Consider the following 144,179-nt stretch of genomic DNA (forward strand, 5'->3'; position numbering starts at 1 on the left):
GACATTTGAAATCATCTGATATCCCTTACAAGCTTCAATCTCATGAGCTTAGTTCAACTGAACCCAAAATAAGCTTGTTCACTCCAATGTTTGTAAACAAACAACTTACGACAATGAGCTGTCTGAAAGTGAGTATCGTCGGTCCAATCTTGATGAGGGATTGATGATGGCACGGAACCTGAGGGGAGAAAGAATATCAGGAAGAGTGAGTTCCACGTCTAAGTCCATGAATGATAATATCAAATCAACCATATCTGACTTGTATAGGTCTTTCTGCCAATTCATTTTGTCACAGATACTAGCCCTGGCAGTTAAGCGAAAAGGTTTGATAATGTTTCACATCTTTATTTTGAAACTCTCTTGCACTGTACATGAGCACACACACACACACACACACACACACACACACACACACACACACACACACACACACACACAGGAAATGGAAGTCCTTGACCTCCTAACCTTTTGATGTTGTCTACCACTTGTATGAGCCTCAGGATGCGCAGGATGAACACAATGTCCAGGATCTGACGGCTGGTGTAGCCATCAGCTGGGACAAAACACATGAACATCACAACATGAACGCCAGGCAGACTCAGAGGGCAAAATCATTTTACATGCATGTGTTCTATGCTGCAAGTTACCCATGTTCCAAAACAGGCTGTAGTAGAGGGCACCATTGACAGCATAATGAAAAAAGGGACACAAAGAAAATAAACATCCAAAGTCAACATAGGAAGCAGATGCTTGATTTATAGCGCTTTTCAACAAGCTCCTAAAAGTAGGAAAAACCTCATCCATCGCCAATGTATGCCACCCACTACCAATGTACGTCATTATATACTATACTGATTTTATCATGAGTCATCTATCAACAAAAAAAACATGAATAAAGTACCATCTTATTTTATCTTTCATTGCTCAAATTTCAAATGAAACATAATGACGACTCCTCATTCAACAGACAATCATCAATATGTTTAAAATAATACATGAAAAAGTCAAAACGCTATGGGAAACAGAAACAGGATGACACCAACACACCAATGACAGGCTTACTGTCAGGATTTGGCCAGGGTTGTTCCGGTTTTCGTCACTAGATGCCCCCATTGTGCTTTTTGACCCTTTTGTTTTCCCTTGTTCCCAGTTATTATTTGCACCTGTGCCTCGTTTCTCTTGAATGTATTTAAACCCTTAGTTTTCCTCAGTTCTTTGCTCTGTGTTTGAATGTTAGCACCCAGCGATGCTGTGAACATTTGTTGTGCCAGTTGGACTCTCTTTAGGTACTCTGTTTTTGTTCTTATTTATTTTTGATTATCTTTTGAGGCTTTTTTCTGCTGTACCTACCACCTTGTGGATTTACCTTTTGACTTGGAGGATTGCCTTTGTTCTCTTGGAATTACTTTTGACGTTGTGGATTTATATTTTTTGCCTGAACTTTCCTTTTTACTTTATTAAAACACTGTTTCCAGTACTGCTGTGTCTGCCTCATCTTCTGGGTTCTGCCGACTATTAGTGGCTCAGTTTGCTAATTGACTGTTTCTCACACCGGAGACCCAAGTTCGTAAACGGGTACGGACCCTTACTATAGGTGACCTTCCACCTTCCCGGGGCCAGCACAATGGTCAACAGGAGCCAGCATTAAAAATGAGCCGCGATCACCACCAGAGGGTGGCTTATGGGGAACAGCAAACCCCAGACAAAATGGACAATTAAGTTGCATATTGTATTTCACTTAATAACTTTTGCTGTTATCTCAGACCCGGTGGTCTACAATCGGAAATGTAGGCCTAAAACATTGATGGTTGCAATGCAGGCAAACTGCTGCTGAGCCCTTAACAAATAAAATAACATTTACTGTTTGAGTAAAGTGTGGAAGTCATCCATGATAACACAATGTGCTAGATTTAATTAAAGACATACAGTACCCATCAAAGTTTGGACACACCCACTCAAGGGTTTCTCTTTATTTCTACATTGTAGAATAATAGTGAAGACATCAACTATGAAATAACACATGGAATCACGTAGTAACCAATGAAAGTGTTAAACAAATCAACATATTATTGATTCTTCAAACAAGCCACCCTTTGCCATGACAGCTTCGCATTCTCTCATCCAGCTTCACCTGGAGTGCTTTTCCAACAGTCTTGAATGAGTTCCCACATATGCTGAGCACTTGTTGGTTGCTTTTCCTTCACTCTGCAGTCCAACTCACCCCAAATCATTTCAAATTTGGTTGCGGTCAGGTGATTGTGGAGACCAGGTCATCTGACGCAGCACTCTATCACTCTCCTTGGTCAAATAGCCTTTATACAGCCTAAAGGTGTGTTGGGTCATTGTTCTGTTGAAAAACAAATGATAGTCACACTAAGCACTAACCAGATGTGATGGCGTATCGGTGCCGAAGGCTGTTGTAGCCATGCTGGTTAAGTGTGCCTTGAATTCTAAATAAATCAGTGTCATCAGCAAAGCACCCCCACACCATCATACCTCCATGTTTTACAGTGGGAACCACACATGCATAGATCATCCGTTCACCGCCTCTGCGTCTCAAAAAGACACGGTGGTTGGAACCAAAAATCACAAATTTGGACTCATCAGACCAAAGGACAGGTTTCCACTGGTCAAATGGCCATTGCTCATGTTTCTTGGCCCAAGCAAGTCTTTATTATTGTTGTTCTTTAGTAGTGGTTTCTTTGCTGCAATTCGAACATGAAGGCCTGATTCACGCAGTCTCCTCTGAACAGTTGATGTTGAGACGTGTCTGTTAAACTTGGAAGCATTTATTTGTCCTGAAATGTCTGAGTCTGATAACTCTAATGAACTTATCCTCTACAGCAGAGGTAACTCTGAGTCTTCCCTTCCTGTGGCGGTCCTCATGAGAGCTAGTTTCAGCATAGCGCTTGATGTTTTTTGTGACTCCACTTGAAGAAACGTTCTACATTGACTGAACTTCATGTCTTAAAGTAATGATGGACTGTCGTTTCCCTTTGCTTACTTGGGCTGTTCTTGCCATAATATGGACTTGGTCTTTTACAAAATAGGGCTATCTTCTGTATACCACCCCTACCTTGTTACTACTGATTGTCTCAAACGCATTAAGAAGGAAAGAAATTCCACAAATTAACTTTTAACAAGGCACACCTGTTAAATTAAATGCATTTCAGGTGACTACCTCACGAAGCTGGTTGAGAGAATGCCAACAGTATGCAAAGCTGTCATCAAGGCAAAGGGTGGCTACTTTGAAGAATCTCAAAAAATATATATTTTGATTTGTGTAACACTTTTTGGGTTACTACAAATAGTCAAAATAAAATAACCCTTGAATGAGTAGGTGTGTCAAACTTTTGACTGGTATTGTATTGGGCCAGTTTCCCGAACACAGAATATGCCTAATCCTGGAATAAAAACCATGCTCAATGGAGATTCTAATGTATTTCTAATTCAGGACTAGGTTTAGTCGGTGTCCAGAAATATTGCCCATTTTTGTTTTGGATGTTCAAACTTAGAAATATGTAGTACACTACATTGTTATTGACCAAATACTTTTTTTCCACCATAATTTGCATATAAATTCATTAAAAATCCTACAATGTGATTTTCAGGATTTTTTTTCTTCTCATTTTGTCTGTCATAGTTGAAGTGTACCTATGATGAAAATTACAGGCCTCTCTCATCTTTTTAAGTGGGAGAACTTGCACAATTGGTGGCTGACTAAATACTTTTTTGCCCCACTGTATGTAAATGTGATCTGTTATTTAATTTTAATAAATTAGCAAACATTTCTAAAAACCTGTTTGTGCTTTGTCATTATGGGGTATTGTGTGTAGATTGATGAACAAAACAAACAATATTACATTTTAGAGTAAGACTGTAACCTAACAAAATGTGGGAAAAGTCAAGGGGTCTGAATACTTTCAGAAGGCACTGTCTACATTCAGATACTTTGACAAGCTCCCCCAAACCTCTTCTGGACCATGCGGCAGACGAGCCGACTGGGGGAAGAGAGAGAGAGAGGGGAGCCATGTCTTGAGCGGGTGAGGCCGTGACATCATCATGATCACCTGGATGTTCAGGAAGTCCGCCAGCTGAACAAATGCCACTTTCCCTGAACAGATGGGTAGACAAAATTAATAAATGAAGGTCATCTTGGGTAACACTATGGTCGCGTTCCAGGGCAACTATATTGCAGGCATTGTATTGCATGAACCAATGGTTGTGTACCATGTCAGTAAATGGGAATTCGGGATTCAAATGGCTATATCATATGATGTGGATGTTAGCTGACATATTAAACACCTATCCAGGACTTGTGAGATCTGGCAGCCATCTACAATTTACTCAGCATGTAACACATCTTTGTGTGGGTCTCTGTGTGAAGTCGACTCCAACCACCCACCTATGCAGCCGCACAAGCTGGTTCCAACTGGCCTGGCTTACCACAGGCTCCTCCTCTCCCTTCCTTTCCTGCAGCACACCGAAGGCTTGCACCATCTTGTGCCTCTTGGCCCTGACAAGCTTCCATATATCTTTCTGATTGGGTACATAGGATAGGAGTAGGATGAAGTTGCCCATAGACAGTGATCTTTGGTCAGTTTAGAATTTTCCCCACAAATGGTTGAGGTTAGGATTGGGGAGGGGAATCTGATCCTAGACCTAACTAGAGGAAACTTCACCACATGGGTGAAGTGACTTCACTTGACCTACAACCTCGGTAGTCTAAAGTATGCGTTCCTTCATCTTCACTTATCTAACACCCACCTAGGGAAAGTGATGAGACGGTTCTCATAATGAGCCCTTTTTGACACCATCCAATTATTAGCTGCTCACTTTTCTCACCAACTCAGTGGCCTTGTGGTTAGAGTGTCTGATTGGAAGGTTAGGAATTTGATGACCGGCGGAGACATACCAAAAGACTGTAAAAATAGGACCTGATGGGTCTCTGCTTGGCACTTAGCATTAAGTAGATCTGAGGGTAAGGCCCTGCGATAGGACGCTATTCTTTCTTGGGGGGGGGGGGGGGGGGGGGGGGGGGTGCCTTAAGCTGCCTTAAGCTACAGAAACAGTAGAAAGGAGCAGAGGAGCATATGAGCCATTCCATTTTAAAGTCAATAATGAATTTCATACTAAACACATAACAAAAGCACTCAAAATAGCTACCTTTAAGCAACAACCTATCAAAGTCTTGTGACGTTCCACTATCTCAGACACACTCTACACAGAATTAAACCAACCATATCAGAAACAACAAAAGGAGCAAATCTCTATCATTGTCTTGTCTGCCCACTCTACCTTCAGGTACTTTTTGTAGTTGTTGTACACAACCACCAAGAACACCAACATGAAGATGTAGGTGTTGAAGAGGATATAGATGAAGAACACTGTCACGTCCTGACCGTAGTTCCTTTTTTATGTCTCTATTTTAGTTTGGTCAGGGCGTGAGTTGGGGTGGGCATTCTATGTGTTGTTCTATGTTTTTGTATTCCTGTGTTTGGCCTGGTATGGTTTCCAATCAGAGGCAGCTGTTTATCGTTGTCTCTGATTGAGAACCATACTTAGGCAGCCTGTCTGCACCAGACAGAACTGTTTCGTGTTGGTCTATTTTTGTTATTTTGTCTTAGTGTTCTGAGTTATAATAAATATTAACATGGACACGTACCACGCTGCATTTTGGTCCGATCTTGACTACTCTTCCTCAGGTGACAAGGGAAACCCGTTACAAACACAGCAAAGAAAATGCTGAAGTTGTACGCTGGCATCCTACGTGGGGAAATACACCTACTTATTCCTGGATTTTTCTTTATTTTTTACTATTTACCATTCTAGAATAATAGTGAAGACATCAAAACTATGAAATAACACATATAGAATCATGTAGTAACCAAAAAGTGTTAAACAAATCAAAATATATTTTATATTTGAGATTCTTGAAAGTAGCCACCCTTTGCCTTGATGACAGCTTTGCACACTTTTGGTATTCCCTCAACCAAATTCATGAGGTAGTCACCGGGAATTCATTTCAATTAACAGGTGTGCCTTGTTTAAAGTTAATTTGTGGAATTTCTCTCCTTCGTTTGAGCCAATCAGTTGTGTTAGGGGTGGTATACAGAAGATTGCCCTATTTGGTAAAAATACTAAATCCATATTATGGCAAGAACAGCTAAGCAAAGAGAAACGACAGTCCATCATTACTTTAAGACATGAAGGTCAGTCAATCCGGATCATTTCAAGAACTTTCAAAGTTTCAAGTGCAGTCAATAAAACGATTAAAGAAACCACTACTAAAGGACACCAATAGGAAGAAGAGACTTGCTTGGGCCAAGAAACACGAGCAATGGACATTAGACCAGTGGAAATCTTTTGTGCTGATGAGTCTAAATTTGACATTTCTGGTTCCAACCGCCGTGTCTTTGTGAGACGCAGAGTAGGTGAACAGATTATCTCCACATGTGTGGTTCCCACCGTGAAGCATGGAGGAGGTGGTGTGATGGTGCTTTCTTGGTGACAAGAAAGGCACACTTAACCAGCTTGGCTACCACAGCATTCTGCAGTGATACGCCATCCCATCTGGTTTGCGCTTAGTATCAGTATCATTTGTTTTTCAACAGGACAATGACCCAACACACCTCCAGGCTGTGAAAGGACTATTTGACCAAGAAGGAGAGTGATAGTGCTGCATCAGATTACCTAGTCTCCACAATCACCCGACCTGGGATGAGTTGGACCGCAGAGTGAAGGAAAAGCAGCCAACAAGTGCTTAGCATATGTGGGAACTCCTTCAAGACTGTTGGAAAAGCATTCCTCATGAAGCTGGTATAGAGAATGCCAAGACTGTGCAAAGCTGTCATCAAGGCAAAGGATTGCTACTTTGAAGAATCTAAAAATATATATATTTTACTAGGCAAGTCAGTTAAGAAGAAATTCTTATTTTCAATGACGGCCTAGGAACAATGGGTTAACTGCCTGTTTAGGGGCAGAACGACAGATTTGTACCTTGTCAGCACAGGGATTTGAACTTGCAACCTTTCGGTTACTAGTCCAACACTCTAACCACTAGGCTACCCTGCCGCCCCAAAATATATTTTGATTTGTTTAACACTTTTTTTTATTTCTACATGATTCCACATGTGTTATTTCAAAGTTTTATTCTACAGAAAATAAAATAAAAACCCTTGAATGAGTAGTTGTGTCCAAACTTTTGACTGTAATTGTCTGTATTTTAAAGATTAAACAATTACATTTCTACAGTTTAGTCATTTAGTTGAGAATCTTATCCAGAGTAACTACAACCAGTTTATTTAACTTCAGTAGGCAAAACCCACCACGTATTACCATCATTGCAAGTATAATCTACTCTCAGCAAAAAAGTTGTAGGTTTATTAGGTACGTTACCCGTTCAGTCACGTGTCCGTGGTTTGCTATATAAAGCAGGCAGACAGGCAGAGGCATTCAGTTACTGTTTAATTTAACATTAGAACAGCAAAACGAGTGACATTGGCGACTTTGAACGTGGTATGATCGTCAGTCCCAGGCACTACGGTTTCATCTCAGAAACGTCCATCCTCCTGGACTTTTCACACACGATCTTGTCTAGGATTCACAAAGAATGGTGCATCCAAAACAGCTTGTTGATAAGAGGTCGAAGGAGAATGGCAAGAATCATGCAAGCTCCTGGCACACTTTAGGTCACTTGAGCAATATTTCCATGCCCCAAATAATTCAGGCTGTTCTGCAGGCAGAGGGACCCTGGATAAGTATCTAAGGGCAACTTGATCCTAGACACCTCCCCCTTCTATTGGAATAGAATAGCTGATCCTAGACCTTCTCTTATAGAGGCAACTACGGTAGTTTTCAGTGCAACTTTAAGTGCTACACATTTGGTAATAATTCTTTGCTTGCCAACTATATCAGACTGGCATGGGTGCAGGCTTTTGTTCCAACCTAGTATGAACACACCTGACGCCAACTAATAAAAGTCTTGATAGAATATGAGTTGATTAGTTGAATCAGATGTGTTAATGCTTGGCTGGAATAAAGGCCTGCATTCAGACCAGGCTTCTGCAGACAAAATGGTCACCCCTGTTCTATATTTTACAAAGCTGGCAGACATATGACTACAAGACATTCCTGATCCTGACTTACGTTTTCCCAAAGAGTTTGAGGGCCATGAGTGAGAACATGAGCACGCTGAACATGAAGAGCAGGAAGACAGAGGATCTGAGGCAGTGCATTACGGACGCTTCGTAATGCTCTCCGGAGCTAGAGGAATAAAGAGAATGTGAGTGAGTGAGAGATGAAAGGGAAAGGAAAGAGGATACCTAGTCAGTTGCACAACTGAATGCATTAAACTATAATGTGTCTTCCGCATTTAACCCAACCCCTCTGAATCAGGGGGAAGATGGTGTTTGAGACAGACTAACTGACAGAAAATACATTCACACACACACACACAGATTTGACCTGTTGTCCCTCAGTGATGTTGACCAGTAGGAGGGGCCTCAGTACCCACGGACAGCGTAGAAACCACTGGCTTTCAACGCCCCATAAATGATCATGTCAACAAGTAGGGGCTGAGAAGGATGAGAAAATGTCAATTACTACCCAGTTTCTTTCTTTTTAAATAGGAGTAGTTAGTCAAAGTTGCATGCTAAATTCCAAATCAACCTCTAACGTCTCCTGGAGACCAAAGTAAATTGTATAGATTTAGTGTGGTAATTGTATTGTAGCCATATTGTTTCCATCTATCCAATCCTGAAGTGGGTGAGAGTAATGGCTAATGGTTGACTTGCAATTCAGAATTTTTTATTATTTCATAGTAATTCTCACACAGAAACTTCTTAAAGTGGAGCCCAGTGTTGGAAGTTAGAATTGGTCTAGCTTTAAGCAGCGTGGCGGCTTGAAGCTAGACCAATTCCAACATTGGGTTCCACTTTTCCACACACTGCTCAATCAAGAGTCAACACTACCCCAGTCATACAATTTACATTGACATTAAAATATGTTTGACCATCTATAGTTTCCGTATACTATCTATATGTACCCATCTATTGCTATTGTTAGGTTCTGATTATCAGAGTAAATAACTCGACGGACACTAGAGAAGTTTAACCAAGTTTAATGGCTCCAAAAGGGTTGCTACAGCTGGATTCAGACAAAAAAACATTCACAAGCACTGGTATTTAACCCTTTCACCTAGGCTGAGTCTCCTTCTCCACAACTGAACAGCAAATTTATCTCTATTGCTAGACAGAACCTTAGTGATATCTATTCTTCCTCACTTCATCTAACCTGACCTCTAACCCAAAGTGCTCACCAGACTGTCCCTGACAGATACCAGACTGTCCCTTCTCCTCCCAGAGGATCCCTGATGGATAACAATAACATATCCTGACATAATGTAAACATTATACATTACCCTCTCCCTCAGTGACAGTTAGTTTCTAAGATCTCCACCCATCTCTCCTTATCAATGCCTGCCACATGTAATCACTTCCTTGCACTAAGCACATTCCAAGCTTAGTTGCACCCACTATATACCTTCCTCCTATAACCCTTAACTTCTGGTGTAGACCCTCTAAACCTCAGCACTCCATCTGTGACATGAATAAGTATATTTCACAATCTCAAAACCCAACACTCTCACCAGACTATATATATGTTTATATGTTTGCATACATGGTCAAAACAGGAGTTAGCCGTGTACAACAGCACATTCAAAATGAGTCATTTGTTTATTCAGAATTAAACTGAGTAATTTTGTAATTTTGATTAGGATCCCCATTAGCTAACACTATAACGCTAACTAATCTTCCTGGGGTCCAACACCAATTAACAAGAAATTACAAACAACCACTATCAAGACTTCAAACATTCAACAAGTAGACAATACAGATAATTAAAATTCCTGACAGGAAACACATTTATCATTCAGCTGATACTTTCTATTTGCTGTCCAGTCATATGGTCTATTACATTAGATGTTCTTTTATTTTTTTCTCGAAGGTGGATTAAATTTTTGCCTGAGAAATATTGATTGGTAAAAAGTTCCATTCAGCTATAGCTCTATATAAAACGGTAGATTTAAGGTGATTTGTCCTTGGCTTGAGTTGTTTTAGCTGTCCTGAATTTGCCTGTCTGGTTTGGAGGTTATGCGTGTGGCAATTATGTACTAATTGGACTGAAAAATACTTCGTTTTTTTGAAAAACATAATATTCTTAAAGAAAATCAGAAGACGAGATAGTAATTTGTTTTTAACGTGAAGCCATGAGAGATTCTGATGCATTTGAATAATATTCATTCGGTTAGAGCAATGAAGAGATAATCTGGCAGCCCTGTTTTGAGCCATTTGGAGCTTTTTTATATATCTTTCTTTGCTGCAGATGACCATATAACCAAACAGTACTCTAAGTGTGATAGGACCAGGGATGAGAATCACCTGATTCAGAGTGCTAGATGTTACATACTCTGAAATTCTTCTAGTAACAGCAATTCCCTTACCCTTGCTATGTTTTCTGACCATGATAAAGCTGCGTCCAACATGACGCCTAGTAGTTTTGTTTTTTTCACTTGCTCTACATGTATTCTATTCATCTGCAAATTCAATTGGGAGTCATCAGCAAGCATATATCTTGAACCAAATACAATACATTTAGTTTTAGAAATATTCAACACCAATTTGTTCATATCAACCCACTCAGACACCATTCTTAGTTCACTGCTCAGTACATCTGTTAGCTCATTACATTCTGATGCTTCACTATACAATGTAGAGTCATCAGCATACATGACCACTCTTGCTTTGTTCATTACTGAAGGTAAATAATTAGTAAAGATACATTAGAGTAGTGGGCCTAGGCAGCTTCCTTGAGGAACACCACAATGTGTATCTTTACTATTTGAAAAGCTACCATTAAAGAACACTTGTTGCCTTCTCCTGGATAGATAGCTTTCCATCCAGGATAGAGCTGCATCCTTAAGACCATATCATTTGAGTTTTCCTAGTAACAGTTCATGATCAATTACATCAAAAGCAGCACTGAAATCCAGCAACACTGCACCAACTAACTTCCTATCATCCATACTCTTTAACCAATTATCTGTCATTCGTGCTATGGCCGTACTCTTAGAATGCCCTTCTTTGTACGCATGCTGGAAACCCGTTATCAGACCATTATATGAAAAATAATCCTTGATTTGTACAGATACAATTTTTTCCAATAATTTACTTAACACAGGCAGCAAGCTTATAGGACAACTATTAAGACCAGTGAATGCAGATAGTTTATCCTTAGGTAGAGGAATAACTTTTGACTCTTTCCAGACTTCTGGGCACACCCCATACATCAAGCACTTATTAAAAATATGAGAGATTGGTGTAGATATTTGGTTAGCTGTAACTCTAAGCAATTTGGCGTCTAGATTATCTGTACCAGGTGACTTGTCATCCGAAAGAGACAACAGCATCCTTTCATCCACCTCTGCCCTTTCTACTTGGTGAAATTTGAACCTGTATTGCCTCTCCTTCATGATACAATCTTTTATAAGGGTATATGACATGGAGCCATCAGTTGGAATTATAGCATTCCTCAACTTGTCCACTTTGCCTGTAAAATATTCATTAAAGTAGTTTGCGATGTCATGTGGTTTTGTAATAAATATACGCTCTGATTCAACAAAAGAGGCAGACATGTTTGAAATCCTACCCATAATAACGTTCTCTACAGCTTTTTTCCCCCATCACCCTTTACTCCATGAATTTTGTGCTGATAGAATCCCTTCTTTCCTTTGTTTAGCTTGGTCACAAGATTTCTTAATTTACAATAACTCTGCTTATCAAACAAAGGACCAGATGTATCTGCTACTTTTTTTGGCATCATAATGTTGAATCATGAGATTTCTCAGCTTGTCATCAATCCATGGGGCACCCTTTGACCTCAGTGCATTTTCTTAAAAGGGGCGTGCTTATCAGCTATACTCATAAATAATTTCATAAACAAACTTAGTGACATTTCAGGATCATCCTTACTACACACTTTAACCATTGCACATTCTTAATCTCATCCACAAATGAGTCCTGACTGCGGTAGATTATTTTAGGGACAGCCTTTGGTATTTTAGTTTTCCTAGTGAGTGCAACCAGGTTATGATCCCTGTAAGCTGGTGCCACTGATACAGCTTCAGAACAATGTTCAGCCATGTTAGTAAAAATGTGATCGATACAAGTTGATGATGTAATACCAGAACTATTTGTGAACGTTCTGGTTGGTAATGTCATAACTTGGGTTAGGTTACATACATTGGCAACAGAAATACCTTTCTTTCTCTTTGGACAGTTTGTATTAAACAAAAATCAATATTCATATCTCCCAAAAAATATATATTCCCTATTTTCATCAGATACCTTATCCAACATTTAGCAAATTACATGAAGATATTTCACATCAGCACATCAGTTTCAAATGTGGTAAATGCACCTACACCCATAGTGCCTCTAATCCATTCAACATTAAGTCCTTACGTTGTTTTGCTGGAATATGATTCTGGATGTAAACTGCAACTCCACCCCCATATCTATTTCTGTCCCTCCTGAACAAATTGTATCCATGTATAGAGATTTCAGCATCCTCAAAAGAAGAGTCCAAGTGAGTCTCTGATATTGCCAATACATGAATATTGTTTGACTGCACTAGAGAGCCTATTTCCTGAATTTTGTTCCTTAAACTGCATATATTCAAGTGAGCCATTAACAGACCATTCTTTGGTAGATTTACATGTCCAAACATGAATCAGTAGTTTGAATCTGAGAGAGAGATACTCAGTGTGTGTATGTGGGGCTGAAATGACTTGTGTCTGTCGCTCCTCTTAACTCCATGGGAGGGAGGGTGAACAATCAGTTTGTCATACCTCAGAAATGCTATGTCACCTCGTTCTCTTGCAGACTTCATGGCCGGTATTAGTTCCTTTCTTCTTTGATGGACTGAATCAGAGAAATCCTCATTGATGAAGACTGCAATCTAATCCTTGAACCTGAGGAATTTCACTACAATTGGCCTGGGTCTGGTTCCATTCTCACCACTAGTGACCCCTGGTTTCCCAGACCGGTGAGCACGTTCCAGCTCTACCTGTTGATCCAATTGTAGCTCCTCATAAAACAGCGTTCGAACTTTGTCCTCTGATTCAGCCCATGTCTCACTTTGGCTCTCCTGGATACCATCTATTACAAGATGATTTCTCCTTGATTGTCCATTCAGGTGATCAGCCTTCCCAGACATGTTCTGGAGGCCCTCCCAGACTGTGGTGATTTCATTCCATATAGAGGAAGTTTCTGGAAAGTGTATCCTGTGTGGTCTTCCACACATCCACATCCTTCTATGTTAACTGAAGTCTTGTTTTAATGTCTTGTACATCTTTAGTTAGGTCGTCCAGCCGTTTGTTGGTAGACTCCATGATCATTTGTATGAATCTTTAAAAGTTATTTTCCTGCTGAAGTATCATTTCCTTGTAGAAGACTCTCTGTTTCTCCAAGAGTTAATGTACCTGCCCAGCAGAGATGTAACCCTCGTCTTTTTTCTGAGGCATGATAGTAATGATAGTAGGACGAGCCCTCTATTCACTCCGTGAAATGAGAGATGCCAGCAGTAGAAAACTCTGGAAATCGGTGGTCCTAAAACCGAGGCAAATTGAAGTGCGGCCCTAGCCACAAGGGCTAACCGCTTAGCGTGCTTGGTATCCAGCAATAGTAGCCCAGGCTGCCTAGCTTGATAGCTAGCAGTTAGGCTAGCTGCTTTGCCAATGTATTACCACCTTGTTTGAGCTAGGATCCCTGGACATATATCAGCGGTCCCAGCATTAACGCTAACTGCGTCCCAGGATCCAGATATGAATAGGAAAACTACTGTAAACGTTTATTAGCTAACTAGGTCATTTTTGGTTAATGTAAAACAAACCGAGTGTCTAGTCATAGCGTTACCACAAGGAAGTAACTAGGAGTTGAGAATCACTGACACAGGGAAACTTTGGGATCAAGGTTGTTTCACAACAATGTGCAAAGCACTTCTCAGCACATTCTCCTTCAAATGCTGCTACACTGACAGTCTCTGTGTGGGTTACCCAATTCCTTCTTGGTCAAAGTAGTATGCTATTTCTTTCAACGACCCAGTCTAATACATGTTAGCAATACCTTGGTTGTGGGTTTGATTCCAGTACTGTTCATATATACAGAATATGTATAAGCTGTCGCTGGATAAAATCATTCTAATAATTAAAAATATATTATTCAGGTACCTGTACCTAGATAGAGATATGCATACTGAATCAAAAGCACTGGATCCCAATGACCCTAGTGTCCATGTCTTGTGAGGAGAGGTAGGAGAGAGCGGAGCAGACAAGGAATTTCCAATGTTGTAGTTGGACAAATAATGTTGTATTGTATATATTGTATTGCACTAGAGAACATGAGGGTAATATGCACTCCCTAAACGTTAGTATACCAGGGCTGGGCTGAAAAATAATACAGATAATAAATGAGAGGTCCGCTCACGGAATATTCCTGTTCCCCTGTGCTTTATTCCTGCACCTAAAAATAATTGTATTGCCTGGATTTTGGCATTGCATCGGCCCCAGCCAATTGGCAATGAACTATTGATCAGATTTTGCAAGGAATCCCAGGAACCCAGTGTATCCTGGATGACATGATCATAACAGGACACACTGACAAAGAGCACCTGGTTAATCTGGAAGAGGTCCTGAAAAGACTGAAAGAGTATGGACTATAGGCAAACTTACAGAAGTGTAAGCTCTTCAAAGACAAGATTGTCTTCTGACATGGCAGTGGACAGAACACTGTGAAAATGTGTTTCTTGAGGCAAAACAGCTCATCACATCTGAACAGGTCTTGATGCATTACAGCCCTGAACTGCCAGTGAAGTTGGTTGTGATGCGTCCCCTTATGGCCTAGGGGCCGTCCTTTCACACACACTGAAAGATGGGTCAGAGAGGCCAGTTGCATTTGCGAACATTGAATGATGCAGAGAAGAACTACTCACAAATCAACAAAGAAGCACTGGAGCTAGTGTGGGGCGTCAAGAAATTCCACGCCTATATGGCAAGCGTTTCACACTGGTTACGGATCACCAGCCGTTGCTTTCCATTTTCAGTCCAAAGAAAGGCATTCCGGCAATGACAGCGGCCAGGTTACAGCGATACGCCTTGTTCCTTGCCAGTCATATGTATGACATTGATTTTAAGCTGTCGACCCTCCACCATAATTCAGATGGATTATCCAGACTGCTGTGTACAAGAGAGAGACAGAGGAGTGTGGATGAGGTGGACATTTTCCATACCTCTCAGCTCGAGGCACTACCTGTCACAAGCACAGTTATCAAATGGGAGACAAGGAAAGATGTGACCTTGTCAAAAGTGTACACCTACACTATGTCAGGATGGCCAGCTACTGGCAGAAAGGAGCTGACTCCGTATTTCCAGCGGAGAAACGAAATTACAACGTACCAAGGATGTTTGATGTGGGGAATGAGAATTATGATACCCCAGAAATGCCAACATCAGGTTTTGCAGAAACTACATAAAGGTCATATTGGAACTGTCAAAATGAAGCTGCTCGTAAGGAGCCACTTCTGGTGCCCGTGTCTCGATCAACAGATATAAAACATGGTGAAGAACTGTAGCGGGTGTTTGGAAACCCTTCACATGCCTGCTCCTATCCCAGTCCACCCATGGGAATGGCCCACAGAGCCATGGCAGAGAATTCATGTGGACTACGCCTTGTCCCTTTGAAAAGCACATGTTTCTGGTTATAGTTGATGCCCATTCCAAATGGCCAGAGGTGTTTTGCACTGACTCCTCCACCTCAGCTCAGACGATAGATTGTCTCAGAACAGCGTTTGCATGCTTTGGATTGCCGCTGCAGCTGGTAAGTGACAATGCGCAAGCTTTATTAAGTGATGATTTTACAAGATTCATGTCAGTAAATGGATCCTGGGCTGGCAGAACGCTTTGTGCAAATGCTAAAGCTAGGACTCTGTGCAGCAAAACGAGACGAGGGGACTTTGCAAACAACACTGGCCAAGTTCCTAGCCTCCTACCGAAACACCCCACATGCCACGACATATGAAAGCCCAGCCGCACTGATGTTCGGGAGGCCTCTCCGCACACAGCTGGACATCATGAAGCCAAACAGGCGTAATGAAGTGCTGAACAAACAAGCCAAGATGCTTTCGGGTGGCCGGGAGCACCATCTCCAAACAGGACAGGAAGTGATGGTGCGAGACTACAGAAGGGGAGGGAAATGGACAAGAGGGACCGTACACACACAAACAGGACCCAGAACTTACCAGGTTCTATTGAGCCCAGACATAATGTGGCGGTGTCACATTAACCAAATGCATTCCACGGAAAACAGCACAACAATCGAAAGAGAACAGGCACAGAGAGCTCCTGAGAGTGACACACAAGGAACTGTAGAGGACGGTGGGGCAGTAAAGAGACCCCAGGCTGAAAGAAGGGAACGTGTTAATGAAGATGCTGCTATAGCAGAAGCTATAATGGAACAAGCACACACTGAGGATGTTCAGGACAATCCAAGGCGTTACCCAGAACAAAGGCACCATCCACCAGACAGACTGGACTTATAACAAACCCAAACAAAAAACGAACTGTTCAAGTTCAAATCAAAATATGCAAAATAACTACAACAAGTTCTGGGAAATGTTTCAGTTGTGGTTTGGTAAAAGTAACTCTGATTGTTGTAGAAGGAATGTTATGTTCTGTTAATTACTGATGTCCCCTTTAAGAATGGAGCACCCTTGGTCATGCGCAGGTTGTTCTATGTTGTTCTGGTACTAGCTTGTTTTTAGTAAATGTGAAGCTCCTGTTCATTTCCTTGTATTCGGAGTCTTTTTTATTATATAAATAAGTAATAAGAGCTAAGACACTACAATGTTGATGACATGTATAATATAAAACGTTAAGGGAAAAACAAGCAAGTGTACTGGCGGTGGCAAAACAGATTATTGCCATGCCAGTAAGAGAGCCTATAGTTGATGCATTACTATTTAATGCATTATTATCATGATTTTGAACAGTACACAGTAGCCTAGAACAACTGTATAAAACTATGCACCTACGGTATTCTGCACAAACGCAATCAACTTAAGTATGGTCATGTGATGAGACAGTGACAGAAAGAAAATACTGTATAGTGTATTGACTTGGAAATGCAAAGGTGATACGTCAGAAATAGGCTACAAGATATCACTTTGTCTTTCCGTTCACAGTCTCAGATGTATTTCCACTGTTTGTTATCCTCTTTCCATTTTTGGGCGCCTCTTCTGGATTGATTTGCTTTTCATCTGGCTCAGACATTGTTTTGAGCATTACATTTCCCTTAAATGTACTTTTCTCCTCTTTCGCAGGCCTAGATCAACTATTCGCTCCTGTTAAGTTGGCAGGATATCCCGTTATTGAGTTGGGAGTCTTCACCAAATTGTTATAACTCATGTTTTCCTGCGCGTTACATCGTCTGCTACATATAAACTCAGCAAAAAAAGAAACGGCCCTTTTTCAGGACCATGTCTTTCAAAGATAATTCGTAAAATTCCAAATAACTTCACAGATCTCTATTGTAAAGGGTTTAAACACTGTTTCCAAAGCTTGTTCAATGAACCATAAACAATTAATGAATATGCACCTGTGGAATGCTTACAGCTTACAGACGGTAGGCAATTAAGATCACAGTTATGAAAACTTAGGACAAAAAGAGGCCTTTCTACTGACTCTGAAAAACACCAAAAGAAAGATGCCCAGGGTCCCTGCTCATCTGCGTGAATGTGCCTTAGGCATGCTGCAAGGAGGCATGAGGACTGCAGATGTGGCCAGGGCAATAAATTGCAATGTCCATACTGTGAGATGCCTAAGACAGTGCTACAGGGAGACATGCAGCCCACAGTGTAACAACACCTGCACAGGATCGGTACATCTGAACATCACACCTGTAGGACAGGTACAGGATGGCAACAACAACTGCCCGAGTTATACCAGGAATGCAAAATCCCTCCATCAGTGCTCAGACTGTCCGCAATAGGCTGAGAGAGGCTGGACTGAGGGCTTGTAGGCCTGTTATAAGGCAGGTCCTCACCAGACATCACCGGCAACAACATCGCCTATGGGCACAAACCCACCGTCGCTGGACCAGACAGGACTGGCAAAAAGTGCTCTTCACTGACAGTCGCTGTTTTGTCTCACCAGGGGTGATAGTTGGATTCGTGTTTATCGTCGAAGGAATGAGCGTTACACCGAGGCCTGTACTCTGGAGTGGGATCGATTTGGAGGTGGAGGGTCCGTCATGGTCTGGGGCGGTGTGTCACAGATTCATCGGACTGAGCTTGTTGTCATTGCAGGCAATCTCAACACTGTGTGTTAAAGGGAAGACATCCTTCTCCCTCATGTGGTACCCTTCCTGCAGGCTCATCCTGGCATGACAACGCCATCAGCCATATACTGCTTGTTCTGTGTGTGATTTCCTACAAGACAGGAATGTCAGTGTTCTGCCATGGCCAGCGAAGAGCCCGGATCTCAATCCCATTGAGCATGTCTGGGACCTGTTGGATCGGAGGGTGAGGGCTAGGGCCATTCCCCCCAGAAATGTCTGGGAACTTGCAGGTGCCTTGGTGGAAGAGTGGGGTAACATCTCACAGCAAGAACTGTCAAATCTGGTGCAGTCCATTAGGAGTAGATGCACACAGTACTTAATGCAGTTGGTGGCCACACCAGATTCTGACTGTTGCTTTTTATTTTGAACCCCCATTTGTTCAGAGACACATTATTCAATTTATGTTAGTCACATGTCTGTGGAACTTGTTCAGTTGATGTCTCAGTTGTTGAATCTTGTTATGTTCATACAAATATTTACACATGCTCTTTCCAAGAAAGACTGACCAGATGAATCCAGGTGAAAGCTATCCCTCATTGATGGCACCTGTTAAATCCACTTCAATTAGTGAAGCTGAAGGAGGAGGAGGAGATTTTTAAGCCTTGAGATAATTGATGGAGTGTGTGTGTGTGCCATTCAGGAGGGTGAATTGACAAGACAAAATATTTAAGTGCATTTGAACGGTGTATGTTAGTTATAGCCGCTGGAAGTGCTGAAGAACCCCCTGAAAAATCAAAAAAAAATATATATATAACAATGTTTTGGGGGGTGATACATTTTACAAAAGTAATGCACTGGGTGCACACGTCCTGACCATAGAGAGCTTTTATTTTCTATGGTGGAGTAGGTCAAGGCGAGACTGGGGGGTTAGTCTAGTTTATATGTGGGGTTCTAGGTTGTTTTTTCTATGTTGGGGTTTTGGTATGATTCCCAATTAGAGGCAGCTGGCTATCGTTGTCTCTAGTTGGGGATCATACTTAAGTAGCATTTTTTCCACCTGTGGGTTATGGGATATTGTTTGCATTTTGAGTAGTGTATGTAGCACTCTGTAGTCACGGTTTGTTGTTCGTTTATTGTTTTTGTTTAGTTTCACTATTTAATCAATTATGTGGAATTCAACATTCGCTGCGCCTTGGTCCGTTTCTACAAACGAACGTGACACTGGGCCTTTAATAGTTCTGTATTAAGTAGACTGATATGCACCAGTGTGGGCAAAGAAATCCCAAACTACTTCCCGCAGCTATGATGGTAGTAGCTGACAAGCGCACCGGTTTGGGTGTGTCAAGAACTGCAACGCTTCTGGGGTTTTCATTTTTTTTACCTTTATTTAACTAGGCAAGTCAGTTAAGAACAAATTCTTATTTAGAATTTACAATGGGTTAAATGCGGAAGACACATTTCAGTTGAATGCATTCAGTACAACTGACTAGGTATCCCCCTTTCCCTTTCCTTTCCTCTGCTTTTGATAACATTAGCCATGTTTCCATCAAACCGTTTCATTTTCCAGCCATTTTGTATTTATTTTTACACAATTTTATGTGCTTATTTATACGCTTGTGACATAATGATCAGTGCTTGACTTGCAAATAAAGACAAATACAAATGATCTTGCTCTCATTTTAACCAGGTAGGGTTTACTACCTACTAAGCATGGACTGACATTGACATTTCTTTTTGTGTAGTCCAGACTGGCCTTGATTTCAATGTCCACAGATGTAGATCTTTGGTCTGGACCAAATGTGGCTAATTTCAGGAAACTAGGCGTATGTCACATGTCACTACTTCACAGGAGAGCCATTTGCTTTGGAAGAAATGCCTTCTGGAACATGTGAACTTTCATATGCCTTAATAACAAACTTGTAAACCATCTGTAAATACGAATAAAATTGTTAAATTAGGAGCCTAGTTGGTTTAGCCACAGAAAACGATAGGAATCTTCCCGAGAGATGAGTTTGGATTGGTCTGCCATGTAGCACACTGCTGTCTATAACATGAGCTGGTCAGTACAGTGCCTTGCGAAAGTATTCGGCCCCCTTGAACTTTGTGACCTTTTGACACATTTCAGGCTTCAAACATAAAGATATAAAACTGTATTTTTTTGTGAAGAATCAACAACAAGTGGGACACAATCATGAAGTGGAACAACATTTATTGGATATTTCAAACTTTTTTAACAAGTCAAAAACTGAAAAATTGGGCGTGCAAAATTATTCAGCCCCTTTACTTTCAGTGCAGCAAACTCTCTCCAGAAGTTCAGTGAGGATCTCTGAATGATCCAATGTTGACCTAAATGACTAATGATGATAAATACAATCCACCTGTGTGTAATCAAGTCTCCGTATAAATGCACCTGCACTGTGATAGTCTCAGAGGTCCGTTAAAAGCACAGAGAGCATCATGAAGAACAAGGAACACACCAGGCAGGTCCGAGATACTGTTGTGAAGAAGTTTAAAGCCGGATTTGGATACAAAAAGATTTCCCAAGCTTTAAACATCCCAAGGAGCACTGTGCAAGCGATAATATTGAAATGGAAGGAGTATCAGACCACTGCAAATCTACCAAGACCTGGCCGTCCCTCTAAACTTTCAGCTCATACAATGAGAAGACTGATCAGAGATGCAGCCAAGAGGCCCATGATCACTCTGGATGAACTGCAGAGATCTACAGCTGAGGTGGGAGACTCTGTCCATAGGACAACAATCAGTCGTATATTGCACAAATCTGGCCACAAATTCTGGAAGAAACCCTGATGGAGTCTGCAAAAGACCTGAGACTGGGACGGAGATTTGTCTTCCAACAAGACAATGATCCAAAACATGAAGCAAAATCTACAATGGAATGGTTCAAAAATAAACATATCCAGGTGTTAGAATGGCCAAGTCAAAGTCCAGACCTGAATCCAATCGAGAATCTGTGGAAAGAACTGAAAACTGCTGTTCACAAATGCTCTCCATCCAACCTCACTGAGCTCGAGCTGTTTTGCAAGGAGGAATGGGAAAAAATTTCAGTCTCTCGATGTGCAAAACTGATAGAGACATACCCCAAGCGACTTACAGCTGTAATCGCAGCAAAAGGTGGCGCTACAAAGTATTAACTTAAGGGGGCTGAATCATTTTGCACGCCCAATTTTTCAGTTTTTGATTTGTTAAAAAAGTTTGAAATATCCAATAAATGTCGTTCCACTTCATGATTGTGTCCCACTTGTTGTTGATTCTTCACAAAAAAATACAGTTTTATATCTTTATGTTTGAAGCCTGAAATGTGGCAAAAGGTCGCAAAGTTCAAGGGGGCCGAATACTTTCGCAAGGCACTGTATGTGTAGGTAATCATTTCTAATGCAGCTTTTTTGATAGACATCACCTAGTAGAACTGCAAAAGTGTTGCTCTCCACTTTCTGAAGGATCTTGTGGAATGCCTAGTGGAATTAGAGTATGATAGCTAAGGAGATGGAGCAAATTCTGGCGTTTGATTGCAAATATGCAGAGGGAGTCGAAATTAGAACACACAGAAGGCTATTGTATAAAACACCTGTCTCAGGATTACATCTTCAAACTAAGGGAAACCATGGCATCCATTACAGAGAGGGAGAAGCGTCCATTCATGTATACAGGTAAAATAGTCTAGCTAGCTACATTTTCAGATATGAAACGTTTCTAATTTTGTCAGCAAGTTATTTTCATTTAAAATTAAAGCGTACTGTTAGCTATCTAGCTAACGTTAGCTGGCTGGATCGCTAGCTAAAGTTACGTGTATGATCTGTGTAGTAATATTATTCGTATCTTAGAGCCATTTGCATTGCTAGTTATAGCCGAATGTTAGCTAGCTAGCTAACATTGAACCTGGTTGATTAGCTACCTGCAGATTTATGCAGGGTATTAACATTATAAATTGGGATTATGGTTCATTGTTTAGCTAGCTAGCTACATGTTTAAACAATAGACTCCACTGTTCATGATGTCACTGCGAAAACTGTCGACAGCCAGAGCGAATTTACCAGCCATGTTTCTCATTTGTGTCTGGAAGTAACTAGCAAGCTAGCCAACGTTAGTCAGTTAGCTTGGGTGCTTGACTGCTGTTGTCAGATGGCCACATTTTGAGGTTACTGTAACTATAAATGTCTTATGTAATCATAGAAAGTTTGCATGCTTAAGATAGCATGCAAAGGTCGCAGATCTGTGGAGATCTTCACAATTGCTATAATAATCTGTGCAGAATCCCGAACAGCATTGCTCACTTGGACTATGTACTTTTATATAATCTCAACTGCAATCCAGGTAATTTGGTTGTGTTATTATATAGATGTAACACAGTGATAAAAATGTAAATTGTTGTATAAATACAAAATATTAAATTGTATTCCCTTTTGAACTTTGTTGTGCTTTTAAAAATGGTTGAAAGCGCAGTGATAACACATTTAGATGACAACTAAACCAAAAATCTGTCAGTTTCCTTTCCTTAAACAGATCCTTTCCCTTTAATGTAGGAATTGTGATTGAATCAACATAAAATCAGCCCTTTTGAATATAACGACTAAAAGCAAATCTAACTTTTAATTTGTTGTACGAATGCATCGGCATAGAATATGTTGTATTGAGTCATCATAAAGTCTCATTGTTTGTCTCCATAGTTGGAATGTTAGAGTCACTGTCTGTATGGTCATTGTTTATCTTCTCTCACAAAACTAGACTAAACTATCTGCAAACTACAATTGAAAACAAACAAAAAACATTGAAATGGTCTAATGCCCAAACAACAAATGGAAAGGGAGATATCAAATCAAATCAAATCAAATTTATTTATATAGCCCTTCGTACATCAGCTGATATCTCAAAGTGCTGTACAGAAACCCAGCCTAAAACCCCAAACAGCAAGCAATGCAGGTGTAGAAGCACGGTGGCTAGGAAAAACTCCCTAGAAAGGCCAAAACCTAGGAAGAAACCTAGAGAGGAACCAGGCTATGTGGGGTGGCCAGTCCTCTTCTGGCTGTGCCGGGTGGAGATTATAACAGAACATGGCCAAGATGTTCAAATGTTCATAAATGACCAGCATGGTCGAATAATAAGGCAGAACAGTTGAAACTGGAGCAGCAGCACAGTCAGGTGGAAGTTGAAACTGGAGCAGCAGCATGGCCAGGTGGACTGGGGACAGCAAGGAGTCATCATGTCAGGTAGTCCTGGGGCATGGTCCTAGGGCTCAGGTCAGTTGAAACTGGAACAGCAGCATGGCCAGGTGGACTGGGGACAGCAAGGAGTCATCATGTCAGGTAGTCCTGGGGCATGGTCCTAGGGCTCAGGTCCTCCGAGAGAGAGAAAGAAAGAGAGAAGGAGAGAATTAGAGAACACACACTTAGATTCACACAGGACACCGAATAGGACAGGAGAAGTACTCCAGATATAACAAACTGACCCCAGCCCCCCGACACATAAACTACTGCAGCATAAATACTGGAGGCTGAGATATAGATATAGACATATAATCACGGTCCAATTCCCTAGCAATCTGCCATAGGGTGCACAATAGGTTTAGCTCATAATAATGGCCGGAATGGAGCAAATAGAATGGGATCAAACACCTGGAAAGCATGTGTTTGATGTATTAGAAACCAATCCACCTATTCTGCTCCAGTTATTACCCAGAGCGCGTTCTCCCAAATGAAGGTGTCACCAACCTCCTGTGGTTGATACATGACAAAGGAACTGGCAAGATTAGTCTTTTAACTTGCCACTACACAACAAGCCTATAAACAACATACTGAACAACAAGCCTATTTATCTAATACTGTACTCTCTTCACAGGTCAACAACTCGGTAGGTTATTTTAAATGAATGATGCTAGTTACAGCTAGAGTGAGTTATGTGGGGTGGGGGAGAAGGGGAGAAGGGGAGTCTACAGCTACAAAGCCGAGCCCTTTACAATTTGCTCCATTGGTTTTGTTGGTAAACTATTCTGATAGGCCTACATTATGCCCAAATAGCCACAGTAGCCTGCTTGGCCACTGACTAAAACTGTAACTAAAGCAGGTACAGCCAGTGTTCATAGTAAACGTGTGCCAGAAGTTGCACAGAATGCTTACAATGTTCAAGTTTCCACTCACAAGACCTGAAATTTGCCCAGTGACAGAAAAATGTATTATGACCATATCACCTTATCAGACTAGTCCACTTTGCCACCTCTGGTGGGCTAAATGGTTGCAGCACGTTATGTTACACTATATTGGATCGCTCCAATATATTGTTATCACTCCGCAGCGGAGGGATATATTCGAGGTGAGGATTTACCGATTTCATCGCGTGTACACCTGTGTCACAGCTGGGGACCGCATCTATATATAGACCCCATGGCCGTGACACGTTCTATTTCATTTTCTCGGCGGACGTCCATATGGTTTGAGGTACAAACTTTCTGAAGTTCACTTGGAAAGTCACTGGTAAGTGTAAAAGCGTGGAAGTATATTCACTGGCTGTATGCAGCCTGGAGCAGCTGGTCTAATGGCGCGATTGGAGGCCATGCGCGAGTGGGTCGGCCAGGCTCGGGCTGCGGATGAGCTCCCTCCCTCAGGAGTGGTGCGCCTGCAAGCTGTTAGTCCCTCGACTGGGCCCAGTACCCCTGCCAGGAAGTGTGGCCGGAGCCACCGCAGGCAGAGCCCATGTGCTGCCAGTCCTGGAACAGGGGCAGGAGTCGGACCGCTGGACCACCTTGAACGGAGGGCACATTCCCTACGTCAGAAGGTTGATAGCTTCGATGGCGACGACAGCTGTTCCTGGGGACAAGGCTGGCACTGTTCACCACCGTGAGCAGGGCTACCAGGTTGACAGGCCATCAGAAACCGGCAGCCGGGCTTCATCGCTCCCAGTGGCTCGAGAGGCAATAAGGAGCCTACTCACTTAGGTAGCTACTGCACTGGACATCGAACTGGTGGAGAGCTGGGTCTCTGCCAGGGGGCGCTTCCGACTCACAGCATAGACTGGACCATGGAGTTATATTGCGGGTGCAGAGTCACTTGGCCTCCGGGAGTACCCGACCATGGACACCATGATAGCTGCCATGGTCCTCCTGGACCGGGAGATTATAGGGCGGAACCCGGAACCTGCTCCATCTCCGGCCTCTTTAACGGTGGTTCAACTCCCACCGGCTGCACCTGAAGCGCCACTGTCACCTCCAGCTGCGGGTGACTGCACAGTGCCTCAGGGCATTGTTGAGGTGGCGCTGTCGCTCCTTTCTCTCAGGTGGGGTGGAGATGCTGAGGATGTGCCGCCGGGAGCTGGTCAGCACAGAAGCCTCCCAGATTGGCTGGGGAGGTGTGACCAAGGACAGGCCGGCCAGCGGCTGTTGGCTTCACCCTTGGAGCGGCAGGCGCATCAATAACCTCGAGCTCCGAAATGTGCTGCTGGCCCTGCGGTCTTTCCTCCCACACCTGAAGGGAAGACATGTCCTGGTCAGAAAGGACAACACCACAGTGGTGGCTTACATCAACCATCAGGGTGGACTGAGGTCCCATTGCCTCCATCTTATAGCACGGGAGCTCCTTTTCTGAGCTCAGGGACGTCTAGCGCAGCGCACATACCTGGCATCCTGAATGTGGCAGCGGATATGCTCTCGAGGGAGAGCCCGCTACCTTGGGACTAGAGCATACATCCCCAGCGCCTGTGGGGCAAGTTTGGGAGGGTGCAGGTGGACCTGTTTGCCTCCCTGGACAATGCACACTGCCCCCTGTGGTATTCCATGTTGGAGCCCCCAGGGCCTCTGATGACCAAGATGACGGAGCATTGTTTGCTGCTGGCACCATACTGACCCAGACGACCCTGGTTAAGCCTTCTCCTGTCCCTGTTATCTGGGACACCTTGGCAACTGCCCCTGAGACCAGACCTGCTGTCTCAGGCTGGGGGAACTCTATGGCATTCGAGTCCGGACCACCTCAGTCTGTGAGCTTGGCGGCACCAATGGTCCATGTTAGGACTACAGGAGGGCATAATGTACACCAGGCAGAGCGCAAGGGCACTGGCTACAACCGCTGCATACCAGTTGTGCTGGCGATTGTTCTGCTCTTGGTACATTGGTACTGAGGTTGTGACCGAGTCATGCGAGGTGCAGTATGTCCTCCAATACCTGCAGTCTCGCTTGGATGAGGGTTTGGCAGCCTCTACACTGAGAGAGTATTTGGCTGCGATATCTGCCAGCCATGTGCGATCGAACCATTGGAGTCTGCCTCCCTGAAACACCTCTCTATGAAGGTGGCTTTCTTGGTAACGATTACTTCCATGAAGAAGGTGGGTTAGCTCCATGCTCTTTTGGTAAGTTCTGAGTGCTACCGGATTGACCCCAGTGGGAGGAGTAAATCTTCATTCCTCCCGAAGATTCTTTCAGACAGGTCTTAGCCTCCCACCTACATGCTGTGCCCTGTGAGGGCACTGGCTGCCAATGTGGAGCAGACACGGTCAGTGAGAACAACAGACCAGCTCTTTGTCTGCTATGGTAGGAGAGTCCTGGGGGCTGGGTCATCAAAGCAGAGTCTAGCTCACTGGATCGTGGACACGATTACGACAGCATACCGCCTGGCTGGCAGGTCAGTGCTGGGATCTGTGGTGGCACATTCAACATGAGGTGTGGCTTCGTCCTGGGCTCTACTGAGAGGAGTTCCCCTCGCTGATATCTGTGCTACAGCCAGCTGGGCTTCCTCTTGCACCTTTGCTAGGTACTATCGGGTAAATGTGGCACCTCCCTCTGCGGTTGGTTCAGAGGTCCTGGGCGTCACCTCCCCTTCCGGGGACTGTGCCGGGACCCCCCTTCCACATGACGACCCCTGCGTCTCGGTACCGCGCTGGGACTTCACCGCTGGATGGTCAGGTCCCTCTAGCACCGGCTAAATCTGGTACGGGTATACCAAAATATTAGAGTGCTACAATATAGTGAAACATAACGAAGGTTACATATGAAATCACGGTTATGTGAGCTATATGGATCACTCCAATCCTCAAAAATGATGTAGAGAACGTGTCACGGCCATGGCGTCTATATATAGGGGCGATATGGAGCTTCCGCAATGGCCTTCACCTTCGATGGAGCCTTGTGGATCCCCGAACTGTCGATGACGTGGCCCAGGTACTCAACATTTGTTCTTCAGGACCCTCAGACCGTACTCCTCCAATCTCTGTAGTGTAGCGTTTAGGTTTCTCAGGTGCTCCTGCTCGTCCATGCCGGTAATGAGTAGATCATCGAGGTAACATTGGACCCCAGTGAGCCCGCTCAGTATCTGGTCCATAGCTCTCTGAAACAAGGCCGGAGCTGAGGTGATTCCAAAAGGAAACCTCCGGCACCTGTACAGTCCTTTTTGAGTCACTATTGTCAACAGTTCTTGTGACTCTTGGTCCACATGCATATGTAGATAGGCCTGACATAAGTCTATCTTACTGAATTGATAGAGGGGTAGTGGATATTTTTTAGCGGTAAAGACTGGGTTAATGGTGGCTTTGAAATCACCACAGAGTCTGAGTGATCCATCTTTTTTTATGACTGGAACAACGGGTGTAGCCCATTCACTAACATTCACTGGGTCCAATACTCCCCTCTCCACTAGTCTGTTAGCTCAATTTCATCTTTTGGTTTTATGGCGTATGGGACAGGTCTAACTTTGAAGCATTTTGGCTTGCTGTCTGGTTTCACGGTCAGTTTAACTGTCATGTCCTTCATACTGCCAAGGTCTCATTTGAACACATCCACGTGTTTCCTCAATATCCCTTGTAGGTTTGTGTCCTCTTTTGCAACCATGTGAATTTCCTGCCAGTTTAGTTTCCAGCCATGTGAGTCCTAGCAATGCTGGACGGTTGCCTTTCACAATGTAGAGTGTTAGCTTTACCTTCTGTTTTTTGAGCTCCACTGTAACAATCATGCTTCCTCTCACTGGAACAATCTCTCCGGTGTATGTTTTCAGCGTCATCTTTCTGGGCCTTTGTGTGAGGTGATGTCGTTTCTCCTTCTATACAGCCTCAGACAGCAAAGACATGGCTGCTCCAGTGTCCACATGCATCCGTAATGCATTTCCATCCAGTAGCGGTGTCACCCAGTCTCCAAATCCATTGTCTGAAATGGACAAAACATGCAAAGATTCTTCCCCTTCAGACAGGGTATCACGTTGTTCATCCTCTGTGTGCTCCATTTTATGCACTTTCTTTTTGTACTCCCTGAAGTCGCTTTTCCGTTCAGTACTTTTGTTTGATCGTCTCTTTTTGTTTTTACATGCATGTTCGATGTGACCCTTTTTCCACAACTTCTGCAGTCTAAGTCATTGCACCAACACTCCTCTGCTTGGTGACCTGGTTTCACACAGCGATAGCATGGCTTGCCACCTCCTGCCTTGTTTTTTAACTCCGTAGACACCTTATGCACTTAGGTCGATGCACTTAGCCGTCTTTATTTGCCATTTCCATTGACATACTCACTTCTATTGCTCTCTGCAATGTTAAGTTGCTCTCAGTCAAAAGGCATTTCTGAATTGCCTCGCTGCGCATGCCACCCAATAACCTATCACGTATAGTGTCACTCATTGATCGCCCAAATTCACAGTGTTCAGATAATTGTTTCAATACAGCCACAAACTGTGAGATTTATTCCCCCTCCTCTTGATTTCTCTTATGCAACCTGAATCTCTCTGCGATTATCAGGGGTTTGGGAGAATAATGTCATTTTATGGTAGCCACAATATCATATGATTTATCACCAGGTTTTTCAGACGTTACTAGGCTGTGCAGTAGATGTAACGTTTTTCCTCCCATAACAGTCAAAAATGTTGGCACAACGACTTCTGCTTTAATTCCATTTGCAAACACAAAGTACTCAAAACGTTCTGTGTAAGAACTCCATTGTTCCACAGATTCATCAAATGTTCCTATATTTCCAATCAATGCAGACATTTTGGTTTTATTTTTCTTTCTCACACTTTTCAGATGGTCCCTTACTCCCAGACCCTTTTTTTTATTTTAACTCACGCATACTTCACTTTCTCCCGCAGTGAAACTCTTTCTATTCCTCGAGGGTCTCGTTGCTGTGACATCAAAAGCTAGCTAGCATCACTCGACTGGCTAGCTTCACGTTTTGTTTGCGTCTTTCTACAGCGAAAAAAATAGCACGAACGTTTCTTCCTCGTCGCCAGTTTTGTTGTATAGCACACTGTATTACTTATACAACTAATATAAGGACAAGACATGAGTAGAAATTAACGTGGGCATTGTTTAATGCGTTTCACAGGAAGAACATTTCAAACATTTCAACGTAGGTAAGCAAGGGGGGTTACAGGTACCCTAAAAGGAACAAAACTAGAATATCAATACACAACAGATATGTAAAAAATAAATGTTTTGTCATTTAGATATTCATGAATGACAGTATTTTAATCACCACAAACTACATTTTAAACCAGCCTTGGTTTATTCACTCATTTAATTTGGCAGCACATTATTTGAATTGTGTACAGAATCAACATTATCAAAGCAAAAATAAGCCATAATGAATACATTCCACATTTACAGTTGATGTCAGAAGTTTACATACACTTAGGTTGGAGTCATTAAAACTCATTTTTCAACCACTCCACAAATTTCTTGATAACCAATTATAGTTTTGGAAAGTCGGTTAGGACATCTACTTTGTGCATGACACAAGTCATTTTTACAACACTTGTTTACAGACAGATTATTTCACTTATAATTCACTGCATCACAATTCCTGTGGGTCAGAAGTTGACATACACTAAATTGACTGTGCCTTTAAACAGCTTGGAAAATTCCAGAAAATGATGTCATGGCTTTAGAAGCTTCTGATAGGCCAATTGACATCATTTGAGTCAATTGGAAGTGTACCTTTGGATGTATTTCAAGGCCTACCTTCAAACTCAGTGCCTCTTTGCTTGACAACATGGAAAAATCAAAAGAAATCAGCCAAGACCTCAGAAAAAAAAATGTAGACCTCAAGTGTGGTTCATCCTTGTGAGCAATTTCCAAATGCCTGAAGGTACCACGTTCATCTGTACAAACAATAGTACGCAAGTATAAACACCATGGGACCATGCAGACGTCATACCTCTCAGGAAGGAGACGCATTCTGTCTCCTATAGAGGAACGTACTTTGGTGCGAAAAGTGCAAATCAATCCCAGAACAACAGCAAAGGATCTTGTGATGATGCTAGAGAAAACAGGTACAAAAGGTTCTATATCCACAGTAAAACGAGTCCTATATCGACATAACCTGAAAGGCCGCTCAGCAAGTAAAGAGCCACTGCTCCAAAACCGCCATTAAAAAAGCCAGACTACAGTTTGCAACTGCACATGGGGACAAAGATCATACTTTTTGGAGAAATGTCCTCTGGTCTGATGAAACAAAAATAGAGCTGTTTGGTCATAATGACCATCGTTATGTTTGGAGGAAAAAGGGAAAGGCTTGCAAGCTAAAGAACACCATCCCAACTGTGAAGCACGGGGGTGGCAGCATCATGTTGTGGGGGTGCTTTGCTGCAGAATGGACTGGTGCACTTCACAAAATAGATTGCATCATGCGGTAGGAAAATTACGTGGAAATATTGAAGCAACATCGCAAGATATCAGTCAGGAAGTTAAAGCTTGGTCGCAGATGGGTCTTCCAAATGGACAATGACCCCAAGCATACTTCCAAAGTTGTGGCAAAAGGGCTTAATTAAAACAAAGTCAAGGTATTGGAGTGGCCATCACAAAGCCCTGACCTCAATCCTAGAGAAATTTTGTGGGCCTTAAAAATGCATGTGCGAGGAAGGAGGACTCAGTTACACCAGCTCTATCAGGAGGAATGGGCCAAAATTCACACAACTTATTGTGGGAAGCTTTTTGAAGGCTACCTGAAACATTTGACCCAAGTTAAAGAATTTAAAGACAATGCTACCAAATACTAATTGATTGTATGTAAACTTCTGACCCACTGGGAATGTGATGAAAGAAATAAATGCTAAAATAAATCATTCTCTCTACTAATATTCTGACATTTCACATTCTTGAAATAAAGTGGAGATCCTAACTGAACTAAGACAGGGAATTTTTACTAGGATTAAATGTCAGGAGTTGTGAAAAACAGAGTTTAAATGTATTTGCCTAAGGTGTATGTAAACTTCTGACTTCAACTGTATATGTTGAAGAGGGTGGGGCTTAAACTGCATCCCTGTCTCACCCTACGGCCCTGTGGGAAGAACTCTCCCTCTCTGAAGAAGCACACCAATTTTTTGTAAGACTTGAACAAGATGTCGACCTCTTAAGTAAGCAATGTATTCCCAGGGGATGTTATGAAACCAGTTCTACAGTTGAAGTCGGGAGTTTACATGGTCCAGGCTTTAGCTCCAGACCTGGGGTGCATTCAGATTTTTTCTGAGATGTGGACTTTTTCCTTTCCTATGACTTTTCCTTGAACTCGTTTGAAAACGTCACAGAGTTCAAGGTAAAGAAGTGGGGAAAAATCATAAAGTAAATAAAAAGCGAAAAGAGCATAGTGTTTGAAAGAATCCGGACATCCTCATTCACTCCTCTCCGATTCTGTCACTACTCTCCGATTCTGTAACTACAGAAATATAAATAATTAAGTAACATTTTAAGGATTTATTCATCCATATGAATTGAACAAACCCACATTTTTATTTATATTTTTTTATTTTACCTTTATTTAACCAGGTAGGCAAGTTGAGAACAAGTTCTCATTTACAATTGCGACCTGGCCAAGATAAAGCAAAGCAGTTCGACAGATAAAACGACACAGAGTTACACATGGAGTAAAAACAAACATACAGTCAATAATGCAGTATAAACAAGTCTATATACAATGTGAGCAAATGAGGTGAGAAGGGAGGTAAAGGCAAAAAAGGCCATGATGGCAAAGTAAATACAATATAGCAAGTAAAATACTGGAATGGTAGTTTTGCAATGGAAGAAAGTGCAAAGTAGAAATAAAAATAATGGGGTGCAAAGGAGCAAAATAAATAAATAAATTAAAATTAAATACAGTTGGGAAAGAGGTAGTTGTTTGGGCTAAATTATAGGTGGGCTATGTACAGGTGCAGTAATCTGTGAGCTGCTCTGACAGTTGGTGCTTAAAGCTAGTGAGGGAGATAAGTGTTTCCAGTTTCAGAGATTTTTGTAGTTCGTTCCAGTCATTGGCAGCAGAGAACTGGAAGGAGAGGCGGCCAAAGAAATAATTGGTTTTGGGGGTGACTAGAGAGATATACCTGCTGGAGCGTGTGCTACAGGTGGGAGATGCTATGGTGACCAGCGAGCTGAGATAAAGGGGGACTTTACCTAGCAGGGTCTTGTAGATGACATGGAGCCAGTGGGTTTGGCGACGAGTATGAAGCGAGGGCCAGCCAACGAGAGCGTACAGGTCACAATGGTGGGTAGTATATGGGGCTTTGGTGATAAAACGGATTGCACTGTGATAGACTGCATCCAATTTGTTGAGTAGGGTATTGGAGGCTATTTTGTAAATGACATCGCCAAAGTCGAGGATTGGTAGGATGGTCAGTTTTACAAGGATATGTTTGGCAGCATGAGTGAAGGATGCTTTGTTGCGAAATAGGAAGCCAATTCTAGATTTAACTTTGGATTGGAGATGTTTGATATGGGTCTGGAAGGAGAGTTTACGGTCTAACCAGACACCTAAGTATTTGTAGTTGTCCACGTATTCTAAGTCAGAGCCGTCCAGAGTAGTGATGTTGGAAAGGCGGGTAGGTGCAGGTAGCGATCGGTTGAAGAGCATGCATTTAGTTTTACTTGTATTTAAGAGCAATTGGAGGCCACGGAAGGAGAGTTGTATGGCATTGAAGCTTGCCTGGAAGGTTGTTAACACAGTGTCCAAAGAAGGGCCGGAAGTATACAGAATGGTGTCGTCTGCGTAGAGGTGGATCAGGGACTCACCAGCAGCAAGAGCGACCTCATTGATGTATACAGAGAAGAGAGTCGGTCCAAGAATTGAACCCTGTGGCACCCCCATAGAGACTGCCAGAGGTCCGGACAGCAGACCCTCCGATTTGACACACTGAACTCTATCAGAGAAGTAGTTGGTGAACCAGGCGAGGCAATCATTTGAGAAACCAAGGCTGTCGAGTCTGCCGATGAGGATATGGTGATTGACAGAGTCGAAAGCCTTGGCCAGATCAATGAATACGGCTGCACAGTAATGTTTCTTATCGATGGCGGTTAAGATATCGTTTAGGACCTTGAGCGTGGCTGAGGTGCACCCATGACCAGCTCTGAAACCAGATTGCATAGCAGAGAAGGTATGGTGAGATTCGAAATGGTCGGTAATCTGTTTGTTGACTTGGCTTTCGAAGACCTTAGAAAGGCACGGTAGGATAGATATAGGTCTGTAGCAGTTTGGGTCAAGAGTGTCCCCCCCTTTGAAGAGGGGGATGACCGCAGCTGCTTTCCAATCTTTGGGAATCTCAGACGACACGAAAGAGAGGTTGAACAGGCTAGTAATAGGGGTGGCAACAATTTCGGCAGATAATTTTAGAAAGAAAGGGTCCAGATTGTCTAGCCCGGCTGATAGGGGTCCAGATTTTGCAGCTCTTTCAGAACATCAGCTGAATGGATTTGGGAGAAGGAGAAATGGGGAAGGCTTGGGCGAGTTGCTGTTGGGGGTGCAGTGCTGTTGTCCGGGGTAGGAGTAGCCAGGTGGAAAGCATGGCCAGCCGTAGAAAAATGCTTATTGAAATTCTCAATTATGGTGGATTTATCAGTGGTGACAGTGTTTCCTATCTTCAGTGCAGTGGGCAGCTGGGAGGAGGTGTTCTTATTCTCCATGGACTTTACAGTGTCCCAGAACTTTTTTGAGTTAGTGTTGCAGGAAGCAAATTTCTGCTTGAAAAAGCTAGCCTTGGCTTTTCTAACTGCCTGTGTATAATGGTTTCTAGCTTCCCTGAACAGCTGCATATCACGGGGGCTGTTCGATGCTAATGCAGAACGCCATAGGATGTTTTTGTGTTGGTTAAGGGCAGTCAGGTCTGGGGAGAACCAAGGGCTATATCTGTTCCTGGTTCTAAATTTCTTGAATGGGGCATGTTTATTTAAGATGGTTAGGAAGGCATTTTTTTAAAATATCCAGGCATCCTCTACTGACGGGATGAGATCAATATCCTTCCAGGATACCCCGGCCAGGTCGATTAGAAAGACCTGCTCGCAGAAGTGTTTCAGGGAGCGTTTTACAGTGATGAGTGGAGGTCGTTTGACCGCTGACCCATTACGGATGCAGGCAATGAGGCAGTGATCGCTGAGATCTTGGTTGAAGACAGCAGAAGTGTATTTAGAGGGGAAGTTGGTTAGGATGATATCTATGAGGGTGCCCGTGTTTAAGGCTTTGGGGAGGTACCTGGTAGGTTCATTGATAATTTGTGTGAGATTGAGGGCATCGAGTTTAGATTGTAGGATGGCTGGGGTGTTAAGCATGTTCCAGTTTAGGTCGCCTAGCAGCACAAATTCTGAAGATAGATGGGGGGCAATCAGTTCACATATGGTGTCCAGAGCACAGCTGGGGGCAGAGGGTGGTCTATAGCAGGCGGCAACGGTGAGAGACTTGTTTTTAGAGAGGTGGATTTTTAAAAGTAGAAGTTCAAATTGTTTGGGTACAGACCTGGATAGTAGGACAGAACTCTGCAGGCTATCTTTGCAGTAGATTGCAACACCGCCCCCTTTGGCAGTTCTATCTTGTCTGAAAATGTTGTAGTTTGGAATTAAAATGTCTGAATTTTTGGTGGTCTTCCTAAACCAGGATTCAGACACAGCTAGAACATCCGAACATTAATAATGATTTAGTGGCATTTCATTGCTTTAGAGAATGTCCCTAAATGATTTTAAACTGTCAAACCAAGTCATTATCTTAAGGCTATCGCCAAAAATGATTCCGCAAAGAATATTCCTTTGCATATTTGGCAAAAGGAGATAGGTAAGGACTCTGTCATGTCAACTCATTGTCTTTACAAATATGTTTTGCATGACAAAGAGTGGCATGATGGCACAAACAGACTAGTACCCAGGCTCATATAGTATACAAATTATCTCAGAATCATCATTTTGTTAGATAGAATTATGAGATTCTAAGGTCACAAGGTCAATCATCAGCTAAATTAGCCATGAAGCATTTCCCAAAGAACAAATATGACCGAGCATCTACTCTACCTACTGGTCATCTCTACTTGGACCCCATTCATTAAAAAAACAAAACACACAAAAAAAACATGAACTCCAAAAAGAAAAGCCCACACGATAAAGCCATCGTTGAATCATCACATCGGGAAGAAGAACAATATGAAATAAAGATGAGTAATTTTCAAGGATCTGGATACATCACTTTGCTGGAAACCAGATCCCCTAGAAACAGTTGATAGGCAGACTACTGGTGTCCTGGTCTGGTGACACAGAGAGAGGGGTGGATTGTGACCTCTTCTCCTCTCCCTGGCTACATAAAGGATACTACTTGTGCTCCCTGCAACAGGGAGAGAGAATTTGAAATGATCAAGTTGTTTGAACTTGTATTACTACAGTGGTACTCTAAATAATACTTTATATTAAAAACAAACTACAAAAAACTTTTTGAGCCAAGCTATAGTAATTTGATTGATATATATTCTGGTGAGTAACAAGGAAATAGCTATAACTGTAAAATAAAGTAGTTATTGTAGTATACTTTTGTACACAAGACTGTCCTGACACATTTTCATTGTCTGTTGCTATCTATTTCCCCAGACAAAAATGGAACCCAGACACTGATTAGCTAAGGTGTTAGTCCTAAAGAGAAGAGCTGTTGAGTAGTTGTGTCCTGACATATTGGCCTATTGTTTCCACCGCAGTCCTGTTTACACTGTCTATGCTGGCATTATTGGCCAACCATAGATCTACAGGAGTAACTATCTAATCACACTGAATGGCGCCAGAGGGGATTTCTGCCGTTTTACATGCTCCTAACCAACTCTGCTATTTAGTTTGTTTTTTCGCTTTGTTTGTAACTTATTTTGTCCATAATGTTGCTGCTACGTATGACCGAAAATAACTTCTGGACTCAGAACAGTGATTACTCACCTAGAACTGGACAAAGATTTTTTTTCGTTAATGAGTACAACGCCAAGGATTACCTCAATTACCTCGACTAACCGATGCCCCAGCACATAGACTCTGAACCGGAACCCTCTGTATATAGCCTCACTACTGTTATTTTATTGTTGCTCCTTAATAATTTGTCTTATAAATCTTATTTGTTTTTGTAATTGATCAAATGAAACATCAAGGGCCGGTTTGCAGGCTACAGATAAAAAATGCAGGCCATAGGCTAGCTTTAAAAAAAAAATCTGACAGTTGATGTTGAGTCCTTGCATCCATAGCTTCATCTATGAATCTTAAACCAAATCACCCATTTCTCCCAGCAATCATTGTCAAAGGTGCAATATGCAGAAATCACTCTGCCATTACCTGGTTTCTAAAATTCTAATAGTTAGCCTAATTTCAGTTTATGTGACAAAGTGTATTGTGTGTACTTTGTATTTTGCTTCATTATGATGAAACTTGTGGGGGAAAGCACTATTGTCAGTTTATTGTCTAATGTAGAGGATGTGTTGGGTCACAGAAAGTCATTTAAGGAATTTAATCTTGCATCTTGTCATCACAACTTGCAGACTTCAAGTGCCATTTAGCCCTAGGGAACATGCATAGACCCCACATACAAATTACTTTAACATCCACAAGCTTTGCAAAGGGAGAGGTTGAATGGATGCCAGCTTAACATTTTACTTAATTGTTCATTTGGATCGGACCTTTATTTTTATTTTTTTAAACGCCTAATTTACATACCCAAATCGAACTGCCTGTAGCTCAAGACCTGAAGCAAGAATATGCATATTCTTGATACAATTTGAAAGAAAACACTTTGAAGTTTGTGAAAATGTGAAATTAATGTAGGATAATATAACACATTAGATCTAGTAAAAGGTAATACAAAGAAAAAAACATGGTTTTTATTTGTTTTCCCCATCATCTTTGAAATGCAAAAGAAAGGCCAATATATGACTTAGGAATCTAGGCGCAACATGGATTTTGGCCATTAGATGGCAGCAGTGTATGTGCAAAGTTGTAGACTGATCAAATGAACCATTGTATTTCTGAGAAAAAAAATTGTATCAAGACTGCCCACATGTGCCTAATTGGTTTATTAATACATTTTCAAGTTCATAACTGTGCACTCTCCTCAAACAATAGCATGTTATTATTTCACTGTAATAGCTACTGTAAATTGGACAGTGCAGTTAGATTAACAATAATTTAAGCGTTTTGCCCATATCAGATATGTCTATGTCCTGGGAAAGGTTAGCTCGACTGTCCCATGGGGAGGGGGGGGGCACCGATCCTGTAAATGTTCAAAACAAATGTTAATGAGAAATAGCTAGGTTTCAAACATTTTCTTTAACATAAACAGAATCTACTCTTCCAATTATATTTGTTACTTCAGAGGTCATTCAGGTCAACAATGCACCAATGCTTCAAAAACAAAAGACATATTAGAGAATTAAAAGTGATCAAAGGCTTCAATGGAAAATGTCAGTAGAGTCACATTTTGAAACACATGCATTTAAAAAAAATATGCTCCGTGCTCACCTCCCCCAAAAATGTATGACTAAGCTCCTTCTTCCGGCACTGGAGACAAACCACCAGCTTTACCCAAAATAACTTTGGTGTCCAGAGAGTCAGTAGATAGGCTACAGTGGTTTGCGCCAGTGGGCAACTGAAGATGAACTACATGAGCACGGCGATTTGTGCAATGTCATCTGCTGTGCTGTAACGCCACATGAATTCAAATGTACCCTCCCCTCCCAGTTTCAGTCACTCAGTGTGAGTCCTGAGGTGCAAAATCTGACAGCTGTATTTTATCCCTTGATGAGAAACACTATATTTACAAAAGTATGTGGACACCACTTCAAATGAGTGGATTTGGCTATTTCAGCCACACCCGTTGCTGACAGGTGTATAAAATCGAGCACACAGCCATGCAATCTTCATAGACTAATATTGGCAGTAGAATGGCCTTACTGAAGAGCTCAATGCCTTTCAACGTGGCACCGTCATAGGATGCCACCTTTCCAGCAAGTCAGTTCGTCACATTTCTGTCTTGCTAGAGCTGCTCCGGGCAACTGTAAGCGTTGTTATTGTGAAGTGGAAATGTCTATGATCAACATTGGCTTAGCCGTGAAATGGTAGGCCACACAAAATCGTCTGTCCTCAGTTGCAACACTCACTACCAAGTTCCAAACTGCCGCTGGAAGCAACGTCAGCACAATAACTGTTTGTCGGGAGCTTCATGAAATGGGTGTCCATGGTCGAGCAGCCACACACAAGCCTAAGATCACCATGTGCAATGCCAAGCGTCGGCTAGAGTGTTCTTAAGCTTACCGCCATTGGACTCTGGAGCAGTGAAAAAGCGTTCTCTGGAGTGATGAATCACGCATCACCATCTGGCAGTCCAATGGACAAATCTGGGTTTGGCGGATGCCAGGAGAATGCTACCTGCCGCAATGTATATTGCCAACTGAACAGGCAGTTAACCCATTGTTCCTAGGCCGTCATTGAAAATAAGAATTTGTTCTTAACTGACTTGCCTAGTTAAATAAAGGTAAAATATATATTTTTTTTTAATCCAGAAATTGTTTGTCGAGATCGGTGTGGAAGAACATGACTGGGCTGCACAGAGCTTTGACCTCAACCCCATCGAACATCTTTGGGATGATTTGGAGCACAGACTGCGAGCCAAGCCTAATCATCCACCTGTCCGACCTCACTAATGCTCTTGTGGCTGTAGTGGAAAGCCTTCCCAGAAGAATGAAGGCTGTTATAGCAGCAAAGAGTGGACCAATTCCATATGAATGCCCATAATTATGGAATGAGATGTTCGACGAGCAGGTGTCCACATACTCTTGGTCATGTAGTGTATATCACCCCGAAATGAAAATGTTGCCCCAGTGATGCCATTGTTATTCGTTAATGCACACAGTTTGGCAATATCAGAAAATGAATTTTGACCAAGGGTTTTCAGTTATTGTAGAGCTTGAAATGAAATATGAATCACTCATTGAGACATATATAACGTTAAATGCATAAACATCACACTGCACCTTAATGATTAAAATATTTTATGAATCTGTCAAAAGTGACACATATGGAACTATAATTAGCATTGGGTGAGGAAATATTTGTATGCTGATGTAGCTATCAAGCCAGCTTATTAAATGAAAACGAGGGTTGTTTTCGCTTGCTAATGTTACATGACTGACATCTGCATTTGTCCATGTGTGCTGGCAAGATAGCCAATGCAATGGCTGAGGCAGGGGTAGCTAGCTAGCTAACTGTCAAGCAACAATAACGAGACAATAACTGGAACTCCGCTAACTAGCTAGTCAAATCAAATAGTTAGCTAGGTAGTTGGATGCTACAGCTTATAGATGGACTATATAACATTAGCTAGCTAGCTAACGTTACTTTTTCTGCATAAATGCATGGTGCATAATGCCGATGGGTGAAGATTGGATAAAAAGTACTGTGAGATAATTGTTGGTATTTTCATAAATGGAACAGATTAGCTATCTATCCAACATTGCAACTAGGGCTAGTTGGCTGGCTAGCTATGTATTTAGAGAAAAAAAAATACATACAAATACATGGCTCTGGCTAGCATACAGGTCAGCTGCAACCAAGGCAATGTAGCTTTAGTACCTAGCTAGCATTTCCTCAATGAACAAAGCAACTAGCTATCTAGCTACCGACCTAGAAATATGAGGTTCGATAACAATAGAGTAGTGTTGATGATTTTAGAAAACAGAGTATATTAATTATTCATTAGATAATCTAGCAAGTCTGGCGGTGGTCTGCATATGGTTTCCTATGCATTCCTATTTCGTTCTTGAGTCCACCTTTTTGACGCTCGCAACACGGAACTACCAGAACGACTTTGTTTACAAACATTCTGATTTGGTCTATAGTAAGCACTACACAATCATAGAATACTACAGTGTATAGTACTCTACAGTATACCACAAAATTCTAGACATGATTGAGGTATACTACAGTCTGGAGTATAGTATTCTACATTATACTACATTTTACTACAGAATACTATATAATTATATAGTAAGTACTATAGTGTTCTATAGTAAACTGTAGTATTTTTTTATGTTGGTGTGCTCAGATAAGTGCAAGAAAGGCATTTCTTGCACTTACAAATGTGAAACTTTAATATGGATGACAAGCGGTGAGAGAGGTGCAAAATTGCAGTAACTACATTACCCAGTAAGGGTACGTTATTTATAAAGAGGGATACCTGGAGAAAGTCAGACCTCTATGAAATGATAATGGATGACCCTCCCTTCAGTAAAATATATTTTTACCCAACCCACCCTGAACAACTGACCTTCCCCTATACCCAAAATACCCCATATACAAGCCTACAGTTTACCCTCACTCCTAGGACAGACCAGGGCCTTAGATAGGCCTATGCAGTTTTAGGAAATGTTTTTCATTATATAAGATTTACATGGAAAGGTTTCCAGAAGGTTGTAGATTCCCAGACCACTGCGGACAACGGTAGGGGTGAAAATATCAGCATTATAATAAAAGCACTGCATGAATCTATCATCTTATTTGCGGTCTGAGGAAAAAATGTATTTTCTAGGCGTATTTCATGCAATTCTACATAATTTTACATGACTGGAGACAAGCAGAATCTTTTTTAGTACCACAACAGAGCATGACAACGAATGAGCGCATGCTGCAGCACCGGAGACGTTTTGATTTCTTAACAGGCTTTTGTTAAAAAAAAAACAGGATAGTCTAGGTTTGGAATGGTGCTAACGTTGTCTATCAACTGTAAAATAAAATAAAATGCGCAATAGAACTAGTTACTACTGAAGTATCTGAATAGAACTAGTTACTACTGAAGTATCTGAATAGAACTAGTTACTACTGAAGTATCTGAATAGAACTAGTTACTACTGAAGTATCTGAATAGAACTAGTTACTACTGAAGTATCTGAATAGAACTAGTTACTACTGAAGTATCTGATCATCAATAAATTTGAGGAAAAGCCATTTGTTTTTTAACACAGCAGTCGCATATCATCAGGTATGGGAAAGCATTGCTGACTAAAGTGTCGTTATAGATGGCTTTTTATAATCAGGTCCATATACACTACCTTTCAAAAGTTTTAGAACACCTACTCATTCAAGGGGTTTTCTTTATTTTGACTTTATTTTCAACTTTCTAGAGAAATGGTGAAATAAAAACTGTGAAATAACACATATGGAATCATGTAGTAACCAAAAAAGTGTAAAACAAATCAAAATCTATTTTATATTTGAGATTCTTAAAATAGCCACCCTTTGCATTGAAGACAGCTTTGCACACTCTTGGCATTCTCTGGAATGGATTTCAATTAACAGGTGTGCCTTCTTAAAAGTGGAATTTATTTGAGCCAATCAGTTGTGTTGTGACCAGGTAGGGAGGGGGGTATACAGAAGATAGCCCTATTTGGTAAAAGACCAAGTCCATATTATGGCAAGAACAGCTCAAATAAGCGAAGTGAAACTTTTTATAATCAGGTCCATATACACTACCTTTCAAAAAACTTGAATGTGTTCTAAAAGTTGACCGGTAGTGTGTACATTTTTAAAATCTTAAGTTAACAAGTGATGGCCTATGCTTTTAGCCATTTTCTTTAACAAAAGCCACATTACCCTCACATACCCCCTCAAATCAAATCAAATTGTATTGGTCACGTACAAATATTTAGCAGATGTTATTGCTGATGTAGCGAAATGCTTGTGTTCCTAGCTCCAACAGTGCAGTAGTATCTAACAATTCACAACAATACACACATCTAAAAGTAAAAGAATGGAATTAAGAAATATATAAATATTAGGACAAGCAATGTCGGAGTGGCATTGACTAAAATACAGTGAAATAAAATACAGTATACACATATGACATATTTAAAGCAGAAAGTAAAATTATTAAAGTGACCAGTGATTCCATGTCTATGCATATATGACAGCAGCCTCTAAGGTGCGGGGTTGAGTAACCGGGTGGTAGCCGTCTAGTGATGGCTATTTAACAGTCTGATGGCCTTGAGATAGAAGCTGTTTTTCAGTCTCTCGGTCCCAGCTTTGATGGACCTGTACTGACCTCGACTTCTAGTAGCAGGGTGAACAGGCCGTGGCTCGGGTAGTTGATGTCCTTGGCCTTCCTGTGACATCGGGTGCTGTAGATGGCCTGGAGGGCAGGCAGTGTGCCCCCGGGGATGCGTTGGGCAGACCGCACTACCCCCTGGAGAGCCTTGCGGTTGCAGGAGGTGCAGTTGCCGTACCAGGCGGTAATATAGTCTGACAGGATTCTCTCAGTCGTGCTGAGAGCAAAAAAGTTTGAGGGTCTTAGGTAGAGGTCGACCGATTATGATTTTTCAACGCCGATACCGATTATTGGAGGACAAAAAAAAGCTGATACAGATTAATCTGACGATTTTTAAAATGTGTGTATATATATATTGTCATTATTACAAAAATGTATATGTATATATATATATACATACATACATACATACATATACATTTTTGTAATAATGACATATACATTTTTTTAACAATGACAATTGCAACAATACTGAATGAACACTTTTATTTTAACTTAATATAATACATATGGGCTTTTGGATGGGTGTTCTTAAGGTGATTCCACAGGTTGGTGGTATTTTTTGATTTAGCCGTTGCTGACCCCATGCTTACATCTTTATCACAAATAAGACACCTTGCTTTTCCTGGTGCCAATTCCATGTAATAGACCCACACTGGTGCTCTGCTTTTCTCTGCCATCTGTAAAACACACACACACACACACATACAGCTCTGAAGTGACAATGACACTGAAGCGTCTGCTTAGGAGACAAATACTCTCAACTGTTTGAATAAAAATAGAGTTTAAGTTACCTGTGATGAATGTTGAAAACAAAAACTGTAATTTCTATATGCAAGAAATCCTATTTTAATAATGAACATGGTAAGAATTGAAGACTAAAGAGCGAGTCATAATTCCCATGACACCTAGCAAAATCTGAAAAGCGGTTCCTTCATTCATTTATTCCATAGGATATTTTTTGATTCACTTAAAATAAGGTCTGTGTTTCGTGTAGACTTACACCACCTTGCCAATTTTAGAACTGTGTAGATATCCATAGGACAAGGTAACTCTGATCAATATTGGCTAAATATAAGCAAAGATCTTTTTTTGTTGTAGAGTGGATTTATGAAAATATTTGGACAAACGTTACCTTATCCTAGTGAGATCTACACGGGTGTCAAAACGCCAAGGCAGTTTAAGCCTGCACGAAACAAAGACCTTATTTGAAGTAGATCAAGACATTCTCTATGGAAGACATGAATGGTAAAATAACGAAGAAACCCCTTTCAAGTTCAGCTGCAATTCAGCCGTATTTCTCTCTAAACCATATACCTTTGACTAATACGAGCCTGCTGCTGCCTACCACCCCTCAGTCAGACTGCTCTATCAAATATCAAATCATAGACTTAACTATAGCATCACCACCCTGGATGGTTCCGACCTAGAATATGTGGACATCTATAAGTACCTAGGTGTCTGGCTAGACTGTAAACTCTCCTTCCAGACTCATATCAAACATCTCCAATCTAAAATCAAATCTAGAGTCGGCTTTCTATTCCGCAACAAAGCCTCCTTCACTCACGCTGCCAAACTTACCCTAGTAAAACTGACTATCCTACCGATCCTCGACTTCGGCGATGTCATCTACAAAATAGCTTCCAATACTCTACTCAGCAAACTGGATGCAGTTTATCACAGTGCAATCCGTTTTGTTACTAAAGCACCTTATACCACCCACCACTGAAAATAAGAATGTGTTCTTAACTGACTTGCCTAGTTAAATAAAGATTAAATAAAGGCGTAAAAAAATATATATATAATTTAATTGTTAAAATCGGCACCCAAAAATACCGATTTCCGATTGTTATGAAAACTTGAAATCAGCCCTAATTAAATCAGCCATTCCGATTAATCGGTCTACCTCTAGTCTTAGGGACCAAGCCAAATTTTCTATACCACACTGACTGTGTGGGTGGACCATTTCAGATTGTCAGTGATGTGTACTCCAAGGATGTGGATAGGGGCCTGCTCCCTCTGCTGTTTCCTGAAGTCCACGATCAGCTCATTCGTTTTGTTGAGGGAGAGGTTATTTTCCTGGTACCACTCCTCCAGGGACCTCACCTCCTCCCTGTAGGCTGTCTCGTCATTGTTGGTAATCAGGCCTAATACTGTTGTGTCGTCTGCAAACTTGATGATTGAGTTGGAGGCGTGCTTGGCCACATCATGGGTAAACAGGGAAGGATGGGGCTGAGCACGCAACCTTGTTGGGTCCCTGTGTTGAGGCGGCCCGTCAGGAAATCCAGGACCCAGTTGCACAGGGCAGGGCTCATACCCAGGGCCCCGAGCTTAATGATGAGCTTGGAGGGTACTATGGTGTTGAAGGCTGAGCTATAGTCAATGAACAGCATTCTTACATAGGTATTCCTCTTGTCCAGATGGGATATGGCAGTGTACAGTGCTATGGCGATTGCATCGCCTGTGGATCTATTGAGGCGGTATGCAAATTGAAGTGCGTATAGGTATGGCAAAAGTGATATGATCCTTAACTAGCCTCTCAAAGCACTTCATGATGATGAGTGAGTGCTACGGGGACAGAGGTGAGTGCTATGGGGCGATAGTCATTTAGTTCAATTACCTTTGCTTTCTTGGGTACAGGAACAATGGTGGACATCTTGAAGCAAGTGGGGACAGCAGACTGGTATAGGGATTGAATATGTCCGTAAACATTCCAGCCATGCATGTCTTCGCATGCTCTGAAGACGATGCTAGGGATGCCGGCAGCCTTGCGAGGGTCAACATACTTAAATGTCTTTCTCACGTCAGGTACGGAGAACGAGAGCCCACAGTCCTTCGGAGCGGGCCTCGTCGGTGGCACTGTGTTATTCTCAAAGTAGGCAAGGAAGGCGTTTAGCTTTTCCAGGAGCAAGATGTCGGTGTCCGCGACGTGGCTGGTTTTCCCTTTGTAATCTGTGATATTCTGTAGACCTTGCCACATATACGTCATGTGTCTGAGCCATTAAATTGCTACTCTACCTCATCTCTGTACTGACATTTGCCTGTTTGATTGCCTTATGGAGGGAATAACTACACTGTTTGTATTCAACCATATTCCCAGTCCCCTTGCCATGGTTAAATGCGGTGGTTCACGCTTTCAGTTGTGCGTGAATGATGTCATCTGTCCACGGTTTTTGGTTTGGGTAGGTATAGTCACAGTGGTGAATAATCATCTCCTATACACTTCCTGATGAACTCAGTCACCGTGTCCGTGTATACTTCAATGTTATTCTCAGAGGCTACCCAGAACATATCCGAGTCCGCGTGATCAAAACAATCTTCAAGCATGGATTCTGATTGGTCAAACCAGCGTTGAATAGACCTTAGCACGGGTACTTGCTGTTTGAGTTTCTGCCTATTGGAAGGGAGGAGCAAAATGTCGTGATGTGATTTGCCGAACGTAATGTGTGGGATAGCCTTGTAGGCATCCCGGAACGAGGAGTAGCAGTGTTCAAGCTTTTTAGCAGCGAGAGTACTACAGTCAATGTGTTGTTAGAACTTAACATAGTAGCATTTTCGTCAAATTTGCTTTGTTAAAATCCCCAGCTACAATACAGTGCGGAGAACAAGTATTTGATACACTGACGATTTTGCAGGTTTTCCTACTTACAAAGCATGTAGCATGTAATTTTTATCATAGGTACACTTCAACTGTGAGAGACGGAATCTAAAACAAAAATCCAGAAAATCCACATTGTATGATTTTTTAAGTAATTAATTTGCATTTTATTGCATGACATAAGTATTTGATACATCAGAAAAGCATAACTTAATATTTGGTACAGAAACCTTTGTTTGCAATTACAGAGATCATACATTTCCTGTAGTTCTTGACCAGGTTTGCACACAGTGCAGCGGGGATTTTGGCACACTCCTCCATACAGACCTTCTCCAGATCCTTCAAGTTTCGGGGCTGTCGCTGGGCAATACAGACTTTCAGCTCCCTCCAAAGATGTTCTATTGGGTTCAGGTCTGGAGACTGACTAGGCCACTCCAGGACCTTGAGATGCTTCTTACGGAGCCACTCCTTAGTTGCCCTGGCTGTGTGTTTCGGGTTGTTGTCATGCTGGAAGACCCAGCCACGACCCATCTTCAATGCTCTTACTGAGGGAAGGAGGTTGTTGGCCAAGATCTCGCGATACATGGCCCCATCCATCCTCCCCTCAATACGATGCAGTCGTCCTGTCCCCTTTGCAGGAAATCATCTCCAAAGAATGATGCTTCCTCCATGCTTCACGGTTGGGATGGTGTTCTTGGGGTTGTACTCATCCTTCTTCTTCCTCCAAACACGGCGTGGAGTTCAGACCAAAAAGCTTTATTTTTGTCTCATCAGACCACATGACCTTCTCCCATTCCTCCTCTGGATCATCCAGATGGTCATTGGCAAACTTCAGACGGGCCTGGACATGCGCTGGCTTGAGCAGGGGGACCTTGCGTGAGCTGCAGGATTTTAATCCATGACGGCGTAGTGTGTTACTATTGGTTTTCTTTGAGACTGTGGTCCCAGCTCTCTTCAGGTCATTGACCAGGTCCTGCCGTGTAGTTCTGGGCTGATCCCTCGCCTTCCTCATGATCATTGATGCCCCACAAGGTGAGATCTTGCATGGAGCCCCAGACCAAGGGTGATTGACCGTCATCTTGAACTTCTTCCATTTTCTAATAATTGCGCCAACAGTTGTTGCCTTCTCACCAAGCTGCTTGCCTATTGTCCTGTAGCCCGCCCAGCCTTGTGCAGGTCTACAATTTTATCCCTGATGTCCTTACACAGCTCTCTGGTCTTAGCCATTGTGGAGAGGTTGGAGTCTGTTTGATTGAGTGTGTGGACAGGTGTCTTTTATACAGGTAACGAGTTCAAACAGGTGCAGTTAATACAGGTAATGAGTGGAGAACAGGAGGGCTTATTAAAGAAAACTAACAGGTCTGTGAGAGCCGGAATTCTTACTGGTTGGTAGGTAATCAAATACTTATGTCATGCAATAAAATGCAAATTAATTACTTTAAAAAATCATACAATGTGATTTTCTGGATTTTTGTTTTAGATTCCGTCTCTCACAATTAAAGTGTATCTATGATAAAAATTACAGACCTCTACAAGCTTTGTAAGTAGGAAAACCTGCTAAATCAGCAGTGTATCAAATACTTGTTCTCCGCACTGTAAATGCAGCCTCAGGATATGTGGTTTCTAGTTTTCACAAAGACCAGTGTAGTTCCTCGAAGGTCATCGTGGTATCGACTTGAGGGGGAATATGCATGCCTGTGACTATAACCGAAGATAATTATCTTGGTAGGTAATATTGTTGGCATTTGATTGTGAGGTATTCTGGGTCGGGTGAACAAAAGGACTTGAGTTTCTGTACGTTATCACAGTCACACCATGAGTAGTTTAATCATGAAACGTTCACCACCGCCTTTCTTTTTCCCGGAGAGTTTTTTATTCCTGTCTGTGTGATGTACTGAGAACCCAGCTGGCTGTATGGATGAGGACAGTATATCTGGAGAGAGCCATTATTCCGTGAAACAGAGTATGTTACAGTCCCTGATGTCTCTCTGGAAGGAGATCCTCACCCTGAGCTCGTCTGCTTTATTGTCCAGAGACTGAACATTAGGAAGTAATATACTCGGAAGTGTTGGATGGTGTGCCTGCCTCCTGAGTCGGACTAGAGGGCCACTCTGAATACCTCTTCTCCGCCAGCAGCGTCTTGGAGCAGCCTCTGGGATAATTTCAATTGCCCTGGGGGTACGAACAAAGGATCCAATTCGGGAAAGTTGCATTCCTGTTTGTAATGCGGTTGAGTTAACGTCACTCTGATATCCAAAAGTTATTTCCGGCTGTACACAAAAAAACGTTCTGGGCTAATAATATAAGAAATAACACAAAAAAAACAAAATACTGTGAAGTTTCTTAGGAGCTAGAAGCAATGCCGCCATGTCTGTCACCACATTGCCTTGATTTGAGTCCTCATTTTAAAACTTCTTAAGGATTGGTGTTCTGCTAGCGGGACAACTTCTGGTGAAACTGGAGGGCGCACAATTCAAACAAATAATCATAAATATTATGGATTTTAAACATTTAGGTACATATAAGTGTCTTCTATCGGCTGAAAGCTTAAATTCTTGTTAATCTAAATGCTCTCTCCAATTTACAGTAGCTATTACAACGAAAACATGCCATGCGATTGTTTGAGGACAGCGTCCCACATCAAAATATTTGTCCACCGGCACAGGTTTCATACATTCACATATAACGATTAAATATTCACTTACTTTAAAAAAATATTCCTCTGATTTGTCATCCAAAGGGTCCCAGCTACAACATGTAATGTTGTTTTGTTAGATAAAATCCTTCTTTATATCCCAAAAGGTCAGTTTAGTTGGCGCCATCGATTTGAGTAATCCACTCGTTCAACTTGCAGAGAAAGGAATCTGAAAATCTACCCCAAGACTTTGTTTCAACAAGTCAAAATACGTTTCTATTTACTGCTCATAATACTCCTCCTCATTACTCATAATATTTATTTAGGAAAGAAGTATGTTCAATAAGAAACCGATTTTTAGCAGGTGCATAATGTCTTCATGGGCGCAAACACGAATTTCCAAGACTGTGTCCTTCTACTAAAACTGATATTTCTTATTCGTTTTTGAAGTTACAAGCCTGAAACCTTGAACATAGACTGCTGACACCTTGTGGAAGCCATAGTAGCCAGGGAGCTACTTTTCAATATGACCTTTCTCTTGCATTTCTAAGAGGATGGTCTCTCAAAAAAAAATCTGGTTGGTTTTTCTTTGTATTTTCTCCTACCATATCTGTTATATATAATGTGTTATATTATCCTACATTATTTTAACTTTCTACAAACTTCAACGTGTTTTCTTTCCAATGGTACCAATGATATGCATATCCTGGCTTCAGGGCCTGAGCTACAGGCAGTTTACTTTGGGCACGTCATTCAGACAGGAAGTGGATAAATAAGGGGCCTATCCCTAAGAAGCCTTTCACTGACAGCAAGATATTTAAGGAGTGCACGGTGACTGAAATAATTGGCTGACAAAATCTATGGATAGTAGACTATCATTTTGTCTCTTGTTTCTTTAATAGGAAGAAATAGGCTCCAACAGAAAGCCCCCTTGTTAATAGCCTAAAGTCAAATGTAAGTCTCGAATTAGCCTACTTTCAGCACTGTCCATCTCCGCGGCTGCCATTTCATAATAATGTAAGTTTTGCAAATTATATATGGCTTATTGTGAGGTCAATAACTCTGATAAATAGCTTCATTACGGGCAACGAAACATATTGTTTTTACTAAAGTTAATTGTAGAAAGCTTACCTCCGGTTCTCTTTTACATTTTCACGCTCTCCCTCTCAAACTGGATATCAGTAGGCCTAGTCCACACGCACAGATATTGCATCAAAGACGCCTTTGACTTGCCTCCTGAAGAGCCACCATACACAGTACAGCCATTGGTTAGGTAGCACAAAAGTGTTTACATCAGCAAGAGCAGGGCAAGCCAGGGCTCATGATTGTGTGTAATGCAGTCTGTAATGCAGTGTAGCCTAGTTTTATACACACCATCCCAGCAGCGAAAAAACTCGGGAAGGAAGTACATTTCTTTAGATATAGAACTTTGCCCTGTGCTTCTCAGTGCATTCTGTTTGTGAAATCGCACTAAGCACACTTGATATTGGCTTCCAGCAAAGAATCAGAGATGAGGGGCAGCATCAGGCGCACATCGAGATATAATATGCAACTAATTCTCAAACACTGAGCAATATGACATGTAATCAATTACAAATTATATGATCCTCCCCTGGACAAAAAATAAAATAATACTAAACCCTCCCCCTGACAGAAATGTAAAAACTATTACCCTTAACAAGTGTGCATATTTAGACTCCTACCTTAAACTACAACCAATGAGTGATCAAATGTCATTGGTGTGTTGCCACATAAAGGCTAGGCACCTAGTAGATTGAAATTGAGGTTTAGCCACTCTGGTCTGTAATGTTGAATATAATCTGAAACAGCCTTCTTCATTTATGGTGTGGTAATATACTGTATAAACCTGTTGTAATGTGTTGCCTGCAGTCTGTCAGTCATATCTGATGTCAGGCAGTATTTGCCCCTTGGGAATAACTTGAATTTACATGCATTGAATTAAATTGAATTAAAATTGGTAATGGTAGTCAGCCCTTTGTCACAGAGCCATCTTCTGTAGACACCCACACGTTACCTCCTGCTTGCAGGGGCGAGGTGCGAGCGGAGGGCCACACAATCACATCAACACCCTTCTGCTTCACTCCTCCTCCTCCGTTCCAGTGTCCTGCGCTTGACATTTTACACACCGAGGATAAAAATAAACAGATCTACTGGAATGTCGGAAAATAAACTGTCTGCGTTTCGTCCTCCTGCGGCAATAGGAGAAATGTTACCACTCGAATGCTGTCATGCCAGAACTGCTTAATGTTTTGTTACACTGTGGTTTAATGAATTAACATCCAACTGTGACCATATAAGAGAAGTGATGCCCTGTGTGACTAAGAAGAGATAGATTTCTTTAGACAGAAGAGTCAGCTTTTATATGTAATGCCTTGGATTGTCATTACCATACATTATGATAATGAAATGTATGTGATATTGTTTTGTGGTAATGTATGTAATAATGTGTTTGAGGTGATAATGTACAGTGTGATAATGTGTGTGCTGTGGTAATGTATAGAAACCGGATAATAAATGTTTAAATATCCAAATGATTGAATGCTTTTGAATAAAACAATGTACAATCCGTGTCCCCTCATTATCAGTAGCCTACTGTAGATCCCCAAAGCACTTGGTGTTAACTAAGAATCTGCAGTCAGTGTTGTGTGTGGAAGCATCATGCCACAACGAGGTATTCATATATCTAAGCTGTTTGATGTTTGATGAATCCATAACTGGACCCTGTGTGTGTGTGCATGCCTGTTTGTGTGTTTGAGAGAGAGAGAGGCAGGATTAGGACGATACCCGCTAATTATCAAAATTCTAAAACCACCTAAAAGCAAGCGATTCTTAAACCTTCCATAAAAAAACCATCACCTACAGAGATGAACCTGGAGAAAAGTTCCCTAAGCAAGCTGGTCCTGGGGCTCTGTTCACAAACACAAACAGACCACACATAATTGTTTATATTTTATTTAACTAGACAAGTCAGTTAAGAACAAATTCTTATTTACAATGACAGTCTAGGAACAGTGGGTTAACTTCCTTGTTCAGGGGCAGAACGACAGATTTTTACCTTGTCAGCTCAGGGATTCAATATAGCAAACTTTCGGTTACTGACCCAACACTCTAACCACTAGCCTACGCTGCCGCCCCACCCAGGACAGCAACACAATTAGACCCAACCAAATCATGAAAAAACAAAAAGATAATTACTTGACACATTGGAAAGAATTAACAAAAAACAGAGCAAACTAGAATGCTATTTGGCCCTAAACACAGTGGCAGAATACCTAACTACCGTGACTGGTCCAAACTTAAGGAAAGCTTTGACTATTTACAGACTCAGTGAGCATAGCCTTGCTATTGAGAAAGGCCACTGTAGGCAGATCTGGCTTTCAAGAGAAGACAGGCCACAATCCATATTTATGTTTATTTATTTTCCCTTTTGTACTTTAGCTATTTGCACATAATATGTTCTGTTGTAACTTTTGTGAGTGTAATGTTTACTGTTAGATTTTGTATTATTGTTGATTTCACTTTTGTTTATTATCTATTTCACTTGCTTTGGCAATGTAAACATATGTTTCCCCATGCCAATAAGCCACTTAAATTGAATTGAAATTGAATTGAGAGAGAGTGCAGGTGAGCGTGCGTTGAAAGCAGTGACTGTTCCAGATATGTTTCAAACATTTTGTGCTCAATCACAAGAGAGAGCCTGCATTGTTGACACTTTCAATGTAGCCTGCATACCAACACTATGTTGCCTTAAGAGTTATCGGTAATTAGGCTACATTGCTTGTGACATCTTAAACAACTGTACTGTGACGCATGCAACGAAAGCATTCAACCACAATTCCAATCATTGACATTCGATGCATCATAGCAGTCCAATCTAACACCTTCTTGGCTGGAGATTTTTTTTTTTACTTACCTCTGTAGTGTTTCTTTCTCTTACAGATTGAACTATTCTTTGATGGGTCCTTTGTTTTGGGATCATTTGAAATGTGGTTCGTGTAAGACTCTTTCTCCTGAGCAGATCCAGCTCATCCCCTCAGTCACATGAAAATCTTGCGTCACGTCGCAGGCGGCAAGAATGAGATGGCACAATGGGTTCATTACAATGATTTCCTGTCTTCCAACATTACTGGAGTGAACGTATTATTGTCTCTGTATATTCAAATAATTTACCCTCACAATAAGAAACTGCACTCATATGGCCATTTAATGTCTTATTTGAGTTTTCAAAACAAATGGCTTTGAAATGGGGTTGAATCCCCAAAGCATGTGTAATTCAAATAGAAATAACAAGAAATCCACATTAGCCTTTGTAGTTATTTCTGTCTTCATCAAGTTAACTCTTGGATGTGAGGGGAATGTGGCATTTGACTATCTATTAATTCAATTACTTTTTCATTTTTACTGTCAAATGACTTCAAGTCATTCAGCTTGTGATTCAAATCCTTGAACACTCAATTGGCAGTTGCAGCAAAGTACACAACCTAAAATGATATTATGTACATGTATTTTGGAAAAGCATTGCATTTCCAATGTTTCAATCAAGACTGGCTGATAGTTTTCCACACTGCCCTTTACAGTAGCAAGTCCAGGCTGGAGGAAGTTGACACTTGATTTAGGCATTGGCAGTGCTGTTGTGTGCCCTGGATGACTTCTCCGCCAGGTTTGGCATCAATACGGAACGCGTCACAACACGAGACTGCCCATTTCTAAATCATATGTTAACTTCCTCCTTCTGAGGTAAATGCTGTGCAAATCAAAACACACTTCTGAAAATGCAGTGTAGAAAATGTCATTTCTGCAATGATTGAATGGCAGTTTATGCCTCAAGGCTTTTGACTAGCTAATATGTTGTAGCATTGTCCTCCAAAATGGTGGATGCTCCATGATGTAAGTAACCTTCAAAACCAAAATAAAGTGTTTTGAGATAATGGGGTATTCTGTAGAAACATATCCATGTTTATTTTCCTCTGAACACAACACAACTTAAAAGTGGCAAAACCAAAGTCCCATTCACTGGGCAAAAGATAATGAATATTTTCCCGAACGCAAATGCTACCAAGGCACCATCTGAGCTCATCCAATAGCACCGCTTATTTATGCTTCAAAAGCGATTGCTCCCACTTGAGGTTAACGCTTGCGTCCTAACTCTGTGTGGAACAGACGTTTGGCACAACTTGAATTTTCCAACTTGGATCATGATGTCGATGGAGCACAAAGGGGCTCCTGTAAATAGAGCAGCGTGCTGCTTGGGGCCAAATGAAATGAAGCTCAGACACAGATTCTGTGTCCCAGACGGGGTGAGATAAGGTTTCTCTTTCAAGGGAACTGTGGAGGAGGGAGCATTGTCACTGCAAATAAATCACGACGACTACTCGATTGGAGAGGAAAACCAAATGGTGTGAAACTATCTACGACAGCTTGCTTTACAAAGCTCGGCTACAGTGGCAGGAAAAAGTATGTGAACCCTTCGGAAATACCTGGATTTCTGCATAAATTGGTCATAATATTTGATCTGATCTTCAGCTAGGTCACAACAATAGACAAACACAGTCTGCCTAAACTAATAACACACAAACAATGATATGTTTTCATGTCTTTGTTGAACACACCGTGTAAACATTCAAAGTCCACGGTGGGAAAAGTATGTGAACCCTTGGATGTAATAAATGGTTGACCCTCCTTTGGCAGCAATAACCTCAACCAAATGTTTTCTGTAGTTGTGGATCATACCTGCACAACAGTCAGGAGGAATTTTGGACCATTCCTCTTTACAAAACTGTTTCAGTTCAGCAATATTCTTGGGATGCCTGGTGTGAAATGCTCTTGAGGTCATGCCACATTATCTCAATCGGGTTGAGGTCAGGACTCTGACTGGGCCACTCCAGACTGGTCCACTTCAAGCCATTCTGTTGTTGATTTACTTCTGTCTTCTGGGTTGTTGTCCTGTTGCATCACCTAACTTCTGTTGAGCTTCAATTGGTGGACAGATAGCCTAACATTCTCCTGCAAAATGTCTTTATATTTTTCCGTCGATGATAGCAAGCTGCCCAGGCCCTGAGGCAGCAAAGCAGCCCCAAACCATGATGCTCTCTCCACCCTAGTTTACAGTTGGGATGAGGTTTTGATGTTGGTGTTGTGTGTTCCTTCCAAACACCTCAACTGTAGTTTCATCTGTCCACCGAATATTTTGCCAGTAGCACTGCGGAACATCCAGGTGCTCTTTTGCGAATTTCAGATGTGCAGCAATGGTTTTTTTGGACAGCAGTGGCTTCTTCCGTGGTGTCCTCCCATGAACACCATTCTTGTTTAGTGTTATACGTATCGTTGACTTGTCAACAGAGATGTTAGCATGTTCCAGAGATTTCCATAAGTCTTTAGCTGACACTTTAGGATTTTTCTCAACCTCATTGAACATTCTGCGCTGTGCTCTTGCAGTCATTCTTTGCAGGACAGCCACTCCTAGGGAGAGTAGCAACAGTGCTGAACCTCCTCCATTTATAGACAATTTGTCTTACCGTGGACTGATGAACATCAAGGATTTTAGAGATACTTTTGTAACTCTGTCCAGCTTTATGGGGCGGCAGCGTAGCCTCGTGGTTAGAGCGTTGGACTAGTAACCGGAAGGTTGCAAGTTCAAACCCCCGAGCTGACAAGGTACAAATCTGTCGTTCTGCCCCTGAACAGGCAGTTATAACCCACTGTTCCCAGGCCGTCATTGAAAATAAGAATGTGTTCTTAACTGACTTGCCTGGTTAAATAAAGTTTAAAAAAATAAAATGCAAGTCAACAATTCTTAATCTTAGGTCTTCTGAGATCTCTTTGTTTGAAGCATGGTTCAAATCAGACAATGCTTCTTTTGAGTAGCAAACTAAATGTTGTGTTTTTTATAGGTCAAGGCAGCTCTAACCAACATCTCCAATATCGTCTCGTTGATTGGACTCGTTGATTGGTTAGCTGACTCCTGACTCCAATTAGCTTTTGGAGAAGTCATTAGCCTAGGGGTTCACATACTTTTTCCAACCTACACTGTGAATGTTTAAATTATATATTCAATGTAGACAAGAAAAATACAATAATTTGTGTGTTATTGGTTTAAGCACACTATGTTTGTTTATTGTTGTGACTTAGATGAAGATCAGATCAAATTTGATGACCAATTTATGCAGAAATCCAGGTCATTCCAAAGGGTTCACATACTTTTTCTTGCCACTGTATATGCTTCATATTGTTTAATAACACTTAGCATAGCAGAATATAGGGTATGTAACATCCTCATTCATTGACATTCATGACTTCCTATTAAAGTGCATGAGGGCTAAAATAGCAAATTACGCTGATTAGTTGATTATGGTTTCAGATATGTCAATCATTTTGTCCGAGAGAATGAGTTCCTGTTTTACAGTAGCTTTAATGAACCTCAACCCTTTTAAGGCTGCCACCCTTCCTCTCAATATCTCTACTCTTCCACCAGACACTAGTAGAAGATGGTTGATATCTGTGTGCTCATGACAAAGACAGATATCAATTGGGTGTGCTATCTTCTTCAAATAATCACTGCCTTGCTCTCACCTCAGTTTTAATAGGGAGTGTGTTGGCTTCACACTTGAAAAGGGAGGAACATAAGCTATATTGAAATGGCTCTTGAAATGCTTCTGGTTTATTATGAATCAAAATGTATTTGGCAGCAAGTGGTCATAACTTTGAAACTAAGAACATCCCCTTTTTTTCACCTCTCCTCTACGGATCCATCTCTAATCCACCCATCCCCTGGATTCATAATACAGACTTCAAGAGAATTATTGGAGATATCCAATCTCCATATACCACCTCCACGGTCAAAGGGCCTGGAAACAGTTGAAAATCACCCTAGAGGGAACCACTTATCTACCACATTCCTCCATTGGTGGGGGGGGGGGGGGGATTTCAACGTTGCCTAAAAGGTACCCACCATCCAAACACTCCAAACCCTTTATCTCCCATGTGTCGGTGGCGACAAGGAGCTGCCAGATAGCCGGCCTACTCCAGAAGCCCAGAGTGACAAGCTCCATCAGCAGAGTCCTTGTATGGCCATGGATCGGGCTGAGGAGGACGATAAGCAGCAGCCAGCCCAGCTATGCAGCCCATGTTTAGAGAGACTCCTTGGGACCGGGCATCCGCAGAACAATGTCTGTTTCTGTTCAATTCAGAGTGGTTATTGCACGCTGTTCTTCCCGCTAGGCAGTACGTCTTTTTCACAGCTCCATTGGGACTAACAGAGGTGAGTAAGAGAGGTTCTTGTTTGGCTGGTCAGCATGTTCATCTTTGACGAATTTGAAATGTGTTTGTCACCAATGGAGTTTTTCGTAAACATGGTGAGATGTTTGGCTTTGGTTTTTTGAGTGTGTGTGAGGTGCATGGGTGGTTGGACTTCCATGAAAGTCCTTCACCTTGGAAAGAATGATGGTGCAGTAGACTAGCAGATGGGGAATCATCATGTGTCCTCAATTTTTACGTTTTTGCATGATTTTCTTAATTCCGTTTATAACATGGATCATGGGAGATTCAAATATTACATTAGCAAACCATACCATAATAGAGGTTGTTATTGATTTTCAGCCTTTGAATCCAATTGATGACATAAGCACCTGAACAAAAGTCCTCTACATTCAGTGAGAAATTGGACTTTCAGGCAAAGGGGGTAAGATAAATCTTGATTCAGAGCTAATTAACTGATGCTGCTCATGCACTGGATAGGAGTGGTAAAGTTAGAACACGAATAATTACACAAACAAAAAATAAATGCAAAACATACATTTGTATGACTTTTAAAGAGATAGTTCTCCCAAATTACAAATGTATATATTTGCCTCATTACCCAGAAAGCAGATTATGGACCCTTTGGTTTGGTTGAACTTTTGACTGCCACCAACAGTTAATATTAGCATTTTCGAATCAAAATGTTAGTTAATGTCCCCCAGTTAACATAATTAAAATGGCATGCAGTTAACAGACATACCCTGATGCTACACTATTGTCCTCCCAGTTTTTTTTATTATCTACCGTAATGTACTGCATGAGAATGGCTGAATATGTCACTGTGCCGCCTATACTCTGGATATGACAAAAACTAGGAGAACATGAATATACAATCGCTGAAAGTGTACACACCCCTTGCACAGTCTTCACATTTTTGCTGCCTTAAATTGAAATCTAAGGTTTCAATTAGATGTTGTTCCTATCGATCTGCACAACCTACTCACAAGGTTCAAAATGAAAGACAAATGTTTGAAAATGTTCTAGATTTTTGTATTTATTATTAGGATGCGTTGACTGCGTATGTCTTCACATCCCCTTTTGGTGGAAGAACCTTTGGCAGCCATTACAGCTGTGAATCATTTTGAACAAGGTTCGACTCACCTTGGACAACTCTTAGGGCAACATACTGGGCATTCGGAAAGTATTCAGACGCCTTTACTTTTTCCACATTTTGTTACATTAGTCCTGTCTAAAATGGATTAAATACAAAAAAATCCTCATCAATCTACACACAATACCCCATAATGACAAAGCGAAAAACTGTTTCTTAGATTATTTACTTAAGTATTCAGACCCTTTGCCCTGAGACTTTGAAATTGAGCTCGGGTGCATCCTGTTTCCATTGACCATCCTTGAGATGTTTCTACAACTTCATTGGTGTCCACCTGTGGTAAATTCAATTGATTGGACATGATTTGGAAAGGCACACACCTGTCTATATAAGGTCCCACAGTTGTCAGAGCAAAAACCAAGCCATAAGGTCAAAGAAATTGTGTGTAGATGAGGGGGGAAAATGATTTAATACATTTCAAAATGTGGAAAAAGTCAACGGGTCTGAATACTTTCCGAATGCACTGTATATCAATTGATTTTGTTCAAATTGCTCAAGCTCAGTAAATTGGGTGAGAATCATTGATAGACAACAGTATTCAAATCTTATCTCTGATTTTCAAGCAGATTTAAATCAGGACTGAGACTGGACCATTCAGGAACACCTCTTGGAAAGACATTCTGGTGTGTTTTTTGGTATTAAAAGTTTAGCTGAAATTGTGCCGCTGAAAATAAAACTCTGTCCCAGGGTTAGGTTTTCAGAAGGCCACGGTGGGTTTTCCTCTAAACTCCCCAGTCCCTGCTCGTGTCAAGCATACGCATAACATAATGCTGCCACCACAATACTTGAAAATACAGAGGATCAACAATATTGCATTGTAATTTTGTTTTAAAAAAGGGATACATAAAAGTGTTGCAGCCCATGGCCTGTGATTATGATTTTTGAGCAGATTTATCATCATTTGGCTAATTGTCTGCAGTAACATTTTACAGACACCAGCCCCAAAGTAGTTTAGTTTAGTTTAGTTTATTTTAATTTTTACAGGGACAGTGCACATTAATCAACATTTCAGTAAAAGTGCCAGTTTTAGCCAACCGGCTAATTTTCAACCGCAGTCCCTGGGCAGGTTATTAAAAACAATTACAATATAGACAATAGCAACATATGACAAGCAAGACATAGCATACAGACAGAGCAACATAGGACAAGCAAGACGTAGCATACAGACAGAGCAGCATAAAACAAAAAGCAGCAAGACAAAATTCATAAAAGCAACAAAGTGTTTCCACACCTCACAAGCTACAGACAACAGACAACATGGAGAGTGGCAACACACAGCTAGGGACCATGTTCACAAATCTGATTGACCTTTAGCCATGTCTTCAAGCATTTTGGGAAAGTGTGATATGTGGTGCAGTTATGTGTGTCTGATGGCAGTGTATTCCAGTAGTTTAGTGGATCATCCCATCAATCAATAAGTGCACACACAAAAATGGGATGGTGTGGAGAAATGCTATGGGACTGATTTCTGATCCCAATCCATACTTGGAATTACAAATGTGTACACTGTACCCTCTGAACATAACTTTCATTCAGTTATGCAGCAAGCTAGCCTTGAAAGCTTGCATTCCTATGATATCAATACCTACTTTAGATATCGTGACTGCTCATCACATCTTTCACTTATGGTTGGGGCAGAGCTAGCATGATGGAGTGAACGGCCGTGTTTGAGAGAGGCTTTCGCAACTTTTTTTGTGAAACAATCTAACTTAACCTACTTTACAGCACTTTTTACAACATTAGTCTCTTTCTAATACAATATTGTAACTTCTTATGTGAACATGCAGAGTAATAGGCAACTAAAGGACAATAAATCCTCATCGGAGGCCCACCAAACAACGAGACAGACATGGCAGAAGGCACAGGTGATAATGTGACACTTTCAGAACTTATCCGGGCTCTGGGAGAACTACGTGTTGCTATAGCTGAGGATTTTAAGGCTACTATTGCTGAACTGGACACCAAAATCGAAAGCACCATTTGAACGGTTGCTTCGCAGGGCCAGAGTATTGTGGACCTTGAGAAGGCTTCTGAATTCAACGCTGGTAGGATCGGCGAGTTAGAGAAGCTATGCACGTCCTTGCAGGATAGTGTGCAGATGCTTTCTGTGAAAGTGGTCGACCTAGAGGGCCGGTCCAGACGTCATAACCTTCCTAACCTGCGTGAGGCTGAATGAAGAGTAACCTGTTACATGAAAGACATCCCTTCCGTGTCTATGATGATTATGCACCCGATGTGGCAAAGCATCGCGCCGACTAGAGGGATGTCATGACCAAACTCTGCAAACTCCATCTTCCCCCAGCCTTGCTCTTCCCTGCCAGACTCAGAATTGCCCCTCCTTCTGGTGAGAAGATTTGTCTCTCCTTGAGTTTTGGACGTAGAGAAATGTATCCGGGCATATACACCAATCCCCGGTCCGGGTTAGAGTGCCTTGTCATTGTGTGTTAGGGTCTGCTCTTGGACTCGAATCCATACTGAGCCATAGCGGGTGAAATCTTATTGAACGGTCTCAACAAGGGCTGCCGACTGAAGTTGTATTGTTGCTCCCGGACATGTAAGACGCTGAGCCGGCAAATAGAGGGCGGTCAGAGCTCTCATTACACTTTCATTCTGGCTGGACGACTGACCTGTCGTTGGAGTTTAGTGCGATGCCCGTTTGAGTGGCTTGCCAGGTTTGATCATTGACACTTTCGGATGGATATCCTTATATTCCCTCATTTTTGTTTTATTACTAGGTTACTATTATTATTATCACACCTTTTATCTATTGTTTGCAGGGGACTGGTGGTGATGGCTGGACCGGGGCAGATGGTGTGGCATCAGACACCTGGATATCATGTTGGTGTGTTGTGCCGTTCTGCTTCGGTCATTGCCGCGGGCCCGTTCTCCCCATTAGGTTCCCACCAGCCTCCTGTGGTGTTTGTGTATATATGTGTAGCTGTGTGTACATATAATTATTATTTGTACTTAATTTTTTTCTCTTAGCATTTTATTATTATTATTGTGTATGTGTACACTACCGTTCAAAAGTTTGGGGCCACTTAGAAATGTCCTTGTTCTTGAAAGAAAAACATTTTTGTGCCATTAACATAACATCAAATTGATCAGAAATACAGTGTAGACATTGTTAATGTTATAAATGACTATTGTAGCTGTAAATGGCTGATATTTAATGGACTATCTACATAGGCCCATTATCAGCAACCATCACTCCTGTGTTCCAATGGCAGGTTGTGTTAGGTAATCCACGTTTATCATTTTAAAAGGCTAATTGATCATTAGAAAACCCTTTTGCAAAACGGTTGTTCCTGATTAAAGAAGCAATAAACATGCCCTTCTTTAGACTAGTTGAGTATCTAGAGCATCAGCATTTGTGGGTTCGATTACAGGCTCAAAATTGCCAGAGGCAAAGGACTTTCTTCTGAAACTCGTCAGTCTATTCTTGTTCGGAGAAATGAAGTCTTTTCCATGCGAGAAATTGACATGAAACTATAGATCTCGTACAACTTTGTGTACTACGCCCTTCACAGAACAGCACAAACTGGCCCTAACCAGAATAGAAAGAGGAGTGGGAGGCCCCGATATACAACTAGGCAAGATGACAAGTACATTAGAGTGTCTGGTATGAGAAACAGATGCCTCACAAGTCCTCAGCTGGCAGCTCCATTAAATAGTACCCGCAAAACACCAGTCTGAACGTCAACAGTGAAGAGGCAATTCCGGGAGGCTGGCCTTCTAAAGAGGGTTGTTATGTGATCGTAATAGGAGAGATCCATTCTACTTCTGTAACTCTACTGAATATCTATGGGCCAAACATGTATGAGCCCACATTTTTTTCAAAAGAGTCTTTGCCCTGATTCCAGATATCTCCCATACTAACCTGGTCATTGGAGAGGGGGACCTTAATTGTGTGCTAGACCAATATTTGGATAGATCCTCTACCCGACATACCCCTACCTCCTATTCAAGCAAATTCTTGAATACCTACATAAAAAAAAATCAAACTTATTTGATATATGGGGGATTGGTAACCCAACGGGCAGGGAATACTCCTTTACTCTCATGTTCACAATGTTTCTACCCGAATGGACTACTTTTTGGTTGATGCAAAATTACTCCCTTACACCTGTAATGCGAGGTATCATGATATTATAATCTCTGACCACAGTCCACTCACCTTCTCCCTGAGATTGGGTGACATCGTATCAAACTAGTTGGTCTGGAGGTTGAATCCTCAGCTCCTCACACCATCTATGGAGAAACATTAAACAAATGACAGCTTCAAAATGTGAATATAATCAGATTCTCTCAGCTAAAATTGCTAAATCTTTTCTCTCTGCCAAGCAAAACTATTTTGAGTTTGGTGACAAACCACACAAATTACTTTTTTATTTTATTATTTTACCTTTATTTATACAGGTTTTTCTCATTGAGATAACATCTCTTTTCCAAGAGAGACCTGGTCAAATAGCAGCAGGGGAAACAACGTTTCAGACAAAACAACTTACGTACACTAATACAACATTAAACACAACTATAAACACACATACAGTACAACAAAAACATTGTACATTAAAAGCACAAACTTCTTGACTAAAAACAGCTGTCCTAAAAACAATTACACTCTTCTATGATATAGACATCGATCAAGTGTTTAAACTCCACCAACGAAACTAGGTCATCACATTTTCAAATGTTCATGACAGAATTCCAGGACCACGGAGCTAAGTAACTAAAACTATTTCTACCATGTCCTATTCTAATTTCTCATTTTTGGTACTGTTAGAAGCAAATCAGAATGGAACTGTAATTTATGTTTATTTACTGACCTGACCAAAAAAGAAGCTGATAAAATGTCATTTTACCCAATGTGGCCTTATAAATCAGTGTATACCAGTGTTTAAGCCTATGCAAGGTCAATGACGACCAGCCAACAGCGCTGTAGAGATCACAATGATGTGTTAGACATTTCTGATTTGAAATGAACCTGAGGGCTGCATGATACACTGAATCAAGTGCTCTGAGGGTAGTGGCTGAGGCCAGCATATATATAACATCACTCAAATCTAAAACCGACAGTAATGTACATCGTACCAGCTCCTTCCTGTCCTCAAAAGAAAAACAAGCCTTATGCCGGTAATACAATTATATTTTCAGCTTGAGCGTCCTTATCAAGTTCTCTACATGCACAGTGAAGCTCAGCTTATCATCAACACACACACCCAAATATTTGTACACTTTAACTTGCTCTATAGTATGACCAGCCGATGTAGCAATGACATGATTTGTATCATGCCTGGCATTTAAAAATACCATGCATTTTGTTTTACCCGAATTTAGAATCAGCTTTAAATCATACAGATTCTATTGTATGATGTTAAAAGCTCTTTGGGCATTTTCAAAAGCTAAAGATAAACTACTACCACTTGAATAAAATACAGTATCATCTGCATAAAAATGAACATCCGCTGTTTTAATAAGATCCCCAATGTTGTTGATATACAAAATGAACAACAGTGGGCCCAAAATAGAACCTTGAGGAACACCTGAGCACACCTCTATGGACTCAGATTTACAACCATCCGCCATTAAAAATCAATCTAGAGCATGACCAGTAATTCCACAACATTTAAACTTTTGCACTAACACAACGTGGTCCACGGTGTCAAAAGCCTTTGACAAATCAATAAAAACAGACACATAATGTAACTTCTTATCAAGAGCACAGTGGATGTCATTAAAACCTTCAATGTTGCTGAAACAGTGCTGTGGCCAGACCTAAAACCTGATTGCATTCCATTTAAGATGTTGTTTTCTTGGAAGTAGACCTTTAGCCGCCTACTAACTAAGGACTCCAGTACCTTTGACAGTACAGACAATTTTGATATGGGTCGATAGTTGTCAAGTAGCAAAGGTTCTCCACCTTTCAGGAGAGGCAGTACAAAAGCAGATTTCCATAACAAGTGTGAGGTTAAAAATACATGTTAAGGGGGAGCAATGATGTCTGCAGCTAGGTGTAGGAAACAGGGGTCTAGTTCATCAGGGACAGGGGATTTTTTTTAAATACATTTCTTTCAGGGCTTTACACACTTCTGAAACAGACAACTTCAAAAAACTGAGAGTGACCGAATGATTCACACTGTTAAATCTGCAACTGGGGAATTACTCTCTTCCCCAAGGATATCAATGACAGATTCTGTCAGATTTACGAGACTCTATATACATCTAAAGGAGATCCTAACCCTTAATTATGCAAAAACTTTTTAGAAGACTAATCTCCCTGCCCTGAACCACAAAGATTGCAACTTCCTGAATAAGGAAATATCTCTTGGAGAAATTCAAGAAACAATTACATCTCTAAAGAGTGGCAATAACCTGGGCCCAGATGGATTTCCTGGTGAATTCAGGAAATTCAGCAACATGCTCTCTCCCTACCTGCACAAAATGTTTGTTCGGGCCAATGAGGATGGAGCTCTCCCACCTACTTTGGATGAGGTGTTTATTACAGTTATACATAAAAAGGGTAAAGATCCAGAAGAGGTAGGGTCATACAGACCAACATCTCTCCTTAATACAGACCAAAGGATTTTAGCAAAAACTCTGGCTAACAGGCTTAGCACTTTAGTGGGCAAATTGGTCCATTCAGACCAGACCAGCTTTATCCAGAACAGAAACTCATTCTTCAATCTCAGGCGCCTCTTCAACATTACGTATTCTCAGAGTTTACCCAACTTGGACCTTGCCGTTATATCGCTTGACGCCGAAAAGGTTGAGTAGTCCTATCTACTCAAGGTCCTACAGAAATGTAATATTGGAGATGAGTTCATAAAATGGATCCAGTTTTTATATAGCAACCCCTGTGCTAGAATACTCACTAACCAATCATTGTCGCCCCGATTTAACCTTTATAGAGGGACAAGGCAAGGTTGCGCGCTATCGCCAATCAGATCTCATACAGCAATACACGGCTATGATAAAGATATTCTAAATATGATCTCTCTATACGCAGATTATACGCTATTCATGATTTGATTCATTTGTTTGGTACCTTCTCGGGATACAGAATAAATTTGAAAAAGAGTGAATTAATGCCCATACGATTGCAAAACACCTCTTGGTTAGAACTTCTTCCATTTAAGTTATCTTCAGAAACATCTACCTATCTAGGAATTGTAGTTACCAAACAATACTCCTCACTATTTAAAGAAAATGTCCCCTCTGGTGCAAAAACTCAAGGCAAACATACCATTTTGGAGAACTCTCCCAATTTCTTTGCTCGGGAGAATTAATGCCATTAAAATGGTCTTCCTCCTACAACTGCTTTACCTATTCCAGAACATCCCAGTATTCATCGCTAAGTCCTTTCATAAACAACTGGACTCAATTATCCATCCAGGATTATAAAACACAGAGGATAGGTAAAAAAACACCTCTGTAAATCCAAGATGGAAGAAGGATTGTCTCTCCCTAATGTTATATTGTACTATTGGGCCGCTAACCTCTGCGCTGTTGCGTTTCTGCTGGATGACGCACGTCCGTCATATGTGACGCTTTTTCAATCTGTTAGCACACCTTCTACAGATGCCATTAAGGCAAAATGGGAGGAAGAGCTAGGGACTGACATTTCTGTGGCAGACTGGGAAGATAGCTTGGAGTATATCCACACCTGCTCCATTAACTCAGATATCGTCTCATACAATTCAAGGTATTACACAGATTACACTATTCCAAAACTAAGCTGCATAGGATATTTTCTGATACATCCCCTATGTGTGATGAATGTCATGCTGCGCAGGGTACACTACTCCACTGCTTTGCCCTATGCTCTAACTTGCATGGTTATTGGTGTGGAATTTTTGGGATCTTCTCTGAAGTTTTGGAGACTTCAATTGACCCAGATCCGCTTCTGATCATCCTGGGAGTGTTGTTTTCTATTGTTTTATTTCATCTTTATTTAACTAGGCAAGTTAGTTAAGAGCAAATTCTATTTACAATGATGGCCTACCGGGGAACAGTGGGTGAACTGCCTTGTTTAGGGGCAGAACGACAGATTTATAGGAAGGGGGTGACATCTGTCCTCTTTCTGTTTACCTGTCCCTGTTCTGTATGTCTTATTTTGTATTATTTACTTTGTACTTAGAACTCTGGGTATTTTTGTTTCTGCCTGCTCTTTTATGTTTAGATAAGAATTGTATACTTGTCTTTTCTACAAAATACCTATACACCATTCTTGTGTGTTCAATAAAAAAATATTTTAACATCATCTTTCACTTACTATGTGTTGTGCGACGATGCAAAGGACTGTTTAAGGACTGAGGGAGTACAAGCAAAGTCTGGCCAAGTGCATGTAAGTCAAAATAACCCTGTAAGCCAAGATAACTGATAGTAAAAACACGAATGACTAACTGACTGACTGACATTCATGTAAAGTGTGTCCAGTCTGTGTGAGCCAAGAGCAAAAACATGACTGACTCAACTGTGAGTTCACCCCAACTCTCCCTCGGATGAAGTTATTTGAGGAGAAAGCTTCCCAGTATCATTAAAACTCCACTGACTCAGAATGGAGTCAGGTTCATCTACATTGTTTCAAAAGGAAACAAAATCACGCACCGCGCATTCGATGAAACTTTGATGGAACCGCTCTCGCCTCTCCCTTAAGGTGAATTGATTTCAAAGTTAAAGCTTAAAATAATGAAAAGTAGTCACTATGTAACCTAATGTAGTAGGCATAGAAAGATGCCTGAGATTGGATTTCCCACTTCCGTTTTCCAGGGGAAACGGAAGTTAGGTTGAAAATACTGTATTCCTGAAAACCGAATGTTAGCGTTTTCTGGTGACTCTGCATAGGCTAGTCACTGTATGGTGTGTACTGCATTTGGAGCAGCATTGGCTAATTCATAGAGTGACTATTGTAGCATCCTCTGACATATTATTCATATCTGTCGGCTGCTAAGCTAGCCTTCTACCAGAGGCCTGGAGATAGAGGGAGTTAACAAGGGGAGACAAAAGATGTCAGAGAGCTCAGCGTTGGGTAACTTGACCTGACATTGCAGTGACTCAAGGTTACATGCAGGAGCAGCAAACTCTTTTCTTTAGTGAGTTATAACTGACCTCAGCTTATCTGACTGGCTGGTCTCATAGACTAGACGTAACATAGTAAACAAAAATCACGGACACTCAAATTAGTGTCATATATTATGTATGGTAGGGTTACATAACACAGAAGGTTAATTAAGGCAAAACTGAAAAGAGGGGGGTTGGTCAGGGTGGATAGGTAGGTGTATACCGCGAACATCTAGCAACACAAAAGTTAGCAACTTTGCAACTACTTGCTACTTTTTAGCTACTTTGTAACTACTTAGCATGTTAGCTAACCCTTCCCCTAACCCTTAAGCTAACTCTTTGAGATATGCATGTTTCCCTTTCAAGACAATTTGATAAATATCTAGATACATGGGCCTCGATACTGTACAAGGAATTATACATTTTAATTAGAAATTATTCGGTGTGATTCAGTTTGATAAGAGAAATAATGCAAATGTCTAGCAACCCAAACGTTGCATGTTCGAATCCCATCATGGACAACTTTAGCATTTTTGCTAATTATGAACTTTGTAACTAAACTCAGCAAAAAAAAAAGAAATGTCCCTTTTTCAGGACCCTGTCTTTCAAAGGTAATTCGTAAAAATCGAAATAACTTCACAGATCTTCATTGAAAAGGGTTTAAACAATATTTCCCATGCTTGTTCAATGAACCATAAACAACTAATGAACATGCACCAGTGAAATGGTCATTAAGACACAAACAGCTTACAGACAGTAGGCAATTAAGGACACACTTTTGAAAACTTAGGACACGGAAGAGGCCTTTCTACTGACTCTGAAAAACACCAAAAGAAAGATGCCCAGGGTCCCTGCTCATCTGCGTGAACATGCCTTAGGAATGCTGAAAAGAGGCATGAGGACTGCAGATGTGGCCAGGGCAATAATTTGCTATGTCCGTAGTGTGAGATGCCTAAGACAGCGCAACAGGGAGACATGATGGACAGCTGATTGTCCTCGCAGTGGCAGACTACGTGTAAAAACACCTGCACAGGATAGGTACATCCAAACATCACACCTGCGGGACAGGTACAGGATGGCAAAAACAACTTCCGGAGTTACATCGGGAATACACAATCCCTCCATCAGTGCTCAGACTGTCCGTAATAGGCTGAAAGAGGCTGGACTGAGGGCTTGTAGGCCTGTTGTAAGGCAAGTCCTCACCAGACATCACCGGCTACAACATTGCCTATGGACACAAACCCACCGTCGCTGGACCAGACAAGATTGACAAAAAGTGCTCTTCACTGACGAGTTGCGGTCGGATTTGCGTTTATCATGGAAGGAATGAGCGTTCCCCCCGAGTTCTGTCTTCTGGAGTGGGATCGATTTGGAGGTGGAGGGTCCGTCATGATCTGGGGCGGTGTGTCAATGCATCATTGGACTGAGCTTGTTCTCATTGCAGGCAATCTCAACACTGTGCGTTACAGGAAAGACATCCTCTTCCCTTATGTGGTACCCTTCCTGCAGGCGCATCCTGACATGACCCTCCAGCATGACAATGCCGCCAGCCATACTGCTCGTTCTGTGCGTTATTTCCCTTCCAAGACGATTCGATACATGGGCTCCGATATGATACAGAAACGCAACATTTTTGTTTGAAACTATTCAGTGAGATTTCGTTTGATTAGAGGAACTAATCAATGCGATTCGGTTCGATGCGATACGAACCGATGCACTAATATTTGTTGCATAAACACATTCATTTTCCATTCTTAATTAAAATCTGCGGTTCATATGCTGGGCCTCTGAGCTGAATTCTCTGTGTGTGTGTGTGTGTGTGTGTATATGTATGTATAGGCACTTAAGCTGAGCCGCAAGGGAAACTAGGCATCTACTACTCCATTATCAGTAATGGGGAGGGGGGCAATGCTAGCTTTTGATCTGAAATCACCGTCACCCACTAATTTATTTCTAATTTTTGCAGATTCAAAGTGTTAAGAGCTAGTATTGTATCAATATTTTTCTAAAACAATTAGCAATTAAATAGTCAATGAATACATAGCAGAACTTTAGATTTCACCCCCCGTCTCATAATTTAATGATTTAGACCGTTTGGAAGTTTTGAAGGACTAGGAGCATCTCTTCTCCTCCTGCTTCGATCATGCAGTGATTGCAGCAAAAGTGATTGCTGTCTTTGTTATGAAATTAGCAGATTTCCCCTGTATATCGAAAAATAATCACATATACTGATTGTTTCAAGCAAAATGACCAAAACTGTTGCTGATGGTGAACAACGAACAATGGAAATAAAATCTAATGTAATCAGCATATAGCCTACCTATAGCCAGATGAGAGTTGTAGCTTAGGCTGGTAAAACACCATTTCCACAGTGCATTTGATAAAAATAACCTACCAAATTATATTGGTTGTCACTCAACTAATAAAGCCTAATAATGTGCAAGCCATTTTACAAACATTTGAATGCTGAAGTTTACACGCATATGTGCCAGATCAGAAATAGGCCTACCTCTAGTTGGTCAGCACATGAAGCTGCGCACAGCACTCAGTTTGAATATAGTAGGTTACTGATATTGCCTGGGGTTGTTCAGCATACAAAAGGACTTGTAGATCAATGACTGTCAACATAATTACATGCTTAGTTCGACACTGAAGGAAAGGACGCATATTTTTGGAAGGTTGAAAGAAAGTAATTTGAGGAACAACAAAAAAGTTCCAGTGATTTGTACTGTTTGAATTGATTTTCTGACCGATGCATGCTACATTTAGATCGGTTTGGGGTCCTGCAAACCAATGCACTCATATCTTAAATATTTTATGCTTATTGGTTAATCGTTACATCCCTACTAACTCCTAACCCTAACCTTAACGTTAACCATAACCTTAACCCCTAGAATAGCTAATGTTAGTGTTAGTCACCTAGCTAACGTTAGCCACAACAAATTGGAAATTGTAACGTATCGTACCTATTGCCAATTCTTAACATACTGTATGAATTGCAATTTGTTCCATATCATACAAAATAGATGATGGACATCCACAAATTAATACATACCATAACAAATGTAACATATCACATTGTATTTTCGTTTACTATGTTACGTCTACCTCTGAGTCCAGGTTGCATATGAGCTTCTCTGTAAACACTCAATGAAATACATAGCTTGAGATCAGACTCCTGTCATGTCCAAATGGGTAAAAAAAAACATTAGGCCTAAATCCTGTCAATCATAACAATATTGAAGTTGGATTTAAATATTTTTTGTATAAATGATTAAAAAAATATATGTATATAGCATTAATGGCTAAACAAAATGGAGCATATCTAGGTTGCATTAACCTCAAACCCCCCTGTATATTAATATTGTCCCAATAATGTAGTTTCCACAAGTAAATGCTTCTAAAATATATGACATGAAGAAACGATACTGATTTGTTCAAACATGATTCATGTTCAAGTTTTGGTTATATCTAACCAAAACTTGAACATGAATCATGTTTGAACAAATGAAACTATTCCTAAAATAAGCTGTTAGAATAAATGTATTCTTTTTTCTCAAGAAAGCAAATCAAATAATATATGGAAATGAATTCCCCCGTTGCTTTGCATCAGCGTCAAAAAAAACATTATTGCATCACTTGAGAGATTAGAGCATGGACATTAAAACCAGGATGAGAAATGAGAGAGGGTGGGACAGAGCAAGAGAGTGAGTGAAAGAGCAAGAGAGTGAGTGAAAGAGAGCAGTCCGGAGGAAGCGTGCGCTGAGAGCCCATGATCGTCTCTAGTCGGCTATCTATACTGTGGCAGAACATTTGTATTTTTTTGGAACAAACGGTTTACCTATACAACAACTGAACTCAAGATTTATTGACGATGTCACAACTTACGTCATTGTTTTATCAAGGGTTGGAAATTGAGGATTTCTCAAGGATTTCTGTTTCCTTTTTCAGCCTCAAATAATTTCTCAGTAGTTTATAAATTCCGTTCCCCATTACGTGGATTAAAACGGTAGGCTTGCAATTTGGGCAACTACTGTCACTTGAAATGTTACGCATTTTTGTAGGCTACTTTATCGGCTAGTTTACTTTAAATCCTACCTGTAAAGAACATGTGCATGGATGTAAATTGCAGACTAGATTGCTGATACTGTATCTTTGTGATTTCATGTTACAAATGAGAATCATGTAATTAGGACAAATGTGGTCTAGCCTTTCAAAAAATAATAGCCTATGTAAAGAAAGATAAGACTATGAAAGACATCTTTCTATCGCCTGCTTTAGCCAGCTCTAGCCTTCTGGGGGCCCTAAGCAAGATTTGGTTTGGGGGCCACTTCGGGCAAACACTTTAGTGAACCGCCTCTTGATGGTGGAGAGAATTAGTTTTTTAAAGTTAATTTCCTGCAATTCACATTTTGTCATGGGGGTGTATTGAAAATGTTGCACTTTTGAAGCAGTTCTCTGCAATTCTACACATTTTGTAATGAATTTGCAATGTTTATATGATATCTGAGGGAGATTGACTGACAAAATCAATGTGGAGGTCAGGACCCCTGGACATGTGCGCTGTGTGCCCGGTCGGGATTCCGCATGATTACTAAAAGTTTAAATGGCTAGCTAGACTAACTGTCAATCTAAAAATATTTTGCTGACATGGCTAATTGAGTGACTGTCAGTGAATGACATAACAACAGAAAAACTGCTGATGCACCACCAAATTTTGAAATTGCACCTGGTGTATTCTACTATTCTTACTCTCAATAGTAAATTGAGACCCCAACTGAGTAACACAAAAACAAACAACAAAAAAAGTAAATCAAAACTAGACGTTGAATTGTTTTGAATCCCCGAGCTGACTAGGTGAAACATCTGTTGATGTCCTTAACCCAAATTTCTCCTGTAAGTCACTCTGGATAAGAGAGTCTGCTAAATGACTAAAATGTAGTGTAATGTCATGAACTGATGTTTGTGCGCAGTGGGTTATGCCTGGAACTGGCCCCAACTATCTCGTAGGCTAAATGCACACATTTTTGAAAAATATGTTGCAATGAAATACACTTTGCAACTTCGATTTAATGCAATAAAAATGTCACCTACTTTGCTTGAGAACAAAAATGTGTGCATTTAGCCTACGAGATAGTTGGGGCCATGGCAGTATGTCTAGAGGACGTAGTAAAGATTGTATGGAGAAATGTAATCGTGGGGCCATTTTGCCATCTAAACCAGTTATTCAAATAATACAATGCAAGTGACCACTCTCTAAGACACTGTCACATTTGTATAAAGGGATCGGGAGACAGGCGCAGGAATGCGTAATATTTTTTTTTTAACTTCACCCAAATTACAGCGGGCCATCTAAAGGCACGGGGACGAAGACCAAACAAAAACATATACAAAACATGGGGTTGAAACCCAAACAAAAAAGCGGAGTACCTAGAAGAAATACACCAGGACGAGACCCGTAACATACACGCACACAATGATTCTAAACGGGACGAGACCCGTAATCATCTGCTCAATACAAGCGGCACGAAAGCCAAAACACAGCACAGGTACTCACACGACCAACGAACATTGGAACAATAATCGACAGCCCAATCGTGAACCAAAGGGCACATTTATACAACTACAATCATTGGGAATGGGGACCAGGTGTGCATAATGACACAGTTCCAGTGATACATGACAGACACACACAATCAGAGAGAGAGAGAAGTGTGTGGTACGCTTGTGTGGTTGTCTGGTTAAACCAGAGTTATTTTCTAGAAATGATTTAGGAAGTGTTTCCTCTACTAGGTTAGACAGGTCCCCCCCTCCTAACTTGGTAGCCCAGAGGACACCTGAAGCGCCATCATATCTGACAAAGCTTCAATATTAAATGTGTGATGTGTGCATTGGAAGCGGCTCTGGGGGATGTTGCTTTATATCTACTGTAACTTAGGGAAACACTGGAGTTAGAAATATTGATATTTCTCTTTCAGTAATTTGTCATTTCTCAAATTTGTACAGTTTTTGGAAGTTCTGTTCTCATCAATCCCTTTTATTTTTTGTATAGGTGAAAGGAAGAGTTGGAGCATAACACCTCAGAATCATGAGACGAACTGGGACATCATCTTTCCTCTTCTGCGCTCTTCAACTCACAGTGTTGTTGGCAGTTTTCTCATCTGAAATAAAATTTGTTACAGCTGGGAATTCAAACCCAAGCCTCGGAACAAACTCTTCCATTGGCAACCAAACTAATAAGAAGTGTGATTCAGTGGATACTGAATGCAAAGTGGGTGTCATTCTGCCCATATGGTTACCAGAGAACCCATCCTTTGGTGATAAACTGGCAAGAGCCACAGTTTACTTTGTGGCCTTGTTTTACATGTTCCTGGGGGTCTCTATTATTGCGGATCGCTTCATGGCATCCATCGAGGTAATTACATCACAAGAGAGGGAGATCACCATCAAGAAACCAAATGGCGAAAAAGTGACAACCACTGTGCGTATATGGAATGAGACGGTGTCCAACCTGACCCTTATGGCCCTGGGTTCCTCAGCCCCGGAAATCCTACTGTCCGTCGTTGAGGTGTGCGGTCACAACTTTGACGCAGGTGATCTGGGCCCGAACACAATCGTTGGTAGTGCTGCCTTCAACATGTTCGTTATCATTGGATTCTGTGTTTCTGTCATTCCTGATGGAGAGCACCGGAAAGTCAAACATTTGAGGGTATTTTTTGTTACCGCCACCTGGAGTATATTCGCGTACACCTGGCTTTATCTCATCTTGGCTGTCATCTCTCCGGGCATCGTACAGGTGTGGGAGGGCCTTGTCACACTGTTCTTCTTCCCATTGTGTGTTGGGATGGCCTACGTCGCGGATCGCAGACTTCTTGTCTATAAGTACATGTACAAACGCTACCGCGCAGGGAAACGAAGAGGGGTGATCATTGAGACGGAAGGGGAGGCGCAAATACCTTCAAAGATGGACATTGAAATGGACGGGAAAATGCTCAACTCAGAGAGCTTCATGGACGGAGCGATGGGTTTAGATGAGAAGGACCTGGATGAGGAGGAGGCTAGAAGGGAAATGGTCCGGATCCTGAAGGAACTGAAGCAGAAGCATCCAGAGAAGGAGACGGAGCAGCTGATAGAACTGGCCAACTACCAGGTATTGACACAGCAGCAAAAGAGTCGCGCCTTCTACCGATGCCAGGCTACCAGGATCATGACGGGAGCAGGGAACGTACTGAAGAAGCATGCAGCAGACCAAGCCAGGAAAGCTGTTGGTGCGTACGAGATCCGCTCCGAAGTTTCTGAGAATGACTTTTCGTCAAAGGTCTTTTTTGACCCCGGTACATACCAGTGCTTGGAGAACTGCGGTACAGTAGCCTTGAATGTAGTACGCCTTGGTGGGGACTTGACTAACACTGTTTCAGTGGAATACCGTACCGAAGACGGCACAGCCAATGCTGGATCGGACTACCAGTTCACTGAGGGCGTTGTGGTGTTCAACCCCGGTGAGACTGAGAAGGAGATCCGGATAGACATCATTGACGATGACATCTTTGAGGAGGATGAGCATTTTCTGGTCCACCTTAGCAACGTGAAGGTCATATCGGAGGGCACTGGCTACGTACAACCAAGGGCTAATCACTTGGACACTTTGGCGGGCCTTGGCCTACCCTGCTCAGCCACCGTGACTATCTTTGACGATGACCATGCCGGGATCTTTACTTTTGAAGAACCGGTAATGACCATAAGCGAAAGTATCGGCATGATGGAAGTAAAGGTTCTTCGTACCTCAGGAGCGCGGGGTCTAGTGGTCGTACCCTACAAGACCATGGAGGGTACAGCAAAAGGAGGGGGAGAAGACTTTGAAGATACGCACGGAGCGCTGGAATTCCAGAACGATGAGATTTTGTAAGTTACACACTTGCTATTAACATTACATTGTCATGTTTATATTGTTGTCATGTAAATGAGGTGTGGCCCACAGCACATTGAAGTTCAATTTGGACAACTGTTATGTCTTAGTAAAGTCAATGTCCCTGTTTCTACTATGTCCCACAGAAGTGACTTTCTGTCTCATAAAGAAAAGAGCTTATTGTTGTCGCCTATCACTAAGCATAGACGTCAGTTCAACCTATATATATTTTTTTACACTTTGTTTAGTTGTCAACCAATTCTGAATTCAATGTGAAATCAACAAACATGTCATCATGTCATTGGATTTGGATGAAAAAAAGATGCAATTCCAATAATTTGATGACTTTTTGCAAATCCAATCAGTTTTCCACATTGATTCAATGTAATTTTTTGGTTTATGACGTGGAAACAACGTTGATTCAACCAGTTTTGAAACACTGGGTTTTACCTTGTATGGCCCGTTCACCTCGTCATTAGATTCCATTCATTTCAATGTGCATTCCATTCCAATTATTGTTTTGATCTATTATCTTAGATTCCATTTTCTCAGGGGATGTAAGTGTCTCTGGGGTTCAAGAAGGAATCCTGTCTTAAGTTCCTATCTATCTTTCCACTTACTACTTTCTGCTTCACTGTCTTGTGTTCTTTTTCTCTCAGCTTTGCCCTCACTGCCCTTGTTTTTTCAATAATTCATGTGAGCATTCATTTGACTGCCTGACTAGCCCCTGTCTACAAATCTACCAATTACTGTTTTGCATACCACATGTAGAGATACTGTGGACTGTAGTATTGCAGAACTGGCTTGAATGATTTCATTTCAGTTAAAGGGGTTTTTCTGCAATTTCTCATCCACTTTCACTCAACACCCCTTGGATATTTTATGACCTGCAGTGCTTCAACATAGAACATACTGTACAATTGAGAGTATTCAAGTGTACCAAATACCGTGTCTCACTGAAGACGGGACTTGATAACTCACTGGTGCTGGACAAAAGAGAGACAACACTTCAAGAAATTATCATTCTGATGCTAATGATGCGTTAGCATGTTTGCGTGATTAGATTAGGTATGGAATATGTTGGAGCCCAAAGGCAGCAGCTGTTCTTTGGCTGATCATTTTGTGTATGCGATGTAAGACCACTGGAATACCTTCCTGATAAAGATAAATACTATCCATATAACAGGTGTATCAAAAGATATAATGGACTCTAAACAGTTATCGGGCAAACGGTTACTATTTATGAAGAGCTCCCAAAAAGGACTAAACTAATTTTAGTACGTTATAGGTTCCAGAGAGATACAAGTGGAGAAAGCAGTTATGAACATGAGACTGTAGGACTCCTACATGTTCACTCCACATGCAGTTTACATAATAGTTCAAATCATTTGGATTTTGAATTGGTCCGCAGTCTGTCCTGTTTATTTAAACTCAAAACAAACTCCTCATGCATAAGACATTACAGGTCAGCTAGGCAGTTGTAATATTGAAAATGTTTTTAATCAATATCATATTGAAAAAAATGCAGCTGCTATCGATACAGATTTTCCATATCAGTGTGTTCATCATTTATAGAAAACCACCAGAATAGAATGTGAGTAAGGCCTTTTTGCCTTTTTCAGTGGGAAATCCAGCAACACTTTTATCACTCCCCTCTTCAAACTGAAACTCCCGTGAATGATATACTGATATGGTCAGGTATACTGTACATACCTGGAATAGCAGTTGGGCCAGACATTTTCCATGGATTGTGAGGTGGGGGATATAATGACAACAAATGTATTCCATAGAGGATTAACATTGCCAGTTTGAGGATAGCACCAACATGTTGAAATGGAAAAGGCTCTGTGCTTGTTTTAAGTTAAGACATCCACACATTTATACAGAGGCAAACAGATTGCTTTGAAGTGAGCAATGTAAATCAGTTCAGCAAGCTTTGCATAGAGAAGCAGTACCATATATAGACAAGGCAGTCGTCGTCTCGGTTGGGGAGTCAGTTCTTAAGTTTTCATTTGGAAAATGTATTAGCGTTGACATTGACACATTTGAGAGGATGCAGTTGCAAGTTATTTCCAAACCTATTTTAAGATGCATGCAATGTCCATCGCAATGTAAACATTTATTGATGTTTCTGCACAAATCATTCACAAACGCTACCGACAGAATGTGATTGATGGTAATTCCATTTGTCACTGAAAGCAAGAGACCTGGTTACACTCAACCCTGCTGTGTCCCGTATCCAGATAAGGGTGGTTGAATAGTCAAAGACGATCTAGTTATATCGTTACAAGAAACTACACTGTCAGGACCATGTTCTTTTGTTTTGCTGGTAGGAACAAGTGTTAGTTGTTGTGATGATATTGGTGGACATTAATGTGTAATAAGGGCTTAGCTCCTGACTGAGCCAGTATAGGTTTTTAAGAATTAGCACCGGGTACTCCGCCAAGGACCTTTCAGCGACCTTTGAAATATCAAACTAACAATGTTCTACAAAGCGGACCAATGTTTGGTTCGCTGTACTTAACTCTACTGAATACACACGACATCATTTTACATCACAATTTATTATAGCCAGAATGTGTCCTTTGTATCCAACTGTCCTTATCAGACAAGATCATATCTGCTGCCCTCAACCGTAGAGAATGATGGTTCAACCATGCCTTTTTTTATTTTGACAAGACCCGCCCTCTGGTAATGTAGATGTTATTAACTTCGCTGCCTACATGTAGTGAAATTAATGGCTTTGCTTTGACTACACACATTGACAAGCATGAAACTTGACAGGGGATGACTTTGGGCTTTAGGAGGAGGTACTATTTTAAACAACTAATTAAATCGTTTTCTTTGCCTATGCTAATTTTGCCCTCTCGTCTCTGGCCTGCTCTCGCATAAGGACAGACCTCGTGCTCCTCTATCCTTATAAGCTCAGTAGACCACTGTCATGATCCAGGGCTAGCATAGCTTCCCGTGCGGCCCAGTGGCGGCTCTGGCCTGTTGATCACATGGCTGGGGGAGTCATGTGTTGCCTTGGGCTGCATGACAGCGGGGCTGTCACCACCGCTTCATCAGACAAGCGACAGACCGAGGCAGGAGACCATGGCACTTTGGACCATAGAGGAACAATAGGACCAAGTGTTCAAATCATGTTTGAAATCTTTCAAATTACTTCAAGCTGTGCTTGATTAAGCTTGCCTGGTGCAGGCTCAAGCAAATGCTTAAAGTATTTGAACGATATCAAATACTATCCAAACCCAGGCCTGGGAGGAAGAGGGAGGAGGACACACAAACTCGCCAACTCCACTGACTCAACCTCTGTCTATATACGCCTCACATTTTCCCTTGCAGCCTTTGGATGTTTTTGAGGGGGTTGGTCATTGCAGTGCATATGTCCCAATTTTTGGGGAGCTAAGCTCTTCAGGGGTGATGGACATATTTGTGTCTTATTTTTCTGCAGGTGAAATGTTTGTCGGGCTTTCTACATGGCTGAAACAATGTTTGTCAGGCCTCTAATTGGCCGAGACACAGAGACTGGGAGCAGATAATGGCAGGCATGTTACTTACAAATGGCGAGGGGGAGATGAAGAGACATCCACAGTTTGATCACTCATTATGCCCATCTCATCTGTGCTGACGGATTCTCTTAGCGTTGTATCCTATTGTATACTTGGTGCAAAAACCGATCACACTGACGACCCTGGCTGCTACTCAAGTAAGCTCATCAATGAAGATGCCATGAAATAAACATACCATATCTTAGCAAAATACATTTATTTTAGTGGAAAGACACTCAATATAGGACACACATGCCCGATAGTCAGAAACAGCATTGTAACATTCTGCATCTCAGCCCCTTAGGAACACTCGGCTACCTCTCTATCAAGTTACATTTGTGTACTCACAAGGGTATAGTCTATAGGTTATGAATAGCTGTAAGAAAAACAGTGACAAATGACGAATTATTTAGACTTTTTTTAGTAGCTTTGCTGATGTAATACCATAGAACTTCTTCCCACCCCAAGAGGGATACTTAACATTATGTACACTGCAGATAGGAGAACCCACGTCTCTTTGTAAATCAATTTAAATTCTGAGACCGCATGAACTCAAATCACATTTTCCATGCTTTACAGTAGCAGTAGCAGGAATAAAGGACAAGGAAAAACTTTCAGTGAGCTGCATTGTATATTTTGTGAGGCAGCAAATAGCAATGCAAACTGACTACCATTTGACCATATACCCAATTTTGACTTTACAGCTGGCCTATCTAGCAAAAGTTGCTCAGATCTGCCCCCAGGGCAAGTTTCATGACAATAAATGTCAACCTGCTGAAAAATCGGTCAATGTGCCCTTGAGCAAGGCACTTAACCCTAATTGCTTGAGAGTCACCGTTGATAATGGCAGACCCTGGCCATGACCCCACTCTCAGAGGGGTTACTCAGCTGGAGTTGGGAAATGCAATTTCCAAATCAGACATGTTTATTAATACACGTGTACATGAGTGAAATAGGACATAAGCACCCACCAAATTATTATTATTTAATAAGCCTCCCTCACTTCGTGAGCTGTCTTCTTACAAGATCACTGGCATAAGGCTCTTACTCATCTCATATGTATATACTGTATTCTATACTATTCTACGGTATCTTAGTCACTTAATAATGTTTACATATCTTGCATAACTCATCTCATGTATATACGGTATTCTATACTGTTCTACTGTATCTTAGTCTGTTCCGCTCTGACATCGCTCGTCCATATGTATATATTAATTCATTGCTACTTAGATTCGTGTGTATATGTTGTGTAATTTGTTAGATATTACTGCACTGTCGGAGCTAGAAGCACAAGCATTTCGCTACAGCTGCAATAACATCTGCTAATCACGTGTATGTGACCAATAACATTTGATGTATAGCAGGGCCAGAAATAGAAAATGAATGTGAGGTGGGAAAAACGAATTATATTCATGGTAGGGAAGGCAACTTATTGGTCTGCCTGCTCCTCTCTCCAATGAGAGACGGACTGCGGAAAAGGAGAACCTTTATTTGGTTTGGTCTCATTTAGTATGACTGTTCATGTTCTTATAATAGTACTAATTTGGGTCTGGTCAACTCAATGGCTTTGCTAAGCTATTCTTTAGCACTCAATGTGTCTTTCCTTTGATTTACTCAGTTAGAATAACTGGTATGAAGAGGCAGCACGGCGACGCGGATGGAAGCCTGAGAGTCACCCCCCAAAAAATATTGGGGGGGGGGCTCACATGGAGTATGGCGATGCCAGGTAGGAGACCTGCGCAAACTCCCTGTGCTTACCGGGGGGCTAAAAAGACCGGGCAGGCACCGTGTTATGCTGTGGAGCGCACGGTGTCTCCAGTGCGGGTGCATAGCCCTGTAGCCTTGTAGCTCTTTCCACTCACAGCACGTCATCTCATGTGGGTTGAAAATTGAATATTTTGTCATTGGAAGGGGTTTAATTGGATTACAGTGACTGTACAGTAACATATATGCAATATATGACGTCAGAGCTCAGGTTCTCCACTTCACAGCGCTGTATGAGTTTTGATTGACAGCTGTTATAAAATTGAGCACCACACAGACAAGAATGCCCCCATCCCTCCAACTAATTGGGCTACTTTTGCACATTTGTTGTTGTCTGAGTGAGGGAAATGCTGTAAATCGAGAGGAGTCGATGTGTTCTGGAAGGTGAGATGTTTAGTATTATAAAAATACCTTTGATGTCAAATGGGCAAACCACACACCCATGATTCAAAATGTACTTCACGTTTCCATATTTGAAAACTCATTTAATTTACATTTTCAATGTTTATGATCGCTATTTCTGATCCAAAGTTTCAAGGATGACATGCGTTATACACTGGATTGTTCTGAACAGAATGAACTTATGTTTGTCGTATTGTGAATTTTCTTTGCCGCAGAATACGTACTTGAATGCACTCATGACTCCATTCTATGCGCAACAAGATTACAATATGTTTGTCTGAAGTGCCTTTTTAATGCCTAACACTGTAAGATCTTATTTTATAACTTAAGAATACGTTTTCAAATGATGCCCACCTCACCCAGATAAAGGAACGTTATAAAGGAACATTTTTGGATTGTGTAAACAGCAACAGTGTAACGGCGTTCGTCTGTTGAAGGAGAGTCGGACCGAAATGCAGCGTGGTGGTTACTCATGTCTTTTAATGAAGATATAGCGATACACGAAATAACTTAAATAAAAAAACAACGAACGAAACGTGAAAACCTATACAGCCTGTCTGGTGCTAACTAACACAAAGACAGGAACAATCACCCACGAAATACACAGTGAAACCCCGGCTACCTAAATTTGGTTCCCAATCAGAGACCACGAGAAACACCTGACTCTGATTGAGAACCGCCTCAGGCAGCCAAGCCTATGCTAGACACACCCCTAATCAGCCACAATCCCAATGCCTACAAAAACCCCAATACGACAACACAATAAGCCTATGTCACACCCTGGCCTGAACAAATAATTAAAGAAAACACAAAATACTAAGACCAAGGCGTGACAGAACCCCCCCCCCCCCCCCCCAAGGTGTGGACTCCCGGACGCACCTCAAAACCATAGGGAGGGTCCGGGTGGGCGTCTGTCCATGGTGGCGGCTCCGGCTCGGGACGTGGACCCCACTCCATTAATGTCATAGTTCCTCCCCTTCACGCCCGGGACTGAGGGGAAGCCCGGGACTGAGGGGAAGCCCGGGACTGAGGGGAAGCCCGGGACTGAGGGGAAGCCCGGGACTGAGGGGAAGCCCGGGACTGAGAGGAAGCCCAGTACTGAGATGAAGCTCAGGCAGGTAGTTGGCTCCGGCAGATCCTGGCTGGCTGGCGGATCTGGAAGTGTCTGGTTGACTGGCAGATCTGGAAGAGTCTGGTTGACTGGCAGATCTGGAAGATTCTGGTTGACTGGCAGATCTGGAAGATTCTGGTTGACTGGCAGATCTGGAAGATTCTGGTTGACTGGCAGATCTGGAAGAGTCTGGAAGAGTCTGGTTGACTGGCAGATCTGGAAGAGTCTGGTTGACTGGCAGATCTGGAAGAGTCTGGTTGACTGGCAGATCTGGAAGATCATGGCTGACTGGCGGATCTAGCTGCTCTGGCTGCTCCATGCAGACTGACAGCTCTGGCTGCTCCATATAGATTGGCAACTCTGGCTGCTCCATGCAGACTGACAGCTCTGGCTGCTCCATGCAGACTGGCAGCTCTATGCAGATTGACAGCTCAGGCTGCTCCATGCAGTCTGACAGCTCAGGCTGCTCCATGCAGTCTGACAGCTCAGGCTGCTCCATGCAGTCTGACAGCTCAGGCTGCTCCATGCAGTCTGGCAGCTCAGGCTGCTCCATGCAGGTTGGCAGCTCTGGCTGCTCAATGCAGACTGACAGCTCTGGCTGCGTTGAACAGGCAGGAGGCTCCGGCAGCGCTATAGAGGAGGAAGGCTCTGGAAGCGCTGAACAGGCGGGAGACTCCGACAGCGCAGGAGAGGAGGAAAACGCTGGCTGCACTGAACAGGAGGGAGGCTCTGACAGCGCTAGAGAGAAGGATGGCTCTGGCTGTGCTGAACAGGCGGGACGCACTGAAGGCCTGGTGCGTGGTGCTGGAACTGGTGGTACTGGATCGAGGACACGCACAGGAAGCCTGGTGCGGGGAGCTGCTACCGGAGGACTGGTGTGTGGAGGTGGCTCTGGATAGACCGGACCGTGCAGGCACACTGGAGCTCTTGAGCACCGAGCCTGCCCAACCTTACTTGGCTCCATGCCCACTCTAGCCCGGCTAATACGAAGAGCTGGTATGTACCGTACCGGGCTATGCACCCGCACTGGAGACACCGTGCGCTCCACAGCATAACACGGTGCCTGCCCGGTCTTTTTAGCCCCCCGGTAAGCACAGGGAGTTTGCGCAGGTCTCCTACCTGGCATCGCCATACTCCATGTGAGCCCCCCCCCCAATATTTTTTGGGGGGTGACTCTCAGGCTTCCATCCGCGTCGCCGTGCTGCCTCTTCATACCAGCGTCTCTCCGCTTTAGCCGCCTCCAGTTCTTCTTTGGGGCGTCGATATTCACCAGGCTGTGCCCAGGGTCCTTTTCCGTCCAATATCTCTTCCCAAGTCCAGAAGTCCTTTGATCGCTGCTCCTCACGATTAACAGGGAGAGTTGGCTCAGGTCTGACTCCTGACTCTGCCACTCTCTCCCTGAGCCCCCCCCCAAATACATTTCTGGGGCTGACTTTCGGGTTTCTTTCTGCGCCGCCGTGTCTTTCTCTTCGACTCCATTCTCTTATAGCCCTCTTCGCACTGCTCCAGCGAATCCCAGGCGGGCGCCGGCACTCTATGGGTCGACCGCCCACCTGTCTATTTCCTCCCACGTCGTATACTTCATACTCCTGCTGTCCATAACGTCCTCCCATGTCCATTCCTCCTTTCGCTGCGCCTGCTGTCGCTGCCTGTTACCACGCCGCTCGGTCCGGGTGTGGTGGGTGATTCTGTAACGGCGTTTGTCTGTTGAAGGAGAGTCGGGCCGAAATGCAGCGTGCTGGTTACTCATGTCTTTTAATGAAGATATAGCGATACACGAAATAACTTAAATACAAAAACAACGAACGAAACGTGAAAACCTATACAGCCTGTCTGGTGCTAACTAACACAAAGACAGGAACAATCACCCACGAAATACACAGTGAAACCCCGGCTACCTAAATATGGTTCCCAATCAGAGACCACGAGAATCACCTGACTCTGATTGAGAACCGCCTCAGGCAGCCAAGCCTATGCTAGACACACCCCTAATCAGCCACAATCCCAATGCCTACAAAAAACCCAATACGACAACACAATAAGCCCATGTCACACCCTGGCCTGAACAAATCATTAAAGAAAACACAAAATACTAAGACCAAGGCATGACAAACAGTAATTGTCTGATGGTGCTGTGTTCCAAACATAAAACTATAAGTGTGCTTTCTTCAGTTCCTCAATGGCAAACCTAGGAGAGCTCCTTATGATTGAAAGCTCTTTCCTTGAATCATAAAATTGCATTGAAATTACTTAGGAACTGTGCACAGTTTGGAGAGGTGTGTTTGCATTTGGAGATGCCAGTTAGAGCTCTCACTCAAACCCTTGTAATTGTTTTTTCTTATCTTGCACCAATCCAACATTTCAGTAAATATTCTTATTATGTTACTGAATGTATCCAGAGTATTTTAAAACGTTATTATTGACAAATGCTATAAAAAGTACGGGATCGGTGTCCCTATACCGGGACGGTTGAGCGAACGTGCGTTAATGTGATTAGCATGACAGTTGTAAGGAACAGCAAACTTTCCAGGACATAGACATGTCTTATATGGGTAGAAAGCTTACATTATTGTTAATCTAACTGCACTGTCCAATTTACAGTAGCTATTACAGTGAAAAAATACCATGCTATTTTATTTTACCTTTATTTAACTAGGCAAGTCAGTTAAGAACAAATTCTTATTTTCAATGACGGCCTAGGAACAGTGGGTTAACTGTCCTGTTCAGGGGCAGAATGACAGAATTGTTTTACCTTGTCAGCTCGGGGATTCGATCTTGCAATCTCTCGATTACTAGTCCAACTCTGAGAAGAAAGCACAACAACAAAAAACATTCACCTCTGAAGGTAAATAATGTACTTAAATTCAGAGATAAAATGTAGTATTGTTTTTAAATATATATATATATATATATATATATATATATATATATATATATATATATATATATATATATATATATATATAGTGCCTTGCGAAAGTATTTGGCCCCCTTGAACTTTGCGACCTTTTGCCACATTTCAGGCTTCAAACAAAGATATAAAACTGTATTTTTTTGTGAAGAATCAACAACAAGTGGGACACAATCATGAAGTGGAACGACATTTATTGGATATTTCAAACTTTTTTAACGAATCAAAAACTGAAAAATTGGGCGTGCAAAATTATTCAGGCCCCTTAAGTTAATACTTTGTAGCACTCACCAGTCTTTTGCAGACTCCATCAGGTTCTCTTCCAGAATGGTCCTGTATTTGGCTCCATCCATCTTCCCATCAATTTTAACCATCTTCCCTGTCCCTGCTGAAGAAAGGCAGGCCCAAACCATGATGCTGCCACCACCATGTTTGACAGTGGGGATGGTGTGTTCATTGTGATGAGCTGTGTTGCTTTTACGCCAAACATAACGTTTTGCATTGTTGCCAACAACACTTTTTATGGATAACTTTAAGAAATGGCTTTCTTCTTGCCACTCTTCCATAAAGGCCAGATTTGTGCAATATACGACTGATTGTTGTCCTATGGACAGAGTCTCCCACCTCAGCTGTAGATCTCTGCAGTTCATCCAGAGTGATCATGGGCCTCTTGGCTGCATCTCTGATCAGTCTTCTCCTTGTATGAGCTGAAAGTTTAGAGGGACGGCCAGGTCTTGGTAGATTTGCAGTGGTCTGATACTCCTTCCATTTCAATATTATCGCTTGCACAGTGCTCCTTGGGATGTTTAAAGCTTGGGAAATCTTTTTGTATCCAAATCCGGCTTTAAACTTCTTCACAACAGTATCTCGGACCTGCCTGGTGAGTTCCTTGTTCTTCATGATGCTCTCTGCGCTTTTAACGGACCTCTGAGACTATCACAGTGCAGGTGCATTTATACGGAGACTTGATTACACACAGGTGGATTGTATTTATCATCATTAGTCATTTAGGTCAACATTGGATCATTCAGAGATCCTCACTGAACTTCTGGAGAGAGTTTGCTGCACTGAAAGTAAAGGGGCTGAATAATTTTGCACGCCCAATTTTTCAGTTTTTGATTTGTTAAAAAAGTTTGAAATATCCAATAAATGTCGTTCCACTTCATGATTGTGTCCCACTTGTTGTTGATTCTTCACAAATAAAATACAAGCCTAAAATTGAAGCCTGAAATGTGTCAAAAGGTCGCAAAGTTCAAGGGGGCCGAATACTTTCGCAAGGCACTGTATATGGCTCCACACCAACCCCACCAGGCCATCTAGATGTGTGAAAGTTAGTGCATAAGAAAATGATCCATCATTAGCATTATGGGAGTTCACATTCCTACAACTTAAATGTTGTATTTTTATTTTACAATTATTTAACTAGGCAAGTCAGTTAAAAACACATTCTTTTTTTCAATGACAGCCTAGGAACAGTGGATAAACTGCCTGTTCAGGGGCAGAACAACAGATTTGTACCTTGTCAGCTCAGTGATTTGAACTTACAACCTTCCGGTTACTAGTCCAACACTCTAACCACTAGCCTATCCTGCTGCCCCAAATTACCATATCATTTTTGTATTTTCTCTATAGTTATGTACTTGAAAATGTATACATTGACCAATTCGGGCACATTTGGGCAGACTTGATACAAAATTGCAGCACTTCACTGGATCAATCTGAAACTTTGCACACAGACTGTAAATTTTGCTTGAAATGCAATATTATATTATGGTATTTCTCTTGCATTTCAAAGATTTAAAAAATAAAAAACACATGTTTTTTTATTTGTATTATCTTTTACCAGATCTAATGTGTTATATTCTCCAACATTAATTTCACATTTCCACAAACTCCAAAGTGTTTCCTTTCAAGTGATACCAATAATATACATATCTTTGCTTCAGGTCCTGAGCTACTGGCAGTTAGATTTGGGTATGTCATTTCAGGCAAAAATGGAAAAAAAGGGTATGATCCTTAAGAGTAAAATGTCAAATGCACATAAAATGAACAGTGTGATGTTTGGGTTCAGTCTTGTGTCCTCACCTTTGGTCTAACTATTTCTCCATAATCTCCAATGTTTTCTTTCAGTTGCTACCATTGTCATGCATATGTTTTTTATAGTTCTTATGTTAAAAACATGTACATTCGGCCCTATCCAAATAGGCCGATTTCCATGAGTGTTTTATACCATTCATTTCTATTCAATTCTGGTCACAAAGTCTACTATGAGCTTGAGTCTTTCACAAATCGAACATTAAAGTATGACTTTCTGGGGACCTCCCGAGTGGCGCAGTGGTCTAAGGCATTGCATCGCAGTGCTAGCTGTGCCACTAGAGATCCTGGTTCGAGTCCAGGCTCTGCCACAGACCCATGGGATGGTGCACAATTGGCCCAGCGTTGTCCGTACTGGAGTTGCAGCGATGGGACTGTAAGTAACAAGTGGATAACATGAAAAAAGGTGTAACTATCTGGTGCTGTGTTTCACGGAAAATAAATTTTCCAATGAACTGATGTTGACAAGGTCAATGGTGTTGACATTCAGGGACTGTTGACACTGTCTATTTTATGGAAGTACTGGGGAGATGCTGGCTCGCAGCTAGTGTTTGGCCCTGAGTCAAACAGCGTATCGGCTGATTTGACTCAGTGGGAGGGCTGGCTCATAGGGATAGGATTGACATGGGGCTAAGAAGCCAAAGGAACATTCTCTCTCCTCTCTGTCCTCTCTCTCACGCTCTTTTTTTCTCTCTCTGTTGTTCGCTTCTCTTCTCCCCTTTATGTCCTCTCTCTCTCCCTCTCTTACTGTCATTGCCATTCAGTCGCTCTGTCATGACTCACCCACTATCTGTCAATCTTTCTCTCTGTGTGTCTGTCAGTTAAACTGCCTTTGGAAAAGCTGTGAGGAAGCTGGCACATGTAGTCCTGCTCAGAGCCAACACAGTAGAAATATCCCTTCCTTTTTCAAAACCGACTGCTCAACAGAGTTGTTGGCCTCCAACTTTTACTTTGTTGTGCATCCTTGAAAAAGGGTACTGTATCTCTTCAAAAGCCAGTTGAAATGTGGAGACAGTCCAATCCCCAGTTTCCCATGCTTGTGGGAGTAACAATGGCTCGCTAGGGGGGTCTCTCTGTTGACTTTTTCAGATTAGAGCCACTAAGTAGGTTTAGTAACCCTGTCTACCGTTTTTGCCAGGTGGCAGAAGTAGCACTCTGAATCCAAACAAGGAACTTCTTAATCTTTCTTTAAAAACTATTATTGAGGGCTCGGGTACGAGCAATGAGAGTATCACACAGACATCATCTGCTGTGTGTCCTGTTGTTTTGTTTAAATCCAGGGGTGTCAAACATATGGCCAGGCCCACGAGAGGGTCCAATGTTCCCTGAAATCTTTTTTGGCACTGAGCAAATTTCAGGTCTGCTGAACACAAACTTGAATTCTGTGTAACCGTACCAATTTTAAGTTACAGTATCAGACGGTGGCTATTTGATTGTAATGTAGGCCTACCAGAGTGGTCTACCATCAATAACAATGGATAAAATGCATCCATAACATTTTAACATGGAAATAGCTGTTCTATCATTCAGCCTACAGAAGCAGTCAATGGGGGGTGCTCAATTTCGGCCTACATTCCTTGACTTTTGAAAAAAAACATGCTGGGCTTGACATTAACCTGTTTATCCACTTGTCCTTCAGACAAGGAGGTGACTGCAAAGGTTGTTGTCTTGTTTGATGCAAGAAACCACTTTACAAATAAAATGCATTATTATTCCCATACCATTATTACAGAGAATCAGACAAATTATCCTGCCCTCTGCCTATTGGCTACATAGCTTATTCAAGCCTGTTTCAAAATGCAACACTGCCCTTTTAAGACCAAAAAAGCTCTTTACCGGACTCGCTTTTCAGATGTCTAGAAATGTACACGTTTTGTGCTCTTGTAGGAAGCAATCACTCCCCCATTGCTGACAACAAATGATCTATAACTGGGCTAAAAACTCACTAACTAGCAAAGGATATTAACAAATGTGCACACATGACTACATGCAGCTCTTGCTTTGATCTCAAAACAAACGCATCTACTCACGACCGCTCATGCTGTAAACACAGTCCAGTTCAAAGTGATTGGCACAGTTCCATATGTGGGAAATGAAAATACCTATTTGCATATAGGTCTACTGCAGCTCTGATTGTTTATGCCACACAGGTATGTGTAGAGCGGCAAGGTATCCTAGTGGTTAGAGCGTTGGGCTAGTAACCGGAAGGTTGCAAGTTCAAATCCCCGAGCTGACAAGGTACAAATCTGTCGTTCTGCCCCTGAACAGGCAGTTAACCCACTGTTCCTAGGCCGTCATTGAAAATAAGAATTTGTTCTTAACTGACTTGCCTAGTTAAATAAAGATAAAATAGCATGGTATTTTTTCACTGTTATAGCTACTGTAAATTGGACAGTGCAGTTAGATTAACAATAATGTAAGCTTTCTACCCATATAAGACATGTCTATGTCCTGGAAAGTTTGCTGTTCCTTACAACTGTCATGCTAATCACATTAACGCACGTTCGCTCAACCGTCCCGGTATAGGGACACCGATCCCGTACTTTTTATAGCATTTGTCAATAATAACGTTTTAAAATACTCTGGATACATTCAGTAACATAATAAGAATATTTACTGAAATGTTGGATTGGTGCAAGATAAGAAAAAACAATTACAAGGGTTTGAGTGAGAGCTCTAACTGGCATCTCCAAATGCAAACACACCTCTCCAAACTCTCCAAAATAAAAAGAGCATGGCGTCATGCATTTCAATGCAATAGAATCCTACTCCAATGTCTTCTACCTACAACAACATCTCTTGCGTAGTTAGTTTTGCATTCTAAGTCTTGCGTAGTTAATTTTGTTTCATTATGTTGAATTAAAAGTGCCTAATATTGTGTCGATTCGAACACAATTCCCACAGTAAAGGGAAACTTTGATAGTGTTAACTAAGGGAGAAAACTCTAGAAAGTTGAGTAAAGTTCAATCTCGTGCTGCTCTGTGCGTGTTCATATTTCTTCAGTGTGCTAGTCCCGAAGGATCTGCGCACCCTTCCGCAGCTTAGAGGGAACATTGCCCACAGGTGGATTGAAAATTGAGGGGGGAAACAAACTCAATATACTTTAAAATAACTAGAACCAAATCTAAACTGTGTGAAATGATAATGGACCTACAATATCTTCATATAGTTTCTTGACTGTCCAGCTCACTAATAATCACTGTGCACAGTCAATGGACCTACATTCATACAGTTCCTTGAATGTCCAAGTCGCTAATATTCACTAGACAGTCAGGAAGCATAGAAAATTCCCAAAACAATGGCAAGGAAACGTAACCAATTTTCAGTGCGGCCCGCCGTACCTCGTAGAAGACACCCCTGGTTTAATCCATGACACCCAGGGCTGCCTGAGAGGGTGAATAGGAGGTGTCACAAGAGGAAGGGACTGACGCCCTGTTATGTCACCCAAGGGCCCAGCAGGACTCTTGCTATTTCCTTTCACCAGAGACTCATTCACCTACGTGGCACCAAGAGGCCGTTGATCAATAATTCATGTTAATCTTAGTCAATCACATGAACATCAGCTTAATGACTCTATAAAAAGGTCCCCTGTCACTTAGTAGTTGACTTTGAGTAATGGACAATTCCAGCGTGATGGATGTGACATTTCCACACCAAATCACAAATTAAATCTCACAGAATGGACAAACAAGACATTAATTAAAGTGTTGCATGCTCAGGTTGACTATCCCACATAATTGCCCTAATTCTAATCGGTTTGGAGGTTCCAATAAGTTTGAACTAGTTTGTGGTTTGTCAATCCCTCTCTAGCCTCCACCTAATGAAGCTTTGAAAAAGTAATCAAAGTGTTCGGACTCCTGAGTGGCACAGTGGTCTAAGGCACTGCATCTCAGTGCTAGAGGCGTCACTACAGACCCTGGTTTGTTTTCAGGCTGTATCACAACAGGGCATGATTGGGAGTCCCATAGGGCGGCGCACAATTGGCCCAGTGTCGTCCGGGTTAGGGTTTGGCCGGGGTAGGCCAAATAAGAATTTGTTTTTAACTGTCTTGCGTAATTAAATAAAGGTAACATATTACATTATTACTGACAATTCACCCATACTGTATTCACACTGTGTAAGATTAGCTTCCAGTTGACTCGTAGCCTCTAACCCAAAAACCATGTAATGTTAGGAACAATGTAAGAGCAAAAACCTCATACCTCCAATATGCCTTTGAGAATATACCCACAAATCACTGTGGAACCCACATATACCAGCCTGATCTCCTAGAGTAGACGTAACATAGTAAAGGTATATCCGAGATACTCAAATTACTATGATATGTTACGTTTGGTATGGTAAGACAGATGTTTACTTACTATGGTGGTTGGTCAGGGTGGATGGTAGTCCCGTGTAGCTCAGTTGCAAGTGCCATGCACTACCAACGCCAGGGTGGTGTGTTTGAGTCCCATGGGGGACCAGTACGAAATAAAGTATTAAAATGTATGCACTTATCAAACGAAATGGGTGATGGACATCCCACAAATTAATACTTACCAAGATATCATACTAAATAGGAGTGTCTCCGATTTACATACAGAATAATACGAAATGCTCTGAGACCAGGTTGAATATACAGCACGTCTTTATTTTCTATGGCAATTTTCCCTTCCAAAAGGTTTTGACATTTCCAATTGCTACAAAGCAGCACTGTTTTATCAAGAGACAGTGTAATTCCACTCCAATTAATGACCCTGTTTATCCCCCAGTCTCTGAATATGTGTAAGCAATTGAAATCGCACCAATGTTGACATTTGTAATAAGATTGGGCCGAAGAGGATGGCTGAGGTGTTACATGCTCCTATCCAATTGTGCTATTTTGTCCGTTTTTTTGCATTTTTTGTAACTTGTTTTTTTTATACATATTTTGTACATAATGTTGCTGCTACCGTCTCTTATGACCGGAAATAACTTCTGGACACCAGAAGAGTGATTACTCACCACGAACTGGAAGAAGCTTTTTCCTTTAACGAGTTCGATGAGAAGGACATACTGCTTTCCCGGGAAAAGGCCCAAATCCCTGTAATTTGCGTGAAGAAAAGACGGAGGAAAAGAGGGCACAGGTCGGGCTGCCTTCTGAGAATCTGTAGGCGAGCGAGTAAACTCCCACTGCCATCCATTCTACGACATGCAATCACTGGAAAATAAAATTGATGACCTACAATTATCCTACCAACGAGACATTAAAAACTGTAAAATCTTATGTTTCACCGAGTCGTGGCTGAACAACAACACGCATAATATAGAGCCGGCTGGATTTTCCATGCACCGGCAGAACAGAGAAGAAGCTACATCTGGTAAGACGAGGGGTGGGGGGGTGTGTCTTTTTGTCAATAACAGCTAGTGAGCGATATCTAATATTCAAGAAGTCTCGTGGTATTGCTCGCCTGAGGTACAGTATTGTACCTTATGATAAGCTGTAGACCACACTATCTACCAAGAGATTTCTCATCTATATTATTCGTAGATGTCTATTTACCACCCCAGTCCAATGCTGGCACTAAGACCGCACTCAACCAACTCTACAAGGCAATAAGCAAACAAGAAATTTCTCATACAGAAGCGGCCCTTCTAGTGGCCGGGGACTTTAATGCATGCAAACTTAAATCAGATTTACCACATTTTTACCAGCATGTCACATGTGCAACCAGAGGGAAAAAAACTCTAGACCACCTTCACTCCACACACAGAGATGTACACAAAGCTCTCCCCTGCCCTCTATTTGGCAAATCTGACCATAATTATATCCTCCTGATTCCTGCTTACAGGCAAAAACTAAAGCAGGAAGTACCAGTGACTCGCTCAATACGGAAGTGGTCAGATGACGGGTATACTACGCTACAGGACTGTTTTGCTAGCACAGACTGGAATATGTTCTGGGATTCATCCAATGGCATTGAGGAGTTAACCACCTCAGTCATTGGCTTCATCAATAAGTGCATCAATGACGTCGTCCCCACAGTGACCGTACGTACATATCCCAACCAGAAGCCATGGATTACAGGCAACATCCGCATCGAGCTAAAGGCTAGAGCTGCCGCTTTCAAGGAGCGGGACACTAATCCGGATGCTTATAAGAAATCCCGCTATGCCTTCAGGCGAACCATCAAACAAGCAAAGCCTCAGCACAGGATTAAGATTGAATCCTACTACACCGGCTCTGACACTTGTTGGATGTGGCAGGGCTTGAAAACTATTATGGACTCCAAACGGAAAGACAGACACGAACGGCCGAGTGACGCAAGCCTACCAGATGAGTTAAATGCCTTTTATGCTCGCTTCGAGGCAAGCAACACTGAAGCATGCACGAGAGCACCAGCTGTTCTGGATGACTGTGTGATAACGCTCTCGGCAGCCGATGTGAGCAATACCTTTAAACAGGTCAACATTCACAAAGCCACGGGGCCCGATGGATTACCTGCATGCGCAGACCAACTGGCTAGTGCCTTGACTGACATTTTCAACCACTCCCTGACTGAATCTGTAATATCTACAGCCTAATACCTGCAGCCCACCATAGTCCCTGTGCCCAAGGAAGCGACGGTAACCTGCCTAAATGATTACCACCCCATAGCACTCATGTCGGTAGCCATGAAGTGCTTTGAAAGGCTGGTCATGGCTCACATCAACAGCATCCTCCCAGATACCCAAGTTCCTTGGTGTCCATATCACCAACATATTATCATTGTCCAAACACACCAAGACAGCCATGAAGGGGGAACGAAAAAACCTTTTCTCCCACAGGAGACTGAAAAGATTTGGCATGGGTCCCCAGATCCTCAAAAAGGTTCTACAGCTGCACCATTGAGAGCATCCTGACCGGTTGCATCACCGCCTGCTATGGCAACTGCTCGGCATCTGACCGCAATTCACTACAGTACATTTCTGGGGCCAAGCATCCTGCCATCCAGGACCTATATAATAGGCGGTGTCAGAGGAAAGCCCATATAATTGTCAGAGACTCCAGTCATCCGAATCATAGACTGTTTTCTCTGCTACCGGAGCGCCAAGTCTAGGACCAAAAGGCTCCTTAATAGCCTCTACCCCCAAGCCATAATTAATAAAATGGCCACCTATCACGTTCGTCGTGATAGGTGCGTGATAAGAATACATTCTTCTTTTAATGAAGACTAAACACTGAACAAACTATACAAAACAACGTGACGCTATGCGACACAAGTACTGACAGGAAACTACACAGACAATAACCCACAAATCCAAAATGGAAAATGTCAACCTAAATAAGATCCCCAATCAGAGACAACCATAAACAGCTGTCTCTGATTGGGAACCAATTTAGGCCACCATAGACCTACATATACCTAGACATACCAAAACCCCATAGAATTACAAAAAACCCTAGACAGGAAAAAATACACATACCACCCTCGTCACACTCTGACCTAACCAAAATAATAAAGAAAACAAAGATAACTAAGGTCAGGGAGTGACATCACCGGACTATTTACTTTGACACCACCCTCCATTTGTTTGGTACACTGCTGCTACTCGTTGTTTATTATCTATGCGTAGTCACTTCACCCCTACCTACATGTACAAATTACCTCAACTGACCTGTACTCCCGCACACTGACTCGGTACCGGTACTCCCTGCATATAGCCTTGTTATTGTTGTGTTATTGTGTTACTTTTTATAATTTTTTACTTTAGTGTATTTGGTAAATACTGCACTGTTGGTTAAGGGCTTGTAAGTAAGCATTTCATGGTAAGATCTACAGTTGTTGTATTCGGCGCATGTGACAAATTAAGTTGGATTTGATTTGTGTTTATGCTATTTCTATTAGGACTCGCAATCAGTGTTTAGCCTACCTTTAATGGGGGAAATACATGTCAGACCACAGAAATGTTCTGTTATTAGATGCAGTTATCTGCCAGATTGAAATGGTCCATCTTGTCACGGGAGAAATATGGCAAACACAGCAGCCTTGAAAGATCGTTCATCAACCATCCACAAGGTTACATTTTGAATTGGTTTGTCACATGGATTGGCTGTTTATTTTTTTAGGATGATAAATTGTCAACAAATCGTGGATTTTGTGAATAGTTCATCCCTAAAATGATCACAGTCTGTTGTGATTATTTTCTGTTATTTCACATCCAACAGCAAATGGCCATCTGCCACAGCAGCTAGTTTCTGCATTATTTAGCGGTAGCAATCAGACAACTAATAACTTATACATTGACAATGTCATCTCCTGTTAAGAGAGATTCAAAGCTGCCTACATAGTTTTTGTCATTACTTGCATCTTTTTGTCCAAGTATATTAGTAGTGTGGTGTTTGGAGACATGTTCAGACATGTTTGGCTAGCTGTTAGAGCGACAAGCCTATCATCTCCCTCTCACCTTACTCCTGGTCTGGTCTGGTCCCAGATCTGTTTGTGCTGTCTTGCCAACTCCTATGGTCATTGTCATGAGTTGGATATACAGAACAAACATATCTGGGATCAGGAAATCATTTCCCCATGGTTTAGTTTATAAACATTATGCAGGAGTGCATCTTCAACCCATGGGCGCTCTGCTTTTGTCTCAGAGAGTTAGTCTCCATATTTGGGTAGCATCGCTGTTGAGAGGATCCTGGTCATTCTCAAACATGGGCCTGAGCCACAGTATAAGACTATAAAATAGACTGATAGACTCTCTAGGCCTTTTCGCATTACTGAGCCAAGCCAAGCTCAACTTACATTTGGCCTGTTGTTGAGAATAAAAAAATGAGGTAATATATATTGGAGGGAAAACATGTCCACCATGCCTGTCTGTACATACAGTAGGGCCCGTGGCCTATAAGAACACTAACAGTACAATGCAGCACTGCATAGTCACACTTGAAAATATTTCAGTCTTGTTGTGAATTGTTGTGTCCCTCATTTGTCTCAAATTACTTTAATTCAGAACTTAAATGTAGTATTTTGATGAGGCGATATATGGGGATGTTTTCATTTTTCCAGTACATTTTTGTATAAAAGACATTGATTTCAGTGTTTGTGATTTATTGTCTCCCCCTACCGGAATCGCTTGATGTCACTCTACAACACATCTTCCCATTTGTTTTTGTGCTGTCGCCTTTGTGTCGTTTGACAATGCATGGCTCGTCGTTCTTCTTCCCTCATGTTCGCACTCTCCATACGCTTTTCTATCTGCAACCTTGTGTTCTTTCTTTCTCTCTTTCTCTCTCTCTGTTTCAGCAAATCTATACAGATCAATATAATCGATGACGAGGAGTATGAGAAAAACAAGAACTTCTTCCTTGAGATGGGAGAGCCTCAGCTGCTGGAGATGAGTGAGAGGAAAGGTGGGGCGTTCCCTTCCCAGGCTTTGGTCCCAACCCTGTACCCCTTAACCCCGCCCCCATTCCATTCACCATGTATGGCGTCCCCTACTGGATCCATCCACTATTACTTTGCGTTCGCTCAGACCTACTGTATTGGGTATACATGGATAAAGGCCACATTTACATCCTCCATGGAGCATTTTCACAATCCTGGTCCAAGAGGAACACTGTAATAGACAGGTTTTCCTACCCACTGGATTCTCTTTTTTTGGTATTTTTTCATTGTTACCTTTCAACCATATTTGTATAATGGTCAGGTGTAGATTTCTTGATTATGAATCCCGTGGTCCTCCAGGACCGGCATTGAGCCTAAAACAATTTTAGTCAGACCGAGACTACAGAGCACTTGTTTATAGTCGCTTTTTTATCTGTGACCTTTTATTGACCTCAGCACCTAGACAAAACAATAACAATGTTATGAGAGGTAAATACCAGGACATAACGATGTCAAATGCACAGACTTAACAATAGTGATATTATGTTTAGAGGTGAAGATCAATGAAAAGCTTTCATCTTTAAACTCAAACTGAGATCATAGAGGCTTTACAAACAGAGTTCCAACTGTCCCTCCATGTATGCACCATGAGGTGGTACGAGTGTGCAACAGAGCTCGACTTCCCCCCCCTACCCCGAACCCCGACAAACTGTTCCATCTGTACATCCATGGATGGCTCAGTGGATAGGTGGATATCGAAACCAGTCCAAATCCTTTTTGCTGTGTGTGTGTGTGTGTTTGTGAAACGTGCACAATCTATCCTTCCCCCTTCCCCCACTTCCCGCCCTCGTCTTTCACCTTTCCCTTTTTGTTTTATACCTTGTCTTGTGTCCCCTTGCAGGAAAACCATAGCGGTTAGAATACTTGACCACGACGAATATGAAAGACAGGCCAGATTCTACATAGAGCTGCAGGAGCCCCATTGGAAAAGGCGATTGACAGGTGTGAGAGTAACTGAAAAGAGTAGAAGATGGGCTCAAGCTTCTGACCTCCTCCTCTTCTTCCTCCCACTCCTTCTTACTGCCATCTTTCCTGATCTTTTTCTTACCCTCTTCTGCTCCCTCTCGTATTTTCTCCACTGTTGCAAGGCTACCTACCCTCTCCTCTGGTTTCTTGTATTTCTACTGCCCCTGGTCAACGCCGCTGTTCAGTGAACAGGATTTGGAACAGGAACAGGAATGGAGCAGAGTCAGTGAAGTTTATTTCCGTCCTGTTAAGGAGTCCCATCCTATCAGGCGTGCAGAGCGATAATAGCTTTTTGGTTGATAAACAAAGGTGGAATGTTGACTGGTAGTGGTAGTATGCTCAAGAAGGTGCTTTTCTAGCCCTTGAGCTCTTGTGGTCTTCAGCCAAGCAAATGGTCCAAGTTTACCCTTTTACAACCACACCCCTTGGTACTAACTGTGTTCCACTGTTTATGTTTGGGGTGCTGCTTGGAACACACACTCACAATACTCAAAACATAAGTTTTTCAGTATACATGTTGGACTTTGATTAACTCCTTACTGTAGGATTTTGGAAGAAATGCCATTAGATATATTTTTAGAATTACATAATACAATATTAACCTCTATATAAGGTACCAATAAATATACTGAATCACCACTCTCAATGTACGGAAATAACTCAAATAAAAAGGCTGTGATGCATGCGGTGGTTAATTTATCATGCAAACTTTGCCATCACAGAGAAGTGATTGCTGTACATGTTTATTGTGGTGCCATTTCATTTCATATTTTTTTATGTATACCTCCAAATGAAGCTATGCCTAAGAGCCTAAGGCCCTGCTTCCCAAAACCTTTGTAACGTTACATTTTCGGACATTAGGGACGGTGCATCGTTAAAATAATCTTATGAGACTTCAGTTCCATCTCAGGAAACTGGGCCGAAAACAATACGCTGCAGGATAATGCTAGCGCATCATTTTGACTTATTCAGTGTGCGTTTAGGCATAATTTCTCATTGTTTAAACTTTCATCCAGTGGAAACATTTAGCGGGTAACAAATACCATTATGAAACCTACACTGATACCTTGTTTTTATTTCCGAATATGTAACATTTTTAAATTCTCACAGATATTGTGAATTTAAATTGTGCCCGAATATATAGTACCTCTGAGATTTGATTGGCCCAAGTGTTTCATTGCCATTTAATGTATAACATTTAGAGTCCTACAAGTCTGATTTCAATTTCAAAAACTTGCTAGACATGTCTAGTCTGTAGTGAACAACAACCTAACCACGAAAACTATATATTATAACTAACTTGCCTGATGGCTCTAACTTTTTGCTGCCGGCTTGTGTATATTCATTCCTCTGTTTCCCTTGTTACTTGTTTCCATTTATCTTGTTTCTCATGTCTCGTTTCTCTCTGCTCAACTGTCTCTTATCTCATCTGTTTCCAACCTATCAGCTGTGTTGCTTCAAGAAATTGGTAAGCAGTCTACGTTTTCTCGTTAGTCTGCTCTGGTGTGCTGTCACTCTTTATTTCCCCTCGCTTCTGAAGTCACCTATCACTTCAAATGCCATTCATTGTCTGTTACTATTGTAGTGAAGTGTCAAAAGTGCATACACTGGCAGTCCGTGTACATGGTAACCTTCTACAGAAGGGTAAATTAATTTCCTAAATTATGTTCTCAGTTGCAAGAAAACATGTGTAATTGTTCTTATTAAAGAGTGAGTTGGAAGTAGGCTTATACAGTATTTTTATTACTAGAGTTTAATTATTATTTGCTGATCAAAATTTGTCATTAATGAATAATACTATTAAGATACTTCATGTAAACTAATACCCACTCGCAACCAAAAGGCATGTTTGATTTATTTTCTTTATTTTCTATGGTTTTAGGTGGATTCGTGAAGACAGGTATGGAATATTGCTATTGCAAACAAAAATGATATTATTTGGATTCAATGTATATATTGATTGATTGATTGATTGATTAATTAATTAATTAATGGGTCATTTTTATTAATTTTAATAGACAAAAGGCTTTATGGTAAGAGACAATTCAGTGTTGTAATGAATTGCTTTAAATCGTTGAAATTTAAAGCAAGTTCAATTCAAGTAACAAATGTGTCACCTTGATGCGAATCATGCGTTCTACTCCCCATTACTAATGGCACAAGCCTTCCAGGCTACTCTTTCATTGTTTAGACTATCTTTGTAACTATGTCTATTTAGACATAGACATTTATAATAAACCAATGTAATATATTGATTATATTGAGAAAGCTTTGATAGACTTTAGTTGATTTGAGCATGGCATATTTTCAAATCAAATATACTCCAAAGACAGCACTGTGTACACTTGAATGAATATATTCTACTGTGTACTACTGTAGTACTACTATAGTCTTTTCTTTGATGAATACTAGAAATGTCGTTTTTTTGGTTTGCACTTCCAGGCATTCAACATGTAGGCCTATCCTATCACTGAATGAGTTACACTTCACTGTGTGCGAAAGAGTGTGAAAGAGGATGAATGACCTCACTGCGTGTGACCACACTGTGTGTTTCTGTAGGCGTGTACCAGTGAACGCTGCTGAGGGGGCTCATAATAATGGCTGGAATGGAGTCAATGAAGTGGTATTAACCGCATGGAAACCACATCTTTGATGTGTTTCATACCATGCCATTGACAGGGCTGGGGAGTAACAGATTACATGTAATCTGTTACATGTAAGGGATTATAAAAACAACTGGTAACTGTAATCCGGTACATTACCAGAAAAAAATACTGTAATCAGATTACAGATACTTGCGAAAAAAATCTTTGACACTTCTTTGATTTCTCAATGACATTCAAATCAGCATTGAAAAAGGTGCACATTTAAATTTGTTCCACCTGACCCAGTCTGACCACTATGATGACACACCAAATATGTTTGATGGATCGCGGGAAAAGAGCACAAACAAGCTTTTGTAGGCTACAGTCCAAGCTATGTCTTACAATGGTGCGACTGCTGTCGGCATCCGAAGATTATCCAACTTTAATAAACGCTTGGAGGAAAGGATGACAGCAGTGGTGTAGTCTACGGCGATCCGGGAAATAACTTATTATTGATATCGACATAGCGTATTGATGTGAATCACTCTACTGCTCTCTCATTTAGCTATTTGCGCCTTACAGATTGTGGTTGTTGTGGATGGCTGTTCACAAATCTAAATATGTATTTGAACCCAATAATGGTTGAATTCAACAAGTTCAAGGTGCTTATCAATCATTGTTTTTTAAACCATTGGACAGCCAGTGAAAAATGCACTCTTGCAATAGCTGCATAGGGCAGATCCCAGCCTATGGAATAAAAGTGGGGATTTTATTGCTCAATCTAATTCATGCTGATAAAAAAAACAACCATAGGCCTAATGGACACATGCTCAAACTCACACACTTCTGATCTGTAGTTGGTACATCCATTTTTGGACTTATAAATTATATATATTAATGTAAAGATATAATTGAGTCATATTATTATATGTAGTAAAAAGCAATGGGTTAGAAGAAGCCTACATAACCAACCCATCAAGTAAAATTGAACATCCATATATGGCCAGCTATGTAAACTTTAACATTGATTTATCCTGCAATAGATGTCATTCAATTGGTAACATACATTTTTGTCTTCTTCTAATGACTCTTAAGGGGAAAGTAATCTAAAAGTAACTGCATGTAATCAGATTAATTTACCGAGTTTGTGTAATCCAAAAGTTACTTTATTGATTACAATTTTGGACAGTAACCCTGGCCATTGACTTCATTCCAGCCATTATTATGAGCTTTCCTCCCATCAGCAGCCTCCACTGGCGTGTACGCGTCGAGACACGTGTCATTTGCATGCCACCGGGGTTCATGGAATGATTCAAAGCCTAGATTGACCTCCAAAAGAGACAGCTTTTGCCCTCTGTCCACTTTGGCTGATATGCACCATGCCCGTGATCAGACACTCACTGGTATCACTGAGCACACTCTGTGGTCCTTTAACGGTTGGGTCGTGGACCGTTAATGGCCAGGTCACACTATTCATCAGGGTTCAATCAAGTCTCTTGGGAATGCAATTTCCACCAACACTTTGTACTTACTCAACTATATACAGTAGGCTAATTACTGACTAGGTAAATAAACAACGTAATGAAACGGAACTAGTTCAATTCTGATTCAGATCATTGTCCCATGTCCCAAGGAACTTGAGTTGAATTCCCCCTATATTACAGGAAATAGACACTCATAAAGCTTACATACTTGACACACTTTTATTTGTAATTCAGGTATTACAAATTATTCCTAAATGGTTTATGAATGTGTTCTTGTTGTGTAAGGCGTGACCAGTTGTATAGCCATTTCACCTAACATGTGATTGCTGTATGTGCTATATCAGTGGTCACTCCGGTTCAAGAAAGGTACTGGGTGTGCAGGCTTTTGTTCCAGTCCAGCACTAACACACTTGATAGCACTTAGGCTACACACTTCATTCAGCTCTTCAGTCTGGGCTGGGATTAGGTGAATCAGATGTGTTTGTGATCAAAATGCTATATGAAAAATAATATTTTTAATCAAACACAGTCACTGGTTTCCCCCGGATAACTTTAAAAACATGATTCCTCTAGAGCTGCAACTTTAACAAAAGTCTAAAAGCAAATGTACTCAAATGAATGTACTCAACAAAGTAATGTTTACAGTGGGATCAAAGAATCTCAACAACCTTTCAAATGAAACCTGTGTTCGTCCACCATAATATAGTGACATATATTGGATAGTGTTTTTGACTTATCCGGAAACCTTGGGAAACAGTTTTTTTTAATCTAATGGGGGCTCTTTGTGCAATGAACTTTGAACTGTGAACTTATCCCTCAGGCAGGGACGTCTACCGGAAAGTGCAGGGTAGGGATAACCCTGTCCCTGCCACCATTATCAGCCTTGCAGGTATACATCCTCCCTTTGTCCTCTCCATCTTCCCCTCACTTCGCTATGGTCTCGCTCTCCTCTATCCTCCCTCACTTCTCTATCATCTCACTCATGTGACTCATGAGTTCTTTATCACGGATGTCTCAATACTGCCTCCGGCTGGAAATCTCTGTGAATTAACAGTCTGCTTTTTCATTTCCAGTGTCACTCTTTTTGAATGAACTCCCTTTCTCTTATCAGCTCAGTACGTCAGTGCTTCTGCTTTAGTGACTAGCTTTGGGCCAGTCAAATTGCTAGATTGTCACTGCAAAGCTAATAGTCAGTATCATGCAGCTATTGAAAATTTGCCTCTTTCACACACCTTTGTGCCTCTCCTACTACACTTTTTTTAGTCCTCACTTTATCGTACATCAATTAGCATAAACAGAGCACAAGAAGGTACACTTGCAACAGAAACCTGGACTCAAGTGACATTTTCACACGAATGAGCCTCACTAAACTGAACCAAGCTGAGCTGTTATGCACTGGCCAGGTTATGCATCCAACACAGTAGCTGGAGCTGTGCTAGAAAGGATTATGTGAAAATAAAATATCCAAGGCACAGCTGAGCACAATATTTGGAAAAGTGTAAATGTTTTCAAGAGCAGATGTTGAGCAGTCAACAGCTAAATTGACCACTCACGGACATACATGCATGGCCTTTTATGGGTGCCGTCCTTGTCATGGCCACTAACCACCCAAATGTGTTCACTCCCTTTCTTTCTCCCTCTCTCTATCTTTCTCCCCCTCTCTCCCTCAGAGGAAGGGGACGAGGAAGCTCTCTCTAAAAAGGAGGAGGAGGAACGCCGCATCGCTGAGATGGGCCGGCCCACCCTGGGGGAGCACGTCAAACTGGAAGTCGTCATCGAGGAGTCGTATGAGTTCAAGGTACGAGAAAATATATTTTGAATAACCCAAAATATTGTATTTTCAGCTCTTTGAAGCTGAAGTACAAAACTGAAAATAAAAATAAGCAACAACGTACAGAGGGGAAGCAAGGCATACCGCACAAAGAACAGGTCTACCACTTACCAGACTTGCTTTCAATGAGAGTGACAAATCATTAACTCTCATTTATATCTGAAATATTTTGTGTCGCGCACAAATCTGCAAATTGTACCTTTAATAATAGTAAGTCACAGCTTTGATAGGACCCTAAAACAAATAGTGCACTATAAAACCACTCACTCCACCACTTGGAAAAGGAGTAAGACAACCAGCTACACTTGAGATTGTATCTCCCATTACTTAAGTCGTACCTCCGATGTCTTAAGTGGTATCTCCCATTACTTAAGTCGTACCTCCGATGTCTTAAGTGGTATCTCCCGTGTATTAAGTCGGCCCAGCTGGAGTCCTTTCAATGTTTAATTTCATCCAAACTCCAACTTTCAATGACATGGCCATCTGTTAATCCAAAAAGGTAGCCAGCTATACTGATACTGTAAGTTCCATATTCCACATGAAAGAGACAGTGATTAGGATGAACATTTCGGGATTTGAGCATTAAAAATGTCTTTGCAGTTTGGGGTAGTTTTAGGGGTAGAAGTTGGGGTATGTTTGAGGTTGATATAGGGGTTGAGATATGGTTTAGTTCCCAGTCTGGCCTGATAAATCAAACTGCTTTGTCATTATTGTATTGTATAGACTTTTGCATCATGTGCACTGCCAAGGTGTATTCATTGGGCTTGTATCTATGTTTGTGGAATGCTAAATAACCAGGATTGAGGATTATTAGACTGAAATATTATGTTCTGGTGCCCCACAGAACACAGTGGATAAACTGATTAAGAAGACCAACTTGGCTCTATTGATTGGAACCAATAGCTGGAGGCAGCAGTTTATGGAAGCTATCACAGTCAGCTCTGGTAAGCAGATCAATCAATCAATCATTTAATTGGCAGCGTATAGAGCTTTTTAGAGATGTGTTTGTAACAAAGTGACTAACCAGAAATCCAGGCCTAACAACCCCAAAAGAGCAAACCACAACTAGAGTGCCAGGGGAAAACTCCCTAGGTCTAGGAAGTGCAGTAGGAAGAACCCTTCCAGGTAGCCTCTTAAATACCATATCTGCGTCTCAAATGGCATCATATTCCCTTTATAGTGCACTACTAAGGCCTATAGGGCTCTGTTGAAAAGTAGTGCACTATAGTGAATAGGTTGCCATTTGGGAGCCAGCTTATATTCTGATTCTTGGACAACAATACAGGATGATGTATTCAGAGCAAAATAAAATCTTGTCCAAAAGAGAAAATATGATGTTATTTTCCTTTCAAATCACATTTGTCTTAATTGGCTACACAATCACCCTAGCCACAAAGCCATCTGCCCAAATCTTAATTGGAATGCTTTTTGTAATTAGAGGGAACTGTGAAGTTCTTGTAGCGGTGCCCTCCGAAGCACATTCCACACACAATGCACTGTTGATTTATCATCAAGGTAGCGCTGAAGCACAACGAACTCATCAAACAACACACACACACCCACACAATCTCACATACACAATCATATATGCACACATCTCACACAAATTTCCACTGAGGGCCTGACCGCTCAGGCCCTCAGTGGAAATTTGTGTGTGTGTGTGTGTGGTCGCGCATTCTGCCACTGTGTACTCTGTTTAGGGCAAAATAGCATTATAGTTTGCTCTGCGTTCTCTCTCTGCCTCCCCACCACTCACACACACACACACACACACACACACACACACACACACACACACACACACACACACACACACACACACACACACACACACACACACACACACACACACACACACACACACACACACACACACACACTCTCTCTCTCTCTCTCTGCTTCTCTCTCTCTCTCTCTCTCTCTCTCTGCTTCTCTCTCTCTCTCTGCTTCTCTCTGCTTCTCTCTCTCTCTCTCTGCTTTTCTCTCTCTCTCTCTGCTTTTCTCTCTCTCTCTGCTTCTCTATCTCTCTCTGCTTCTCCACCTCTCTCTTTCTCTCTGGCTAACAAAGCTTGTTAGCCATGGGAGTGCACTCCAGAGGAGATTCCTCCAGGGATACAGTAGTAATGAGATCATTAAAAAGTCCATGTAATGAATTAGTCTGCTCATGGGGTTCTAAACTACATGTGTGTTTGTGGCCATGTCCAGAATCAGGCTTTCCTACTACTTATTTAAACTGCATATTGTGTGCTAGTATCACATACTGTTCAAAAAAAATGATTAAGTAAGCAACCAATATCAGCATACTAGAATCCTGAGGATGCATAATCTAATGAGCAATTCCGTTTATTCCCGCCATTCGTTCATTTTGATACAGCGCGTCCCCTCAGCTGATTATCAGCTGTTGTCAGACACTTGGTTCTCGAAAGACGATTTTCTTCCTCAAAGGTGTACAGCGAATTCTACTGGCTGAAAAGCTGAAATTAGTATGACATCCTGTGATTTAAAGCATACAAACATTTTGAAATTTCACATACAAACATTCCTACTATTCAGAATGCAAGTATGGGTATTCGAACACGACCATTGTGTGTGTGTGTGTGTGTGTGTGTGTGTGTGTGTGTGTGTGTGTGTGTGTGTGTGTGTGTGTGTGTGTGTGTGTGTGTGTGTGTGCGTGTGTGTCTACTCGTGAGTTCTGAACTGTGTTAATATCCAGAAAGACCCTTTCCACTAGGATAGGCACAGAGTCTTTGCTGCAGATGGGCTATGGTTGATCTCATCCCTAACCTGTATGTTTACTGTAACACAAATTCAATTGGAGACAAAACAGGACAGGACATGGTCAAGCTGGATCTGTTTAACCACTATGGCCTCCTGTCCACTCAAATGCATGCATGAGCACACGTACCCACACATGCATTCACATGTAGAAACAAACATTGAAACAAGTACTGCAATGCAGGCCTATGTCTTGAAACATACTCATGGACACGACATGTGTCTATTTTTGATAATGCAATACAAATGCAGACACACACACATACACACACACACAAAAACGTGACCATTCCCTGCTCCCGTGCAGAGAAACGCATTCAGGTGGATTTTGCCCATCAGCTATTTTAAGCAACGTCACCCTAATGAACTCTCCCATGGCTTCAATGAGTAGAGATGTGGCTCACTGTCCTGACTTGATGTGATAAGAGACTTCATTATTTGTGTAATGTGGAAATTCACTCTCCACACAGTCTGTAGAGTGGAGAAAGTAGGGCTAACGGCTAACACTACTAGGAAAGCCTGAACGTCTGTGTTTTAATTTAGAATGGACTAGTGGTGGCTAGTTTATCCTGGTCTACTCACAGTCTAAGACTAGTTTACATTGCAGAGAACCTTAACATTGTAGCAGAGGTTTTAACCATGTTAAATGTTGAAATTGAACTACGAAGTTGGGGTTACAACTAACTACCAGGGGGTTTGCTAACTACCTCGCTCTAAGAGTGCAGAGTATAAAGTCAGACAATCTGCTGTCTCAGCCACTGCCTGTCACCAAGGGAGTACCCCAAGACTCAATCCTAAGCCCCACGCTCTTCTCAATTTACATCAACAACATAGCTGTATGCAGATGATACAGTCTTAAACTCAGCTGGCCCCTCCCGAGATTTTGTGTTAAATGCTCTGCAACAAAACTTTCTTAGTGTCCTACAAGCTTTCTCTGCCCTTAACCTTGTACTGAACACCTCCAAAACAAAGGTCATGTGGTTTCGTAAGAAGAATGCCCCTCTCCCCACAGGTGTAATTACTACCTCTGAGGGTTTAGAGCTTGAGGTAGTCATCTCATACAAGTACTTGGGAGTATGGCTAGAAGGTACACTGTCCTTTTCTCAGCACATATCAAAGCTGCAGGCTAAAGTTAAATCTAGACTTGGTTTCCTCTATTGTAATCGCTCTTCTTTCACCCCAACTGCCAAACTAACCCTGATTCAGATTACGGAGACATAATTTGTAGATCGGCCTCTTGGGGGGCTAGATGTTCTTTACAATTCGGCCATCAGATTTGTCACCAATGCTCCTTATAGGACACAACACTGCCCTCTATACTCCTCTGTAAACTGGTCATCTCTGTATACCCGTAGCAAGACACTGGTTGATGCGTTTTTATAAAAACCCTCTTAGGCCTCACTCCCCCCTATCTGAGATATCTACTGCAGGCCTCATCCTCCACATACAACACCCGTTCTGCCAGTCACATTCTGTTAAAGGTCCCCAAAGCACACATATCCCTGGGTCGTTCGTCTTTTCAGTTCGCTGCAGCTAGCGACTGGATCGTGCTGCAACAAACACTCAAACTGGACAGTTTTATCTCAATCTCTTCATTCAAAGACTCAATCACGGACACTCTTAATAACAGTTGTGGCTGATTTTCATGGTGTATTGTTGTCTCTACCTTCTTGCCCTTTGTGCTGTTGTCTGTGCCCAATAATGTTTGTAACATGTTTTGTGCTTCTACCATGTTGTGTTGCTACCATGTGTTGTTGTCATGTGTTGCTGCCTTGCTATGTCGTTGTCTTGGGTCTTTCTTTATGTAGTGTTGTGATGTCTCTCTTGTCATGATGTGTGTTTTGTCTTATATTTATATACAGTTGAAGTCGGAAGTTTACATACACTTAGGTTGGAGTCATTCAAATTATTTTTACAACCATTCCACAAATTTCTTCTTAACAAACTATAGTTTTGGCAAGTCGGTTAGGACATCTACTTTGTGCATAACACAAGTCATTTTTCCAACAATTGTTTACAGACAGATTTTTTCACTTATAACTCACTGTATCACAATTCCAGTGGGTCAGAAGTTTACATACACTAAGCTGACTGTGCCTTTAAACAGCTTGGAATATTCCAGAAAATTATGTCATGGCTTTAGAAGCATCTGATAGGCTAATAGACATAATTTGAGTCAATTGGAGGGGTACCTGTGGATGTATTTCAAGGCTTACCTTCAAACTCAGTGCCTCTTTGCTTGACATCATGGGAAAATCAAAAGAAATCAGCTAATACCTCAGAAAATAATTGTAGACCTCCACAAGTCTGGTTCATCATTGGGAGCAATATCCAGATGCCTGAAGGTACCACGTTCATCTGTACAAACAATAGTACACAAGTATAAACACCATGGGACCATGCAGCCATCATACTGCTCAGGAAGGAGACGCGTTCTGTCTCCTAGAGATGAACGTACTTTGGTGCGAAAAGTGCAAATCAATCCCAGAACAAATCAATCCCAAATTCACCCAACTTATTGTGGGAAGGTTGTGGAAGGCTACCTGAAACGTTTGACCCAAGTTAAGCAATTTTAAGGCAATGTTACCAAATACTAATTTAGTGTATGTAAACTTCTGACCCACTGGGAATGTGATGACATTCTGACATTTCTGACATTTCACATTCTTAAAATAAAGTGGTGATCCTAACTGACCTAAATCAGGGAATTTGTACTAGGATTAAATGTCAGGATTTTATTTGGCTAAGGTATATGTAAACCTCCGACTTCAAATGTAGATGTTTTTTTAAATTTTTAAATCCCAGCACCCGTACCCACAGGAGGCCTTTTTCCTAAATTGTAAATAAGAATTTGTTCTTTACTGACTTGCCTAGTTAAGTAAAAGGTAAATAAAATAAACAACACATCTTCCCTCCCCTCAAAATGTCTCAGGCGATGATGACGAGGACGAGTGCGGCGAGGAGAAGCTGCCCTCCTGCTTTGATTACGTCATGCACTTCCTCACCGTCTTCTGGAAGCTCCTGTTCGCATTTGTGCCGCCCACCGACTACTGGAATGGCTGGGCCTGCTTCGTGGTCTCCATCAGTATGATTGGCCTGCTCACCGCCTTCATTGGAGACCTGGCCTCCCACTTTGGCTGTACCGTGGGCCTCAAGGACTCCGTGACCGCCGTGGTGTTTGTGGCGCTCGGGACATCTGTGCCAGGTGTGTTCCATACATGCTGCAATACACCCAGACACACATACACACGCAAAGACATATTCACAAACTCTGGGTCTTATGAAGACTCTGTCACCAGTCTGGTGTTTGTGGCATTGGGACACCAGGCTAGTAACATACACCATCTAGCTCTTTAGTCTCATGACAGGTTTTTATTATAATTAGGCAAAAAAGTATTTAGTCAGCCACCAATTGTGCAAGTTCTCCCACTTAAAAATATGAGAGAGGCCTGTAATTTTCATCATAGGTACATGACTATGACAGACAAATTGAAAAACAAAATCCAGAAAATCACATTGTAGGATTTTTAATGAATTTATTTGCAAATTATGGTGGAAAATAAATATTTGGTCAATAACAAAAGTTATCTCAATACTTTGTTATATACCCTTTGTTGGCAATGACAGAGGTCAATCATTTTCTGTAAGTCTTCACAAGGTCTTCACACACTGTTGCTGGTATTTTGGCCCATTCCTCCATGCAGATCTCCTCTATAGCAGTGATGTTTTGGGGCTGTTGCTGGGCAACACGGACTTTCAACTCCCTCCAAAGATTTTCTATGGGGTTAAGATCTGGAGACTGGCTAGGCCACTCCAGGACCTTCAAATGCTCCTTCATTGCTCGGGCGGTGTGTTTGGGATCATTGTCATGCTGAAAGACCCAGCCACGTTTCATCTTCAATGCCCTTGCTGATGGAAGGAGGTTTTCACTCAAAATCTCACGATTACATGGCCTCATTCATTCTTTCCTTTACACGGATCAGTCTTCCTGGTCCCTTTGCAGAAAAACAGCCCCAAAGCATGATGTTTCCACCCCCATGCTTCACAGTAGGTATGGTGTTCTTTGGATGCAACTCAGCATTCTTTGTCCTCCAAACACGACGAGTTGAGTTTTTACCAAAAAGTTATATTTTGGTTTCATCTGACCATATGACATTCTCCCAATCTTCTTCTGAATCATCCAAATGCTCTCTAGCAAACTTCAGACGGGCCTGGGCATGTACTGGCTTAAGCAGGGGGACACGTCTTGCACTGCAGGATTTGAGTCCCTGGTGGCGTAGTGTGTTACTGATGGTAGGCTTTGTTACTTTGGTCCCAGCTCTCTGCAGGTCATTCACTAGGTCCCCCCGTGTGGTTCTGGGATTTTTGCTCACTGTTCCTGTGATCATTTTGACCCCACGGGTGAGATCTTGCGTGGAGCCCCAGATCGAGGGAGATTATCAGTGGTCTTGTATGTCTTCCATTTCCTAATAATTGCTCCCACAGTTGATTTATTCAAACCAAGCTGCTTACCTATTGCAGATTCAGTCTTCCCAGCCTGGTGCAGGTCTACAATTTTGTTTCTGGTGTCCTTTGACAGCTCTTTGGTCTTGGCCATAGTGGAGTTTGGAGTGTGACTGTTTGAGGTTGTGGACAGGTGTCTTTTACACTGATAACAAGTTCAAACAGGTGCCATTAATACAGGTGGAGGACAGAGGAGCCTCTTAAAGAAGAAGTTACAGGTCTGTGAGAGACAGAAATCTTGCTTGTTTGTAGGTGACCAAATACTTATTTTCCACCATAAATTGCAAATAAATTCATAAAAAATCCTACAATGTGATTTTCTGGATTTTTTTTCTCATTTTGTCTGGCATAGTTGAAGTGTACCTATGATGAGAATTACAGGCCTCTCTCATCTTTTTAAGTGGGAGAACTTGCACAATTGGTGGCTAACTAAATACTTTTTTGCTCCACTGTATGTAGGGTTTATATGAAGTGTTCTTGAATAGTACACTATGTCATAGCTCTTGTCATGCATTGACATCTAATTTCAGATCTGTGTTACCCTATCACCATTCCCAATTCTTATTTTTCGTCCTCTCCCTTTCTCTTTATCTCTCTCTCTCCCCCAGACACATTTGCCAGCAAGGTAGCTGCAATCCAGGACCAGTATGCCGATGCCTCCATCGGCAACGTAACGGGCAGCAATGCCGTCAACGTCTTCTTGGGCATCGGCGTGGCCTGGTCCATCGCTGCCATCTACCACAATTCCAAGGGCAACGACTTCCGGGTGGACCCGGGCACCCTGGCCTTCTCCGTCACCCTATTCACCATCTTCGCCTTTGTCGCCGTGGCCGTGCTCATGTACCGGCGCCGGCCCGAGATTGGTGGCGAGCTGGGTGGGCCCCGTGGCCCCAAAATCGCAACCACCTGTCTCTTCTTCAGCCTGTGGCTCATGTACATCGTCTTCTCCTCCCTGGAAGCGTATTGCCACGTCAAGGGCTTCTAACTTCTCTATAAAGTATCTGAAAGCAAGATTCAAAAAGGGATCATTAAAAGATCTTCGAAAGCTTCTTAGTCTTTGAAAGCTTCTATAAGGTCTAATAAAGCTATTCAAAAGTATTTGAAAGCTTCTAAAGTATATTTTAAAGCTTTTTAGTCTTTTAAAAGCTTCTAAAATAAATGTTAATGCTTCTAAAAAGAACCACTTTATTGACATCCTACGCCATTGACTTCCATGTCCCTTTATCCTAAATCTAACATCCATGACTCTGCATACCCTTCTCGTCCTATGCTTAAGCCATCTACTGCCACATCCAAGACATCCAAAGCATCCACTACTACAACTAAGGCCTCTGAACCAACACCAGCCGGATGTTTGTTCTCTAGCTCCTTCAATCCTGTTGTTGCAGCTTTATTTTAAATTGAAGCTATCTGTTGACTTTCATTGGATCAAGACTCCTAAGGCTGTGTATCCAAAATGTACTTTCAGATGAAGCAAAAACGTGTGCTTGTTTGGTTATACAGAACTTCAAAGCTGGGCATAAAAGTGCTGCTGGTTGGCGTCCACAATTTCTGTTCCCCCCCCCCCCCAAAAAAATAGACAAATTTGTCATAATATTCCTTTAGCCAGAAACGTGAGTGATTGTTTAAATGCAAAGAGCATATGGATGAAAAATGCATAGTTACTTAGGTAAAAACTTGAATGAGGCTATAGCTCATTTTATGTCTACACTGTACTGTTGCAGTGATGACTGTACCTCTAATATTATAGAAACAAAAAAAAACTTTCCTTACAAGAAGCATGTCTTGATATAAAATGTCACTAATGCACATGTTACATATTATAATTTTTCCCCCACTAAACATTTATCAGCAACAATACTATGACACTAGACAAGTAGAGTGTGGACTACAATACACCGAGATCTTTTGTTAAAAGGTGATCTAAATGTTCCCTAAAATGCATTTACCACAATTTACAAATGAAATATCATTGTAAAACAAAAAATTAACTGCGTAAATTGAAATCAACAAGTTGTTTTATCAACAAAAAAAATCTAATTGGAAGGAATGAGCCTAGATATTATTCCGTGAAAGATTTTAGAAAATGTTTTTAGGAAAATGAACCAACCTTTTCTAGCGTGGTTGGACAGGTTGAAGCTCTTTTGATATTCTTATCAGACCTCTTATGACAAGTATTATATCCTATACAGTATGGATTTTCCATTTTTGGGTGAATAGGGCTTTTAAGACTTCTATCATACTGCAGTAAGAAGATAAAGTCCAGAAAATATATAGTATGCCATGGATGGGCAACTTTTGTAGGCCTGCGGACCAATTACACTTAAAAAAAAATTATTTTAATGATTAGGAGTTTAGTCGGGGTCTCAACTCACTGTTGAGGGTTAGAATAAAGAATACACAAGATGCAATTTAGAAATGTGGTTGTGCATCAGCAGTCACTCAATTAGCCCATGTCAGCTAAATGTTTTTTGATTGGTAAGTGACCAGCTATCTAAACTTGTAGTAAGCATGGTTGAATTACCGACCGGCGTGGGGCCCTTTGATCATCAGTTATCATATTAAAACTGCTGATATTTGCATCCACCCTATGGTAAAATGTGTAGAATTTCAGGAAATGAGTTATAAAATAAAAATATATTCTCTCTGCCCAGTGGCAAAATGTGTAGAATTGCAGAGAACATGCTTTAAAAAGGTAATATTTTCTCTACACCCCATGGCAAAATATGTAGAATTGCAGGAAATTAACTTTTAAACTTCAAATGTTTCTCTTCGCTGTCACAGGGGTGCTTTGCAGACCCACGAACCACTGCAGCCCCTCATGATGAGTTCCGTTGTCCATCCCTGTAGTAAACTATCAAGATCTCCAACACAGAGACTGCCAATCCCTTTATATATGTGATGTCCATTGCATCTTTCATTTTGTCTGTTAACTATCACAGGTGACAGACAAAACAACACAAACTCTACAGTTGTGCTTCTTTCATAGAAAAGTCATCAAAAATGTATTGCGTGTCAAGTTTTGTCATACGTTGTTGTTGATTCTTTGTCCAGGTGTGCGGCGATGTTCACTTTAGCGCTGTGGTGAGCATAGTGTGCTAGTGTTAACTCTGACTGAATAATCCTCAATGTTGGATTATCAATGTGCTAATTGTAAACTATATGCATGAGTGTAAACATAACTGTATATCATAAGCCGTAGTTATCATTAACATTAGGGGACACATTTTAATAATGAGTAGTAATGGATTTGGGTTCATTGAGTTTGTTTTTGTGTGTTTGCTCCTAGAACAATGTTATCTGAAAGACTACACTTCTTTAAAGTAATGGGAACAAATCATTTCTTATTTGTATGAAAGGCAATATCTCATACTCTTGTGTTGATGAAATAGGTATTTGTACTGTCCAAAACTATAGTTTGCTGATGTCAAGTTTGCGGAAAAGACGAAGCAGTACTTAGTCTGTGTTATCTGTTTTTGTATATAGTGTACAGTGTTGTCAAAGTGAGGTAGTTGGCCTCAATGTTGAAAATATAAGATTCAAGCTATTTATTTTCCTACCCTTTGGGGACACAATAATAGCTAATGTTGCCTTCCAGGGGAGCCACGTTTGAATTGACTTTCTCCCCTCTATTTTCCTGAATGAGTCTGGGTGATTCTTGTCCTTGTTGAGGTATTTTGATCCTTTCTTGCGATGGAAGTTGTCTTGTCGTCAATACATTCAGGGGCCAAAACGGATACTACATACCTACTACAGAGTGAATTCAGCCAAATCTAAAAGAAATAAGCATCACTTTACCAGTACTGTGTGAATGTATGGTATTGTAACTTCTTGCACAGTTTTGACTGGTTTAAACAAAACAAAAGGAATCCAGCCCAATTATTTCTCTCACATTAAGAACATTGATTCCCTATTAGGACAGCTGATGCATAAAAAATAGCCATATTATGTCTTCTGTTTATTTCACTTTTCTCATTGTCCCTATTGGTGATGTCACACACATTGACACAATTGTATTGATTCACTCTTCCTCAACTTGTCACAAGCATAGGCCCATCTCTAGACGAATTGTTCTATGTATTAACATTGGTTATATATACTGTACAGCCTTGTCCCCTTCTGTAACTGTGCTGTAGCCAACTTTCTATTCTTCCATCCTTTTCAAGCTATACATACACTATATATACAAAGGTATGTGGACACCCCTTCAAATTAGTGTATTTGGCTATTTCAGCCACACCAGTTCATGACAGTTGTAGAAAATTGAGTACACAACCATGCAATCTCCATAGACAAACATTGTCAGTAGAATGGCCTTACTGAAGAGCTCATGTCACATGTCACCGTCATAGGATGCCGACTTTACAACAAGTCAGTTCTTCAAATTTCTGCCCTGCTAGAGCTGCCCCGGTCCACTGTAAGTGCTGTTATTGGGAAGTGGAAACATCTTGGAGCAACAACGCCTCAGCCGCGAAGTGGTAGGCCACACAAGCTCACAGAACGGGACCGCTGAGTGCTGAAGCGCGTAGCGCATAAAAATCGTCTGTCCTCGGTTGCAACACTCTCTACTGAGTTCCAAACTGCCTCTGGAGGCACCGTCAGCACCATAACTGTTCGTCGGGATCTTCATGAAATGGGTTTCCATGGCCGAGCAGTCGCACACAAGCCTAAGAACACCACACGCAATGCCAATTGTTGGCTGGAGTGGTGTAAAGCTCGCCTCCATTGGACTCTGGAGCAGTGGAAACACATTATTTGGAGTGATGAATCACCCTTAACCATCTGGCAGTCTGATTAATCTGGGTTTGGCGGATGCCAGGAGAACACTACCTGCATAGTGCCAACTGTAAATTTTGTGGAGGAGAAATAATGGTCTGCGGCTGTTTTTCATGGTTCGGGCTAGGCCCCTTAGTTCCAGTGAAGGGATTCTTAATGTTACAGCATACAATGACATTCTAGAGATTCTGTGCTTCCCACTTTGTGGCAACAGTTTGGGGAAGGCCCTTTCCTGTTTCACATGACAATGTCCCAGTGCACAAAGTGAGGTCCATACAGAAATGGTTTGTCGAGATCGGTGTGGAAGAACTTGACTGGCTTGCACAGAGCCCTGACCTCAACCCTATCGAACACCTTTGGGATGAATTGGAATGCGGACTACGAGCCAGGCCTAATCGCCAAACATCAGTGCCTGGCCTCACTAATGCTCTTGTGGCTGAATGGAAACAAGTCCCCACCGCAATGTTACAACATCTAGTGTAAAGCCTTCCCAGCAGAGTGGAGGCTGTTATAGCACCAAAGGGGGGACTAACTCTATACTAATGCCCATGATTTTAGAATGAGATGATCGACAAGCAGGTGTCCACATACTTTTGGTTATGTAGTGTACATCTTGGTATGACAAGGAACGAACACAGAGAGGATTTGGCAAAAGCGCAAACAGACTGGACCACCAGGCTGGGTAATACAAACACCATATTTCTCTCAGAATGCTTGTTCTATAGGTTTCATTTCATTTTTTTATTTTATTTATCAGGGTTTTTGGTTTAAATGTATTTGTTTGCTGTAAAATGTATTTGAATGTCATGATTTTTCTTTCACTGTGCATGCAAAACAGGAGGTAATGTGTACCAAGGCTCAATTAGTTCTGTCACAGAAAATAAAAGTTTTGAAACCTAGCTTGTTTCTAGGAAATCAGTAGAGTTGTTATTGGTGTGTACATGATTGTGTATGATGTTAGGAGTTGGGTATTTGGTCAAATAGATATTTCTGATAAACAGTAAGTTGGCTCCCCCTTCTGGTACATTTAGCTGATACTGTATTGACAAACGCTTAAGATACATATTACTTTATTCCTTTACAGGACTTTTACATTTTTCCCATATTTTCTTTTAAAGATTTTTATAATTTTGAAAAAATGACTGAATATTAATCTAATCGTATAAAATGTCCTTTAAACGTCTCTGTGTGTGCAGGTCAACCAGGAGAGATTCATGAAATGGCAATCTGCAGTTCAAACAATAACAAAGAGGTCACCCTTTAGTCGGGGCCATGGATTGCAAGGACTGACCATCCATCAGATCAAAATGATAGTTTTACCCATGTTTTTAAGCTATACACTGTTTGTTTACAATTACATTGTTTACAAATAATGGAGTGAAACAAACTTACCTTTTACGGTCCTGATGGGGTTAGATGTTTCTTATAACTCCTTCATGCAGCAAGATGGTGACACGCTGAAATGACACTTCTTGATCTGCAAATGCGCCACTGAGCATTCTCATAAGGGAACAATGCGATGATGTCATCGATGGCTTCGTCCATATTTTTTACAGTCTGTGGGTTAGACAGTTGAACTAAAGTACATAAGGCATTTATAGGTTATGTTCTTCAAGAATCAATGGCTTTATATTATTAATTTAAAAGTCCACAAATGGAAGTAGCAGTTGCAGATTGCCCAGCTGATGGAAAGAGTTGAAAAACAGAGGCCGGGGAGTGAATTCAACAAGAGAGGAGGTTTCACTCAACCCAAAGTCTGTCCATGAAAATAAGCACACGAAGTGAGGATTTTTTTGTGTGGAGGTCAAGAAGACTGTCAAATTTGGACAACAAAAAATGTAATTGCTAATTTTCTAAGTGAGGCTTATTTGATCGAAAAGGAGTTTCGTAATTGTTAGGTTGTTAGGAATGCACTGATATGGATGCATATGCCATTTTGGCAACTTTGGAAAAAAACGACTTTATATAGGAGTTATCTGTTATCATAAAGATAGATAGAGGACTTATGATGGATATAATCTATTTAGCATGGACATTGCAATGGAGAGCTTCCATGATTTTAAAGTAGCCAACTGGGTGGGGATTCTTATGAGTTGGGAGCAATCAGCCAATGAAGAAGAAGATAAATGACTACTTTCAAATGGAGCCTCAATGGCGCTACCCATGCTGTCACAGATGCTATAATGGCACAGATACAAATTTGAGTCCTCCATCTATCTCTATGGTCTGTTGTTCATACGCATATCTGCACTCTCATTGGCTAGAATGGTCCCACCAGATTTCGCCTTCTCCCGCCTGCCTTCCATCTTTGAGGACATGTATTTCCATTGTTGTACTGTTGAAAGTTGTACTGTTACAATAGTTTGTAAGATGATTAACTTTAGGCTATTTACTGTATTACAAAAGTATTATTGAATTGTGTTTGGCTGACAGCGCAACTTAATATCAACATTTGAAGGAGATGTGTCTTTTGTATCACTGACTTAGTCTGGCTTTAATTCCAGTTTGTCCACAAATTAATAGTTGATATGTTGATGTCTCCATCTCAACCAAGAATACTTAGTTAAAGAATAGGACTAAATCAAATAAAACCTTATTAAAGTGCATTTACATTCTAATTTGATTTAGTCTATTTTTTAACTTGTATTTTTGTTTGAGATGGAGATGTGAGAATGGCCGCCGACAGAGATGGCCACCTCGCTTTGCGTTCTTAGGAAACTATGCAGTATTTAGTTTTTTACACTGTTACCCCAGGAAATCTTAAGTCTTATTACATACAGCCGGGAGGAACTATTGGATATAAGAGCAACGTCAACTTACCAACATTACGACTAGGAATACGGATCCTCTGTTGGACCACCACCCAGGACAATGGATTGGATCCCAGTAGGTGACCCAAAACAACAGCGCCGCAGAAGGGGCAGACGGAGCCGTTTTCTGGTCAGGCTCCGTAGACCGGCTCACCGCTCCCGAGTATACTACTCGCCAATGTCCAGTCTCTTGACAATAAGGTTGAGGAAATCTGAGCAAGGGTTACCTTCCAGAGAGACATCGCGAAAACAGGGCTCATTCGGGATATGTTATCAGAGTCGGTACAGTTACCCGGTGTCTTCGCGCATCGCGCCGACAGAAACAAACATCTCTCTGGTAAGAAGAAGGGCGGATGTGAATGCCTTATGATTAACGAGTCGTGATGTGATCACAACAATATACAGGAACTAAAGTCTTTCTGTTCACCTGACCTAGAACTCCTTACAATCAAATGACGCCCGCATTATCTACCAAGAAATTCTCTTCGATTATTTTTTTAATTTTTTTTAATTTCACCTTTATTTAACCAGGTAGGCAAGTTGAGAACAAGTTCTCATTTACAATTGCGACCTGGCCAAGATAAAGCAAAGCAGTTCGACAGATACAACGACACAGAGTTACACATGGAGTAAAACAAACATACAGTCAATAATACAGTATAAACAAGTCTATATATGATGTGAGCAAATGAGGTGAGAAGGGAGGTAAAGGCAAAAAAAGGCCATGGTGGCAAAGTAAATACAATATAGCAAGTAAAACACTGGAATGGTAGATTTGCAATGGAAGAATGTGCAAAGTAGAAATAAAAATAATGGGGTGCAAAGGAGCAAAATAAATAAAATACAGTAGGGAAAGAGGTAGTTGTTTGGGCTAAATTATAGGTGGGCTATGTACAGGTGCAGTAATCTGTGAGCTGCTCTGACAGTTGGTGCTTAAAGCTAGTGAGGGAGATAAGTGTTTCCAGTTTCAGAGATTTTTGTAGTTCGTTCCAGTCATTGGCAGCAGAGAACTGGAAGGAGAGGCGGCCAAAGAAAGAATTGGTTTTGGGGGTGACTAGAGAGATATACCTGCTGGAGTGTGTGCTACAGGTGGGAGATGCTATGGTGATCAGCGAGCTGAGATAAGGGGGGACTTTACCTAGCAGGGTCTTGTAGATGACATGGAGCCAGTGGGTTTGGCGACGAGTATGAAGCGAGGGCCAGCCAACGAGAGCATACAGGTCGCAATGGTGGGTAGTATATGGGGCTTTGGTGACTAAACGGATTGCACTGTGATAGACTGCATCCAATTTGTTGAGTAGGGTATTGGAGGCTATTTTGTAAATGACATCGCCAAAGTCGAGGATTGGTAGGATGGTCAGTTTTACAAGGGTATGTTTGGCAGCATGAGTGAAGGATGCTTTGTTGCGAAATAGGAAGCCAATTCTAGATTTAACTTTGGATTGGAGATGTTTGATATGGGTCTGGAAGGAGAGTTTACAGTCTAACCAGACACCTAAGTATTTGTAGTTGTCCACGTATTCTAAGTCAGAGCCATCCAGAGAAGTGATGTTGGACAGGCGGGTAGGTGCAGGTAGCGATCGGTTGAAGAGCATGCATTTAGTTTTACTTGTATTTAAGAGCAATGGAAGGCCATGGAATGAGAGTTGTATGGCATTGAAGCTTGCCTGGAGGGTTGTTAACACAGTGTCCAAAGAAGGGCCAGAAGTATACAGAATGGTGTCGTCTGCGTAGAGGTGGATCAGAGACTCACCAGCAGCAAGAGCGACCTCATTGATGTATACAGAGAAGAGAGTCGGTCCAAGAATTGACCGACTCTCATTACTCATTACTGTCGAGTCTGCTTCAGTCGAAAGCCTTGGCCAGATCAATGAATACAGCTGCACAGTAATGTTTCTTATCGATGGCAGTTAAGATATCGTTTAGGACCTTGAGCGTGGCTGAGGTGCACCCATGACCGGCTCTGAAACCAGATTGCATAGCAGAGAAGGTATGGTGAGATTCGAAATGGTCGGTAATCTGTTTGTTGACTTGGCTTTTATAATCACAGCCGTGTATATCCTCCCCCAAGCAGACACCTCGCCCACCCTGAAAGAACTTCATTGGACTCTATGTAAACTGGAAACCATATATCCTGAGGCTGCATTTATTGTAGCTGGGGATTTTAACAAAGATAATATGAAAACAAGTCTCCATAAATTTTATCAGCATATCGAATGCGCGACCCAGGCTGGCCGCATTCTGGATCATTGCTACTCTAACTTCTGCAATGCATACAAAGACCTCCCTCGCCTTCCTTTTGGGAAATCTGACCAAGACTCTATTTTGTTGCTCCCAACCTATAGACAGAAACTAAAACAGGAAACTCCCGTGCTCAGGTCTGTTAAACGCTGGTCTCGACCAATCAGATTCCACACTTCAAGATTGCTTTGATCACGTGGACTGAGATATGTTCCGGATAGCCTCAGACAACAACATTGATGTATACGCTGATTCGGTGAGCAAGTTCATTACCAAGTGCATCGGTGATGTTGTACCCACTGAGACTATTAAAACCTTCCCCATCCAGAAACCGTGGATTGATGGCAGCATTCGCGCAAAACTGAAAGCGCAAACCACTGCTTTTAATCATAGCAAGGCGACCGGAAACATGACCGAATATAAACAGTGTAGCTATTCCCTCCTCAAGGCAATCAAACACGCTAAGCGTCAGTATAGAGACAAATTAGAGTTGCAATGGAACGGCTCAGACACAAGACGTATGTGGCAGGGTCTACAGTCAATCACGGATTACAAAAAGAAAATCAGCCCTGTTGCGGACACCGACATCTTGCTCCCAGACAATTTAAACAACCTCTTTGCTCGCTTTGAGGACAATGCAGTGCCACTGACACAGCCCGCTACCAAAACCTGCGGGCTCTCCTTCACCGCAGCCAATGTGAGTAAAACATTTAAACGTGTTAACCCTCGCAAGGCTGCCGGCCCAGACGGCATCCCTAGCCGCGTCCTCAGAGCATGTGCAGACCAGCTGGCTGGTGTGTTTACAGATATATTCAATCAATCCCTATCCCAGTCTGCTGTTCCCACATACTTCAAGAGGGCCACCATTGTTCCTGTTCCCAAGAAAGCTAAGGTAACTGAGCTAAACGACTATCTCCCCGTAGCACTCACTTCTGTCACCAAGAAGTGCTTTGAGAGACAAGTCAAGGATCATATCATCTCCACCCAACCTGACACCCTAGACCCACTCCAACTTGCTTACCGCCCAACTTGTCCACAAAAGACACAATCGCAATCACACTGCACACTGCCCTAACCCATCTGGACAAGAGGAATGTAAAAACGCTCTTCATTGACTATAGCTCAGAATTTAACACCATAGTACCCTCCAAAGTCGTCATTAAGCTCGAGACCCTGGGTCTCGACCCCGCCCTGTGCAACTGGGTCCTGGACTTTCTGACGGGCCACCCCCAGGTGGTGAAGGTAGGAAACAACATCACCACCCCGCTGATCCTCAACACTGGGACCTCACAAGGGTGTGTTTTCAGCCCTCTCCCGTACTCCCTGTTCACCCACGACTGCGTGGCCATGCACGCCTCCAACTCAATCATCAAGTTTGCGGACGACACTACAGTGGTAGGCTTGATTACCAACAACGACGAGACGGCCTACAGGGAGGAGGTGAGGGCCCTCGGAGTGTGGTGTCAGGAAAATAACCTCACACTCAACATCAACAAAACAACATCTCTCCCTATCCACATCGATGGGAGAGAAGGTGGAAAGTTTTAAGTTCCTCTGCGTACACATCACGGACAAACTGAAATGGTCCACCCACACAGACAGCGCCTCTTCAACCTCAGGAGGCTGAAGAAATTTGGCTTGTCACCAAAAACACTCACAAACTTTTACAGATGCACAATCGAGAACATCCTGTCGGGCTGTATCACCGCCTGGTACGGCAACTGCTCCACCCACAACCGTAAGGCTCTCCAGAGGGTAGCACAACGCATCACCGGGGGCAAACTACCTGCCCTCCAGGACACCTACACCACCCGATGTCACAGGAAGGCCATAAAGATCATCAAGGACAACAACCACCCGAGCCACTTTCTGCTCACCCCGCTATCATCCAGAAGGTGAGGTCAGTACAGGTGCATCAAAGCTGGGACCAAAAGACTGAAAAACTATCTCAAGGCCATCAGACTGTTAAACAGCCATCACTAACATTGAGTGGCTGCTGCCAACATACTGACTCAATCTCTAGCCAGTTTAATAATAAAAAATTGGATGTAATAAATGTATCATTTGTCACTTTAAACAATGCCCCTTTATATAATGTTGACATAACCTACATAACTCATCTCATATGTGTATACTGTACTCTATACCATCTACTGCATCTTGCCTATGCCGCACGGCCATCGCTCATCCATATATTTATATGTACATATTCTTATTCATTCCCTTACACTTGTGTGTATAAGGTAGTTGTTGTGAAATTGTTAGATTACTTGTTAGATATTACTGCATGATCGGAACAAGAAGCACAAGCATTTTGCTACTCTCGCATTAACATCTGCTAAACATGTGAATGTAACCAATAACATTTGATTTGATTTGAAATCAACATAAAAAAAAAAAAAATTGTAGACCCTGGGTTGAATTGAAACAATAGCTGTAGATGACTTTGCAACTACTACAATGGCCCAAATAGTATCATTAACAATATATGACTAATAAATGATGGTAACATTTAATTTGCTCTGTTAAACCAACCCTTTGGAATGACTTCGCTAGCAACAGTGAATATTTAGTAATTAAGAAATTCCTCAATAAACATTCTCACACTAGCAGGTTGGTAGTAGTCAGTGACAAATATCAATGCTGGGTTCGGTAAAACCCTCGATGGGAGACCAAAAATAGCTGTAGATAGATAAACTCTCTAGCAGGAGGTGCTGCCCAGCCTATTGTCTTTTATTCTGATAGTGGATATAACGTTGAAGATCTGACGATCTGACGTTTCAAAGGTCAACATATTTCATACAAGTTTTGTCTATGTTGAAAATTGGTCACAATGATGACATATTCATGTGATTGACATTTTATTCTCAAAACTATAGTTGATTACTTTTTCCTAATCCAATGTATTTTCCATGTAGATTTCTCATGACAATACATTGACAAATTATGTTGGAACAACATTGATTCAACCAGTTTATGCCCAGCGGGAATGTAAGCCACACCTGTACTATTGTTGCTGTTTAAGCAGAACCTGTAGTATTGTTGCTGTACAAGCTGCACCTGTAGTATTAATGCCATTAGCTGCACATGTAGTAATGTTGCTGTACAAGCAGCACCTGTAGTATTGCTGCCATAAGCAGCACCTGTAGTACTTTTGCTGCATAAACAGCACCTGTTGTTAGGGTTTGGCCGGTAGGGAAATCCTTGTCTCATCGCGCACCAGCGACTCCTGTGGCGGGTTTCCAGGTGCACGGTGTTTCCTCCGACACATTGGTGCGGCTGGCTTCCGGGTTGGATGGCGCTGTGTTAAGAAGCAGTTGCGGCTTGGTTGGGTTGTGTATCAGAGGACGCATGACTTTCAACCTACGGGAGTTGTAGCGATGAGACAAGATAGTAGCTACTAAACAATTGTATACCATGAAATTGGGGAGAAAAAGGGCTAAAAAATGTTTTTTAACAGCACCTGTTGTATTGTTGCTGCATATGCAGCACCTGTAGTAGTGTTGCTGTATAAGCTGCACCTGTAGCATTGTTGCTGTATATGCAGCACCTGTAGTATTGTTGCTGTATAAGCTGCACCTGTAGTATTGTTGCATAAGCAGAACCTGTAGTACTGTTGCTGTATAAGCAGCAGCTGCAGAACTGTTGCTGTATAAGCAGCACCTCTAGTATTAATGCGATAAGCTGCACCTGAAGTATTGTTACTATATAAGCAGAACAGGTAGTAATGTTGCTGTATAAGCAGCACCTTTAGTATTAATGCCATAAGCAGCTCCAATAGTACTGTTGATGTATAAGCAGCACCTGTAGTATTGTTGCTGTACAAGCTGCACCTGTAGTATTAATGCCATAAGCTGCACATGTAGTAATGTTGCTGTATAAGCAGCACCTGTAGTATTATTGCCATAAGCTGAACATACAGAAATGTTGCTGTATAAGCTGCACCTGTACTATTGTTGCTGTATAAGCAGCACCTGTAGTATTGTTGCTGTATAAGATGCTACTGTACGATTAATGCCATAAGCTGCACCTGTAGTATTGTTGCTGCATATGCAGTACTTGTAGTAGTGTTGCTGTATTAGCAGCACCTGTAGTATTGTTGCTGTATAAGCTGCATCTGTGGAATTCATGCCATAAACTGCACCTGTAGAATGAATGCCATAAGCTGCACATGTAGTAATGTTGCTGTATAAGTAGCACCTGTAGTAATGTTGCTGTATAAGTAGCACCTGTAGTATTGTTGCTTTATAGGCAGCACCTGTAGTATTGTTGCTGTATAAGCTGCACCTATACTATTAATGCTATAAGCTGCACCTGTAGTATTAATGCCATAAGCTGCACATGTAGTAATGGTGCTGTATAAGCAGCACCTGTAGTATTGTTGCAATATAAGCAGCACCTGTAGTATTGTTGCTGTGCAAGATGCACCTGTAGTATTAATGCCATAAGCTGCACCTGTAGTATTGTTGCTATATAAGCAGCACCTGTAGTACTGTTGCTGTATAAGTTGCACCTGTAGTATTAATTCCATAAGCTGCAAATGTAGTATTGTTGCTGTATAAGCAGCACCTGTAGTATTGTTGCTATATAAGCAGCACCTGTAGTATTGTTGCTGTATAAGCTGCACCTGTACTATTAATGTCATAAGCTGCACCTGTAGTATAAATGCCATAAGCTGCACATGTAGTAATGTTGCTGTATAAGCAGCACCTGTAGTATTGTTGCAATATAAGCAGCACCTGTAGTATTGTTGCTGTACAAGCTGTGCCTGTAGTATTAATGCCATAAGCTGCACCTGTACTATTGTTGCTATAAAAGCAGCACATGAAGTAAGGTTGCTATATAAGCAGCACCTGTAGTACTGTTGCTGTATAAGTTGCACCTGTAGTATTAATTCCATAAGCTGCAAATGTAGTATTGTTGCTGTATAAGTAGCACCTGTAGTATTGTTGCTATATAAGCAGCACCTGTAGTATTGTTGCTGCACCTGTACTATTAATGTCATAAGCTGCACCTGTAGTATAAATGCCATAAGCTGCACATGTAGTAATGTTGCTGTATAAGCAGCACCTGTAGTATTGTTGCAATATAAGCAGCACCTGTAGTATTGTTGCTGTGCAAGATGCACCTGTAGTATTAATGCCATAAGCTGCACCTGTAGTATTGTTGCTATATAAGCAGCACCTGTAGTACTGTTGCTGTATAAGTTGCACCTGTAGTATTAATTCCATAAGTTGCAAATGTAGTATTGTTGCTGTATAAGCAGCACCTGTAGTATTGTTGCTATATAAGCAGCACCTGTAGTATTGTTGCTGTATAAGCTGCACATGTAGTAATGTTGCTGTATAAGCAGCACATGTAGTAAGGTTGCTATATAAGCTGCACCTGTACTATTGTTGCTATAAAAGCTGCACCTGTAGCATTGTTGCTGTATATGCAGCACCTGTACTATTATCCATCTGAAACTTTGCCATCTTGTGGATACTATTGGAATTACAACCAGAGTGATGGCTGGAACTGTGACCTTTCTCTTGCATTTCAAAGATGGTGGTAGAAAAAGACTGGTTGTTTTTTTCTTATTATTTTCTTCTACCAGATCTATTGTGTTATATTCTGCTACATTAAATTCACATTTCCACAATCTTCAAAGTGTTTAATTTCAAATGGTACCAAGAATATACATATCCTTGCTTCAGGGCCTGAGTAACAGGCAGTTATATTTGGGTATGTCATTTAGACAACATTTTTAAAAAAAAGCTGCTATCCCTAAGAAGTTTAATGCCATAAGCTGCACCTGTAGTATTGTTGGTGTAAGGCTGTAAACTGTTACCTGAGGTTGTGTCGTAAGCATTGCAGATGTTGGTGAATACTTTTGTGTAGACTAGTTTTCTCTGAGTTGAAGGTTCCCACATATCCTGAGTCCGTCAAACCATTAGTTCTGTCTGAAAATACAGGAGAGTAAAGCTTTGTTCAGCACATTTAACTCTTATAAGCATCACACGGCCACACAGTGTTTGTGTCCGTAAATGATGGATTGAGCTGATGGTTTTTGTATGTCACCTACAATAATTCTCTTCAGTTCCTCCAGCTTACTCTCAATGATTGTCACTCTGTTTTCCAAGCCTGAAACATTATGAAACTGTTCAACAATAGGCCTTAATCATTGTTATTAAACACATGATTTACCACAATGTACAGTATATCACAAAAGTGAGTACACCCCTCACATTTTTGTAAATATTTGAGTATATTTTTTCATGTGACAACAGTGAAGAAATGACACTTTTCTACAATGTAAAGTAGTGAGTTCACAGCTTGTATAACAGTGTAAATTTGCTGTCCCCTCAAAATAACTCAACACACAGCCATTAACGTCTAAACCGCTGGCAACAAAAGTGAGTACACCCCTAAGTGAAAATGTCCAAATTGGGCCCAATTAGCCATTTTCCCTCCCCGGTGTTATGTGACTTGTTAGTGTTACAAGGTCTCAGGTGTGAATGGGGAGCAGGTGTGTTACATTTGGTGTCATCGCTTTCACACTGGAAGTTCAACATTGCACCTCATGGCAAAGAACTCTCTGAGGATCTGAAAGAAATTATTGTTGCTCTACATAAAGATGGCCTGGGCTATAAGAAGATTGCCAAGACCCTGAAACTGAGCTGCAGCACGGTGGCCAATACCATACAGCGGTTTAACTGGACAGGTTCCACTCAGAACAGGCCTCGCCATGGTCGACCAAAGAAGTTGAGTGCACGTGCTCAGCGTCATATCCAGAGGTTGACTTTGGGAAATAGACGTATGAATGCTGCCAGCATTGCTGCAGAGGTTGAAGGGGTGGGGGGTCAGCCTGTCAGTGCTCAGACCATACGCCGTACACTGCATCAAATTGGTCTGCATGGCTGTCGTCCCAGAAGGAAGCCTCTTCTAAAGATGATGCACAAGAAAGCCCGCAAACAGTTTGCTGAAGACAAGCAGACTAAGGACATGGATTACTAGAACCATGTCCTGTGGTCTGATGAGACCAAGATGAACTTATTTGGTTCAGATGGTGTCAAGCGTGTGTGGCGGCAACCAGGTGAGGAGTACAAAGACAAGTGTGTCTTGCCTACAGTCAAGCATGGTGGTGGGAGTGTCATGGTCTGGGGCTGCATGAGTGCTGCCGGCACTTGGGGGCTACAGTTCGTTGAGGGAACCATGCATGCCAACATGTACTGTGACATACTGAAGCAGAGCATGATCCCCTCCCTTCGGAGACTGGGCCGCAGGACAGTATTCCAACATGATAACGACCCCAAACACACCTCCAAGACGACCACTGCCTTGCTAAAGAAGCTGAGGGTAAAGGTGATTGACTGGCCAAGCATGTCTCCAGACCTAAACCCTATTGAGCATCTGTGGGGCATCCTCAAATGGAAGGTGTGAGGGGTGTAATCACTTTTGTGATATACTGTATGTAGCTTATCTTACCAGCATTTTCGGCAGAGTCATGTCTCAAGTATATGTAAAACTAACAATGACTCAATAAAGTGAAGAATTGGGACATTTACCTAGAGCTAACTCTGAAAATAGCACTGCTGGGTGATTTGAAAAGTCATAGTCAATCGATCAATAATATATTAATACTCTGTTTATCTTTCATGTAATATCTGTAGAGAACTATGAGAATAGAAAGGTTCAGAACATTTGTGAAACATCACAGCACAGTTGAATAATATATGGCAATTAGAAATAAAAACGAAAAACAAGCAAACAAAAAAGATAACTAATGTAAAATATACTGTGTCCGTAAAATGTATATAGTATGTATAAGCTGAAAGTAGAAGCCTAAGTATTCTCTAAAACGAAGATGGAGGCGGCTTATGGTAGAGAAATTAACATTCAATTATTTGGAATGTCCACCAGAGCTGTTGCCAAATAATTGAATGTTAATTTCTAATGTTATTCTCTTTCTTCAGTTCCACCACATGGCTCTCACTGGCTGTCACTCTTGCCTCCAGGGCTGAAAAGAAACATTGTTAAACATATCATCCATTACTGAGTTGAGACAAGCATTCTTTTGATGACGTGTATATTCACAGTAGTCCTCTTTCGTTTTTACCTGCCTTCTCTTTCTTCAAATCCTCAACCTGAGTCTCACTGGCTGTAACTCTAGTCCCCAAGGCTGACAGTTCTGCTGCTTGGGCTGGAATCATAAATCAATGTTGTTTATATTTGCATTGAATGAATTATTTAAGCAAATATGTTTTTATAGAGTTTCAGCTCTCACTCAGATTCAGATCTCATTATTTACCAGAATTGTCTTTCTTCATCTCCTCTAACTGGCTCTCACTGGAACTCAGTTTGGCCTCCAAGGCTAAAATCAGAAAAATGTAGAATACTGAATTCAATTAAAGGGTTATTTAAGTCTCACTGGCTGTAACTCTGGTACCCAAGGATGACAGTTCTGCTGCTTGGGCTGGAATTACATAAGTCAATATGCAGAGTTGTTGAGTGTTATTTACTGTCAAACTACATGAATGTGAAGAATGTACACTATTATAGTAGTGTTCTTTCCTAATGTGTCCCAGATGTCATGGTTTTACTGATAATCTGTGATTTAGCTCAACATCATTTCCATTGATTTAATCATCAATATCCCACCCCAATTGTTTTGGCCCAAATTTCTGTCGTAATTGATCAATTTTCGAAATACAAAATTAAATTGCTAACATTTGTAATGATTGTAATGCTTTCTATATTACATTCAGAACCGTACATTGAACGTTCATTGTCTTTGAATACAGTATATCTTTCACATCAGAGTCATTCATTTTCATTAGTTCATCATTTCTTATCTTACCTGCATTCTCTTTCTTCACTTCTTCCACCTGACTATTACTGTCTGCCACTCTGGTCTCCAGGACTGACACCTCAGCTGCTTGGGCTGAAATGAAAAAATACTACATAATCTAGAGGCAATCAAGGCAATATCCATAGCTGTTCATTTTACAACTGAGGAAATAATGAACTCAACTTTTTTTCATAACAGATATTACATGTACCTGCATTCTCTTCCTGCCATTTCACCACCTGTCTCTCATTGGTTGTCACTCTGGTCTCCAGGGTCGGAAAATAAACATTGCTAAACGTGTCAAACATTACTGAGTTGAGACAAGCACTACTTTTTATGGCATATACAATGAGTGTACAAAACATTAGGAACACCTTCCTAATATTGAGTTGCACCTTCTTTTGCCCTGAGAACACCATCAATTCGTCGGGCGTGGACTCTAGAACACGTCAAAAGCGTTCCACAGGGATGCTGGCCCATGTTGACTTCAATGCTTCCCACAGTTGTCTCCTTTGGGTGGTGGGCCATTTTAATACACACAGGAAACTGTTGAGTGTGAAAAACCCAGCAGCGTTGCAGTTCTTGATATCAAGACCATTTCGAGGACAGCTTTTTTCCATCTACGTAACATTGCAAAAATCAGAAACTTTCTGTCCAAAAATGATGCAGAAAAATTTATCCATGCTTTTGTCACTTCTAGGTTAGACTACTGCAATGCTCTATTTTCCGGCTACCCGGATAAAGCACTAAATAAACTTCAGTTAGTGCTAAATACGGCTGCTAGAATCCTGACTAGAACCCAAAAATTTGATCATATTACTCCAGTGCTAGCCTCTCTACACTGGCTTCCTGTCAAAGCAAGGGCTGATTTCAAGGTTTTACTGCTAACCTACAAAGCATTACATGGGCTTGCTCCTACCTATCTCTCTGATTTGGTCCTGCCGTACATACCTACACGTACGCTACGGTCACAAGACGCAGGCCTCCTAATTGTCCCTAGAATTTCTAAGCAAACAGCTGGAGGCAGGGCTTTCTCCTATAGAGCTCCATTTTTATGGAACGGTCTGCCTACCCATGTCAGAGACGCAAACTCGGTCTCAACCTTTAAGTCTTTACTGAAGACTCATCTCTTCAGTGGGTCATATGATTGAGTGTAGTCTGGCCCAGGAGTGGGAAGGTGAACGGAAAGGCTCTGGAGCAACGAACCGCCCTTGCTGTCTCTGCCTGGCCGGTTCCCCTCTTTCCACTGGGATTCTCTGCCTCTAACCCTATTACAGGGGCTGAGTCACTGGCTTGCTGGGGCTCTCTCATGCCGTCCCTGGAGGGGGTGCGTCACCTGAGTGGGTTGATTCACTGTTGTGGTCATCCTGTCTGGGTTGGCGCCCCCCCCCCCTTGGGTTGTGCCGTGGCGGAGATCTTTGTGGGCTATACTCAGCCTTGTCTCAGGATGGTAAGTTGGTGGTTGAAGATATCCCTCTAGTGGTGTGGGGGCTGTGCTTTGGCAAAGTGGGTGGGGTTATATCCTTCCTGTTTGGCCCTGTCCGGGGGTGTCCTCGGATGGGGCCACAGTGTCTCCTGACCCCTCCTGTCTCAGCCTCCAGTATTTATGCTGCAGTAGTTTATGTGTCGGGGGGCTGGGGTCAGTTTGTTATATCTGGAGTACTTCTCCTGTCCTATTCGGTGTCCTGTGTGAATCTAAGTGTGCGTTCTCTAATTCTCTCCTTCTCTCTTTCTTTCTCTCTCTCGGAGGACCTGAGCCCTAGGACCATGCCCCAGGACTACCTGACATGATGACTCCTTGCTGTCCCCAGTCCACCTCGCCATGCTGCTGCTCCAGTTTCAACTTCCACCTGACTGTGCTGCTGCTCTAGTTTCAACTGTTCTGCCTTATTATTATTCGACCATGCTGGTCATTTATGAACATTTGAACATCTTGGCCATGTTCTGTTATAATCTCCACCCGGCACAGCCAGAAGAGGACTGGCCACCCCACATAGCCTGGTTCCTCTCTAGGTTTCTTCCTAGGTATTGGCCTTTCTAGGGAGTTTTTCCTAGCCACCGTGCTTCTACACCTGCATTGCTTGCTGTTTGGGGTTTTAGGCTGGGTTTCTGTACAGCACTTTGAGATATCAGCTGATGTACGAAGGGCTATATAAATAAATTTGATTTGATTTGATTTGACACACTCAAACCGGTGCGCCTGGCACCTACTATCATACCTAGTTCAAAGGCACTTAAATATTGTGTCTTGTCCACTCACCCTCTGAATGGCACACATACACAATCCATGTCTCAATTGTCTCAAAACTTTAAAATCCTTCTTTAACCTGTCTCCTCCCCTTCTGGTGTTCTAAATCAATAGTTGTTTAATAGTCTGAAAATCTCAAATACATTAACTTGATTGACATACTGTATGTCATGTAACTTGTTACATGCAAAATGCTTTGTGGACTCCACCAGACAGATGTTGCTCTACGGTTGAATTTATTCTGCCATTGTCTTCTTATTATCTCGGCCTTAGACCTATAGTTTGCGGTGGCAAGGCATATGAACTAACAGGTTATAGAGCAAACAACGGAATTATCACAACACATGTTGTATTATGGCTTTTTTCCCCGGATTGGCTTCCCCATTGCTTTTCACATGCACCGCTACTGCAGACCTCGTAGTTTGATTGATCATCCGTGATTTTGTTCTAGGCTGTTGTGATAATTGCTTTGTTTGCTCTATAACTTGGTAATTCTTCAACTTTGTTTTATCACAAAACCAGATAGTAACCTCTGTCTAGTGAAGTCCACAAAACATAATGCATGTACAGTAAAAGACAGTTACATGACCTACAGCAATGTCAAGCAAGGTAATATTTAAAAACAAAAATTGGAATCCAAAACAACTATTGATTTAGAACCACAGAGAGATATCGCAAGTCGCAAAGAAAACAGAAGCTGCCTCCACTATTCCAGATTCAACATTTCACAAGGTTTGGTTGAGATTTAGGGGTTAGTGAATGATTTGTCCCAAACACAATGCTTTAAGTTTTTGAAATATTTTTTTATTTGGTTTTATTTACTGCTCTGTCTATTAATTGTCCAAACGCATGGCAACTTTCCCACTCTATATTGCAATAGAATTTTCACAAATGCCTTAGTATACAGTTGAAGTCGGAAGTTTACATACACTTAGGTTGGAGTCATTATAACTACTTTTTCAACCACTCCACACATTTCTTGTTAACAAACTAGAGTTTTGGAAAGTCGGTTAGGACATCTACTTTGTGCATGACACAAGTAATTTTTCCAACAATTGTTTACAGACAGATTATTTCACTCATAATTCACTGTATCACAATTCAATTGGGTCAGAGGTTTACATACACTAAGTTGACTGTGCCTTTAAACAGCTTCCATAAAAAAATTCCATAAAATGATGTCATCGTTTTAGAAGCTTCTGATAGGCTAATTGACATAATATGAGTCAACTGGAGGTGTACCTGTGGATGTATTTCAAAGCCTACCTTCAAACTCAGTGCCTCTTTGCTTGACATCATGGGAAAATCAAAAGAAATCAGCCAAGACCTCAGAAAAATTTTTTAGACCTCCACAAGTCTAGTTCATCCTTGGGAGCAATTTCCAAATGCCTGAAGGTACCATGTTCATCTGTACAAACAATAGCCCGCAAGTATAAACACATGGGACCACGCAGCCATCATACCGCTCAGGAAGGAGATGCGTTCTGTCTCCTAGAGATGAACATACTTTGGTGTGAAAAGTGCAAATCAATCCCAGAACAACAGCAAAGGACTTTGTGAAGATGCTGGAGGAAACAGGTACAAAAGTATCTATATCCACAGAAAAACGAGTCCCATATCGACATAACCTGAAAGGCTGCTCAGCAAGGAAGAAGCACGGGGGTGGCAGCATCTTGTTGTCGGGGTGCTTTGCTGCAGGAGGGACAGGTGCACTTCACAAAATAGATGGCATCATGAGAGAGGAAAATTACATGGATATATTGAAGCAACATCTCAAGACATCTGTCAGGAAATTAAAGCTTGGTCACAAATGGGTCTTCCAATGACCCCAAGCATACTTCCAAAGTTGTGGCAAAATGATTTAAGGACAACAAAGTCAAGGTATCGGAGTGGCCATCACAAAGCCCTGACCTCAATCCAATAGAAAATCTGTGGGCAGAACTGAAAAAGCGTGTGCGAGCAAGGAGGCCGACAAACCTGACTCAGTTACACCAGCTCTGTCAGGAGGAATGGGCCGATATTCACCCAACTTATTGTGGGAAGCTTGTTGAAGGCTACCCAAAACATTTGACTCAAGTTAAACAATTTAATGACAATGCTACCAAATACCAATTGAGTGTATGTAAACTTCTGACCCACTGGGAATGTGATTGAAAGACATAAAAGCTGAAATAAATCGTTCTCTCTACTATTATTCTGACATTTCACATTCTTAAAATAAAGTGGTGATCCTTACATGGATTAAATGTCATGGAAGTTTAAATGTATTTGGCTAAGGTGTATGTAAACTTCCGACTGTATGTAACTGTATGTAATTCACAAACATTCTAAGAAGTTATGAAAACATGAAAATGACCATATCTTTAGTGGTTATTTCGCAGATTTTCTTTTTAAAGTGGCATATTCTTCCTTGGGTTTTGTACAAATAGATTTGAATAAGATTTCTTGGTGCTACAATTCTGTCAGGTCCATGTTAAATGCAAAAATGTTTCACACACTTTTAAGTTACAGTAGGGCAAAAAAGTATTTAGTCAGCTACCAATTGTGCAAGTTCTCCCACTTAAAAAGATGAGAGAGGCCTGTAATTTTCATCATAGGTACACTTCAACTATGACAGACAAAATGCGAGAAAAGAAATCCAGAAAATCACATTGTAGGATTTTTTATGAATTTATTTGCAAATTATGGTGGAAAATAAGTATTTGGTCACCTACAAACAAGCAAGATTTCTGGCTCTCACAGACCTGTAACTTCGTCTTTAAGAGGCTCTTCTGTCCTCCACTCGTCACCTGTATAAAAGACACCTGTCCACAACCTCAAACAGTCACACTCCACTATGGCTAAGACCAAAGAGCTGTCAAAGGACACCAGAAACAAAATTGTAGACCTGCACCAGGCTGGAAAGATTGAATCTGCAATAGGTAAGCAGCTTGGTTTGAAGAAATCAACTGTGTGAGCAATTATTAGGAAATGGAAGACATACAAGACCACTGATAATCTCCCTCGATCTGGGGCTCCACGCAAGATCTCACCCTGTGGGATCAAAATGATCACAAGAACGGTGAGCAAAAATCCCAGAACCACACGGGGGGACCTAGTGAATGGCCTGCAGAGAGCTGGGACCAAAGTAACAAAGCCTACCATCAGTAACACACTACGCCGCCAGGGACTCAAATCCTGCAGTGCCAGACGTGTCCCGCTGCTTAAGCCAGTACATGTCCAGGCCCATCTGAAGTTTGCTAGAGAGAATTTGGATGATCCAGAAGAAGATTGGGAGAATGTCATATGGTCAGATGAAACCAAAATATAACTTTTCGGTAAAAACTCAACTCGTCGTGTTTGGAGGACAAAGAATGCTGAGTTGCATCCAAAGAACACCATACCTACTGTGAAGCATGGGGGTGGAAACATCATCCTTTGGGGCTGTTTTTCTGCAAAGGGACCAGGACGACTGATCCGTGTAAAGGAAAGAATGAATGGGTGAATATGGTGAGATTTTGAGTGAAAACCTCCTTCCATCAGCAAGCGCATTGAATATGAAACGTGGCTGGGTCTTTCAGCATGACAATGATCTCAAACACACCGCCCGGGCAACGAAGGAGTGGCTTTGTAAGAAGCATTTCAAGGTCCTGGAGTGGCCTAGCCAGTCTCCAGATCTCAACCCCATAGAACATTTTTGGAGGGAGTTGAAAGTCCGTGTTGCCCAGCAACAGCCCCAAAACATCACTGCTCTAGAGGAGATCTGCATGGAGGAATGGGCCAAAATACTAGCAACAGTATGTGAAAACCTTGTGAAGACTTACAGAACACTTTTGACCTCTGTCATTGCCAACAAAGGGTATATAACAAAGTATTGAGATAACTTTTGTTATTGACCAAATACTTATTTTTCACCATAATTTGCAAAGAAATTCATTAAAAATCCTACAATGTGATTTTCTGGATTTTGTTTCTCATTTTGTCTGTCATAGTTGAAGTGTACCTATGATGAAAATTACAGGCCTCTCTCATCTTTTTAAATCGGAGAACTTGCACAATTGGTGGCTGACTAAATACTTTTTTGCCCCACTGTATTCACCAGACGTCACCTATTGAGCATGTGTGGGATGCTCTAGAACAACATGGATGACAGCATGTTCCAGTTCCCACCAATATCCAGCAACTTTACACAGTCATTGAAGAGGAGTGGGAAAAAATTCAACAGACCCCTGATCAAATGGTGGTCTCACTAAATACGGACTGGTTTTCTGATCCACGGCCCTACCTTTTTTAAAGGTATCTGTGACCAACAGATGCATACCTGTTTTCCCAGTCATATGAACTCCATAGATTAGGGACCAATTCATTTATTTCAATTGACTGATTTCCTTGTATGAACTGAAACGCAGTAAAATCTTTGAAATTGTTTGTAAACATAAAAAAAACATAATTCCACTTTTAATTTATGGAGTATTGTGTTTGGGCCAGTGACATACAATCTCAATTTAATCCATTTTAAATGCAGGCTGAAACACAACAACTTGTGGAAAAAGTCAAGGGGTGTGAATACTTTCTGAAGTCACTGTAAGTGTCAAATGAAGCTTAGTTATTGCCTTTATAACGAGGCAATTGAAGCGATAAGCTGGACTGGGAATTTCAGTGTACTTCCGGAATTTACTAAATTGACCCCAACCAACCCCAGTCTCTCATGACAGGTTTAACTATTAAACTAATTGTCACGAATCCCGCTTCCTGAGTCTGTTTGCCTGTGTTTCTGTCCTGGAGTGTGTTTCCGGTGTCCTTGAACGCACCCTGTCTGGTTGCCGGGCGAATTAGCTTGTTGGGAGATTGATGTTCACCCGCACCTGTATCCCATCAGTAATCTGCACACCTGTCCTGATCATCACCTCTCCCCTTCAAAGGCTCTGACCTGACATCCATTCCCTGCCGGATCGTTAGCCATGAACAGTATGTTGTGCCATAGTATCAGCCTCAAGTTGGATAGAATTTGTTTTGTTGTTTTTTACGTATTGCTTGCCTTAAACTTACCTCCGTTTGTTCTGTCTTCAGTTACTTACCCGGATCATTTACCCCATTCCCGCCTGGTCGTCGGAGGATTCCGCTACCCCATTGGATCCACCTATTTACTCCCATCAACTCACCACCGCTGCCCGCTATGCCACCTGGATATATCTACCCATTCACATTCACTTGTAAATAAATACTCACCTTCTTCCTACTCTCCTTGTCCTGGCCTGCTTCTGGGTTCGATTTTGAAAGAACGTGACAGAACGATCCGGCCAAGGATGAACCCAGCGGACCTGGACTCCATTTGCCATGCCATTACCCAGCAGGGGAAGACATTGGGACAACAAAAGACGGCGCTACAGGAGATAGCGGGTTCAATCCAGAACTTATCTGCTAGCTTGACACAAATCCAGGATCAGCTCAGTTTGCCGGCGATTCATTCACCACCTGTTTCACCCATCTCACCTGCCGTGTCTGGTGCGGTTTCATTCCGTGAACCCAAGGTACCGACACCTGATAAATATGAAGGGGATTTGGGAAGATACCGTTCTTTTCTTATGCAGTGTGGGTTAGTGTTTGATCTGCAGCCCCATTCTTACGCCACTGACAAGGCTAGGATAGCCTTTGTTATTGAACTGCTGCGTGGAAGAGCTCTGGAATGGGCTTCAGCCGTTTGGGAACGACAGGAGACCTGCATGGCTTCATACCAGGAGTTCACAGGAGAGATGAGAAAGCTTTTTGACCATCCAGTCCGAGGTAAGGCCGCAGCTAAACGTTTGTTCACTCTTCGCCAAGGAGCTCGCAGTGTGGCAGACTTTTTTTTTACCAGGGGTTGTCGGAGCAACTCAAGGACGAGCTGATATCCTATCCAGAACCTAGTGATCTAGACAGCTTGGTCACCTTAGCTATTCGGGTAGATAATAGAGTCCGAGGGAGAAGGAGGGAGAAGCAGTGGGGTCCATCTAATCAATCTGAGACTCGGTTACCATTCGGGTCAGGAAGTGGACCAGAACGGGTTGATCATTTTCCTTCACACGGGATTAGTGGAGGAGTCCTGCCGCCAGATCCTGAACCTATGCAAGTGGGGCGGCACGGGTTAACTAAGGACGAGCGCCAACGTAGACGTGAGACCAACAGCTGCCTCTACTGTGGTAGCTCGGGACATTACATCTCCGTTTGTCCTCAGCGCCCGTTAAACTGCTCGGCTTGTTAAGTTTGGGAGGTTTGTTAGCGAGCCAGTTTCAACCTCTCAAGAGCCCTGTCAGACCTCGTTTTCCTGCTACCCACATAAATAAGAATCAGAGTTTAGCGATTAACGCTTTCATCGATTCAGGTGCCGATGACAGCTTCATTGATGCCAACTTAGTGGAACAGCTGGGGCTTTCCAAGGAGCAATTATCGGAAGCCATTGAAGCAACCACTCTGAACGGCAGTATTCTGGCACGGATCACTATGAGGACTGAACCGGTTAAGATGTTGTTGTCGGGGAATCTTTCAGAGGTTATTTATTTTTTCATTTTGCCTTCCCCCCATGTTCCTCTGGTTCTTGGATACCCCTGGCTAAGAGAACACAATCCTTCGTTCGATTGGGTGACTGGTAAGGTAACTAGTTGGAGCATTGAGTGCCATGCTAACTGCCTCAGGACTGCCTGTTCTCATGCTGTCCCCAGTCGGGTCAGTGAGCCTGCTCCTCCTGATTTGTCCTTGGTTCCTGAAACATATCACGAGTTGGGTGAGGTGTTCAGTAAGCAGAAAGCTCAGTCACTTCCTCCCCACCGACCTTATGATTGTACAATTAAGCTGTTCCCTGGAGCTGCCTTTCCCAAGGGACGGTTATACAGTATTTCTCGACCTGAGCGGGAAGCCCTGGAGACCTACATAAAGGAGTCTCTTGCTGCAGGTCTCATTCGTCCCTCGTCATCACCCCTGGGAGCTGGATTTTTTTTGTGAGTAAGAAGGATGGCTCTCTTCGACCGTGTATTGATTATCAGGGGTTGAATGATATTACGGTCAAGAACAAGTACCCCTTGCCCTTGATGAGCTCCGCTTTCGATTCTTTACAGGGTGCTACTGTGTTTACGAAGCTTGATCTACGCAATGCGTATCATCTGGTTCGGATCAAAGAGGGGGACGAGTGGTTGACTGGATTCAATACACCTATGGGACATTTCGAGTACCAGGTGATGCAGTTTGGACTTTCCAACGCTCCAGCAGTGTTCCAAAGTTTGGTGAATGACGTGCTGAGGGATATGATTGGTCTGTTTGTGTTCGTTTACCTGGATGACATCCTGATTTTCTCCAAGGAGCTTTCGAGCCACGTTAAGCAGGTCCTGCAGCGGATATTGGAGAACCGTCTGTTTGTGAAGGCAGAGAAGTGTGATTTTCACACCCACACTACATCCTTCCTTGGGTACATCATCTCCAGGGGTGAGATCAAGATGGACCAAGAGAAGGTTCGGGCGGTTCGGGATTGGGCCCGGCCCGGTACGAGATTGCAGCTCCAGAGATTCCTGGGATTTGCGAACTTCTATCGGAGGTTTATCCGTGATTACAGCCGGGTGGCCGCCCCTTTAACTGCTCTGACGTCTTGCACCAGAATTTTCTGTTGGACTCCTGAGGCAGACCGAGCATTTCTGAACTTGAAGAGCCGATTCACCAACGCGCCGATTCTCTCTCAACCTGACACTTCCCATCAGTTTGTTGTTGAGGTGGACGCGTCTGATGTGGGGGTGGGCGCCATCCTGTCCCAGCGTAGCTCCACTGACGGTAAACTCCATCGCTGCGCCTTCTACTCTTGTCGTCTTTCACCAGCTTAGAGAAACTACGATGTGGGTAACCGGGAGCTTCTCGCTGTGAAGCTTGCCTTGGAGGAGTGGCGTCACTGGTTGGAGGGAGCGGAGCAACCGTTTGTGGTCTGGACTGATCACAAGAATCTGGCTTACGTGCAATCGGCTAAACGTCTCAACTCCCGTCAGGCTTGGTGGGCTTTGTTTTTTGGACGCTTCAATTTTTTCCTGACGTTCCGACCTGGGTCGAAGAACGGCAAAGCGGACGCCTTGTCCCGGATGCTCTCCAAGATGGATGAGAGTGGGGCCAAGACTGAGACGATTCTTCCCCAGAACCTTGTCGTGGGAGCCGTTACATGGAGGATTGAGGAGGATGTGATGGCGGCCCTTCGGACGCAGCCCGGCCCCGGTAACGGTCCACCCGGTCGGTTGTTCGTGCCTAAGTCGGTCCGTTCTGCTGTTATTCAGTGGTCCCACGCCAGCAAGATAGCTTGTCACCCTGGCGTTGCTCGGACTATGGCGTAACTGCGCAGACGATTTTGGTGGCCTGCCATGGGAGAAGAAACCCGGAGGTTTGTTGCCGCTTGTCCTGTTTGTGCTCAGAACAAAAGTACCAATCGGCCCAGCTCTGGGCTTCTTCACCCCCTACCTATTCCTCGGCGACCTTGGTCGCATCTGGCCCTGGATTTTGTCACGGGATTGCCCCCTTCTGTTGGGAACACGGTCATTCTGACTATTGTGGACAGATTCAGCAAGTTTGCTCATTTTGTCCCTCTCTCCAAGCTTCCATCCACATTCGTCGTTGCCACCGGACCTGGCATCGGGCCAGGAAGGTCCTCCTTAGAGTTTCTGACCGGTATCAGTTCAAATCAAATCAAAATCAAATCAAATTTATTTATATAGCCCTTCGTACATCAGATGATATCTCAAAGTGCTGTACAGAAACCCAGCCTAAAACCCCAAACAGCAAGCAATGCAGGTGTAGAAGCACGGTGGCTAGGAAAAACTCCCTAGAAAGGCCAATACCTAGGAAGAAACCTAGAGAGGAACCAGGCTATGTGGGGTGGCCAGTCCTCTTCTGGCTGTGCCGGGTGGAGATTATAACAGAACATGGCCAAGATGTTCAAATGTTCATAAATGACCAGCATGGTCGAATAATAATAAGGCAGAACAGTTGAAACTGGAGCAGCAGCACAGTCGGGTGGAAGTTGAAACTGGAGCAGCAGCATGGCCAGGTGGAATGGGGGCAGCAAGGAGTCATCATGACAGGTAGTCCTGGGGCATGGTCCTAGGGCTCAGGTCAGTTGAAACTGGAACAGCAGCATGGCCAGGTGGACTGGGGACAGCAAGGAGTCATCATGTCAGGTGGTCCTGGGGCATGGTCCTAGGGCTCAGGTCCTCCGAGAGAGAGAAAGAAAGAGAGAAGGAGAGAATTAGAGAACGCACACTTAGATTCACACAGGACACCGAATAGGACAGGAGAAGTACTCCAGATATAACAAACTGACCCCAGCCCCCCGACACATAAACTACTGCAGCATAAATACTGGAGGCTGAGACAGGAGGGGTCAGATCCAGGCGAATCGTCGCCGTATTCCTGCTCCCGCTTATACCATCGGAGATAAGGTTTGGTTGGCTACACGGGATCTTCCTCTACGGACTGAGTCGAGGAAACAGTCACCAAAGTTCATTGGTCCGTTTGTGGTGGAGAGAATCATTAACCCTGTTGTGGTCCGACCCAAATTGCCTGCAACGCTCCGAGTACACCCCACCTTTCCTGTCTCCTGCCTCAAGCCGTTTCTCCTCAGTCCTCTGTTGCCCCCTTCTCCTCGTCCTCCTCCTCCTCGGATGATCGGAGGTGGTCCTGCCTACACGGTGCGCCGCATAATGGATTCCAGACGGCGGGGTCGAGGTTTCCAATATCTCGTGGATTGGGAAGGATATGGTCCAGAGGAGAGTAGTTGGATTCCTCGGCGTCAGATCCTTGATGACGACCTGCTTCGTGACTTCTACCGCCTCCACCCTGGCGCTCCAGGTAGTCCGCCCGGTGGCGTTCGTCGGAGGGGGGGTATATCTGGATATATCTACCCATTTACATTCACTTGTAAATAAATACTCACCTTCTTCCTACTCTCCTTGTCCTGGTCTGCTTCTGGGTTCGATTTTGAAAGAACGTGACACTAATTGGAAGTGGCTGTCGATTAGAGCACCTGCTAAATTATACCAAAAAGGTAATGTTGCAAACCTGGGGGAGCTTAGAATAAATACAATGCCTTTCATGGTAAATAAGAATTTGTTCTTAACTGACTTTCCTACTAGCATAAAGCAGTGGTAGAGCTGCAAGCATTGTAGGATGCTGCATTTGCCTCTGACGTTAAGTGTGATTGTCGCGTTCTGACCTTAGTTCTTTTGTTATGTCTTTGTTTTAGTATGGTCAGGGCGTGAGTTGGGTGGATTGTCTATGATCGTTTTTCTATGTTGTTTTCTCAATCAGAGGCAGGTGTCGTTAGTTGTCTCTGATTGAGAATCATACTTAGGTAGCCTTTTTCCACCTGTGTTTCGTGGGTGTTTATTTTCTGTTCTGTGTTTGTATTTCACCGTTCAGGACTGTTTTCGTTTCGTTCTCGTGTTTTGTTGTTTTTGTTCGAGTATTCGTTTTCATTAAAAGATAATATGAATTCTTACCACCCTGCACCTTGGTCCTCCTCTCTATCTCCCAACGACGAACGTTACAGAAACACCCACCACCAAAGGACCAAGCAGCGTGGTAACGGGCAGCAGCAGCAGCAGCAGCGGCCCGAAATCTCAAGACTCCTGGACATGGGAGGAGATTTTGAACGGAGAAGGACCCTGGGCTCAGGCTGGAGAATATCCCCGCCCCAAAGCAGAGCTGGAGGCAGCGAAAGCTGAGCGGCGGTGGTATGAGGAGGCAGCACAGCAGCGCGGTTGGAAGCCCGAGAGGCAGCCCACACCCCAAAAAATGGGGGAGGCACACGGGGAGTGTGGCTAAGTCAGGTAGGAGACCTGAGCCAACTCCCCGTGCTTACCGTGGAGAGAGAGGGACCGGGCAGGCACCGTGTTATGCCGTGAGGCGCACGGTGTCCCCGGTGCGAGTGCATAGCCCGGTGCGGTACATAGCAGCGCCTCGTATCGGTCGGGCTAGAGTGGGCATCGAGCCAGGTGCCATGAAGCCGGCTCAGCGCATCTGGTCTCCATTGTGTCTTATCGGGCCGGGGTACATGGCACCAGCCCTACGCATGGTGTCCCCGGTTCGCCAGCACAGCCCAGTGCGGGCTATTCCACCTCGCCGCACTGGCCTGGCTACGGGGAGCATTCAGCCAGGTAGGGTTGGGCAGGCTCGGTGCTCGAGACCTGCAGTGCGCCTCCACGGTCCGGTCTATCCGGTGCCGGGTCCACGCACCACCCCTCCGGTGACAGCCCCCCGCACCAGGCTGTCTCTCCGTCTCCTCTCTACAGGTGCTCCCGCCTGTCCAGTGCTGCCAGAGTCTTCCTCATGCCCAGCGCTGCCAGAATCTCCCGTCTGTCCTGAGCTGCCAGTCTCCCGTCAGTCCTGAGCTGCCAGAGTCTCCCGTCTGTCCTGAGCTGCCAGAGTCTCCCGTCTGTCCTGAGCTGCCAGACCCGCCCGTCTGTTCTGAACTGCCAGAGCCGCCTGTCTGTCCTGAGCTGCCAGAGCCGCCCGTCTGTCCTGAGCTGCCAGAGCCGCCCGTCTGTCCTGAGCTGCCAGAGTCGCCCGTCTGTCCTGTGCTGCAAGAGCCGCCCCTCTGTCCTGAGCTGCCGGAGTCTCCCGCCTGTCCGGTGCTGCCGGAATCTCCCGTCCGTCCGGTGCTGCCGGAATCTCCCGTCCATTCCGGACCCGTGGCTTGTGTCCCCAGTCCGAGGTCGGCGTCGAGGGTCGCCGCTCTTAAGAGGCCACGGAGGAGGTTAAAGAGGCAGATAAAGACTATGGTGGAGTGGTGTCCACGTCCCGCGCCAGAGCCGCCACCACGGACAGACACCCACCCAGACCCTCCCCTATAGGTTCAGGTTTTGCAGCCGGAGTCCGCACCTTTGGGGGGGTACTGTCACGTTCTGACCTTAGTTCTTTTGTTATGTCTTTGTTTTAGTATGGTCAGGGCGTGAGTTGGTTGGGTTGTCTATGATAGTTTTTCTATGTTGTGTTCTCAATCAGAGGCAGGTTTTGTTAGTTGTCTCTGATTGAGAATCATACTTAGGTAGCCTTTTTCCAACTGTGTTTCGTTTTCTGTTCTGTGTTTGTATTTCAATGTTCAGGACTGTTTTTGTTTCGTTCTCGTGTTTTGTTGTTTTTGTTTGAGTATTCGTTTTCATTAAAAGAGAATATGAATACTTACAACGCTGCACCTTGGTCCTCCTCTCTATCTCCCAATGACGAACGTTACAGTGATGCACGTGGCAACCATCATTACACACACCTGCGACCAATCATTAGGCACACCTGGACTTCATCCCTACCCTGATGACTTCCCCTTTATCTAGCACTGTAGTATTTATCATCCGGCAGAATTGGTTCTGTTATCATGTCCAGACGCTTCTCCTGTTTTTTATTTGCGTTATGTTCATTAACCATTAAACTCACCAACGGCACCTAATTCCTGACTCCCTGAGTCTCCTTTACAGTGTGTTTGTGTGTGACAATTATAATTTAACAGCAGTGCTCCAAGGCTATGGTCTGCACAAATACTAATAATACATAGATAAATAGTTATGGGTCCTCTTAGGTGATCAAGATCACATATATGCTTCAGAAACCTCTTTCTCATCCCAATGTGAGATTTGAT

At 42.2% G+C, this 144,179-nt stretch overlaps 1 protein-coding gene and 1 pseudogene across 5 annotated transcripts; one reads left to right on the forward strand and one right to left on the reverse strand.

Annotated features, from left to right (window-relative positions):
- Positions 1–871, reverse strand: part of LOC109875514 (two pore calcium channel protein 1-like) — a 6,668-nt pseudogene extending 5,797 nt beyond the window's left edge.
- A 56,178-nt stretch (positions 872–57,049) lies between these two features.
- On the forward strand, positions 57,050–114,486 carry LOC109875525 (sodium/calcium exchanger 1). Of its 5 annotated transcripts, XM_020467854.2 has the most exons (12): positions 57,050–57,180; positions 57,519–57,600; positions 73,445–75,294; positions 96,380–96,486; positions 98,934–98,954; positions 99,369–99,386; positions 99,505–99,519; positions 102,376–102,444; positions 103,226–103,353; positions 104,231–104,330; positions 109,094–109,366; positions 111,273–114,486. In XM_020467854.2, the coding sequence occupies exons 3-12, from the start codon at positions 73,481–73,483 to the stop codon at positions 111,647–111,649; spliced, it is 2,922 nt and encodes a 973-aa protein (XP_020323443.1). In that variant the 5' UTR covers positions 57,050–57,180; positions 57,519–57,600; positions 73,445–73,480; the 3' UTR covers positions 111,650–114,486. The 5 variants fall into 5 exon arrangements, with proteins under 5 accessions (XP_020323443.1, XP_020323444.1, XP_020323446.1 ...); XM_020467855.2 differs by lacking the exon at positions 57,519–57,600; XM_020467857.2 differs by lacking the exons at positions 57,519–57,600; positions 99,505–99,519.
- Positions 114,487–144,179: the final 29,693 nt, after the last annotated feature.

Source organism: Oncorhynchus kisutch, linkage group LG20, assembly GCF_002021735.2.
Source record: "Oncorhynchus kisutch isolate 150728-3 linkage group LG20, Okis_V2, whole genome shotgun sequence".
NCBI lineage: Eukaryota > Metazoa > Chordata > Actinopteri > Salmoniformes > Salmonidae > Oncorhynchus > Oncorhynchus kisutch.

Bases quoted from the DNA above. Each gene is read 5' to 3' on its own strand.
- LOC109875525 (XM_020467854.2), top strand. From the start codon at position 73,481: ATGAGACGAACTGGGACATCATCTTTCCTCTTCTGCGCTCTTCAACTC. The intron at 104,331-109,093 runs GTAAGCAGATCA...AAAATGTCTCAG, and splicing joins AGCTATCACAGTCAGCTCTG to GCGATGATGACGAGGACGAG. The intron at 109,367-111,272 runs GTGTGTTCCATA...TCTCTCCCCCAG, and splicing joins GCTCGGGACATCTGTGCCAG to ACACATTTGCCAGCAAGGTA.